At 37.1% G+C, this 115,735-nt stretch overlaps 4 protein-coding genes and 1 long non-coding RNA gene across 7 annotated transcripts; 3 read left to right on the top strand and 2 right to left on the bottom strand.

Annotated features, from left to right (window-relative positions):
- Positions 1-9,126: 9,126 nt before the first annotated feature.
- XTBD1 (XRN2 binding domain containing 1) lies at positions 9,127-13,055 on the top strand. Of its 2 annotated transcripts, none has more exons than XM_087955297.1 (3): positions 9,127-9,513; positions 11,339-11,437; positions 12,641-13,055. In XM_087955297.1, exons 1-3 carry the CDS (start codon positions 9,302-9,304, stop codon positions 12,645-12,647), a joined length of 318 nt encoding a protein of 105 aa, XP_087811423.1. In that variant the 5' UTR covers positions 9,127-9,301; the 3' UTR covers positions 12,648-13,055. The 2 variants fall into 2 exon arrangements, with proteins under 2 accessions (XP_087811423.1, XP_087811422.1); XM_087955296.1 differs by having other exon boundaries at positions 12,635-12,783.
- A 4,411-nt stretch (positions 13,056-17,466) lies between these two features.
- On the bottom strand, positions 17,467-30,609 carry UBE2B (ubiquitin conjugating enzyme E2 B). Its single transcript, XM_026687262.2, has 6 exons — positions 30,384-30,609; positions 26,103-26,183; positions 25,637-25,662; positions 20,941-21,030; positions 19,433-19,521; positions 17,467-19,182 (listed from the first exon to the last, which is right to left on the bottom strand). The coding sequence occupies exons 1-6, from the start codon at positions 30,425-30,427 to the stop codon at positions 19,054-19,056; spliced, it is 459 nt and encodes a 152-aa protein (XP_026543047.1). The 5' UTR covers positions 30,428-30,609; the 3' UTR covers positions 17,467-19,053.
- A 143-nt stretch (positions 30,610-30,752) lies between these two features.
- CDKL3 (cyclin dependent kinase like 3) lies at positions 30,753-71,186 on the top strand. 2 transcript variants are annotated; one of them, XR_015747588.1, is made up of 15 exons: positions 30,753-31,168; positions 31,664-31,846; positions 33,522-33,703; positions 37,487-37,681; positions 39,289-39,467; positions 40,336-40,448; positions 46,905-47,044; positions 57,130-57,218; positions 59,200-59,353; positions 60,003-60,334; positions 61,184-61,277; positions 64,260-64,422; positions 66,900-66,997; positions 67,812-67,906; positions 70,763-71,186. XR_015747588.1 is itself a non-coding variant. In XM_026687282.2 (14 exons), exons 3-14 carry the CDS (start codon positions 33,539-33,541, stop codon positions 67,845-67,847), a joined length of 1,758 nt encoding a protein of 585 aa, XP_026543067.1. In that variant the 5' UTR covers positions 30,753-31,168; positions 31,664-31,846; positions 33,522-33,538; the 3' UTR covers positions 67,848-68,002. The 2 variants fall into 2 exon arrangements, 1 of the variants encoding a protein (XP_026543067.1); XM_026687282.2 differs by lacking the exon at positions 70,763-71,186 and having other exon boundaries at positions 67,812-68,002.
- Positions 51,176-65,186, bottom strand: LOC148132103 (uncharacterized). The gene is made up of 2 exons (XR_015747591.1): positions 64,764-65,186; positions 51,176-53,002 (listed from the first exon to the last, which is right to left on the bottom strand). It is a non-coding gene; the product is annotated as an uncharacterized LOC148132103 (long non-coding RNA).
- A 24,229-nt stretch (positions 71,187-95,415) lies between the features above and the next one.
- Positions 95,416-114,498, top strand: PPP2CA (protein phosphatase 2 catalytic subunit alpha). Its single transcript, XM_026687288.2, has 7 exons — positions 95,416-95,810; positions 107,821-108,030; positions 108,870-109,043; positions 109,232-109,321; positions 111,784-111,945; positions 112,115-112,233; positions 112,901-114,498. Exons 1-7 carry the CDS (start codon positions 95,709-95,711, stop codon positions 112,971-112,973), a joined length of 930 nt encoding a protein of 309 aa, XP_026543073.1. The 5' UTR covers positions 95,416-95,708; the 3' UTR covers positions 112,974-114,498.
- Positions 114,499-115,735: the final 1,237 nt, after the last annotated feature.

Raw genomic sequence — 115,735 nt, forward strand, 5'->3', positions numbered from 1 at the left:
GGTTTTGCCTTTCGTGTTCCCTGCTGCTGAGTTTTTGAACATCGAAGGAAGAAAGGAGGTTTGACTTCTTTACTGCGAGAAGATATAATACTGGACTGATATTTGTAAGTTTACTAACCTCTTTTTTGACACTGGACTTTGCAACTGAATAACCCCCGAACGGACTGAACTAGTGAATGATATATGGACTGTTTGACTATGCTAAAAACTCTTACTGAAATAAACTATTTAACTAGCACAGTGTATCTGTTTTATTGAGTGTAAGCTACAAAAACGTTTATCTCACATATTTGCCTGCCTGCCTGACTGCCGTGCACATTCTGCTAGGGTGTATCCCTAACACTAACCATCTACCTGGTTTGTTTGCGTCTTCAAAGTAGTTCTGTTTAGCGCCTCTGATTTTCTGTGCTAGTTCTTCTTTTTCTATTAAACCCATTTTATGTTTAACTATATCCATTTTTAGCTTGATGTCCTTTTTCTGTGGCATTTTCTGTAGCTCTTTCTCAAGTCTTTTATACTCATCCTCTAAAGCCTTAGAAGTCTAATCTTTTCATAGTATTTCTTTTCCTTGTATAGTCTATTATCATCCTCTAACATATGCCTTCATTGTATCCCATACATTCTGAATTGATGTATCTTCTTTTTTGTTTTCTCTAAAGAAAAATGCCAATTCTTTCTCCATCCACTGTGTGAAGTCTTTTTCCTTTAAAATAGTATTATTTAAAGTCCATCTAGATCTTCTTTTTTGTCCTTTCCATTTAATTGTCATTGGATTGTGATCTGCCCAAGTACTTGTTTCAATATTTATTTCTTGAATATTAGTTATTAATTCTGTTGACATCCATATCGTATCTATTCTGGACCATGATAAGTGTCTATTTGAATAGAAGGTGTATTGTTTAGTTTTGGCATTTCTTTCTCTCCATGTATCTTTTAAGTTTATTTCATCTACCATTTTAAAAAAAAGATTTAGGGAGAGTCTTTCTGTTTTGCTTTATTGTTTTCTGTGCTGTATAGTCCAATTTATTGTCTACAATTCCATTAAAATCTCCCATCATAACTATATTAGCATAGTCCAGTTCAATTATTTTCATATGTAATTTTTTGTAGAATTCTTCTTGTTTGTCATTCGGGGCATAGATTGCAATCAGGAGTGTTTTCGTATTATTATCCATTATTTCCACCATTAATATTCTTCCGTCATCATCGGTATAAATCAATTTTGCTGGGATGGTATCTTTAATATATAAAACCACTCCTCTTTTCTTACATTGTGTCAAGGAAGTAAATATTTTCCCTAGTTTTGGCTGTATCAACAATTGTTCATATTGTTTTTTAATATGTACTTCTTGTAGACAAATTATATCAAATTTTAATTTATCTAATTTATGAAAGGTTTTCCTTCTTTTAACGGCTGAGTTAAGTCCATTTATATTAATTGTAATCAGTTTTTTCTCTTCCATGGTTATATTTTGTAGTTAGGTTTAGCAGCTCTCGTATATCTTGGTTCACGTTGTTCTTTGGCTTCCACCTTTCCACCTACTGCACCTTCTTCTTTTTCAATCGCCATTTGGCAGTCCTCTTGGAATTCAATTAGTGAGATTTCTTTTTCTACCTCTTCCTCTTTCCCTCCAAAAAATTCTGTATAAAATAATTCCGCTTTCTCAATTGAGTCAATTCTATGTCTCTGTTCTTGCCATGTGAACATTAAACCTTCTGGAATCAGCAATCTATAATTCACCTCTTTTTAAAGTAGCATTTTAGTCAGGAATCGGTATTCTCATCTCTCTCACTCTTCTGGGTATTTGTTTCAAAACCACAATCTCTTTGTCTTTATATTTCAATGTTTTGTCTTTTGCCACTTGCAATATTTGTGTTTTAATGGCTTTCTTTGTAAATCTAATGTGAACTTCTCTTGGTAAGCTATTTTTCATCGCATATCTTGTGAAGACTCGATAGACCTCATCTATTCCATCCATCATCTTCTCTTGAATTATTTCCAAAGCTTCAGCCAGTATTTCTATCATTATCTCAGCTAAGTTTTGTCCTTTTTCTTCCTCTACGTTTTGGAATCTAAGATAGAATTCTGATCTATCCTTCTCCCATCTCAACATACCACTTTTATCCTGTTCAACCACCGTTAACCTATTATCAATATCTCCAATCTTCTTGTCTCTTTGTTTATCTTCTTCTTCAATTTTTTGGAATCTCTCATCATACGTCAACATCATTTGTTGGATGTTCTCCACTTTTTCATCAGTTTTCCCTGTTCTTTGTTCAATGTTCTCTGTTCTTTGTTCAATGTTCTCTATTCTCTTTTCAATATTCTCTGATCTTGCTTGAATATTTTGAATTCCTTGCATAATCATCTGCAGAGTCACTTTTTCTTGTTCTTTTTCTTGCTTTAACATTGTCTGTATTGAACGTTGTCCTCCAGATGGTGGAGAGGAGGAAGTAGAAGTTGAAGAACCAGGAGCTGTTAGTTTCCTACTCATTTTAAGCAATTCAAAATCTTCAGGTTCTTCTAAACCTTAATCCAATTGTGAAATAACCAATTGTAGTTCAAAGTAAAAATAGCAGAAAAAAGAAGCCAAATAGTAATGATAAAAAAGAAGAAAAAAAGAAAAGAAAAAGAGGACAAAATTTCTTCAGGTTCTTGTATACCTTAATCCAATCGGTGGTTAGATGCAGAAAAAGGCTTGGAAAAAAAAAAGGAAAAATTCTTCAGGTTCTTCAACACCTTAATCCAATTGAGAGGTCTCAAATAGAAAAGAGTACATGAAAATAAACCAGAAAGGTAGATGAAAAAACAAAAATACCAGGAAAGGAGAAAAAAAGGCTGTTCCCTTAAAAAAAAGGAAACATTAATACTAAAGCTTTCCCTTTAAGATAAAAAGCAAGCATAGAGATTGGACTTCCAAAGAAAAAAAAGAAAAACAAAGACAAGCTCCAACAAAGCCAAAGATCCAAATAGCTATTGCAAAAAAAGTCACTACTTTAAAACCAATAAATAAAGATTCCGCTGTTACTGGGATTTAGTTGTTAGACCACTTTAGTACTTACTATGAATGTTAATCTGTATTTTTTGTTATATTGCATTTTTTAAAAAAATGTTTTTAGTTATGTTAAGCACTTATGGGAGAAGAAAGGCGGGGTAGAAATCAAATAAAAATGAAGAAAGGGACTTAGCTGAGCCTGTGGGAGGACCAGAATATCAGCAATATTCTGGGAGTCCACAAACTTGATAAAATATTACAGTAATGGACAAATAACTTTCTAGCTGTTTTCTCAAAATACAAAACCAGGGAGAAAGCAAGCTGATGGACCTGCTGGAAATAACTGGTAGATGCCCTTATTCTGTGTTTCTGTGTGTAATATGAAGATGGAGCTATGGGCTGTCTTTTTAGTGACAGAAAAAAGAAATGGGTCCCACAAGGTTTCTCTTTGGGAGGGAAAAGTGAATTCTAATTACTGGAAAGAAAGGCTGCAATTTGTATGCTTAAATTCTGGATTTAATTATTAACATCCAACCAGTACAAAAATTCTACCTCTGATGTCTCATGGTAGGGCTGCTGAGTGGGTGGTGTTAAGACTCAGAATACATTAATCAAGGTCCTTTTTTCATCTTTCAAGCAGGAAAGTAAATCTTAACATGTTATTAAAAGCATTTACCTAGTGATCACATCAACAACTGACACCTTTCTGTGAGATCTGTAACTTTACATGTAATAAACCAGAAAAGGTTGCTGAGATTAGAGATTAAATTGGAGGTAGTAAGTAGGGCAGAGGGATTATGATCTCATGTTACAGATTTAGCTCTCGCAAGCTAAATCTTGGTGAGGGCAGACTTACTTCCTGCTTTTCCTAACTTGGGATGAAATTTCAGGTTTAGTAGCCAGAACAGCAAAATATTCAGTTGTTCAGCATGACACAGCTAAATAATCAGTATGGATAATGCTGAATTAAACTGAACTTTGTAGTTTACTTTAAAAAGACAGAAAGCTGAATCCACAGATGCTGCACTTTTTGATAACAGTGTACCATGCAGTACAATGATAATGTATGTGCCTAAATTGGTTTCAGGATTCAATTGGACATGTTCTCACAAGTTAGAGTAGCGAGATCTGGCAGCCTAACCCTACAAATTATGAATGAACCTAGTTCACTCTTCACAGGATTTTCAATAAGATTTGGTACTGTGATGACCTGGAGCATGGCACAGAGGCAACACAGCCACCTGAGAGTTCACACTCCCTTTTAATGCTCCAAATTTCCCTTCGAACTCTCCCACATTCTTGACAAGTCCCAGAGTAAAGCGCGCTCACACACATGCATGGCAGCCTCTGGCTGCACTCAGTCCAGCAAAACAAAAAAATACCAGGTGAGACCACGAAACAAGGAACAAACAAGGAGCCCATGAAGTCAGGAAGAAGATAATGAGTTGACGAAGTCGGGAAGAAGGCACTGAATTCCCAAGTAAGGATACAAACAGTCCTGCAAACTCCAAATGTCTGTACCGACACACCAAATTTGGCGTTTGTTCCCGACAAATGCCCCTCCCCTCAGTGTCTTCTTAAGTCTCAGTCCCCAGGTGTGCCTTGTGAAGAGGGGCGGGGTGCTCTCCTCCTGAGTTGTTGGGTCAGCCTGCGCTGTTCCCATCTTCTCTCCATTCTCCGTGCTCAAGGATCAAGAGGGAGTGGTCCTTGCTCATCGCCCGAGCTCTGTCTCTTATGTTCACTGCTTAGTCTCTCTTGGTCATCCTGCTCCGTTCCTCCCTGCCTATAAGCCGTCCCAATCCTGAAAGGCCCTGGCCTGCCTCGGTCCGCTCCTCCTCACATTCCTCCAAAGCCGACAAAGCTACCCCTCAATCTCCATAGGATGCAGTTCTGGCTTGTCTTCCTCCACAGATTCAGGTTCTGATGGGGGGCATGACGGGTACTGTGAAAATGCGTGCAGACTGCTTGTACTTTTGTGTATGGTGACCCATTGCCTCATTTCAACTGGTTACATTTTTAAAAGGCATTTTATGTTTTTCTTTGCTGTAGTTGGATAAAACTGAGGTCCTTTCTATGACAAAAGAAGGCTATATGGACAAACAATCATCTCTTAGCAGCTTGAGACAATTATTTACAACCACTTGGGATAATTACATTCAAAGATGGAGCTATGGAGCTGTTTTTAAATGGAGCCAGATTCTACATTCCCCTTTCCATTTCTAATCCCACATGCTTAGATACTGTGACACTGAATCCAATGTTTCTCAACCATGACAAATTTAGGATGTGTTGACTTCAAGTCCCAGAATTCATCAGCCAGCATGATGTTTCTTTCCAGATCTCTGAAGTATGCCTGGATTGCAAAGCAGCATCCAAAGTACCAAAGACTGCTAAACTCTCTGCATTTGTCAAATACCATAAAAAATCAACTCCAGGCATTGCTAACTTATATGTACATGCTGTGTAACAATTTATTTTTAATGAGCAGAGACAACAGGAAAGCAATAATCTAGACCAATTTATATGAAAGGGTAGTTCAGCCCCAGCTGATCTGAAAAGCAATACCCACAGTAAGTTACTGATGCATGTGCAACCGTTTATTCATAAATAAACTGAATTCAATGGAAATATCCGACTAAATGCTCGTTTTCACACTCAACGATGCAATTCTATACCTGTCTATTCAAAGTGAGACACATTTAATGCATCTTTCCTTAATCTCTAGATGTTTCCTTACAACTTGTCACTGTAGATTAATAGTTGCTGGTTGTGGACAATAGTCATTGTAGTTCATCATGTAAAGGATACTAGGATGGGAAGTTAATCGAATGGGACTTACCTGTGTGTAGTAAATACGTAATAATAAATAAGAGGGGGAGAGATAGTACAGCTCAAAGAGCTTTGGTATGTAGGGAAAAGAGAACATATATAAAGTATTGAGATGTAGAAACTAGTTAGAAATTCTCTAGACATATTAATTTCTCTGCTTGTAAATCAGTATAAATTGATCTGATTTTGATAGATTGATACTACTACCTTATAGAATAAGAATGCCACTGATGGAGAGTGCTGCAGAATAGTATGCATTCAGTCAAAAAAGACCAGCAAATGGAGTTGCTTGTAATGGCAGGGGTATCCAGTTAAAGAATTCATGGAGAACCAGGAAGTACTGAAGTTCCTTCTTGAGGTGTTCCTTGATACAGAAGCCAATATGTGCTATAAGAACATCTATTGACTTTGCTGAGCTAATTACACTGTGGAACACGGTGCAAGCTTATAGTGGCCTCAAGGGTCTTCTTCTCTTCTCACATATTTCTGTTAAATTAGGCCTTGGAGGTTTAAGGGTGGTGGAATGATGTGGAAATCAACAAGGAGTTATTTTTACCTGGACATATTATTGCTTGTACAGAAGGAGAACACTGAACAACTTCTGGATTGGTTTAGTTTCAGCGATCTGTGCATTGCATTAATGGATTTTATATGTGCAGAAACTAAGCATAATTACAGCAATTTGAAAATCAGTAAAGTTCATATTTAGGACACTCTACAGGAATGTCAACTGGATGATAACTGACTGCTATACAATTCACATTTCTAAATAAATATGCCTAAGTTTGAATAACTTTTAATTGGCACACTGTGATATTTTATGTGACTTAGAAATCCTATAATCATATAGCCAGTGAACTGAGTAAGGCCATTAAATTCCAGTGAAGTCGTTTTTGAATAAACAGCACAATACTGTATTTACTATGTCACTGTATTTTTCACTTCATTTTAAGCTGTGGCTGAATCATCTAATACTGAAGTAAACTAAATAAATTTTCTTACACCACTGAAAACAAGAGGTGAACCTTAATGCTTTTTGCTAGTTAAGATCCACTTTCTGCATCAAGAAGTTTGTGTAATGTGTTCAGAAGACTCACTGAATTCAGACAAAACCTCACCATAGGATCTGATGCTTTTCAGAAAATGGAAAAAACTAATCTATTTGCCTTTAAAGGTCTGGGAAGGTAATATAAGAACTGTGGTGGTGCAGTGGTTAAAATGCAATATTGCACACCAATTCTACCTACTGCCAGTTCGATCCTGACCGGATCAAGGTTGATTCAGCCTTCCATCCTCCCAAGGTCATTAAAATGAGGACCCAGATAGTTGGGGGCAATATACTGACTCTGTAAACGGCTTAGAGAGGGCTGTAAAGCACCATGAAGTGGTATTTAAATCTAAGTGCTATTGCTATAGTCAAATATGTATTATTTAATGGCTTTCATATCCAATGTTCAAGAATCCAGTCTCACTTGCAATTTAAAGGACTATAAAAACATAATAGTATCAAATTCTTACACTCATATGTGTCAGTGAAACTTCGGTTTTAAACAACCAACCGAAATCCCAAACATAACTAAAATAGCATACAGATCTACAGAGAAAAATCTTATTTCCTTACAGTTTATGTTAAGAAAATAAAGACAGCAGAGATGTTGCAGAGATGGACTTCAGGGAGACGTTTGGCCAATATTAAAGCAGATGCCAAAAACAGGCCCCTCCTTGCCTGAAATACCAAAGTATTAAGCTACTTTTTCCATCGTTGTGTGCATTTAAAAGTAGTAAAGACAGGTGCGTCATCCAAGCAATGGCTAGGTGATGCTATATTACCTACTGCATTTTATTTATTAATCAAATTTAGAAACTGCCCATCTCGCTCAAAGAGAGACATTGCACAGTGTACAAATAAAATATCAAAAATAAACTATATATAAAATTTAAAAAGAGGCAAAGATCATTAAAATTCAATTCTAAAAATTAATTAAAAGGCAGGGGGACTTTTGAGTGCTACAAGTCCCACACCTATGTACTCCTCTGTGAGCCCCAAGCAGGATAGCAGAGCCAGGTTGTCCCAAAGGTGGCTTAAAAAAGGCAACTGGTCTTTCTTGATTCTTTTTTCAAGAAAAATCAAGAAAATCCAGGTGCCTTTTTAAAAGCACTTTGGGGGCAACCATGACCTGGATGACTGGAAACCTCAACAGACACAGGTCTTTAGACAATTCTCAAAGGCCAGGAGAGTGGGAGCCTATCTCATTTCTGGGGGCAAAATGTTCCAAGGGTAAGGGGTAACAACTGAGAAGGTTCTCTTCCTGCACCTTGATAATTGGAATTCTTTAATGGGAATCCACTCCCAGTGGGCTGGGCTAATGTAAATGGTTTGAAGACAATTCAGTAGTCACTTGGGCCCTTATCATAGGATTTTAAAGGTCATAAAGAACATCTTGAATTAGATCCAGAACTGGCACCCAATGGCAGTATAACCATAGAGCCTCAGTGGCACAGTAGTTAGAGTGCAGTACTGCAAGCTACTTCTGCTGCAGCCAGCTGCCTGCAATTTGGCAGATCAAATCCCACCAGGCTCAAGGTTGACTCAGCCTTCCATCCTTCCAAGGTGGGTAAAATGAGGAGCCAAATTGTTGGGGGCAATAGGCTGACTCTGCATCAAGTCATTGTCAATTCTTAGCAACCACATATTCTCTCCATTATGATCTGTCCCTAACCTGGTCTTTTAGTCTCCCAACAGCACACGCACACACACCATCACCACTGTAACCTGGTCTGTCCATCTTCTTGCCGGTTGTCCCTTTCTTCTCTTTCCGTCCACCTCCACCTTTCCCAGTGTTAGAGCTTTCTAGAGAGCGAGGTCTTCACATAATGTGTAGGAAGTAGGATAATTACTAGTTGTAAAATGGCCTATGTCAAGCCAGTGACAGTTCTTTCTGGTTGAGTGACAAGGGCAGAAAAGAAGCCGCCTAGGTGATATTATGTGCAGCTATGGGAGCACCCCAATCAGAGCAGCTTGAAATAACTAAGATGTATTAGTATTAAGCAAATGCATTAATAAGGTAGTTCCATCACACTGTGTTTTTTTGGGCAAAGCCTGCAAAATTCTAGACGGTAGCAACACAGAGGTACAACCCTCAGGATTCTTTGCTGCCATCTAGTGGTCGTCTGGGTTTTAGAGGCCTAGATTTCTTAGCCCTAACACAACATGCTTCGTGAAACCCGCCAATCCATAAATGCCAGTCGGCGAACAGGGACACAGAAATGACTCCACACGGCCTCTCTGCGCATGCGGATCACTGCGCAGCCAAGCACGCCAGCTCGGTGGAATTAAGAAGGCCCCAGGACCGGAGGGAGAGCAGTGGAGATTGACGGCCAGAGCGGCAACGCCGGCCTTTTGCCTCCTTCTCGCCAAACGGCTGCTTTAAAGGCGTCAGTTCCGATTCCTGGTGGGCAGCCTAAAGGAGGGAAGGATGGTAAAAGGGGACAACGAAGTCGCGCCCGACCCCGAATTCCCTGAACAGTTCCGCTCCTACTCGGAGAACGAAAAACACTGGCAAGCGCGGCGCGCCTTCATCCTGCGCAATAGCCCGCTGGAGGGCGGGGAGGCTCCCACTCCGCTACGTCTGGACCAGCTGCTCTCCCTCTCCATGGTTTGGGCCAATCATCTCTTCCTGGGATGCAGGTACCGCCTCCTCGTCTCCAAAATGTTTTGGGCCTTACAGCCGGGTCCGGCTGGGAAGGATAGAAGTTGTCGTCCGATGCTTCACCAGGGAAACGCTAGAGCGGGGGAAGGCAGTGGCGAGGAGCGGAATGAGCCGTTTACTCATTCAACGCATGCGCCGGGATTGCCCGGTATTTTCCTTAACCGCCCTTTTTTTTAAGGGATTACGTCATAGTAAGAAAAGCCGCCTCCTTTGTATTTGCAGGTTTGAAGAGCAGCAGTTTCCTACCAGGAGAGGTAGCAGTGAAGGAGAAATAAGCGTATTCAGACATAAAAATGCAGCCGGATCACAAACATAGGATTTTCTTTCTAGAGGAAAAAAGGATAATTATGTTGAAATAAAGTTGTTGAGAGTAGCGTGACAGGATTTATTGAAGTTGTTTGCTTTGTTGAATGCAACAAAGAATATATTTCACAAGAAGAGTTCTCCACTCCTCTACTCGTTGTAGAATACCTTATGCCACCAGACTTGAAATTCTAGAACTAGAAAACCTTGAATTACGCTGTCTTCGGTCTGATTTAAGCATGGTATATAAAATCATACATTGCAATGTCCTACCTGCCAATGAATACTTCAGCTTCAACCATAACAACACAAGAGCACACAATAGATACAAACTCAAAGTAAACCGCACCAAACTTGATTGCAGGAAATATGACTTCAGCAATAGAGTGGTCAATGTCTGGAATACTCTACCCGACTCTGTAGTTTCTTCCCCAAACCCCAAAAACTTTAACCTTAGACTGTCTACTATTGACCTCACCCCTTTCCTAAGAGGTCTGTAGGGGCGTGCATAAAGCGCACCAACGTGCCTACCGTCCCTGTCCTATTGTTTCTCTTATTCCTCTTTTATTTTTCTTATATGTACCCATTTCATGTATTCACAACTATGTATACACTTATACTTATTATCTTGTAAACAATTGGCAAATCAAATAAATAAATAAAATAAAATAAATAAAATAAATTTTTTTGATATGCTACACATTCTTGTTCAACAATTTTGTATACTTCCTGTCATTCAATGATGAATAACGGTCTCCGATAACAGATTGTTCCATGCAAGTTATATTTCCCAGCATATTGGAATAATGGGCTGTACTTCTTTGTGCCACCATAAAGTAATCATGTGCTTTTATACAAAAAATGGGAAGCTATTATTTCAAGATAGGCAACCCACTTAGTTGAAGTACTTCGTTCTCATTCTTCAGCCAGCAAGTGTCTTGGGTTAACTTACATAAGGTCATTAAGAGCAATACTATTAAAACAAGACTATTTTAGAAGGTGACAATGATGGCATTTTGCCACTTCTTTTTCTCCTATTCACAGGTCAGTTGTTCAGAGGAACTAGAAGCAGGTGGGGAAAATGTTGATAGAAGTTCACCTTGCTGGTTTTTTAATCTTTTTTTAAAAAGAAACAAATGTTTAAAATCTGTTTTTAAAACAGTAGTCTTGAAAGTTTTTGAGCTTTTGGTATTTACTCTAGGGTATGTTACAACTTTGCTTTCCAAATTTCATTTATGCCTTGTTTCTAAAATCGAGACACATAATTTTTATTAAGTATGTTTGGAAACTTGGTACTTAAATCCAAAGTAATTTAGCCTGTATTTTGCTAAGTTTCATTCCTAGCTTTTATAATAAAGCAGGCCCAAAGCATCCCAAATTTTCTGAACCTTATGGATGCTGTTTATACAATTGAAAGGATTGAACTTTGATAGCAAATGTGAATTGGAGAACAGTAGGAGGCTATTAGATACCTTGTAAACTTTTGTTTTCTTTACACAGCTATAGCAAAGATCTATTGGAGAAGGTGACAGAAATGGCAGATGGAATTGAAGTTGAAGATGTGCCACATTTCACAACTCGTGATGAACTTATTAAAAGGTGAACATTATTCAAGATTTTCGTCTCCTTTAGGAAAACTTCTTGCAGCAATTTTGCACAATATAATCATATTTGATTACATAACTCTATTCTGGTTCTATTTTCTGGGTAGCTTGGTATATTAGCTGAAATGCTTATACTTATTGCTAGTCAGAACAACTTTCCCCCTATATTCCTCTCTAGTGCATCCTCCAATATTCCTTGAAAAGCAACTCTTCTCTGTTTGGGTGACCTTTTACAGCATTAGGAAATACATCTCAGACCGGGCTGGGAAAATTAGATGTAATGACTTGCATAAAAATACAAATTTTCTGCTAAACAGAAGCAACAATGGATATAATCCTTTATCTTATTATTTCTTAAATATGCTGGCATTATAAATTAAACTTCCTTTTATTCCTTTAGTAGAAAGCTTTGTATGTGCTCATTTTTAGAGAAAAGCAGAATAGCCTATAATCACTGGATTGGGCTTTTACAATCTCTAATAACTCCTTCTGTCTTTAAGCCTAAGTGTAGTTTTCCCAAATTCCATTCTAGTAGATTGTTTTGTTATGATTTGTTAAAAGCATCAGAAATTATATAATGATGGATATTCCTAATAAATATAATTTGTATTACAACATCAATAATATGTTTGTATTAAGAGCACATTTACATTTGAATGTCTGTTAAGAGCTCATTCATTTTCCATAATTTCAGCAAAAAAAAAACCCAGCCAAAGTGAAAAGCTAATAAGTGATGTCGGATTCAGGTTTTTAAGCCATGCCAAGTTTTTAAACGTATTATTGCACACTTTTCAAATGGTTGGGTGAACATGATGCTTCTGATAATACATAGTGTTTGCCATGCCACTATGTATTCATAACTGACCCAACAAAGGTATACTAACCATAGCTTGTGGATTGCAGCATTAACTTTTCCCTGTCTGCCATGCATTCAAATGTTTATATAAATCAATACTTAGTCTGCAGTTGTTTAATTATTTAGCATAAACTCAGATTAGGGTTTAAGTTAAAACCTAGGAGATTTGTGTAATAATGCTTTTAGAACTATTACATTTTGTGTAGGATTTCTAATAACTAAGGCTCTTTATGTAATATTTAATAAACTAAACATTACAAATTACTGAACTTCAGATATCTGTGACTGCAATATACTTAATGGGCTTCTAACTGGTTTTTTTTTTTTTTTAATCAATACTAGTGCCTAGGAGAAGAAATGCCAGGCTTTTATTCTACTACACAATCTGTTTATATCGAAGACTGATCTGGATACTTCAAGCATCACTTCTGAGATGCATTTTAGATTAGACCGTTTTTACACTGAATGCTCACTGAGATTATGTACAGATTTTGATTAATATATGTATATTAATCAGATTAAGGGTGAAGAAAAGACAAATACTTATGTTTATCGTTTAGATATTCTGCCCATCAAACACCAGCCTTTCAGAAAACATTTAAATTTGATGTGGTGATACTTCCTAAGGTACCAGTTATATGGTATGAATACAGAAGTAACAAAATCCCATGAAAAAAAGATGAGAATAAAAGAAACTAATGTAAAGTCATGAAAAATTGCTGAATATAAGAAATAAATGCTTAAAAAAAAACATAAACCACTGAGTTGCCTATTTTTTCTCTTTTTTACTACACTGCTCAAAAAAATAAAGGGAACACTTAAACAACACAATATAACTCCAAGTCAATCACACTTCTGTGAAATCAAACTGTCCACTTAGGTAGCAACGCTGATTGACAATCAATTTCACATGCTGTTGTGCAAATGGAATAGACAACAGGTGGAAAGCATTGGCAGTTAGCAAGACATCTCCAATAAAGGAGTGGTTCTGCAGGTGGTGACCACAAACCACTTCTTAGTTCCATGCTTTCTGGCTGATGGTTTGGTCACTTTTGAATGCTGGCGGTGCTTTCACTCTAGTGGTAGCATGAGACGGAGTCTACAACCCACACAAGTGGCTCAGGTAGTGCAGCTCATCCAGGATGGCACATCAATGTGAGCTGTGGCAAGAAGGTTTACTGTGTCAGCGTAGTGTCCAGAGCATGGAGGTGCTACCAGGAGACAGGCCAGTACATCAGGAGATGAGGCTGTAGGAGGGCAACAACCCAGCATCAGGACCGCTACCTCCGCCTTTGTGCAAGGAGAGACAGGAGGAGCACTGCCAGAGCCCTGCAAAATGACCTCCAGCGGGCCACAAATGTGCATGTGGCTGTTCAAACAGTCAGAAACAGACTCCATGAGGGTGGTATGAGGGCCCGACGTCCACAGGTGGGGGTTGTGCTTGCAGCCCAACACCGTGCAGGACGTTTGGCATTTGCCAGAGAACCCCAAGTTTGGCAAATTCGCCACTGGCGCCCTGTGCTCTTCACAGATGAAAGCAGGTTCACACTGAGCACCTGTGGCAGAGGTGACAGGGTCTGGAGACGCTGTGGAGAACGTTCTGCTGCCTGCAACATCCTCCAGCATGACCGTTTTGGCAGTGGGTCAGTAATGATGCGGGGTGGCATTTCTTTAGGGGGCCGCGCAGCCCTCCATGTGCTCGCCAGAGGTAGCCTGACTGCCATTAGGTATCGAGATGAGATCCTCAGACCCCTTGTGAGACCATATGCTGGTGTGGTTGGCCCTGGGTTCCTCCTAATGCACGACAATGCTAGACCTCATATGGCTGGAGTGTGTCAGCAGTTCCTGCAAGACAAAGGCATTGATGCTATGGACTGGCCCGCCCGTTCCCCAGACCTGAATCCAATTGAGCACATCTGGAACATCATGTCTTGCTCCATCCACGTTGCACCACAGACTGTCCAGGAGTTGGGGGATGCTTTAGTCCAGGTGTGGGAGGAGATCCCTCAGGAGACCATCCGCTACTTCATCAGGAGCATGCCCAGGCATTGTAGGGAGGTCATACAAGCACGTGGAGGCCACACACACTACTGAGCCTCATTTTGACTTGTTTTAAGGACATTACATCAAAGTTGGATCAGCCTGTAGTGTTTTTTTCCACTTTAATTTTGAGTGTAACTCCAAATCCAGACCTCCATGGGTTGCTAAATTTGATTTCCATTGATAATTTTTGTGTGATTTTGTTGTCAGCACATTCAACTATGTAATGAACAAAGTATTTAAGAAGAATATGTCATTCATTCAGATCTAGGATGTCTTATTTTTGTGTTCCCTTTATTTTTTTGAGCAGTGTATATATGCCTTGTATCTGACAGTGTCTCACTGATCTTGTTTCAGCTTGAAAGTTAAGTAGGATTGGACCTGGTTCTTAGATGACACATTGAAATATTTCAGTTCTATAGGCTGAAAAACAAAACTGAAAGAAGGAAATGGTAAAACATTTTCATATTGGCACCATTTGCAAAAAGTTACCTCAACTGGATGGTAGGCCTTTTGGTTGTGGCTTCTGTACTTTGAAAGTCCTTGCCTACAGAATTTTTAGTGTTCCCATCCTTTTTCACATTTCTTAAACCATTAAATATTATTCAACCATGTGTTTAATAAGGATTGAATATTTCTGGTGGCTTTTTTGTAATTGTAATTAAAATTGTAATTGTATTTCTGTCTTTTGGTTGTTTCTTCTATAGTTTACTATGTTATGTACTGCCCAAAATCTGTGGATTGAAGTAGGTTACAAAACCTAAATGAACTAAATAAATGGTTGCTAACAGAAAATGATACTGTCTTTTCAGTGTGTTAATAGAGTTCAGCTATATTTAAAGATTGTACCTCTTATATGATCTATTTCAAAATTAAGGGTGTTACATCTTTAACCATCCATACGAAAGTTTCTTGACTTCTCGATGAAGTTTTAATTATATATAACTCTACTCTGAACTCTTGGACTTCAAAGATATCTCTTGTTGACCATTAGAACATTCCAAAAAATAGTAGTAGTATTAAGCTGACTTGATTTTGTAAAAGAGCAGTATGCTTTGACTTTAAAATGATTCAATGAATAGGCAAAAGGAGTCTGATGTTGCAATTTTAAGATAGGTTCCCAAACTAATGTTCAGCTTTCTCAACCCCCCGCTTCCTGGAGATATAGTAATTATTTAGGATAACTAAAACTAAGATATCATAGAAAGTTTTCCACTCAAGCAGCTCTACCATTGTGGGGTGGGAGAAATTCAGTTTTGGATGCATCTTCTCCAGCATTTATCATGATTTTGGAGCTCTGGCATATCTCTACTATACATCAAAATTATTTATGTGAGGGGTTACTCTATACCTGCTGTTAATACAGTTCAGGAATAGGCAATGTTTTGACACCTGGGAATTGAACACCACATGCTTTTAGTGTCTGAAAGCTGCAGTTGGAATGTTGATGCAAAAATAACCAAGATTTTTCTCTTAGCCTTTGGAAAAAGATTGAGGATTTTCTTTTTAAAATCTACTTTACACTTAATAGTAAGCCTTCTACTACAAAACGGCTGGGAACTATGCAAAAATTATAGCAACTACTGGCTTAAGACTTGGCTTAAGTTTTAAGGGTTGAAAAAAGGGAGAATTAGGATTAGGATTCATGAAGCTCCCCAAAAAGTTGCCCATCCCAGTCTTTCTATTGCAACTATTGTGAGGAAAACAGCTAAACATTTGTTTAAAAAGGCCTAGGAAAGGGAAATAAGTTTCTCTCCCTTGGTGTAGCCCTCTGGACTCCTTAGAGATTCCAACCACAAAATTGTTCATATGGTAGGACTGCTCTGCTTATTAATCAACATTTAGCTGGAGTTGGGAGATGAAGTGAATTGAATATGATTTCATAGGAACATAAAAGCTTTGTTGGATTAGACCCAAGGTCGATTAGTCCCGAAATTTGTTTTCAGTAGGTCAGCCAGATACTTCTGGGAAGCCTACAAGCAGGCATATGCTCCCCTCCCCTTGTTGGCTGCTAGCAAGGGGCATTTTCCTTAACCATGACAGCTGACAGTTGATAGATATTTCATGAATGTACTTTTTCTCCTTATCTAGCCATCTAAGCTCAAGGCCTTTGAAATGAATGCCCTTTTTTCTGGCTTGAAAGTACTGCCAGTATGTTTGATGAACCTGACCTGAAGTGGTTTGGGTAACCACTGCTTCTATTGAAGATAAATAAGAATGATGGCAGCTTATTGGCATCACTAGAAGTGATATTGGTGCACAACTGCAATCTATGCAATCCACTGCATGATGTGTATTTAGAAAGGATGGGACAGACAAAACCTTTTTCTGAGAATGTATTATGGTTGTATTGGGCCTGCTATCATTTGAGGCCTATAGTTCTCAACATCTTACATTTAGGAATAGCTAATTATACTGTACATTGCATATACATCTCATATTATCAGTGAGACTGCATTCTCATTCTCAATTGAGGCAGTCTGGTCCAGAAGTTAAGGTGCTGATGTAAAGCCAAGAGACTGTAAATCCTAGGTCTCCCTTAGGTATGAATGCTTGGCCAATCACTTTCAGCCCAATCCACCTCACAGAGCTGTTGTGGGGATAACAGAAGGCAGAGCTATTAGGTATGTTCACTGCCTTGAGTTATATACAGAAAAGGCAGGATAAAAATCTAATTATCCTGAGTGGAAAATGTACCAGCAAGATTCCAGAAAAGCACAACAGCTGTTTTATATTAGAATGTATCTTCTTATCTATTTAGTCAGAATTTGGAACAAAGTTTTCAGGATTTCTACTGCAAATGCTCGTAACAGATTTGATGCAGAATAGTCAAGGGGGAAAAAATCTATCCTGTTGCTTTTGGAAATATGTTGTGAGGCCTTGTACCTTTCTCCATTTCAAATTATGCCCAACATAGCATTATATCTATATCTGAAGAGACCAGTCACTTGGGAGTAATTTTATCATGAGAATTTGGATGGTAGAGAAAGGCTGAAGATAATTGCTGCAATTATTCTCTTAAAAGAAGCCAGAAACCAGTAAGTATTTTTCACACCCCAGCAAGTTTTTTAAAAAATCCATTGCTCATACCCAACTTATCAACATTAATTTTGATGCAACATAGTTCCTTATGGAGATCCCACTGTGTATAGATGCTTCTAGTATATTTTATTTATATCTGAGGGGTCATTAACTCCTAGATTTGTAGAATGTTTTACTTGACTTTTTACAGATATGAAATTAATGCCAACTCTGACAATTTAGCAAACTATTAAAAAGATTTGGATCCATCTTTGCAATTCATTCAGTAAGCATATTCAGTTGGTGTTTCTCTTTCATTTAGCAAACACAAGCCTTAAATGACCTACTATGCCTGTTAAGGTTGTTATAGTAACATGTAGTCTGATATCAGTACATGACTACTATTTATATAAATGTAATATGACCTTAACCACAACAAAGAATCACATGTGCATAGCAGTCAAGGAAAATGAATTAGCTCTTTGAACAAATAGCTGTAATGATCTAACAGAAAGGAATAGGCTTCCACCTTAAATCTTGTCTATGTTTAAAGTAGGAGTGGGCAATTTTCCTGTGGCCAAGGGATTAATGTTTGTGGGTCTGAGTTTGGGATAAGTGCTGGGTATGTTTTGCATTTCAACTGCAAAATGGTTATTTAAGGGATACTATTGTGGCTTTCCATATGTTTCCTGCTTTAAAATGGGAAAAACTGATTTGTCAAGCAATCATATTCAAAAGGCCTTCAAGAGCACTGCAATTCCACACAGATTTTCTTCAGTGAGCACATTCACAGAATTACCAAGGATAGTTTCTCAGCCTTTTGGCTAAGATCAAGTGTAGAATTACCAATTAAGGGCAGAAGAATAGCAGAACAAAAACTCATAACAGAAGACTTGTACAGCCAAGGCAGGGGTACACAATTATTTGAAAATCCAGGAAGACAAAGTTTTGGGACTTACAATGTCCATAATTCATTGCTACTAAATATACTGCTCCAGCATTTTAGTGCTAAGTCCCTAGTGGGCAGTAATTTGTTTCTCCATGTTCAGAGCTTTTTGTACTTTACAAGCTTGCACTGGGCAAGCTTTGGCAAAAATGTTTACTTTGGACAGCAACCTGGGTGCAATATCCAAGTCAGATGTAAGGTCTCGTATATTAGTCTGCCATACAGGACTAGTGAAAAATGGCTATGCAGCATGGTCCTTAAAAAAGCATATAAAAATTAATCAACTTTAGAATCTGTGTCAAAAATAGAATAGTGACAAAAATGTCTTGCACTGAGGTTATGTATTTCAGCTTTACATGAAATATTTTATATATAAAACTCTGTTAAGTGATATGTCCAATTTAAAAATCTAAAGAATTCAAAAATAAGGCATTCAATATTTTGAAAAAAGTACAGATTTACAAAATATGTATATTCTGTCATGAAAACTTCACACCAACATTATACACTTTGAAAAAAATACAAACAGGATATATTACAAATTTATGTAGCAATAACTTAGGTCATAACATGCAATAAAAAGTACATTAATCAAAGTACACAAGCTTTTAAAGTTTTGAAACTGAAGAGCATTTGCAAATGCATCTGTACGCAAGTCAAACGTGGCACTTGAGTTCTGGTAGCATTTCCTATCGCAAGTTAAATTGTACATGATGATTATGGGGTGTCTGTTAATGAAAGTCATTTCTTATGAATCATTCCAACTTTGTTCAACAATAGCTGAAACTCGTTTTTCATATTCACGTTTGTTCTCTTGATAAAGCTGTGCAGCCTGACTGTTGGCAGGACTATTAGGATTGGGTTCATCAAGCAGTGACTGAAGGCAGAGGAAGCCAAAAACATGAAAAACTGTATTAATTGGCATTCAAAGGATAAAGACAAAATAAATATAAAACAATGCAACACTGGACAGAAATCATAGTTAGACTGGTGTTATACTTTGTATAGTGTTAAATTAATCAACACCAACTAGCTTAGTCAAATAATATAACTTACACCTGAAGATTAAACAGCTAGCACTTCTATATAAGGTCTGAGGAAAGTGTTCATTATTTTTTTTAAATTACCTGAATTGAAGTTAAAATAGATGAGACATCGTATGTTGGACTCCAACGATTTTGAAGGATATCTAAACATATGCTTCCATCTGCATACACTAAAATAGAAGATATTAGTATTATGTAATTTGTTTCAAATCATTAATTTCCAATTTACTACAAACACAGAATAATTTGGATTCAATGATCATCTAAAAAGGTGATGTAGACTTTCTGATTCTTCTTAAAGGTAATTTTAAAAGTCCATATTTTTTTTAGTGTTACATCGAAACTAGGTTTGCAAACTAGCTTTCTTTTTGCTAACTAGGAGAAAATAATAGGCAATCATGGCTTCTGAATTTGATGGGAAAAATGAAGAATGCAATCTCAAAGAGTCATTCCGATTTAACCTTTTCCAGAGGAACTAAGTGTTTCAAACGCCATGCAGAAACTTTAAATTATTTTGACATCTTATTAAGGCAAGTCAATAATATATTCCTCCCAAGGTTTAATATTGTAGTATAAATTTAATTTAACAATCCAGAAATCTATGCAAAGAAGTTCATAGATTTATTGCCAAGCAAACATCTGAAAATGTGTATTTCTAAAAAGACACATCTAATTTTTTCATAAACAGGATTAGCTTTAAATATATCTCATATAAACCATCCATTATATTTAGAGACTGTAACTTAATTATTATTCACACAGGAAAAAAGCCTATATTTTATAAAGATATGGTCCCATATAAAGTTTATTTTCCAAATTTTGGATTTCTGCAATGATTAGTAATGTAATACATGAGATTCAAGATCCATGGATTTTAAAAATTAAATCGAAGGTTGTGATTGAATGTAAATTAAGGTTTATTTTTATTTATAGTAACAGCGTGGGAGGTGGTATTTACTGTAGTCTAATGTATCTCCTTATGACAGAAAACTAATTCCTTTATGGTTCCATACAAAACAAGAAGTTTTAATTTTTCTCCCAATGGAAACATACTTCAGTCTGAAGTTTTAGTTTTTTTCTGCATCTTCTTATCTGCTTATTTTAAAACATTTTTATATCAAAACTTCTTATATTAAATTTCACAGCAGCGTATAGTAAGAATATTAGTAATTTATTACTCATCACTTTTGAGTTAATACATTGTAAAGTACCTTTTAAAGAGGCTTAGCTAAGGCAATAAAGGAAAAATATAAATAATGTTAAGTCTTTTTATATGCAGGTCCTTTGTATTTTGGCAAATGACTGAATTACTGCTTCCAGTTAACTCCCTACAGTGACTTTGAAACAAGAATGTATCTGAAGAATTAATAATCTCTAAAAGAATCAAGCATTTATTATCTTAATTTCATGATTATTTTGATCTGAATGGTTAATATTGTATTCATTTTATAAATTATCACTGGCAAATTGTGAAGAATTTCTGGGGTAACCAGTTGCCACAAGCCTATCTTCAACATACAAAAATAGAACACTGCTGAATATATGATTACATTGAAGGTTTTATTATTGCATCTTCCAATAAAACTTACCATTGGGATGAAACATCTTCGATAAAAACCTAACCGTTGGTGGTTTATTTGGATATTCTTCTGAAAATTCTATTATTAGTTTAAAAGTTCCTGTGTGAAAAAAGTAAGCAATAAAGAAGTGTGGTGAGGCTTAGAAAATAAACAAATACATACATACATACATACATACATACATACATTCATACATATGCAATTTCTTTTTAAAAAGTAGACAATTGAAAACTAACCTAATTTTTCATTTTTGCAAAAACATGGCCTACCATGGTAAAAATGAGTTAAGATTAAACATTTATTTTTATTTCAAATATTAATAAAACACTGAAATGCAAATAGAAATAACATGAACTTCCTCTAGCAATCCAACTAAAAGACTATGGACAAGATCTAAAATGAAAGTTAACTATCAACAATTTTAAGGGAAACACTGCAGATCACTAGGATATTACAACTGAAGAAACCAAACACAAAATAGAATGCAAGATCATATATGACTGATATGACTAACCAGTTCAGACGAAAAAGAAAAAAGGTAACACTGCATTTGTAATAGGTATTCATTCTTCTGCTAAACTAAATTTTAGAACTTCTTTACATATTATGCAGTGGTGATATTCAACTAAAGTTGCCACTGGTTCAGTGGGCATGGCTTGGTGGCTGCGCTTTGCAAACACGCAGGCGCAGAGGCGTTCTAACTTGCCTCCTGCAAGCCTGCATGATGCTGGTCGCTGCAGCAGCTGCCGCACGCCACTATTCTGCACCGCGCAAAGCAGCTGCACTTTGAATTCTGGCCATAAAAGTGAGTATGGGAGCCCGGGTGAGCCAAACACAGAGCAGCGAAGAGAACCGGTTCGGTCTCCACTGCTCATCGCCGCTACCGGCTCTCCAGAACTGGGCAGAACCGGTTGAATACCACCACTGATATTATGCCATTCCCTGAACTAAAAAAACCTGCTTTGCATTCAAAAATTCAAGATCTTCTGTGCTTTGCTCCCTCCTTCTCACACATGCAAACACAGAACATAAAGAGATATAAATAACCCACACCTGAATTTCATAGTCCTCTCAGGTAAACAGACAAGAAATACAACTAGATGAAATAATTCTACTTTTACATTAACAGAATCTTGCCAAGTCTAAGGTTACAAACTTCCTGCTGCTGCATTTAGCAGCCTAATCAATTGGGCTCATCCTTCCTAAGTTTCTTTCTCTGACAGTTAAGCTGTCTCAATTGTCTGATTGTTTCCCTGGCAGCATTTCTTCCCTTGTTCCCCAAGATCATCCATGCATTCCATTACACATACAGTACTCTTTCCTTTTATATTTAAATAATAATTTTATTAAACATTACAATTAAAAAGATAAAAACTAAAAAAGGTTTGACTATATAAGAAATAAAAGAAAACTGGGAAATACAGTAGAGAGAAAAAATAATATGGTAAAGAAAAAAAATTGGTTTCTCCCTTCATCCCAACAAGTATAAACAATTTTGGTAACTTATCAACTTCTCTTAAGACACAACAAATTATCTCTTCTTCCTATATCACTTTAAAACAAATCCTTAAAACTGTGTAGTCGTAGTCATTAAAAGTCCTTGTAGGGTTATCAGAATATCTCTTTTGACTTTGATCAAATAAATCAACTTTACATTCCTTTAATTTCTAACAAACTTGATTTTTTAAAATAATTCAAAACAACAGCATTTTCCTTCAGGACCAATTCTTATAATTTCAAAATCCTATTTCAAACTTATAGTAGCTGGACCCTTAGTCCATTTGTAACTTTTCAAAATCATGATTTTAATCCCTCTTTTGTTGCTTATTCCAAAAAGTGATTTTTTTTTGTCTTTAAATTTTTATTTAAAATTTCTTTTGCTAAGAATTGAAGGAAACCATCTGGTGTTATAATATAAACTTGTCAGTCTAAATTTTCTAATAGTTAAGCAATTTCCAAAAGTGATTAAGAAGTGAGGTTGGGCAAATCTTATGTCCATATAGGCTATACTAGAGCTGTGAGTTTAGTTGAAATCCCTTAACTCTCAGCTGTTCTTATAAATCGACCGTAAATTTCTCAGTTCCTGCAGTACAAGAGGGTGATCTCATAATCTCTCATTTTTCTGGACTTTGCTGGCCAGAATTCACCATCTGGCTGTAAATCTCTACCACAATACCATCCCTGCTTCTTTACAGACAAGTTTACCATGAATCCTCACTAGAAACCACTCACATGGTATTCTTTTCAACACAAGTTTATTGGCAGGAGGGAGGGCTTAATATATATTGAATAGATGCATCGAAATAAATCAACTTTTATATAGAATGAATAAAATATTTTTGATGTGAATTCTTCCTCAGTGTAAAACATAGTACGGATTCATTATTTCTTCCATTCTTTTGAGACAAAGGGATTTCAAAATGTATTGACTATGTTTCTGGAATGCAATCCCCGGTATATCCACAGGGATAAATTCCAGAGTTCTAGAACTATTTTCCAGAACTATTTTATTACTGTTGTTTTAAGCCTCAAAAATATATTAATTTAATTAAATTGGAGTTTATTTCACAACAATTTGAACAATTTCAAAATTCCAATTTGAATTTTGGAGTTTTACTTGTAATAAAAAAAAAAGAAAACTGATAAGTCTGTGGACAGTTTTAGAAGGTGTTACTATATTCAATACAGATGCTATAAAAAGGTAACAGGATCTATATGCTATGCCAGAACAGGAAGTGTGTTATCAGCAAGAGTGTTGAACTCCTTCACTTTTCTTTTTTTTAAAATAACAGCTGCATATGGAAACCCCAGGCAACTTGGCTTGTGAATTTATCTTTTTGAGGGAGCTGAAAAAGAATGGTTTCCAGGAAGGGAAGATTCACAATATTATTCTGCTCCTTTCAACTACAATAGAAGTCAGTGCCAAATAAATCTGATCCAAGAACGTGTGTGGATTTATCAGATTTATAATGCATCCATTCCCATCTTCTAATATAAATACAGATTAACATAAAACAGTTTCAACCATTAAACTGAAATGTTATTGCCTATATTTATTAGTTAAAAATGCATTATCAATTATAAGTCTCTCACATATACCTATCCTTCAACATGCTTTGAGTTATAAACAAGCATATTTCTAACTATTAAAGCTGTAAAAGCTGTGCAACATTTTGGCTTCAATTGAAAAGAATTGCAGAATGCAAGTATAGCATCTGTTGGTGAGTCTTTAAAGCAGGAATGATCCTGGAAACAGATGCATCTGCGTTAATGAGTCAGTAGCAGCTTTTCAGAACGAAATCTGAAGCATTGCACAACCTTAAAAATGCTTCTTCAAGACATAACATTTAAAAGTGAGAAGTGGGTGGCTATATTGTATGTCTGTCACTGCCATAATAGTCTCATATTTTACTGTCGTTGTTTGTATCAAGGTAATCTAATATACTGAGACATTTGCATTTCCAAGTGTTCAAATATTAATTAAGACACTGTATTACCAACAAAACCTAAGGTATTACTGACAAAACTGGAAATCTGTATGAAAGATAAACCCAGGTGCTTACTGAATACACTAAACCAGGGGTGTCAAACTTGATTTTATTGAGAGCCACATCAGGGTTATGTTTGACCTTGAGGGAGGGGTGTGACCAGGGGGCGTGGCCAGCTTGACATCACTCTTGTCGAGGCTTGAGCATTCTGCCAGCAAAAAACTGGTTCCCAAGCTCTGTTTTCAGCTGTTGTGTCTTCTTGCAACCCGCTGCCAACGAAAATGGAACTTTTATAATAGAAAACAGAGCTCTCTTTTCACTGGAAGAGGTACCATGAACCAGTCCTTCACTTTTTCTAGGGCAGTCCCATGGGGCAGATCTAAGCTCCCCGTGGATCGGATCCGGGCCTTGAGTTTGATACCCCTGCACTAAACAATTAGAATACAAATGGTCTAATGTTTTGATATGTTATTATCTAAATGTTTTGATATGTTATTGACTTTGAGTCAATTTTCTCAAAATCCAGTTGAATTAAATGACCTAAGGTTTGGTAAGGTCTGAAAAGAATGCCTCTCACAGGTGAGAACCAAAGAGTAGCTTTAGTAGTATATAGGAATTTGTCCATGTTAAAGATAGTTTTTTTTTCTGAATATAGGAAAACAATGCTTATTTTTAAGATTCCGATGTGTGTGAATTCATTTTTAGAATTATCAAGTTTGCAGAGCTAATGCAATTAATTATAAATAATCCCATGTGAACCACAGATTTGAGTAGTACTAAAAATCTAACTTACTGCAGATTTTGAGTTTTACTCATTTATTTACCAGCTTATTTATCCTGCCCACCTGCAGAGATCTCCTGCTGGCTCACATTCGGATGACAAAAACAAGATATAAGGGACCAAAAAAATCCATATTATGGTTCTTAAATCTACAAATGTTTCCTGCAGAATTATTTTTATTAAAATATATTTTAGTTTTGTTGCATATGGCAAATAGATCAATGTATTTAATTTCCAATTAATATCATTTGCCAATAGATACTTTCTGAATCATATTTTTGTCACTGAAAAGCAAATGATTGCTTACTATATAGTTAGGCTGTCAGTTACTGTTTCTTGCATATTATTTTTCAGGATCTTCAGGTATCAAATGCAGGAAATACTATATAGGCTGATGAAACTAAAACCAAAAAAGATGAAGTTTAAAGAAACATACCATCTTCAAAGGGAGTACCTTCAGGCCTGAAAAGATAAACAAGATCTATAGTGATTAACTCTTGTATTTATTTATACCTACACTATAAATGACAAAAATAAAACTCACATTTATAACTAATCTGCTGTAACTGGGTATCCCATAAATATATAGAATATATAATTGAAGATATAATTTTCTAGTATCCCAGGTCATCTATTTTCCCTGAGTCCTACTTGCATTTATAATTTGAGATAAAATAAGCACCAAATGGGATTTGCTTACAAATGTTCAACATTATGAGACAGGCATAGCCTTGCTATGATGTCACATTTATACTTAAAATTATTAAGAACATTTTTTTAATTTGGAAAATTTGGAAAAACTTATCAATACATGTTGGATACTCTAATTATTTAGTATTTATATCATGTTCACAGAGAATTACCTAACATATATTTTCTTTACAACTGAATTCTTTACTTACCCAAAAATTACTGCATTCCATTGCATGATATTGTTTTCAGATGGTGCACCACTGACCCCAACAGGTGGATCTTCTTGTAATCTTCCAATAAACAAAATATAATAAAAATATAAAATCTGACTGTGCAAATGCCAATTATGCAGTTTGAAAGTAATCAGAATCATATTATTATTCTAATACTTTATTACTTAACTCTCAAAAAAAAACTATTGACCTGTTAAGAAAAATATAAAATACAGAAAGATTCTCTTCAATTTAAAAGATATTGGGTCAGAATATCCTTACTATAAACAGAATTTTATAGAAAAGATGAATCCAGTTCTTGGAGAGAATTGGCATTACAGGTAGTTCTTTCTCTAAACCACAATTGAGCCTGGAATCTTCAGTTGTTGAGAGAAGCGCTCATTAAGCAAGACATCATGTGACTATTTCACTCAAACAAAACAATTCTGGCTGTCTCATTTGTTAAATGATCATGCAGGTCATTAAGTGGAGCACAGTGGTGGGAGGCCCTAGAAGGCCTAGTGCAGGCTACAAGGCTCACCAGTGCACAGAAAACTGCCACAGGGCCAGGAGGTCCAGGCCTTCTCTCCACATCCCACCAGACCTGGGAGGCCTCAACCACTTGCATTAACTGCAATTTCAGTTGTACATGTAAATTGCTCCACTTACCTTTGCATTTTTCTGCAGCTGCTCACTGGCGTGCCCAGCCAACATGGGACACAGGCTTCCTTTATTTTACTGAACATTTGAAAACAATTTTTTTTTTAAAAAAAACATGATTTAAAGGAGCTCTTTATAGCTTTCTGAATGATTGTGGGAATGGCACCTGCTTGCAGAATGATTTGGGTGGCCTTTATAGGAAGAACACATCTCACATCAATTGCATATGCCTGTCAGCAGGTGCAGAAAAATTAAAGGTAACTGAAGCAATTTACATGCACTGCTGGCCTTGTAACTTGTTTAGGCTTCCTGGACATGATGGAGTGGGAAGCAGATCCAGGTGGTCAAGGCTGCAGCATCTGTACAGGTGCAGATGGGCCAGTGGGCAGCTGGGATGAGGGGAAGAGACAGGCAGATGGGGAGTTGCAGAGCCCCTGCAGTCAGTTGTAAGGATGGGTGGACTGCCAAGTGCCCAAATTTTCATTACATGAGTGCAGGAATGCTACAACAGTCTTAACTTTGGGTGCAAGTTTTAAGTCCCTTTGTTCAGCACTGTCATATTTTCAAATGGCCACTGAATGAATTAAGTCAGGACTATGTACTTATAGTTATCTTCACGTATTAAGGTATTGATTGTATCTCTCCAAGGAGGGGACATTAAGTTTATCTATCTGAAGCTCCAATAAATTAGAACAGATTGGAAATATCTAAGTCTTTTGTTTGTATCCAAACAATAATCAAACAACGGCCATTTTATTTTGGTGGGTGGAACAGCCTGATTCTGATGTGCTGTCCCATTCTATTCAATCACCTCTATGAGGTATTCCATCTCTCCAAAACACCCATATATTTTGCCGATCATATCCATGAAGTATCTTAATTTTTTACATTATTCAATCACTCAAACTGAATTATCAACAGGTCATCCTTTACAGGAAAGTTAAACAGCACAAAGTTCTACCATGTGACAAACATGTCCTCTATAATTTTACTGTATGAAACTTTCCTTATCCTTGACAAACAATTCTGTTACTGTAATATGCAAATGTCTTTATTGAGGCATAAATTAGATTTCATTGTTCTCATTTATTTACACTTAAGATTTCACAATTTTTATACAGGTTTTCTACACAACTGTATCTAAAATAAAACTGTAGTCATACACTTTTGTTTCTTGGAAAGAAAGTAATTGCAAAAGTGATAATAAGCATAAAAGGAAATTAATAACATGATCCTGCTAATGTATACTTATTTGGCCTTTAAAACTACTCTGAACTTTATACAGCTCTGATTTTAGGCATGCTCATTCAGTCCATTTAATGTCAACAACACAGGCTACCCAAAGCCTTGGCTGGATAGCAAAATAATGTGACCCACTGCTACAAGATAGCAAGTTTGCACACTAATGTCACACCAAATTATTAATTGCCATGTGCATTTCAGATATAACTTTGGTTATTAAAGTTTCATTAATACCATGCTGTGAAAAGCCTTTCACTCTTTAAATTTTATATTCTAAATGGGGATTTCATATGTGAAAGCTGTCAGCTGAAGGTTGCAAAATACATAAATGCTATTTGCTACCTCCTGTTGAAATTCATAAACTCTCCCATTAATAACAGCATTCTGAGGCTAGTACAGAAGCTTTCTGGGAAGAAATCACCTTCAGGGCCACTATACCAACCTAGCTATCATAGAAGGCACTGTGGAATAAATGAATTCCATTTTGAGATATGTTTCTCATTTAATATTTAGTGGGGCTTTCTTATTTATCTTTGCTAGATACCACAAATGAAGCATATTTCATATTGTTTCTTTCTACACAGTGCTAAATCCAAATAGTTATCTAATGCCTGAAGTGCAATTTAACCCCTAACCAAATACTGGATAGAACTGCTCTACATATATGCAAAGATGTGATTATCAGTTATAGCATCCATTCTGAAACATCTACACCTATAAAAATCACTTTTCTTTTGCCATTTCCTCCTACACCAATTTCAGTCTAAATGAATGAACATCCTATAGCTGTGCTGATTTTCTAGTTAACACTGAATGGGAGCAGCTGTAATATTAATAAAGTGATATACACATTATCCAAATGTTCAGTTTATGAGCTGTTATTTAATTAGGATTTTAGGTTTTATTAAAGTTTATTAGCTATGCCAGGAAAGACATTTTGGATGGTTTTCTTAACAGCTTGCTTGAGAAAAAGGAATGGCCATATTTCTGCCAACTAGCAATAACAAGCTGAGATGCCTCCAGATGTCACTAAAAGCCAAGAGGCAAAGAAGACAAGGAAGCAACCTAAGCAAACACGGAAGTACAAGCTCCCCCTTCCATAAAGAAAATTAAATAGCTTCCTTGTGCTAGTTACTATACAGTACCTGGACTGTTTATTGTATTTGCTTCAGCACAACTGGCTTTTTCACAAGTATTTTATCAAAAAAGTATTTTCAGAATGATTCAGAGGAAAAAGCAAATCACAGGCTCATATACTATTTTTCTTCCATCCACATTTCCCATTTCTTCCTTTCAATTATAGAATTCTTTAGCCAACCTTTTTTCACCTCTGAAATAGAAGCCATGCACTATTCTCTTTGTATATGTATGTATTAAAGAACAAAGTGAAGTAAATTCCAGATATACAGAAACGAATACTTAAGGGAGATTAAAAGATTCCCACACAGTAAAGAAAGAAGAGGATCCTACTTTCCACTCCACTTCACCCGAGATTCAGCAAAGCTTGCTTTTATTTTATTTTTATTTTTAATCAATTGTGCAGTATTGGCAAAATGCTTTTTAATCAGTGGACAGAAAGCATACCAAATAAACACTTGAAGCTAAAGACATATTTCACACAATCTATGGCCCATCAACCAGTACCTAATGGATGTTTTTTTAAATCAAGTTTGCGGCTTTCATGCAACGCTTCTAATCTTTCTGTCTGGGGTTTAGAAAAAAGAAAAGAAAAGAAACATGCTTTCGTTTCCCCAGGTAGCTCAGTACTTGGCAGCAAATCAGTAGCTTTTTAAAGCAAGGCTTCTGGCCACCATTTCCAAGAAATAGTTAAAAAGAAAACCTGGCACTTGCTTTCTCTCTCCCCACTACAGGCGCCCCAGTCAGCTGTATGTACTACGTGGTCAAGTCAGTCCATTTTAATCCGGCTCACTTTATTTACAAAATAGGCATTAGACCCGAGGCTTTCCGTTTCTAAAGGGAGGTTCTTTGGGTTGGGAGGATTATTAAAAAACAACAACACACATGCATCGAATAATCCGATCGTTTAAATCTCGTTTCTCAAATAATCCTTAGTTTTAGCATCCTCGTTGGAAATAGTTTCTTACAAAGGAGGGAAATACTTTGCCTCCCAGTTTTTGAGCAGGAGAAATTCAGATTTCCTCTTTCGCTTCTTTTTCTCTACCAAGGCCCATGGACTCGTCGCCGCCCGGAAGGGCGATGCGTACTTCAGTTCCAGCAAGGGACCCCCAAGGAAGATATATCCCTTTCCCCGAGAAAAGGGGACCCGGCTGGGGTGGGGGGAAGGTTCAATCCCTTCACGAAAGAGGGCTTCTAGCCCTGGAAAGAGCGATCCGGAGACCCATTGGGAGCATTTACCTCTTGAAATCCCTCATTAGCCTCCGCCTGGCTGGAGTGGACATGATCTTCTCGCCCCGATGATCGAAGACTCCCGGTCGCCCCCTCCCCCAAAAGCCTCAGCACCGCTCCTAGCGCAGCTGCCTCGCTCCTCGCGCTGCTTCACAAACAACTCTGCAATGGCGTCTCCCTCCGCCGGTGGGAGGAGGGAAAGAAGCCACCCTTCGCGACTGTACCACTCGGCCCGCTTGCGGAGGAGACCTAGAACGCCTTAGGAACGTACCACCGCGCCAGCGTGAAAAGGGGAGCACCCTTTCTCCGAGAGGCCGCGGGATAGTTTTCGCTCGCTTTTTTAAGCTTGAGGGACGCTGTTGGCGCGCGCGCGATGTTTTGCAGGTTTCACTTGTAGCGCATTCTGACTTTTGATTTCAACATCGGGTCTATTATTCATGTTTCCATATATTAAGCACAGTTCCCTGATGGTTAAGTTGTGGAGGTGTGGTATAAGCCTTATGAAGAATCTAATTATAATCAAGTCTCACGGATAGTCCTTTAAGAGTTAATGTATCATCGCGTCAAAAATTGGTTAAGATGCTACACGATTATTTTTGCCGCCTAATGTGACCAGCAACGGAACCTATAAATGTATGACTGTGTGTGTATATATATGTGTAGCCACCTTGCCCAGCAAAGGAGTGCTTTTTTTTTTGCCACAATCTTCCAATGCTTTTTTAAAAAATACATCTTTGTTCTACGATGAAATCGAGGTTGCTTGGGTAACAGAGGCAATGATGCCCTAAAAACAGGTGGGCAATGAAAAATTCTTGTGCTTTCTGATCACTTTGTTTTCTGCAAAATGACAAATAGTTAAGAAGCGGATCCAGATAGTCCACACAGAAGCAACTATACTAATGAAGAGAGACGCGGGCGGACTTGAATGAATATAAGAAAAAAAACAATTAGCAGAATGCCTAGTTATAGCTACGGAAATATTGCAAGCGTTCTGTTTGTGTGCCATGAAGCCCGATTGCCTAAATGCGCTGAAAATAAAGCGAATTAAAAAAACAAACAAGCCCTCGATCCAGCATATTACCTATTAATTTAGAAAATAGTTTTACCAACGGAACTACGGCGTAGCCGAAACCACCCTCTCCTGAAACATCTGTTCCCCCTTTCGAGCATCTGATGGTACAAGGTGTTACACGGGGACAAAGAAATGGGCTTTTTCTGGGCTGTGGGCAGTTGGCGTCGTTTGGTGCTTTCAATCTAATTTTTGCCGATACGCGGCTTTTTTTTTTTAGGCGGGACAGCGACGTCGTCTTCTACCTGGGAGTGACGTCACCCAGGACCTTGCCTTGCCCGAAACCTTATCGAACGTGATGACGTCGGGCCTGGCTGTTGACATAGCGGCGGTTGCCATGGAACTGGGCCGGTTTGCTTGGCTAGACCTGGGAAGACTCAACATGGGGATTTCCCGGGAACAGGTTAGGAGCGCCCTAGATAAGGGAGGGCAACTGTGGGATATCCTGGTGTGACGCGGGAAGGAGGTTCCTTGAGGCCCGGAAAAGAGCAGGCTGGGTGGGGTGGGATGGTGAAGCTTGCTCAGGTTGCGTTTTCAAACGCTAGCATGGGAGGAGATGTGGTGGAAGTGAGGAAAAAGGTTGCAGACTGACAAATCACCAAAATCCAAATGCAGGTTAAAAGCAAATGATTATTTTGCAGTCTTGTAATAATCCCTTGCTCCAGAGAAACCTTCAATATACTCAAAAGTACCTAAATAAATGTGCAGGGGATTGAGTTGGATATGCATTATGCAACTTCCAAATGCACCAAAGGGCACATTTGCAATGGCAGTTAATCAGAAATTTCCACTCTGATATCCCCCATGGTGGGCAGGAGGATCCTAATTTATTTATTTAAGATTTATTTTATATGGCCACCCAACTCACTCTCAGTAACTCCTGGAGGCTTACAAGGATAAAAGCCCAATGCAAAAATAAATAAAATGCAATAACCTCCCTGTGCCCCGCTGGCGACAAGAATCAAATGCACCATTTGATGGGCGTCATCTCATTTCCATCTGTTAAATTGTTTTAATGCTTCCTGCAAAAATCGGGGAATTAAACATTTGCCATTTTTCTTCTTGAGAAGTCGGAGATACTCCATCATAGCAGAGTGTACCCAGTACAGAAAATAAGTAAATAAGGATAAGCCACAGAGAATGCAGACAACATTGTTCAATAGAGGGAGAGGTGAGCTGGTCCTGGCAGAAATATGCATTACCTTTCCTACATTTCTTTGCTATTGACCATTCTGGTAGAGATGAATAATAATTGAAATGCAACCCTCTTCAGGGGAAGAACTCTGCTCTTGATCCCTCTCTTGGACAATTTTCTTATATATCACATTTTCCATGTTTTCTGCAATTAACCATTTGGGAAATGAATATTTCTAATATTCTTATAAATAATAGTTTCTTCAAATAATCTTAATGGAAGAAGAGAATCTTTTTAACAGAGAATAAATCCAGCCAATATGCTATTTCTAATATATTTGCATGATAAATGTAGCATTAGGAAATGGAATGTAATAAGAGTCAAGAGTAGACTATAAACTAATTGCCTGATTTGAATGCAGGCTACTCTTTGTATTGCATGGGATATGGTCCACCAAATCTTTAGTCTTAACAACTCAGAGTCATTCTGGATCAGAGCTAAAGTCAATTTATTCAACTATCTGTTCTTTCAGTAGTCAACTTATGAAAAATTGATAAGCAGAGGCTCAATAACATTGTTATGACGTCAGCAACAGTCAATTGGGATCATATTATTTCTAATACTGGTGGGAGCAATGTAATTTCATGACCAACAATTGCAGATAGCCTTATCCTTCAGTAGTCCTCTCAATTGAGAATAAATATTCAAAAACACAAAAGGTATTGATACTAATTGCCCCCATTTAGTCTTGTGGAACTAGGATAAATCAGTCTCTTTAACCATTATATAGCTTATTAGCTAGAAGATGATTGATTTTGATTGTGTGCTATCAGGCCAGTATATCTGTAAGTGTAGACATAATTTATCTGCTAATGTTTATAAGTATGTCTTAAGAAACAAACAAAAATAAGACTGGTTAACAAAAAAATTTTTTTTCTTTCAGAGATTTCAGACTTGAGTATGGAGATGTATGAGATCCTTGGAAAAGTGGGAGAGGGAAGTTACGGAACGGTAATGAAGTGTAAACACAAGGAAACAGGACATATAGTTGCCATTAAGATATTTTATGAAAAAACAGAAAAATCTGTCAACAAAATTGCAATGAGAGAGATAAAATTCCTGAAGGTTTGCTTCTTTTATTTTTTTTGAAAATTAGTATTTTTAATAGAGGCCTATACAACTTGTAAGGGGAAAAAAGCAACATTAATACTATAAATGAAAAATAATTACAGGCATGGAAAGAAATACCTGATGCACGAATCAGTTGTTCACCAGCTAGTAGAGCTGTGGTAGTGATAGAACTGGCAGTGAGTCCATCTTTGTGCTGCCAGTGGCAGTTTATTAACTTTTTAAAAAATGCTGGTGGGCCACATGTTGTGTTAGGTGTTTTGATATTAAAATTTTGATTTATAACGTAGTAAATACATATTCTTTCCACTTTGGGTGTCGAATATACAAAATGTGGGTTCTTGCACTTCTGGAGGCTTCAACCATTGTTATTTGATGCTGTTGTAGTGTGTCTTTGATGTCTCTCCATCTTCTTTTGGGTCTGCCTTGTGTTCTTTGGCCTTCTCTTTTTGTATATGCCTTGTATGGTATAGAATCCCAAGATATTCTCTCCAGGTGAGCAAACCACTTAACCGGCTGTCTTTGTATGTAATTTAAGATTGGTTCTATTCCAGTTCTTTATCTTATGATCTCATTTTTGATTTTATCTCTTCTGGCCACTTCACAGCTTTCCTCAAACATTTCATTTCCTTGGTGACTAACTGCCACTCATGCTTTATTGCATATGTCCATGTTTGGCACTGATAACATAGGGTGGAGATGAATATAAATACATACTGGTATAAGTAAAGGGATTATGTTTATGCCAGAGTTATTTTTGTGTAAGCCTTTTAAAATTAGCATGCAGTTTTTTAAAAAAGAACACTCACCTGAAAGTTCCAAAGAAATTAATTACATTTATTACTGTATGCATTTATTATATTATGTGTAGCATCAAGGGCTGACTTATTCAGAGTTGGCAGTATTTATTTGTTTTACCGATTTACATTTTTTAAAATATGTGCTTAAATATTTTGAAAAATATATTTTTCAGTGAGATTGTTACAGTGAAAGTTGAAGTTATCCCAGCTTTGGTTTGCTGGCTATCCCAATGGAAGATTCATCTTGGAAAAACACTTTAAATTTATCCTGCTGCAGCTACTTCACATCTTCATGTGGCTGCAGCAAAATATGATTATGTTATGCTGTTGCTTTCAGTAGCTAATAAACATAACATTTAGAAATACACCAGCAACTATATATTAATTATATAGTATTTAATAATAGAATTATTTTTATTATCCCTCCATTTCCGAAACTTTGTTTCTATGAAAGGAGTTCCTTTCATACCCTCATGCTGTTTAACTTTTATATAAATCTGTTAGGTGAGGTGATCTGGGATTTGAATGTGGATGTTATTGGTATCCTGATTTTGTCCCACTATATTCCTCCCTTTTACTGGAGTTATATGCTGTTGCGCAGGTAAGGGAATAATGATTGGATACTCGAATGACCGAGACATGAAATTCATCCTGATAAATTGGAGGCTGGATAGAATTGGAGTTCTCAGATCTGGGCATTTGAAAAATAGCTTACTTAGATAGGATTACACTTTTGAAGACATCAATAACTTCGCTGTCTCTCTAATTTTCTGGCTGAATATAGAGACAGTTAGTTAAACACTACAAAGGCTTCCATACAAAGTTTCTTTGTTGGATCTTATTAAGCATTCTCAAGGTATAACAGTTATGTTGAGATTCATCTAATGTCCAATCTTTGCATAGTCGTCTTCATAGGGTGAAAAGATGGTTATCTTCATCCCATAACGATACAGCAAAGGAAGGCTCCAGCATGATGCTGGGGTCCGGGTAGGAATGAACAAAGGCTCCCCCAACCCAACTAAAGGTCAATTCATTGACCAATCAGGATTACAGATGTGACCACATGACATGAACTACATCTCCCATGAGGCATTAACTACATTTCCCATGAAGCATTCCCTTAAGGGGACAGCTCCCAATTCCCAACTAACTATATACTGTCTAACCAGCACAATTTTAGGGTATTTTTCATCAATTTTTGTCATTGAAAGAGCAAGTAACTTTGACGAATGGAGCCCGGTATATCTATTTTTAGTCAGGGATAGAATATTCATTCTCTGAAATATTATTTCTGAATATCTATGAGGTCATATTTGAAAGTGGCAAACTTTTCATATCGATTGAAAATACCATATTTAAGATCAGTGACTCTTTGGTACTGTCATACAAGCAAAAAGAAACGAAAGCTGTGATTTGTCACAGATCATCATAAATGGTTTCTCAGTTTCTTTTAGATTCTTCCACCTCACAGTCAGAAGTAATGTGTTTCCATTTGCACTGCTCCTGATCTTTATTTAGGAGATGTTGTGATTCTGGGAGCAAGTTTTAGGCAGCGGTTTTCAAGACTCTTTGACCAAAATTTACCCAGAGAGGATAGACCAAGTTTTCTCTTTTAGGCACTGCAAGGCACTGGTAGGGCTCACAAATTCTGCAGATCCTGGTAACAGCACATATAATTCCCATAAAACCGATTTCAAAAGAATTGCATTAGGTGCCCTATATTTATGGTAATAACATGTGGTGTGATATCTCTCCTAGAAATATTTGCCTAAATATTGGGGTCTGTGAGTCTGTCATCTTTGTTCCCTTATGGAAGCTGTATGTTAGGAAGAGATAAAGAGATTTTCAGTTGTGAAATGTTAAGTTATGAAATGACTCCTTTCATGGGCCACTCATGCTACATAGTGACTCCCAGAAATACGTTAATATAGGTGGTCCTCTACTTACAACCATAACTGAATCCAAACTTTCCATTGCTAAGCAAGGCGGTTAAGTGAATTGTGCCCCATTTTACTTTTTTTCCATAGTTGTTAAGGGAATCACTGCAGCTGTTAAGTAAATCAGGTGATAGTTAAGCAAATGTGGTTCCCCCATTGACTTTGTTGGGAGTCAGCTGGAAAGATTACAAATGGTAATCACATTTGGGACAGTGCAATTATCAAAAAATACATGCCAGTTGCCAAGCACCTAAATTTTGAACATGTAACCATGGGGATGCTGCAGTGTCGTAAGTGTGAAAAACCAACCATAAGTCGTTTTTTTCAGTAACTTTGAAGTCCCTAAAAGAATTGTTGTAAGTCAAAGACTACCTGTAAATAGTGTAACAATTTATAGGCTGCTTGACTCCCAAGAAATGAGAGGCTTTACAATTACATCACCATGATGTAAAAAAGATGTTGAGACTCTAGAAAGAGTGCAGAGAAGAGCAACAAAGATGATTAGGGGACTGGAGGCTAAAACATATGAAGAACAGTTGCAGGAACTGCGTATGTCTAGTTTAATGAAAAGAAGGACTAGGGAGACATAATAGCAATTTTCCAATATCTCAGGGGCTGCCACAAAGAAGAGGGAGTCAAGCTATTCTGTTCTGTTCTATTCTATTCTATTCTATTCTATTCTATTCTATTCAGTTAAGCGGGCAGATGAGGGTCCTCCCCCCGCCCCTCAGCTTGGCTTTCTTTGTGGGAAGATTCTTAAATTCAGAATTGGCTTTTGTGGGGTAAATTCCTTTTTTTTTAAAAAAAAAAAATTGTAATGTAGATGAAGAAAGTTTAAAGTTATTTTTTCATAGGTTATACCGTTAATGCTGATTTCCTAGTTAACAGTAGTGTTTGTGATACTTTATTAAATTACAATAAAATATATAAAATATATTAGCTTAAATTAATTATTATAAAAAATAGATGAACAGTAGTTTTCAAAAGTGTTGAGGGGGGTGTAGAGCACACACAATATTCTTTATTTGCTCTTTTGTTAACAGCAATTTCGTCATGAAAACTTGGTCAATCTGATTGAAGTCTTCAGACAAAAAAAGAAAATTCATTTAGTATTTGAATTTATTGACCACACAGTTTTAGATGAGCTGCAACACTATTCTCATGGACTGGATAGTAGAAGACTTAAGAGATATCTTTATCAGATTCTTCGAGCAATTGATTACCTCCACAGCAACAATGTAAGTACTTTACACAAATATTGTAAGTCCTGTACAGCAGTGATCCCCAACCTTTTTTATGCCGCGGCCCGGTACCGGCATCAGCTGGGCGCCGCGGCCCGGTACCGGCATCAGCTGGGCACCGCCATCTTTTTTTGATGAAAAAGTGCTTCCGGTGACCTCACCGGAAGCACTTTTTCATCAAAAAGATGGCGGCGCCAGAGCTTCGGTGAGCTTTTCTGGGTAGAAATGGCTTTCTGCCGGAAAAGCTCACGGAGCGCTGGCGCCACCATCTTTTGATGAAAAAGTGCTTCCGGTGAGCTTTCTACCCGGAAAAGCTCACCGGAAGCACTTTTCATCAAAAAAAGATGGCGGCGCCCAGCAACCAGCGGCCCAGTAGGACTTGTTCCGCGGACCGGTGGTTGGGGACCCCTGCTGTACAGCTTGACTACTGCAATGCACTCTATATTTAGCTGCCCTTGAAGACCTGCTAGAAGCTTCAACAGGTCCAGAACACAGCAGCATGAGCAGTGATGGGTCTGCCTCAGTATGCCCACACATACTGTGGTTTGCAAGCTGCACTGATTGCCATTTAGCCTTTGGGTGCAATTCAAGGTGCTGGTAATTTCCTATAAAGCCCGTCATAAGACCTGGTTACTTGAAGGCTGGCTGTTTCCCACAGTATCTGGCTGGATTGATTTAAAGTGGCAGGGGTGGTGTTCTCTGGGTTTCTTCAATTAAACAATGGCATCTCTTGGGATTCTGGAAGCAGACTTCTGCTGCAGCAGCATTTATTATGTCAATTTAGTATAATAGCAAATCACTCCCATACTTCCCCTTATGCTTCCTTTTACCGAATCTTCAAGATAAACCCGGTAGTTTTCCAAACAAATAAACAAAAAATGTTTGAGATTAAAATTTCCAGCTTCTTTCATATATGTCTTTTAAAATTCTATTTAGAAAATCCAACAAGGCAACAAACATCCTTGAGCCACAGAATTCATTCATCTGAGCTCTTGAATTAATACTTGCTTTTTCTATCCATCCTGTCCCAAACATTCAACTTTTGAACAAAGGTATAATTCCCTTGTTTTCAAGACAGGCTTACAGGAAATTGAATTCCTAATTAACATTATGTTATTGCTCCTTCCAGTGTATTAAAATAAAAGCTATAATTAAAAACCAAACATTATTTTAAATATGCTTTGTTCTACTAACAGAAAAAGTCTAGGTTTAAATAAAATGGAATATAGTGTTCCCAAAATGATAATAAGCAGGCTTGTTAGACCCTTTGAAAATAATTAAATGGGTGTCATATTAAGATCTAAGCATGTAACTTGCTTTTCAATCCTTCCTATTATTGCTTGAACCAGTATAAAGCTAATAATACTGACAATATAGATAGGCTTTAGTTTTAAGCCTGGCATCAGTTCAACTATTTCATCTAGATTTTTTTTTCTATCTCCCACAAGATAATTGAATGTTTTAGATATTCTTTTATTCTTAGTTGTTTAGCAGTCTGAACTTGTATTCTTGTTATATTTACTGAACTAGTTAGCCTTTAATATTCTGTTTTCAAACAACATATTTTTGTTCTTAAACCAGATTCTACATTATTCTTCTGCTAGGTCATTCACCGTGATATTAAACCTGAAAACATTTTGGTTTCACAAACTGGAATAACTAAGCTTTGTGATTTTGGATTTGCTCGGACTTTAGCAGCCCCAGGTGATATTTATACTGATTATGTAGCTACAAGATGGTACAGAGCTCCAGAGTTGGTGTTAAGAGATACAACATATGGGAAGTAGGTGTTTTTTTAAAAAATTACATATGGCTGCTCAATATGTATCATTAATTATTTTTAATTAAAGTACAGTCACAGAAAATATTCCAAATACAAAATTCTATAAACTTACTTGTGGTGAATTATTAATAGTAAAGGAACATTAGAGGGCGCCCTGATACATACTCTAGTTCTTATTTTGATTTTAAAAAGTTCTTGATTCAGACTCGACTCCTAGTAAACCTCTGGAACCTTTGTACAGTAACAATATGGGATGGTTTACCATTGCTTATTCTGGATTCTTGTTTATTTATTTGTTTGTTTGCTTTCCATTCCACCCTTTGAATGAAGGCGCCCATTCAAATACTAATCAGGCCCAACCCTGCCTAATTTCCCAGGTCAGCCAGGGGCTGTTGCTACATGCTGAAGTGTTCCTTTTCTTTTTCTGATAAAGACTAAAAAGTATTCAGGGTCAGCAATTTGCAGAATATCATAGACATAATCTATAGTTTGAAGAGAACTATAAATGTTGTGTTATGGTAAATCCTTGATTACAAAAGCACAAGTAAAACAGTTTCAAAAATTTGAGCTGGGGAGATTTGGGCTACATTAGGCTCTGCCAGATGGATGTACACACAAAGTTTGGTATCAATATGAAACTTTATACAAAAAATATACATTCCTTTTGCAGTCAGCCTTATGACTATATGAATATGATGATAGGAATGCTGCCAAACTCTTGTTCTAAAGCAGGTGGGTGAATTTGGTCAACTTCCTTTCATGGCAAGATTTGTAATAAATTATTTTAGAACATGTATATGACAAGAAGTAAACATTTGTAAGTTTAGTCTTTGTATTGTTGAGCACTTTGTTCATTTCCTGATCTTAGACCTGTGGACATCTGGGCTTTAGGTTGTATGATTATCGAGATGGCCACTGGCAACCCCTATCTACCCAGCAGCTCTGATCTAGATCTACTTCATAAAATTGTGACCAAAGTTGGTAAGTGCTGTTCTTAATGTTACTCACAGAGAAGTAGTAATCCGTGCAAATCTATTGGTCTAGAATAAATGCATTTAACCCTATACGTCTGTCTGTTCAGGCTTTGGGATTTAAGTTTCATTAAGGGGAATGGATGAATCATATTTCTTTATCAAAAAAACCAAAACACTTTCAGTAAAATTTTACTTGGAAAGTTCTAAGTGGCTTCAGAATGTCTCCATGTATTCTTTATGATACATAAAATAAAAATTAGTGTGAAGCAAAATAGCGTTAGTTTTTCCAGCACTTGAATTTCTGAACCACTTTGCTCTCTGCAGCTTTCTCTTTTATGCCCCCCCCCATATAAAAGAGATTAAACAGTTTATTGTTCATGCTATTTTACTTGCTTGACTTCAAATACAGATTTGAAGTCTCTCTCATTTCTTAACCTCTCCAAAGTCGTATTGGAACATACTGATCCCATGTTTAAATACTTCTTCACGTATTATTAATTTCAATTATTCAAATTATTCCAAGGTTACTCCAAAAGCCAGAAGCAAATGCTTTCTATAAATGTATATATAAAATTATTTTAAAATAATTTATATAATTAATTGTAGAACTGATCTAAGTATATATGTTATCTGTTTACTCCTTCCTTTTCTTTTTAAGTTTTATCTTCTATCAATTTTTACAATGTGTGGTCTTTGGGGCAGGGATCTATACACTTACACATTATATACTTAAAACTTATTTTAATTGACCATTGGGAGGAGGGATTGATCGTTAAATATTATAGGGCATGACATCACTCAGTAATGTGAAATGCAAATATCAATTGATACCAAGCAGAAGAATTTAAATAATGACATCATGCAATTGAGATGAATTACATTGCTTATGTTATTTGCATAAGAGTGTCATCATTAATCATCAGATTTTTTTATTTTGCGTGTACTAAATGCAAGTTGCCAATTTCCTTCAAAGCTATTTTTTTCCTGAGATTTAGAAATCTAGGTGTGTTGTTCTCCTTCCAGAGTTCTGGAAATGTTGCTTCCAACTCTGCATGGTTTAGGTTCCTCCCTCCCTCCCTATCCATGTTCTTTCTGTGGGAAAATTTAAAGAAAGAAAAGTCTTCAGCTTTTTACCTTATTTAACTTCAAGATGAGAGAATTTGCATTTACCTACAGATGTAGACAACATGTTGTCTTAGAGTTACCTTATGACAGGTAATGTTAGTTTGGATTTTCAGAAATTGCACTACTCAAGGTACCCCTTATTGTGCCTCTATGGGTACGTGTACAATCTGTAGGACTTTAAATAATTACTAAATACTCATTACAATGAAATAAATCCAAGGTCTTAGACAGGTGAATTTATTCCCATTACACTACAGATGTCCAATGACAACTGAGACTGAAATTACCATCCATAAGTGATGCAGTCTTAAAGTGCAACTGCACTGCTAAGCGATGGCAATCCCTGCAGTCCTGGTTGCCATCGTAAACTGAATTCCAAGCTAGTTATGCAAGACAACTGCTGCCAGTTCCTAGAACCAAAGTCAGGACAGAAGCTGGCAGGAAGTTGAAAATCCCAGGATAGCAGGCTGCTAAGTGACTGCTGCTGGGTGTGGGAGAGAAGTTCAGCTCCAGCTAGGGAGTGTACGAGTGTGTGAGAAAAGTGTGGATTGGGGAGGGTGTGTGAGACTCCAATGAGGGTTGGGAGAGCATGCAAGGGTGTGATTAGGGCTGAGGAGGGTAGGTGAGGGTGCAGTGCGGGTCAGTAAAGGTGTGTGAGGGTTTTGTAATTAGTACCTTTGGACTATGGGTACTATCTCCTGTTTGACTAACCAGCATTCCCCACATACCTGACAGTGTCTACTGACATCTTTCCAATTCCTGACCAGCAGAACCTATCTAGTATTCGATAGACCCTTCTTTGTTTCTTTGTATACATTGTCATTTCCTGCCAAAATATTTTTAAAAAAGTGTCTTCCCTCTGTTTTTCCACCATATCAATACTCCATTGGAGATCTCCAGTATCCAGAGGCTATCCCACCCCCCCTTGGAGGCGTATACATCCTTCCTTTCCCACTCAAATCGGGATGAGAAGGGAAAACATCTATTGCTTTTGAAACCTCCTCTTCCTGTTACATGCTTGTGCCTCACTAGTTATTCTTACCCCCCCGCCCTTTGAGGATATGTTTAGCCAGGAAAATCTGTCCATATTTGTAGTCAATGGGGCAATTTAGTACTATCACAACCATAACCACCATAGTTTCTATTTCACCCTTAACTTGTATATTTACTCTACATTGTAGTATAGGTCTACTATGGCCATAAACACTTTTTAAGTGTTCTTTGTCCACTCTTGGTACTTTCTTGACCAAGTAAGGACAAATCATTGATTTGCTTCCTAAACCTGCAACTGGGGTTCCATTGATCTTAGCTCACATTGTTATTTCTTATTCTCTGGATGCTTGCAACATGGCTGAGAAAGATCCATTTCTTTGGCAGATTTGACAATCCTGAAATAAGTGCCCTATCTTGCCACATTTATAACAGGACCTATTTATTCTTTGGTTTATTTATCCTCTCTTTTCCCTGCATACCTCCTTTTTCTGTCTCCTTTTTTCTTCCCTTTCCAACCTCTCCATGCCCCCTTCTAGCTTCCTCAGTTTTTCTGACTGCAAGATAATCTTCAGCTGAGGAGGCTGCCATTGTTTCTGTGTCTGAGTGACACTCTTGCACCCAAAATCAGTCAGGACCAGTCAGGATCTCTGGGAATTATTCCAAAATACTTTCATCCGTACTATGCCTATCTGGCTGTAATCATTTTCTAGCTAGGTCTCCCAGCCTTGCCTAGAGTTCTCTCACTCCTTCCTATTCTAGTTATATTCACGGAATCTTTGCATATTTTATGACTTCATAATAGTAGAGGATCACACCTCTTTTACTTTATTGTAATCCACCTTCTCCTGCCACCCTTGGCCATTTACATGACATTATTGCAAATTCAGACATAATTGAAAATGTCTCTGTATCTTCATCACACACTTATAGATGGATGGATTTTTATATACCTAACATTCTGTTTCTTGAGGAGGGAAAGAAGGTCCCTGTGCTCCTTTCTTTGAGCTTTTCTTTCTTTCCCCTTCCTTTTTCTAGGCAATCTCTACATTCAGCCTCCTGTTTTGTTTCCTCTTCCCTTCTTAAGAGATGGCTCTCTTTGCTATTGGTGGTAGTATCTCCTCATAATACTGGTTCATGATTCTGCTGGACTGGATTTGCTTAAGCCCTCTGCCTCATATGCTTCCACTGTTGGATCTGAATCTGTGTGATCCTCAGTAACCATTTCTGCCTTTTTTGGGCTGTATCTGCTGCCCCCTCGATGTGTCCCTGAGCTTGAGGGCATTTTTATGATTCCAGGGTACTAGGGATTATATATGAAGAATTATGTACCAAGTACTGGTCGCATTGCTTCACCTCCTTCGTCATGCACTTATTTGAATGTCTAAAGTATCATCTGCATACTTGGAGCATGATATTGTGATTTCTTGTGAGGAGTTCTTTCGATGATGACAACATGCCGCAGCATAGAATAAAAATGTTACATAATCTTTAAACACTTTACTCAGCAGTAGGCTTTTACCCTGGCTGTTATTCTAACTCCACCTTCTTACTCTGACAAGTTGGCTTAGCATGTAAACAGGTGAGGCTCAGTCCTTACAACAGCTAAAAATCTTAAAGTTTGTAAAATGGGATCCAGACCTTGCCTCTTTCCAACATTTTTTGTCTTTGTTGGGGTTTATATGCTTCCTTAGCATGACTGTTTCTTTTGTAATTGTTGCCATGATCCAGGCCAAGCTCTGCTCTTAAGCAGTTTTGGTATTGAGCATCCAAGCTGAATTCCAGGCAGGGATCAAACACAGATGGGCCACTTGCCCTGCTTTTGGTCTTGACAGTTGACCGTCAGCCATCTTGATTGCTTGTAGCTGCTATGTGTCTGGTTGTCCCTTTGCACTTCCTCATTGTCTAGATGCCCCTTCTTTGTGTGCTCTTCTCCCACTCACACATACAGATGCACATTCTGTGTTGGCTTTTCTTTTTTTTAGACTAAGGGGATGAGTGGTCTGTGGACGTTGGTACATTCTTGGAAAAGCCCAGGAGGTGACTCAGCTATCCAAATGGCATGTTGTTATGCCAGTCAAATAGCGCTGGGTGTGACCAGATGACCAACAGAGTTGCAGGTGTGGATATCTATAGATGGACATTGTCAATCCATCTCTCTCACCTGGCTGGAGGGAATTGAGCACTCATATTTCCAAGACTGTAAACCTATGTCCTTTTGTGGAAGGGGCTGAGCTTAACTTAGCCTCAGGAAATGGGGTGGGTGGCGTTTCTGCTTGGCTGTAACCACACCATTCAATGTTTTTATGCTGTTTCTCTAAAGCACAGAGAGCAGTTCTAATTCTCATGTGTCTTTCCCTTCCATTATGCATGTGATATTACTATATTTGTTATTAATCTGTCTAATCTCATGCTAATAGTATTATATTCTGATAAGAAGGTATACAAATATGGCTAAACACAAATAAATACAAATGAAACAATACAGGAGAATGGAAATAGCTGTCTGGAACATTCTTCTCCATTATACTTTCTTCTCTTCAATCCTGAATATGGGATGGTGGTGGACAAAATTGTAGGTTGAATGTTTGGGAATTAATAACAATCCTCTGCAAATATACATTCATCATTATCATCTGTATATTCTATAACCCAGAAAATCACATCTTGGTGCCCCTATTCCATTAATTCCTATAGCACAAGTATCTGTTAACCACTATCATCATCTTCCTAGGCTCGGGCTGTATCTTCCCTCTGCTCTACTTTTATGGTAATAGCACACACAAAAAAGGAAGAAAGAGAAGACAGACAAAACATAATTTACGCTGATTCCAGGACAGGTTCCTTGTAAAAAAAAACCACTTAGAACTATCCTTATGCATGGGTTTCAATTCCACCCAATGAAATAAGCACATTAGCTGAATTGCTAAGGATTCAGGATGGGGGAAGACATTTGATACCCCTTATATATGATCTGGACTTCAGCTTCCCTCAGACCTTACCAGGATAATCAGTTATTATAGAAGATATCAAATTGCTTGTTCATGATTTGACAAGGCATGTAAAATAAAAACAATGTCAGTGATATTGTGGTATTCTCAGTTTTTAGAGTGAATTTTGATGTTGATATGCCTGTATCTAGAGCTTTACAATAGAGTTCTAGGTAGAGACATGTCAGTAGTATGTCCTGATCAATAAGAATGTATAAAAGCAAGGCTGTTTGGGACAAAATCCTATGTTGCATTATAAACATGAATCTTAATATGTAGCATGAAACCAGAGATGCCCATTCCTAGAAATATAAACAAGTGGAACATAATAGGTAACATATTCTTTTGTGTGTGTGTCTGTGTTTCTTTGTCTCTGTGTGTGAATGCTACTTTTCCATAGAAATTGGATGTTAAGGAAACATTGGACAAAAATCTAATCTTACAGACATACTCCATTAAGTGGACTTGCTTTAAATTAGAGAAAAATGGAGGAAAGATAGTTTGTAGCCTGTACAGTGTGTACCTTTACCTTTTTAAGTCATGTTATCACATTAACAGAATAAAGTCTATAAGATTACTTTGTTAAAGTGGTCCTACCACAGCTGCATTAAGACTATCAATATCCTTCACTATAATAATATTCCTTTAAAATGATTAACTATTTGGAAACCACAATCCACCAAACAACTATTTGGTATTTCTTAAGAAGTTAGTAATGAAACTGACTTTAAATAAGGGGTGGGCTGCTGGAGGTTCACAAGGGTTCAGGAGAGACCCTAGCTAAGATTCTGTGCAGTTCGGAGAACCCCCAAATCTCAATTCTGGCTGGCCCTGTCTATCTCTCTCCTCCCAGGAGTCCCCACGTGGCTAGTTTTCGATACAGGTAAGTGCAAGGTGTGCGTGGAGGCTCAGGGAGGGCGAAAAATGGACCTCCCAGAAGTTTGGGAATGCCGGAAATGGGCCCGTTTTCCAGCTTCCAGAGAACCTTCGGAGCCCGGGGAGGCCATTTTCACCCTCCCGGAGGCTCAAGGTAAGCCTCCTGAGCCCTCGGAGGGCAAAAACACTCCCCCCCGCCATGGTGCAGGAGGCTGACTAGGCCATGCCCACCATGGCCACGCCCACCATGGCCATGCCCACCCGGGCAAAGAATCTGTTGCTAAAATTTTTGAAGCCCACCCCTGCTTTAAATTGATCTACTTATTGATCTCTTAATATGAATAAAATTATCTTAATCTGAGTTGAATCTTAAAATGTGGATGCAAAATCAATGTTAACTAATTTACAAAATATTAACAGTCCAAGAATAATAAATGTGGGAGTAACTTGGATTATTTATTTGTATGTTTGCTGTCTTTCAGGAAACTTGACACCTCACTTTCAGAGTATTTTTATAAGGAGCCCAGTTTTTTCAGGGATGGTTCTTCCTGAAGTTCAGCATCCTAAAAGTGCAAGAAAAAAATATCCCAAACTCAGTGCACTACTTGCAGATATGGTTCATGTATGTCAGAAGAGGTCTGAGTATCAAGCTTACCTGATGATTATTAATTGTAGCCTAACATTCTTTGTATGTATAATGTATACATCTTGAACTATCAGTTGTATTTAGAAATGGGAAAGAATCTTGTCGCATGATATAAAAACTTCTTTGTTGTGTATTTGTTTGTCACTGCCCTTTTCATATCCTGTAGAGGTTTTATTGATATTTTAAATTTCAATACAGGTCTAAAGAGAGATATTTGCATATTTCAGATATCTTTTGAAAGTCCATGAAAATTTCATTTTCTAGTCTAAGATGCTATTTTCCATTTTTATCCAACAGACTGTTGTAGAAAAGCTCTGAGTATATCTTCAAAGGTACTGAAAGACAAAGAGAGGTACTCTATTTGAGCAGCTATGCGTGCATATGTATGAGTGTGAGAGAAAAATACATACTTTTAAATCAACAGACGTGATTTTATTACAGCAAGTACCATTTTTAAAAAGGTACCTTCAGATCAGTCTTGACTCCTAATAACTACATGGACACATTCATATGAGCCTTGGAAGAATCAAAGATTTTTGGATGAAATTCCTATTGACTTGGCAATTTAATATGCAGGAGTAAATATATATTAGACATATTTGTCACATATCCTAATAAATTGATATTAAATAAACTTCTTAAATACATGCTTATTACTGTAGTTGAGGGTGAAGGTTTGTTGTGTTTGCAGTAGCATATTCAGGTTTTATGTGTAAGTAGAGTTTCATTGTTGCTTTCTTAATTGCATAGCACAGGGCAGAGCATTTGGAGAAAAGATGGTGTCCTAGGTTGAGATGTCTTGGATTATCAATCATTCCTTTAAGCAGGGTTGGGGAACATTTGAGCCATACTGGCTCAGGAATTCTGGGAATTAAAGTCCACAAGTCATAAAGGAGCCATACAGGTGAAACTCGAAAAATTAGAATATCATGCAAAAGTTCATTTATTTCAGTAATGCAACTTAAAAGGTGAACCTAATATACGAGAGAGACACATTACATGCAAAGCAAGATAGTTCAAGCCGTGATTTGTCATAATTGAGATGATTATGGCTTACAGCTCATGAAAACCCAAATCCACAATCTCAAAAAATTAGAATATTGTGAAAAGGTACAATATTCTAGGCTCAAAGTGTCCCACTCTAATCAGCTAATTAAGCCATAACACCTGCAAAGGGTTCCTGAGCCTTTAAATGGTCTCTCAGTCTGGTTCAGTAGGAATCACAATCATGGGAAAGACTGCTGACCTGACAGTTGTGCAGAAAACCATCATTGACACCCTCCATTAGGAGGGAAAGCCTCAAAAGGTAATTACAAAAGAAGTTGGATATTCCCAAAGTGCTGTGTCAAAGTACATTAATAGAAAGTTATGTGGAAGGGAAAAGTGTGGAAGAAAAAGGTACACAAGCAGCAGGGATGACCGCAGCCTGGATAAGATTGTCAGGAAAAGGCCATTCAAAAGTGTCGGGGACTTTCACAAGGAGTGGACTGTGGCTGGAGTCAGTGCATCAAGAGCCACCACACACAGATGGATCCTGGACATGGGCTTCAAATGTCGTATTCCTCTTGTCAAGCCGCTCCTGAACAACAAACAACGTCAGAAGCATCTTACCTGGACTAAAGAAAAACAGACCTGGTCTGTTGCTCAGTGGTCCAAAGTCCTCTTTTCTGATGAGAGCAACTTTTGCACCTCATTTGGAAACCAAGGACCCAAAGTCTGGAGGAAGAATGAAGAGGTACACACTGCAAGATGCTTGAAGTCCAGTGTGAAGTTTCCACAGTCTGTTGATTTGGGGAGCCATGTCATCTGCTGGTGTTGGTCCACTGTGCTTCATTAAATCCAGGGTCAGGAGATTTTGGAGCACTTCATGCTTCCTTCCACAGACAAGCTTTATGGGGAGGCTGACTTCATTTTCCAGCAGGACTTGGCACCTGCCCACACTGCCAAAAGCACCAAAACCTGGTTCAATGACCGTGGGATTACTGTGCTTGATTGGCCAGCAAACTCGCCTGACCCGAACCCCATAGAGAAGCTATGGGGCATTGCCAAGAGAAAGATGAGAGACATGAGACCGAACAATGCAGAAGAGCTAAAGGCCGCTATTGAAGCATCCTGGTCTTCCATAACACCTCAGCAGTGCCACAGGCTGATAGCTTCCATGCCCCACTGCATTGAGGCAGTAATTGCTGCAAAAGGGGCCCAAACCAAGTACTGAGTACATATGCATGCTTATACTTTTCAGAGGTCCGATATTGTTATATGTACAATCCTTGTTTTATTGATTTGATGTAATATTCTAATTTTCTGAGATTGTGGATTTGGGGTTTTCATAAGCTGTAAGCCATAATCATCACAATTATGACATATCACGGCTTGAACTATCTTGCTTTGCATGTAATGAGTCTATCTCATATATTAGTTTCACCTTTTAAGTTGCATTACTGAAATGAACTTTTGCACGATATTCTAATTTGTCGAGTTTCACCTGTAGTTCCTCACCTCTACCTTAAAGGTTGAGTAGTTGAATTTGCTGATGTTTTTAGTCAGCATTACGAGATTTTTCTTCCTTCAGGATATTCCAGTCAACTCTAATTGTATTTTGACTTAACACTTTCTACATGTTCTGACATGGTTTAGGACAGGGGTCGCCAACCTTTTGGACCTCAGGGACTACCAAACTCATAATTTTAGATCCCAGAGCACTAACTGGTTCTGTGGGCATGGCCTAATTTGTGGGTGTGGCTTGGTGGTCATGTGACTGGCTGGGCATGGCTTGTATGTAAATATTATAAATATTTATATAAATATTGAATTTTTTATATAAAACGAGCAACTTTTACCCAAAATCAGGCAAAGCAGGCAGGAAGATTGAGTTGCTCACAGAATCACAGATTCATTCAGAAATCTATCTATCTGCCATTGGCTAGCTCAGTCTGTCACATAAAATTTGCTTGCAAGCAAACTCACAAAATTAACTCACAACACACCATGTATGTAAATATTGAATTTTTTATATAAAAAGCAACTTTTACCCAAGATCAGGCAAAGCAGGCAGATTGAGTTGCTCACAGAATCATTCAGTGATCTATCCATCTGCCATCGGCTAGCTCAGTTTCTCAAATTTGCTTGCAGTGAGTCTGCACTGAATTTGCTTGCAAGCAAACTTTCAGTCCTAAGGGAGGTTCAGCTGTACTTAAAGCAGAGCCAAAGATCTAAAGACTAGCTAGAAAGCAAGAAATCCAACCATTTCCTGCTTCCTAGCTAATCTAAATCTCCCGGCAGAGCAGAACAGATGATGGTCAGAAAAAGGAAAAATACCAATTTTAGCAGGCAAGTTTACCGGGTAAGGAGTGAGTGGGCGGGGAGCGTACCTGCACACCCTTGTGTTTCTGTGCAGCCTGAATTAATTGCTTTGGGGAGGTGCTCTGGGGGTGAGATTTCTCTGTGGCCCACCAAAATTTTCTCACGGCCCACCAGTGGGCCATGGCCCACAGGTTGGCGACTGTTGGTTTAGGAGAAACTTTCTGACAGTGAGAACAATCAACCAATGGAAGAGCTTGCCCTCGGAAGTTGTGGGAGCTTCAGCACTTGAGACTTTCAAGAAGAGATTGGACTCCCATCAGTCAGAAATGGTGTAGGGTCTCCTGCTTGGGCAGGGGGCTGGACTAGATGACCTACAAGGTCCCTTCCAACTCTGATTATCTGTTATCTGGTTTATTATTTATTAGTTGCTCTTATTTCTTTGGGCAGTGTAGTGCTTTGAATTTGATTCCAAAAGGGTTCTTTGGAGGCCAAATATATGATCGTGGGGAAAGACATGATTACCTTAAGGAGTGGCAGACAGATGCTATATTTATATTCCTTCATACTCCAAAGCATACATGGAATGGGATTGATCATGCTACATAGTTCTACTGTTTTAAGGCTTAATATTATGGAAACTATTGGCCATTTATTAAATTGTATGAGTGGATTATAAGTTGGTACAATATTATGGAAACCACTAACCATTATCAAATCTCAATAGTGGATTATAACGCTACAGAGCACACATCTGGCATTACTTTGGTTCAAACAAGATATTGTACTAACAGAAGATAAAGTATCTTTTGATCATTTTCATCTTTATTTAGAAAACATACACATCTAGTAATGCATAAGTTAACATAGATTTTCTTAGTAATGAGAAATATTAAAAATATCAAGATACTAATCCAAGGATCTTCAAACTTGGCAAGTTTAACACTTGTGGACTTCAACTCCCAGAATTCTTGAGCTAACTAACATGACTGGAGGAGGAATTCTGGGAGTTGAAGTCCAAAAGTCTTAAAGATGTCAAGTTTGAAGACCCCTGTACTAATCAATCAAAATGAATTAATTATTAAGTGGAAACATTGTCTCTCCATCATGTTCTCTCAAGTTAAAAATAAGAAACAAAATTAAAGGAAAAAATGCAGTTATCTTCAAAGTCTCTTCAATGGCAGCTCAATATTATCTGGCTACTTATAATAAAATACTTAATTTTCAAAACCTTTCCCCCCTTTTTATCTTGTTTAGTAGTTACCTACCTACTTTTTCTTGGGTTTTAAAAATCTTAACTGAAAACAAAGGCTATTTTTCTAAGTCTCAAATATTGTTAGCCTTTATTAACTAATAGATATGATTTTAGAAGCTACTGTTTCAAAATTAGACCTTTTTCTTTTAAAAGTGCTATTATTAATTACATGTATACATTTCAGTATTAATTCTGTTTAATTATGTCATGGTGGTCACAGTTTCAGCTTCTTTAAAAGTATAATGCAATTAAAATGCATAAAAATTCAAACAACTGTTTTTCAAGGTAGATAATTAACTTAAAAATATTTCTTAACAAATCTATATTAATAATTACAAGACGTGTGTACAATTTTCTATCCATTTCATAGCTTTTCTATTTTGTAGTTTGAGTTTTATTCCAGTTTTTAGCAGGATCCAAATCAACTTGTTCATTCGTTTTTTCTTTGTAAAGCTACTTTATGTTATAAAATTATTTTATGCTGTACTATCCCAATACATACATCTTGGAAATTATACACTTCTAGCTTTGAATCATTAGTTATTTCTTATTAAATATTTTAGTTAACATTACAGAATAAATTCGTTTGTAATTATTGGTTTTAAACTTTCTGCACTGCCTAAAGTCACTGTTGTGAGATAAATAAGTAATTTTAGTTTTCACTGAGGAAAAGGGAGCTTGAAATTCTACAACAGCATCTAACATTTTAAAGACAGCTAACATCTTTTTTTAAAAAAATAATGATAGTCTAAGCAGGAATTTAGGATTCTGGAGGACTATTATTAGCCTTTTATTTATTTGTTTGTGATGTGAGAAGGTTTATAGATACATTGTGTAATAGGTATTTCATGACGGATGATCATTTATTGTGGATGAATCCTGATGTATTTGGTGAATAGTGGGTTATCTTGTGCCTTGTAATTAGTTTGGCAGGGAATAGTGCTTTTTCATGCTTCTGATACCTCTGATAATTGAATTCACAATTCATTTGCTTATATGAGGAAAGGAAGTTTTTTTAAAAGAAGTAGAGGCTATTTGCAAATTATTTTCAATTTGAAAATTTAAGGGCAATATTTTAATTCTGATTAATCAAAATTTTAGCTAAAAGGTTTTCCTGAAATATTATAAGGTGATTTTCCTAATGTTTATAGCAAATTTCAGTATGCATGTTATTTCTATATTTTTCCTGAATAAATTGCTTGAAGTGGAACCCATATCAACTCATACCCAACTCTATCAGCAAATTGTGCTGGCCCAAAATTGGCTTTTCCCCATGTCCTCACTCTTTGTCTTGCCTCTCTTCTTCCAAATCACTAAGCTTCCTTCATTTCACTCCCCAGAAAAAGAGAAAGGGAGATTATGGTAGATCTTCTCGATCTCTGAAATACAAAAGTAAACAAACTTTGTGTCAATTCTGTTTGTTTTTTGTCTTATCCACATTACAACTCAGTAATCCTTTGATTTTATATTGGTTATGCTTAAAATAAGGTGAAAGACCTGCTATTTGTGCCTTGCAAGTCCCAGGTAGATATATTAAGTGGCTATCAATGTAATAATACAGCTGTGACTAATCTGACATATTACATTAGTTTTCTTTCCCATGTCTCTTCTCTGTTTTGGTAATCATTACTCAGATCACAGACGTAACAATATTGGCTTTTGTTGTCTTGTCACTAACTCTGTTGTATCCTCATTCCAGATTAGATGGGGAGTTGCTATGGTTCAACTGCCTGAACTCTTTGTGAAAGGCCCTGTTGAAATGAGGAAACCTGATTTAATCTATTATATAATGACATATTTCCTGAAGGCTGATTGACAGCCTCTTTATAATTTTTTCACCCATAAAATAGATTTTCTTAAAATTTTCTGCTATATTTCTGAAATCTACATTTTACAAATATTGTTTTAGACAGTGTCTGCTTATCAGATCTTAAATCTAAAGAATTGTACATAGTAACAAAGAGTCAGTTACATCATTAATGGCAATAGCAGTGGCAGGCACATTTGTAATAATAATATACAGCTATCATTTATTGTTGAACAAAAGTCTAAAGTATTTGATTCCGCATAAAGTAATGAGGCCCATAACTCCTTTAGCACTGATAGACTTCATTTCAGTGAAATGAAGGGTTATCATTCATTCATTCAGTGAAAGGTCACTAAAGCTGCAAGCAACAGAATGATAGTACTCACAAATTTAAAAATGTGTTAGCCAAACATGGAAATGTTAGGACAATTTCAGTTTCTACTTTATGCAATGCTGGTACATATTACATTTCACTGATGATACAGAAAGTGCTAGTTATTGTAATTCTGGGATATCTCTATATTAACTTTCATATGCCACAGTGTCATCATGTCAGCTACCCACAGAGTTCTAAGGGACTCTGAACAATTCAGTCATGTCAAACAATGCTTGCTCCTTGATCAGTATAAAGCCATTTCTGGATTGATAACACTGCTTCTGAGAAATGTTTTTACACGTTCTCTATGATTTTAGCAGTGAGAAATTCCAGAAATAATATTACAGTTCTTAACTTAACTTTCAATGAGGGAGTATGAAGCTTACAATCAACCCTGTTTTTCTTTTAAATTAGAGCGATAGAGTGAATTAAATGTTTCCCTATTGCTCGCTTTATGAAATGCCTTGCCTTTCTGATGGCAAAAACCCACCCCCACCTCAAAAAACCTTCAGCAAAGTCTCTTTGCACCAATAGGACCATATAAAGACAGCAAAGCTATTCTGCATACATCTGAAGACTCTTGGGCTGCTTCCAATGCAACAGTTTCTAGTTTTCAGCCAGCAATCCCCTGGCCTAACACCCCTCCAATATGCTGGACTACAATTAGCCTGCCTGGCTAGGTTGCAGAAGACTTTTCTGCAACATCTTTGTCTTGGCCAAATTCAAAACTAAGAGCTTTTCCTGTGTTACTAAATGATAGCCTTAAGTTCATTGTTTTCTGATGAACTTTTAAACAGAGAGAAAGAGAGGAGGGGAGGGAGGAGGAACAGAACTAGCCATTAGCTTCTATTGAGGGTCAGCTCTGTTTGCAAACAGCTTTTGGAAAAATGATTACGAGGCAGCTTTTGCAAACGTTCACTGCTGTTAAATCTAAATATGTTTACATTAATTTGTTAAAATCAGCAACTTTGTAACCAGAAGACTATGTCACATCTAATAGAATATATGTTTTAACACTTGTGCAAACAAGGGCTCTACTATTCAGGAATAATACCCTTATTTATTTTTAAAAGGGCAGAGTAGTTTTTGCAAATGTTTTTTCACAGAAGAGCTTTCTTTGCTAACTGGGAATTATAGGAGTTCAATTCAAGATCCCGATTGAGCCTCAGGTTGTGGAAGTTATGCATTTTCTTCATTTTCATCTTGACTGGATAGTTCTGCCTATTCAAAGACAGGACCTGATAACAGGAATAGATTTTCTTTTTCTGGGAATGAAGGGAACTATGCTGGTCTCAGCATTTTAGAAAATCCAGTGATGTTAGGTTCACAGTGGCAGAACTAGTGCCTTGAGGGGAGGAAAAAGTGCTACTAGGAATGAAAATGAGATGAGTTTCCCCTCCCCCCTTATCCTGTGGTGGTGATGGGAACCATTCAGAGCAACTAAGGGCATAAATGGCCAATTATAATTGGGAATGTAGTTGGGGAAAAAAAACCTCAAGTGCTGTAGTCCTCCTAATTAACACGGCTATGCGTATAAACAAATTGCAAATGTGTTTCCTAATTATAAATTCAGCATAATATCCAGTTTGCCCCTTTGTTTTAGATTCCTTCTTGCACATTTCTTTCTGTTTCTAGATTTGCAATAAATAATGCTCTGGAATAAAAATTAGGTAGGCTTCCTCCAACATTGTACTCTTCTTGTGTTTTGGAGTACATTCACAATCCTTGGCTAGCGTTACCCTGGATATGGATGATGACACTTTTGGTCTTACCCGAGGCTCTAGCTGAGAAAGGCAGAATTGCTAAGTTATCATCTATAGCCCAGCTGGTAGTTATCATTCTTTTTCATATTTGAACTTATAACTGGCACTATCGGAAAAGTTGATTCACTTTTTGAATAAGCTAATGCTTTAAGGAGAAAAAACTGCATTTCTTCAGAAAAAGTAAAGTATTGTTTGAAAATTAAGAACATTAATATAACTGAGGCTTTGATGAGAACATCCACCCTTGCCCTACTCAACCTTTACAGCCTTTGATATCATGCCATGGTACCCTCTGATATCAGCTCAGAGAATTGAGGCAGGTGACACTGTGTTGTACTGGTTCATCTCCTTTCTCCAGAGTCAAATCCTATTTGTAGTAATTGGGGGGAATCTTGCCCTTGGAAGCTACTGTAAGGGGTGACACAGAGTTTTGTGCTCTTCTCCTATTCAACATCTACATGAGACCACTGAGAGAGCTCATCCATTGCCATTGGGTGAGGTATCATCAATACACTGATGATACTTCTTTGCCCCTGGTGAATTAAGCAATACCATAGACATCTTACCTTGGTGTCCCGAGGCTGTGAATATCTGGATGGGGAATAAAAATCTTCAGCTAAACCTTAACAAGACTGAATGATTAGGTTTTGGGGCCTGTTGGTTCTAAGACTATGCCATCTTTGTTGTTGCACGGGATTGCATTTCCCTAAACAGACTTGTGCACAACTTGGAGGTCCTCCTGGACTCTTGATTCCTGCTCAAAGAGTAGATGGCAATCATGGCTAGAAGGGCCTTTGTACATCTTTATATTGCACCTATTCCTAGATCAGGGGCTCTGCTGATTGTCACTTATGCTTTGGTCATCTCCTGACTGGACTTATCTAATACATTCTATAAGAGGCTATCCTTGAAAAGATTTCAGGTCTCAGGAAGTGAGCCTTCCCTGCCATGGCACCCACATTATGGGCCCCGATGTGAGGCTGATTCCATCCCTGTTGATTTTCTGGAAGTTCTCAAAACCTGGTATTGGGCCTGGGGACCCTAGAGGCCTTGTGAGGTACTGAGATTGTTCTAGTCTTGTTAACGTCTGCTGTCCTTTCTTTTGTTATTTTACTTTTTTTAATAATTGAGTTTTTAAAAAAACATGTTAACTCTTTTGTAGATGAAAAGTATATTTCCTTTAGGTAAGATGGCAGGATTCTAGACAATAAATTATCAGCAATTTGCATTTCTTATGCTATAAAATAGGCCTGTGTTCCTAAAATGCTCTTAGAAATTCTTTCAAAGATCATGAGAACGATAACTGTTTTCTGTTTCAAGCAAGACAGAATTTGTCTTAAAAGGACTGAGACTTACTCATATTAGTGTACTAATGTAAGAATTTTTGTAGAGAAAAATTGAGCAACATTTTTCTGGCAATAAAGAGAGTTATTCATTATTGAAACTAAAGGACAATTACATTTACTTTTTTAAACAATAGGAAAAAATATAATACAAATTTTATTACACAACATTTTTCTGTAGTATATTATTTCTAACATAATAATTTTTATTTACTAGGCTTGTTTACAAATGGATCCTGCAGACAGGATATCATCTGCTGATTTGCTACAGCATGAATATTTCACCAGAGATGGTTTTGTTGAAAAGTAAGCTATTTGGATATAACGTTCAGCATTTAATCAAAGAGCTTTTTGAGGTGGTTGGCTTTTTTATATGACAGATGTAAAATTGCTGTTAATTTATTGATTGGAGAGAGTCAAATCTCCACAATAATACTGCTTGTGTTGCTGAGATGCTATATTTTTCTTATGCGCAACATCTGATTTCTTGGAATCTTATTTTCTTGACATGTTCTAGATATAAAACAGAGCAATTTGAAATACAATTACTGTGTGATTGCTGCTATTCAATGTCCCAGTACTCTGTAGATCAGAACATCCCTCCCTAACTATTATCTTCCAGATTTCTAGGTGTTTACTACTTTTAAAATTTTCTATCTGGTGTGGCTTTGCTTGGGCATTCTGCCTTTTTCAGTTGAAACAAATCTGGGTATGTGAAAGGTGGGCCAGAGATAGTAATATGAGTGAGGATAATTGAGGAATTCTCCTTATCATAACCAGAACAATGTGAACATGAGGATATTACTTTATGAAATTTAATAGTTTTTTTCTCAAAATTTCATAACTAGCCAAGTTTCTAGGAAGTAGCCTGGGAGAAAGAAAAAGAGATGGAGAAATTATCTTATTGTTCTTGTTTTATCTAACTCTCATGTTCTTGCTTTCGGGATGTACTGAATTGACAGGGTTCAGAGCTCAAATCTGAAAATTATACCCTCAGATAGGGAAACCTTTTCTATAGAGACTGGTTTGCACTTAGAAACTAAAAATATATGAGGAAAAGGAAGATATTAATTCCCATTGGAGGAATTAGTCCTATGGAAAAGGAAGAAAAACCTTACCTTTTGAACCCAGATCTCAGGACCCAGGTTACTGGTTTTTGAGAGTTATGTTTTTGCATATCTGCTATTGAACAAAGTATGAAAAAAAAGTGAACACAAGTGCTGAAAAAAACTCTTGGAGTCTAACAGATATCTTGGAATGATGAAAAGCATAATCTATAACAAGAGAATGTCCCATCACCAGACAGGTGGTTGTTGTTGTTTTTTTGTAAAGAATGTATATTGTTAGAAACTTGATTCATCTTCTGTAAAAGAAAAGGGATCAGTGAATGAGATATTCTTAGTTTCAACAAATGGCTCACAATATAAACAAAATATGGAAGAAAGAAAAGCAATATATTTCAATAGAAAGGCTCAGAACAACAGAAGCAGGTTTTATTTCCTTTATGCAGAAGATGGGTTATGTAGCTATATTAGAAAATTTACTAGCCTTGTCTATCTTGTCACCCAATCTTGCTTATCAAAGCATATATAGTTATAGTTTCAGATACAATTTTAGTAATTAGCTTGAATGGATGTAATGTATAGAAGGAAAGCTTGAAGCACAAGCCAGTGTGAAAGTCTTTTTTTTTTGTAGACCTTTATAGTTTGGAATGTATTCATGGTGACATGATAATCTTAAGTATTAGATGAAAAGATTGAATGAATAGTGAATTTGTTGCAAATCTGTCTAGGAATTTGTTCTGTTTTGCTAAAGGGAGAAGAAAGAATCCTGATTTTTAAATACAACACATAGCAGCAGTGCATAATTTGTCAAGATTGAAAGAGAATGGGAAAGTTAGCAAATATTTTGTACTGAGAAGTAAATATTTAATGTGGAACATAGAGCACATCAACAGATTCTTAAAATCTTTTCCAATAAGGCCAAATCTATGATATAGAACATGTGTTGTCGTTTGTGTGCTTTGTACAGTATATTTGCTTAGTAAAGAGTGTAGATATACGTCAGTAACAATACTAAATACTGAAAAGAGTTATGTGAACTGTCTATTGCATTAATTTATCTATGAATTATGTACTTTATTTCATATATAGTAGCTTGGTCTCTAGAGAAAAGTAGGTGGTTGGGAAAACAGGGAGAACCAAATTGTTGTAGGGAATCAAGCAACTGGACAAGATTATATTTGCAATTGTCAGTGTGATGTAAGTAATGTCCTTTTTCATATCAGATTCTTACCAGAATTGAAAAGCAAATTACTACAAGAAGCAAAGCTGAGTTATCTTTCAAAATTCAGAGACAATAACAAAGAGATTGAACAAATGAAAGAAGAAAAGAGAATAGTTCATATTAACATATCTCAGAATGGTCCTGTTATGGTAAAGGTAAGAATGATTTATGATTATTTTTAAAAAATGTTTGATCTATGACACAGCATATAACATATACAAATTATCTGATGTAGCAAGCTCCAGAGGAGTAGCTGGCATGCCTTTTGCAGCAAAAGCTATAAAGACTTTTGCAACACCTATAAAACCAACAAGTTTATTACAATCCCCTGATGAGATGGATTTTGTGCAACAGAATTTTGATGTAGCAAATGCATTAGCTTTAAAGTGTTAAAAGACTTGTTTAAAGCAGTATTCCTGTAAAGAAAATATTCTCAATTATTTTAGTAAGACAATTCCACAATTAATAATCCCAGCATATTATTCAGAGAATGTTCATGTATTCTACTAGCAAGATGGTATTTTATCTATCAAAGTTAGTGTTCCATAGTTGTTGAATTAGTATTCTGGATCAGAAGATTATACAGTATAAGAATTACACAGGTTTATCTATTGAAACTATGAAAAATTAAAGCAGGGTCTTCCTTATGTTGTTATTTCCAAAATAACTATTTTTAAATTGTGAATTAATATTCTGAAATGATTTGAACAGTTTCATTTTTTAATGAATTTCATAAACATGTTTCACATTTTATAGTATGAGTAGATATATTTGCACAAAGTTTGAATGTATTACCTGTTCTAGGAAATGGAAAAAGACAAAAAGTCAAAGGAGATCAAGATCAAAGGTATTAAAGTGAAAGCGGGGAAATCTGAACTTTCAGAGTTTAAAAGAAATGAACAAGAAGATGCTGTTTCACAGTGGGTGACTTTGTCTCAGAATGCTCTCAACTTACCTCATGAGAGCAGCAAACCCACAATTGGTGATGGTACCAGCTTGATAACAGTTGGCATTGATGCTGGTGGGATAAAGGATGAAGCTCCACAGACACCCTGTACAACAATGCCACGGATACATCCAAACTGTGGGAATCTTACTGGAAATTTCAGTTCACATTTCCTGTGTCCTAATTCAAGGTATGTATTGGAAAACTGAATGCTGGCCATGTGTAGGGGAGAGTTGGGTGGAGGATAGGAAAGGGTATTAATTTTTATTCATTTATTTTAGAGGATTTACAGGCTTCTCCAATTGCAACCAACCTGAATCAATGTTTTATTTCCTCTCCATAACTTGGATTAATACTGTACAAAATACAATTTTAATATTACATTCATAAACATCACAAAATGAGATCCTGGGAATAAGAGTAACTTCCATTCCCAGCAGCCAATCATTTCTGTTAATAGAAGGAAAACATCTCAGTCAACCCTCAGGGCTCATTCAAAGCTTTAAAGTAGGGCAGGGATCCCCAACCTTTTCGCCGCGGTGCCGGTTCCGGCGTCAGCTGGGCGCCAGCGACCCGGTTCCGCGTCAGCTGGGCGCCGCCATTTTTTACGAATCACTTCCGGTGATGTCACGGAAGCGATTTCATCAAAAATGGCGGCGCCATGAGCTTCGATGACTATTTGGGTAGAAATGGCTTTCTACCCGAAAAAGCTCACCGGAAGCGCTGGCGCCGCCATCTTTTTGACGAAAAATTGCTTTTTTACCAAAAAGATGGCGGCGCCCATCAACCAGCGGCCGTAAGGCTTGTTCCATGACCCGGTACCGGTCCGCGGACCGGCGGTTGGGGACCCCTGGGTAGGGTTTTTTAATTCATAGATTTAAATATAATGTGTTTGACTCCTTATTTAAAAATAATCTTTCCAGGATAAATTTTTTTGAAATGATTTTTGAAACATGTTTTAAAATTTCATTTTGGGGAAAACATTACACTTTTAACTGCTTGATTTTGTATAAGAATAAATGTATTCTTTCTTTATCAGACTTCCAGAAAAAGCAAAAAAACGGCGAAGTCCTTGGCCATCAGTAGGACAAATAGGTTCAAACAGTCGTCAGGAAGATGGAATTATGACTCAAGTAACTATAAAAATATGTATATTTTGTAAAATACTGTAGTTCATGCACTAATGCAATTATAAACCAAATTAATTTCCAATTAATTTTAAGCTATGCTAGATTTGACAGAAATAAAACTTTTGTTTAAGCATGGTTTATAGCCCAGCTATAGGTAAAGAAGGAAGGAGGTTCATCCACTTTAGATATGAAAACTCAGCTGAGTGAGTTTAGGCCACTCTCTCTTAGCCCAACCCACCTCACAGGGCTGTTATCGTGGGCAAAATAGGAAGAGGAAGGAGTATTACTTATGTTAACTACTGTGAGATTTATAAGGTAATAAAGGTAGGATAAAAAAAATCAGGATGTGTCCTCTTTGGAGCTTACCTTCTTTGCAGAGTTAGGGTTTGCAGGCTGTGTACCTTAAAATCAGTATTCCTGTTTGATGGTCTCATATTTGAAAATATTAAAAAACGCTCTTATGCTCTTTTAAATCAGTGAGGAAATAACTTAAGCAAATCTGTCAATATCATGCTGCTGACTTTTGTAGTTTTGATTTGCTGTAGAGGTCATCCTGATTTAGCGATTGCCTCTGACTATGACCATTTGCAGTTACAATGGTGATAAAAAAATGAACTTTGCAGCCAAAGCCTGCATCTATGACCTTCTCATTGTTTCTCAGTCACATTTGCCATTACAGACAATTAATACAATATTGCATTGTCCTACACCTGACTTGTTTCTTTTTTCTTTTCTTTTTTTTGCCCCCTGGCAGGGCGGAGGGATTATTATTTAAGCAAGCTATCTCTTTCTGAGGTGCTTTTCTCTACAATGCAGTGGCATCTCCAAAGAGTGCTAACCTCAAGTTAACAAACCCAGCTCTGTGACCTTAATTAATTGATTGGAACTCTCTAATAGGTTTGCACTGCTGCCCGAGACTGACCAGACCCTAATTAATTTGACACTGAAGATTCTTTTGCCTCTAGGAAGCTGGCAGCTATAAGCCTGATAGGAAAAATATGATAGCTAAATATGAGCCAGTGTGCAGCAGCAGCAGCCAAAAAAGCTAATGCAATCCTAAGTTGCATTAACAGAGGGATGAAATCAAGATCAAGTGAGGTACTAATACCATTCTATAAATCCTTAGTAAGACCACACCTAGAGTACTGCATCAGTTTTGGTCACCACACTATAAAAAAGATGTTGAGACTCTAGAAAAAGTGCAGAGAAGAGCAACCAGGATGATTAGGGGACTGGAGACTAAGGCATATGAAGAACAGTTACAGGAACTGGGCTTGGCTAGTCTAGTGAAGAGAAGGACCTGGGGGGAGACATGATAGCAGCGTTCCAATATTTGAGGGGCTGCCACAGAGAGGAAGGGGTCAAGCTAATTTCTGAAGCGCCTGTAGGCCAGACAAGGAATAATGGATGGAAACTGAACAAGGAGAGATTTAACCTGGAAATAAGGAGAAACTTTCTGACAGTGAGAACAATCAACCAATGGAACAGCTTGACCTCAGAAGTTGTGGGAGCTTCATCACTGGAAGCTTTCAAGAAGAGACTGGACTGCCATTTGTCAGAAATGGTGTAGGGTCTCCTGCTTAGGTGGGGGGGGATTGGACTAGATGTCCTACAAGGTCTCTTCCAACTCTGATTATCTGTGAAGGGCTTCATCTGTGAAAACTGCTAGCACGTTCCTTTAGATGGGAATTCCCCAACTTACTCACTTGTAATCCCTTCCTATCCAATTAATGCAAATTCTACCATTAGTTCTTTTCTTGCTAATTATCCAAGAGTGGGGAGGGAATAGTAGGAAACAAGGGCCATAAGATTTTCCCTTTTACCCAGCTTCCTTGTAAGTTGAATTCTGGAAAATTTCCTCATTGTTTGTATTCACCTAGCTGTTTGGAGTCATATCTTTCTGGCAGAAAAGCAAATGAAAGCTGAAATCAAATGATGAGCATTGTTGAGGGACTGCTTTTCTTAACATCTGAGTTACTGGTTCCAGTTGAGGTTGCTAAACAAAGTCTAGCTCTGTTCATCCCTAGTATTAAAGCATTCAATAGGTTCTGCCGTTCTAGTATAGCCTGGAGTTAAGTATTCCAATTCAATTATATTCCCTTGTAAAACATTTACACCTTTTCAGGCTTCTAAAAATGAGTAAGCAACTTAATACTAAATGGATGTTTATACCTTCCTGGCCTCTGGACCATAGCTTGTTTCTATGATCTGAATTGGAAAATAAATAACTGTCAGTGAGCTATGCATCTCTTCGGCTTTTTTGGTGGTTTGGTTACAGAGTAGGCTTATTTGAATGTGGTAACTGAAAATAGCAAATTTTATGGGAAGATTGGCTATTGAATTCTGACTCATAGCCTTTGGTGTGCCAGTTAAATAATTATTTTAGAGACATATGCTTGGAAACACGTTTCAAACATTATCTTGGCTTTCCCATTTTTTTTTTTTCAAAGGAATACTTCTTATTCTTGAGCAGATAAAATAAATAAATCTTAGTAAAATGTAAACCAAGCAAGTACTATAGTTGGATTTTTCAGAGACATAATGTTAAATGCTGTCAGTTACTAAAGCACAAAATATATTGATTTAGCCAAATAATTTTTAAAGAACTTCTACTTACTATTATAATGGTATAAATTTATTTGGTGATATAAGCTTTCCCTAAATAAAGGGAAAAATTTAGTATGTTACATCAAAGGCAGAAATGAATAAAAATAATTTTAAAAATTAAATCTAATGAATTCTCATAGATGTCTCCCAAGAATAGTTATCTTGCATGATTAGGGTCAATTTCTTATATTTCTGATTAATTAATTTTTAAATTTTTAAAAATTATTTTTGATTTTTTAAAAATGAGGTTTGTGGGAGGCATCTGGTGGTGGTGTATATACAATTGTCCCCTGAAGTGTTGAGTTGCTGATTTGATATAATTTATATTATAATCATGGTATAGATGTTTCCTTGGATGCATAATTATTCCATGTTTAGAACCAAATGGACAAAGTATCCCTGTATGAAAGAGCTGTTCAAATTGATCAAATGGTGAACATAAACAGGAAGAAACGCAACATTTCAAGATGTGAGAAAAGAGAAATTCACTTGCCAGAACTAAATACAACAGGGCAACAGAAAGAATTAAAAGCAATGGAAAGTATGTTAGTTATATTCTACAGGTCTTTGTGAATGTGTTTGTGTTTGTGTATGTAATTAAGGGCTTTACATCTGAAATGTGTATGTTTAATTATGGACTTTAAATATGAAGTAGCAGTACATAAGATTTGAAGAAATAGTTCCCCAAAAGTTCATTGACAGCAATCTTTTTGCTTAGTACTTAACTGGAGTAGCCTCTTTTCTTTATAAACCAGTGGTGGGATTCAAATATTTTTATCACCAGTTCGGTGGGCGTGGATTGGTGGGCACACTTTGCGCATGTGCACATACTTTGAGTGCACATGTGCACCAAATGCAAAGCACAGAGGCGTTCTAACTCACCTTCTGCAAGCCTTCACTCTCCCAGTCACTTCAGCAGCTGCCGCGCAGCAATCTTCTGTGCCGCGCAAAGCAGCTGGGCTTCAAATTCAGAGGATAAAGGTGAGTATGGAAGCCTGGGCAGGTGGGTGGGCCCAACAGCAGAGTGACGGAGAGAACCAGTTTGGCCTCCACTGCTCATCGCTGCTACCGACTCGGCAGAACCGGGCCAAACCGGTCAAATACCACCACAGATACAAACCAAATCCAGAAATTACTGAAAGGGGAAGAAATCCAGCTATTACTAGCGTACAGTTATGGCTGGCTTTAAGTGGCAGCCATCAAGCATATTTGACCCCAATTCAGATCGAGCTTTAGCCTTTTATATTTTTCCATTAGAAGCATTAGTTGTGGTCCTCGACTTACAACCATTTGTTTAGTGACCGTTTGAAGTTACAACAATACTGAAAAAAAGCAACTTGATAGTTTTTCACACTTAACAACTACTACAGAATCCTCACAGACATGTGATCAAAATTTGGATGTTTGGCAACTAACTCATATTTATGATGGTTGCAGTGTCCCAGGATCATGCGATCCCCTTTTGCAACCTTCTGACAAGCAAAGTCAATGGGGAAGCCAGGTTCACTTAACAACCATGTTACTAACTTAACAACTGCAGTGATTCGCTTAGCAGCTGTGGCAAAAAAGTCGTAAAATGGGGTAAAACTCACTAAACAACTGCCTCATTTAGCAATAGAAATTTTGGGCTCGATTGTGGTAATAATTGAAGGACTACCTGTATTGTGTAAATGCCACCATTTGCACTTATTTCTGTTTGATTTTTTTCAAAGATCAGATTAAACAGTTCCTCTATGTAGTGCTGCTTTCTCCAGTTAAAAAAATTAGTTCCATTAGAATATTTTAAGTATAAATAAAATATTAAAAGGTAAAGTTCTGAATAATTTGGCCACAAGATGGTCAAGAATGTATATTGTTTTATTTTCTTTGAACTGGAGAAATTCAATAACCAACTGAGAAACTGCTTTGGAACCCGCTCATTTTCTAAAAAGGCTTGCAATACATGAGGTAGGGGAAGAGAAGAATTACTTTTTTATTAGTGATATACCTTTTGGATAATGCAGATAGCAAATGCACACTGACATTTCTCTAGCCACGTCACTGTCCCTCTAGAGAAATTTAAAACTGAACCTGGAAATAGAAGTCAAATCATACTTCTATGTTCACTGAGGCAGTACATGTCTATAAGCAGTAGATAAGCAAACAAGCATCCAAATAAATAGAATACAATATGTGTGTGTGTATATACAGTATGTAATGACACACATGTTCATTACATAAGGATGTAATATCTGTTGCTGCATTCAACTTCAGACCTATTCTGAAGAGATTAGTGGCGTGACTGGTCTCTACTGACATTCCCTTTCACTAATTATTTCATTAATAAATAGTGGACATGAAATTCTACACTCTATATGATTTTTGTTTTCAGTTGCTTTTTTTTAAAAAAAATTTCTTGGGCCATTTATTTTTAACGCTAAGCAGCCTGAGGAGCTTCAAATTTGGACCAGATGCAGTGATTAATGTTGCTTTTCTGACAGGTATTATGCTCCTGCGAATGATCACTTTCATTTATTTTTCATCATATAGGCTGAGGTCCTCAGATATATATGTACTGAAAGCTGAACTAAAATACGAAAGCAGTAAACAGATCACTTTTCCTTTTGCAATTTTCAATGGTTTTGTTAGCTATTGAGTTGTAGATTTTCTAATATTTGCTTCAGAACAGAAAATGTGCAATTCTATATTGATAATTTTATTAATTTTATGAAGATGTAAAATACAAAAGAAAGTGAAATATTGGGAAAATGAGAAGGAAAAAGGGAAGAGGAAGAGGTGTAGTGTAAAGGGGGAAAAAAGAAAAAATATTGACTTCCAACTCTTTTTAGCACATTAGAATAAGATCATGCTATTACAGCCACAACTTTTTACTCTTATATACTTAATTAGTAGCCATTTCTAAAACAACTAACTAATCTAAACAGCAAAACCCATAGTCAGTATCATTTTTTTTTGCAAAAAAAAAGGAAAGATTTTTAAAAAGTGCAATTCTAGAAATAGTTATTTTTTCTTGTAAAGTCAAACAGGTAAGGGTGCTGAAAAGGGAGTCAAAGAAAGCTGAAATATCCAAAATACCATCTTTACAAAATCCGGATCAGAATCGTGAAAAACGAGAAGTAAGTTAAATTTCTCTGCTGTGAACTTCTAGCCATATAATAATGTGCTTAGTCTATTAAAATTGATTTAAACTTTCTTGTCTTTGTATATAACAACTCAGCTAAAAATTAAAAGTCCAGGGTAAACCACAATCCCTTTGGATGATTGGGAGGATAGAATAGAATGGGAAGGCATGTGATATCCATTTCAAATGACCCAGATGTGGTTGATGAAAATGTTGTGACATAAATTTACTGTTGGGGATATTTACACTGATGGTGGGCTGCTAGGCAGGTTGCAGTAGTGATAGGTCAGAATGGTATATGAATGATCCTGTGGGTGTCAGAGCCCTTTATTCCCTTGAGAGGGGCTTGCATTGGCTTCCTTGGTTGCATACCTGAAACTGACAAAAGAAAATTCTCCCAATTCTTTTTTGGGTTTTTAATAAAACAACACTGATGCCCAGATTACTTTTGAGGTAGCAGAATCCTGAAAATACCTGAAAATCTTGCTCTTTCACTCCCATGTTCCCAGACCTACTTGGAATTCCTTTGGTCAGTTATTGTTTGAATGGAGTTATGAGTAACACTTGCATTCTTTGGTCTGTCATTTATGAATACATAAAAAGCATGATTTCATGCTGCATAAGGAATGCTAAAAATGTTTGGAAATTTTATTGCAATGTATAACACTGGGGTGTTTGGGAAGAAGATTGGTGTGCACTGCCCAGAATTATTTTTATAGAATTGGATTAATAAAGAAATAAGATCATTTTAGTGAGCTTCTAATAAAAGTTTTGTATCAACTAATTTTATTTTTCAATGTAATATTTAGAGCACGGGAAATTCAGGAAATATGCAAAATGAATGAAAAAAGCCAAGTTTTTCCATGTAACAGCATGCATCTTGGGAAGATATAGAATGTCTGGCGTAAGACATTTGCTTTTCAATTAACTTTTCATTTAAAAAGTGCCATGGATAACTCTGCAGAACATGTGTAGATCCTCTAATAAAAGTATTTTGAAATGCAATAGTCACCAAACTATTCATTTTGTATGGAATTATATAGTGTATTTATAGATCTGCAAAGCAGAGCTATAATCAGTTTGTTAAATTAAATGTTTGGGGAGTGCATACGTTGTTGTTATTTTAGTATAAGTTGTATTGGGGAGAAAACCCTTGCCACCCAGATGTTGTTGATCTACACTTTTTAATAGCTACTGTCTGTATGTCCATGATCAGGGATGCTGGGAACTGTAGTTCTCTAGATCTTGAGGAACTACTTGTTTCCATACTGCCTTATGTATTCAGCCTGGGAAATTATCAAATTATTTTGTTATCACTTTGTGGTGAAAAATAAAAGAGAAGACTTACCATAGTTTTCACAGAAATTTCAGCATTGTTGATTGATCAGGGATTATCCTGGGGTAACCTGCCTAAGTATATATACACAGTGCTCATACTAGGACATTAGGGGAACATTTTAACATTCAGCTCCACATAAGCACACATAGAATAATCAAAATTATACCTGTGCCTTTAGTTCACCAGCCCTCACTCACATTGCTAGCAATATGCAGTTCTATGAAAAAATATTCATCCATTGTTAGATTTTTATGAATTTTGCATATCTTTGCCAATGGATGTTATCTGCTGTAAATATTTTAATTTTGGTGTTATGTTTTCTCTCAGAAATAACTATTTGGAAGCAATTAATAGCAAACATATGCAAAAATTTTAACAATGCAAAAGGGGATGAATACTTTTTAGCTTTTCACTCCTCAGGTCCATGCCAAAAATGGTATTGCTAAATGTGGCTGCTGCTAATAAAGCACACCAGACCATTGTATAAGATAATATGCAAGGATTCTAGCTTGTGGAATAATTGTAGCTTATCTCAACCACAAAAGATAACTTTGGGCAAGGAGAAAACTAACAAAAACCATCCACAAATACAAACATTTGGAGCCCAGGACAACCCTTATCATAAATTTTTAATGCCTCTAGCCGTTAGCCACCTTCCCATCTCTGGTTATTCACTGGCTGCTAATATAAAACATCTCCAGCTTATCCTGTGACTTAATTTGCCTTTGAAATACTGATGTCTGAGTCCCTGCCTCCTGTATTTCTGGGCATAATTTCTGCTACTTATTATGAATGAAAAAGTAGTGAATTTGTGAGTAAACCTAAGATATTGTAAAATGATTTGCCCAATGATAATAATAGATGTCATGCTGAAATATTATACAGTCATGTAACATATATTTTATATATAGTACTGTGCAAAAGTATTAGGCCATCACCCACTTCGTTGTTTTAGCAAGTTTTTAATGATCATAATTATTGTTTAGCCTTGAATACCATATCTTGAATATCCAGTTTGCTTGTTGGTTTCCCTTTGAGAGTAGCCTTGCTGATGCAAAAGTATGATTTTATCTCTATCAAATTTTGTGATCCTTGACATTTTAACTGGAATGATGTGATAGAAAGTTGGCCTTATTTGTAAACTTCCAATGAATTACACTCATACAACATGGTGTATGTAATCCTGAAGCATAAAAGTATGTTGCACAAACCTGATGTAATAGACCTTTCTGCACAGCAGTCATTTTGGCATGACATAGTAGGACACCTACAGGTGTTAGCAATGGCAGTAGTTAGGATTTCATTCTATTTAGGTTTATAGGGGCCAAGTGCCTGCTTTGCTCAATTGTAAAGGGAGGTCACACTATATACTTGTCACTTTGGCCTATGGAAACATTTTTTTCTGTTTTTTCCTGTTTTGGATTCTGCACACAAATTTCCTGTATGTTCTGGTTTTATTCTAATAAGGAGACTGAGACATAATTATATATGGTGATTATACCATTGTTACAACAACAAATCTAAATATGACCTAAGACTTTTGCACAGTACTGTATATAATTAATTTTTGTGATAATGTCTGAATCTGAGTAAGCAAGCACCTAAAATGCCGGGGAACTAAAATAAAAACCCTTCTCATTCTGGTGCTTATTTTGAGAGTAAGACAGTTTACCAATTATATCACTGGTGATGTTAATTAAGGGTACACTGTCGCTCTGATATACAGTATTTGAATGCATTGCACAGGCAATGGAATATGAGCCCTGAAAGCATAATCTTGATATTTAGCACAATCAAAATATGGAGAATCAAGATAATATATTCTTGTGAGGCAAAATATTCAGAAATGGGTTTTGGAAATGGCATTTTGGACTATTGCATGGTTTATCAAGATATCTATACATGCTAAAAGATGTAAAATCGCACAGTTAGAAAGGATTCTTCAGATAGTGATAGAAAGTAAATATTAAATACCTGTTATGCATCTGAAAGAAAGTAAGAACAGGAGAAATGAAGAGAAGGATAATTGCCTTATCTACACTGTATCCAGTATTTTTATTTATTTATTAGCGGCTCAACTCCAGATTTGGGGAGCTCATCATTAAAAATGGGAAAACAATAAAAATATATGCCCATTTTGTTTCCATCAATTTGACATAATCAGGATTGTGCAATCTGATCAATGCAGTGTTATTAATAATATGTCTATTGCTCTAATGACTATTGTATGGAGAAGGGCCATTGTGTCAAAGCAAGTGGGAAAAACAGCATGAGCTGAAGTACCTTTTGATTAAAAACAGCCAATACATTAGGAAATACAAAGTATATTCTACTTCAAACTGATAGAAGTATTTTTTATTATTCATATTGGTTGGTACATTTTAAATGCTCTGCTAAACTGTTTTTTATTTTATTTTTCAGGAGGTCAGAGAAACTTACTATTAATGCAACACAAAGTGAATGAATGCAATATATATATATATGCATGCTGCAGGACTTTTTCCAAAATAAATATATACAGTAATTCTCATTTAGCTAATTAAAAATATTTCAATGTGTCTTGTACATGTCATTGGCAATAAGCTGAATTTCTGTGGCTGTTTATTTGCAGAGGGTTTATTTGCAGCTTGAATCAAGGATCATTTTTAAAGAAACAAACACACTGTCACCTGTAAAAATAAAACAAAACAAAAGGAAAACCTACAAGTGTATTGGCTGCTAAAGAATTCTTTCCCTTCCTCCACAAAGGCAATCAAGTTAGACACACTCTCACTCAAATACACACCCCAAAACACATATTTTCTACAGCAGCTGATCAGAATACCACAGCAATATATGCCTGAATTTTACTATTATCTACTTTTTATTGCTGTTTTAATGATTACAAGTAATGTACAAAAAGTACTATAGCAAGGCTCATTCAATGTCATTAGTTGCCTTGTGTAATGCTGTTAAATTCTATAAAATAGTAACAATTTTCACTTGGTACTGGTTTTTGAACATTAATTACAAATGCTATTTCTCATTTTTAACTATAAAAATATTGTATTTTTATATTGACACACACACACATACATACTGGGTTTTTAGACATTAATGACAAATGCTATTTCTCATTTCCAACTATAAAAATATATATTTATACTGACACACACACATATTCAAGAAACAAGATTCCATAAAATATAATCATGTGAAAAAGAAAGAACACCCTCTTTTGAGTTCTATGGTTTTATGTATCAGATGTCAGCGTTCCAGAAAACCTCAACTCCAACCAATAACTCCGAGACAGACATCTTCTCAAAGGTTCTTTTTATTAGAGTAGTAAACTGGCACATCTGGGAAATCCCAAACCTGAAAGTTCCAGGTTTCTCTTCAATAAGTAAAAAATTACAAATCCACCCCTTGCACCCTCATTGCATCACATGCCCCAATCACCATCCGTCCCAACTTGAGACGTCCCCTCAACCACTCCTAAGCCAGGTGCAGAAATAACATGGCCTTGACTTAGAAGAAGAATGCTATTATGTCTAACCATATATGCTCCAAGAAATTCCCCCCTCCCATTATCCCAGGCTCAAGAATGTGGCAGTGTGGAAGTGTCTGGTGCTAATATGGCTTCCAAAGCTGACAGGAGGACCCAAAGGTGCTTTTTCAGGAGGCCTCTGGACTTCCTTGTTTTTTATTTTGAAGGCATTTCGCTTCTCATGAGAGAAGCGAAATGTCTTCAAAAGAAAAAACGAAGTCCAGTTGCCTCTTGAAAAAGCACCTTTGGGACAACCATGACTTGGATGACTGAGAATCTCTACAGACTTATGTATCAGGACATAATAAAAATCTGCTCCTTAGCAGTTTTTATAAGTAGGTAAATTCAACCTGAGATGAACAACAATGCATGATATATTATACCATGTCTTTTAATTTACAAAAAGAAAGCCAAAATGGAGAAGCCATGTGAAAAACTAAGTACATTGGTACTGCTTCCATAGGTATGAAGAGGCTAGGTAGCACCAAAGTCTGCTAATCAAGACCCCTTGATCAATTGATCATTGGTAAGTATGACTACTTCTATAAAAGCCAAAGTTTTAGGAGTTTGCTGCTCTCCAGCATTGAGGTATTGTGTTAACACAATGCCAAATAATAAAGTCATCAGAGAAACAATTGTTGCTGCCCAACAATCTGGGAAGGGTTATAAGGCCATTTTCAAACAATTTAAAGTCCATCATTCTACAGTGAAGAACATAAGTGGAAAACATTCAAGACAGTTGCCAATCTTCCCAGGAATGGATGTCTCAACAAATTCACCCCAAGGTCAGAACATGCAATGCTCAGAAAACTGCAAAAAAACCCTCAAGAGTTATATCTCGGCATGTTAAATTCTGAAGTTCATGACAATTTAGAACAAGACTGAACAAGTGTGGCTTGTTTGGAAGGGTTGCCAGGAGAAAGCCTCTGTAAAATAAAAATAAAAATGGCGGCATGGCTTAAGTTTGTAAAGTTGCATCTGAACCAATCACAAGATTTCGGAACATTGTCTTTTGGACAGATGAAATCAAAATGGAGATGTTTGGCCATAATGCACAGTGCTGGAATTGGCAAAAACAAAACACAGTATATCAGCACAAACAACTCATATCAACCATTAAACATGGTGATGGAGGGGTGATGATTTGGGCTTATTTTGCAGCCACAGTACCTGGGCACCTTGCAGTTTTTGACTCAACCATGAACTACCCTGTATTGCAAAATATTCTAGAGTCAAATGTGAGGTCATCTGACAGCTAAAGCTTGGCTGACACTGGGCCATGCAACAGGACAATGATTCCAAGCACATCAACAAATTTACAACAGAATGGCTGAAAAAAGAAAAGAATCAAGGTGTTGTAATGAGCCAAAGTCCATACCTCAACCTGACTGCTGTAGCAGGACCTCAAGAGAGCTGTGCATAAACAAATGCCCACAAACCTTCATGAACTGGAGTAAAGTTTGTAAAAAATGGGCCAAAATTCGTCCACAACAATGTGATAGAAGACTGATAAAGTCATACAGAAAACAATTACTTCAAGTTATTGCTGCTAAAGATGGCTCTACAAGTTATGGAATCATAAGGTGTACTTAGTTTTTCACACATCACTTCTCAATTTTGGCTTTCTTTTTGAAAAATAAATGATGACATGGTGTAATATGTCTTGTGTTATTGTTCATCTGAGGTTGTATTTACCTACTTTTAAGAACTGCTAAGGACCAGATGATTTTTACTATGTTGTGATACATAAAACCATAGAATTTAAAGAGGGTGTACTTTTTCTTTTTACATGACTAGTTGTCACCTGACACAAGCAAGTGGTTGAGGAAGTGGATCAGACTGTACCCCTTGTTATGGCTTGTTGCCTACTTAAAATACAGTAATAATTGTGTGGCAAAACAAATTCTAGTTAGGCATTTTTGAGAAAAGCTCACCCAGTTGAATTTCTCCTTTGTTATGTCGCTGTGTAAAATCTAAAGTAGAAATCTACATTGGGGAAAAATGACAACTATATTTTAAAAGAAAACCTTGAATCTATATGATTCTAATCACAGCTCCCAAAAAAACCTGTAGCAATTAATTCTATTACTGACCAAACTACTTTTGTACATTTCTTAATTACAGTATCTGCACTTTTATATTCATAGCTGAAGTCCCAATCAAGCCTCATGCCTTCTTGCATGTCCACAGGAGAGCTGAACATTAAAATTCAGTTCTCAATTTCTTCTATGCCATCCTCAGGGCATGGTGCTTAAACAACACAAACTTTCAAAGCATAAGAGGTTCTTGTAGTGAATGCAATAGCTTCTATTAAACTGTTTGGTAGCCACAAAAATAGTTCATGCATAAGTCATGCATGCTTCAGGGTTATAGTAACTGACACGTATTTTCTTTTGTAACTCTTGCACAATTCATTCTGTTCTATCTTGTACTGCCCTAATTTTGCCTTTTGTTCCGTGTATTGTTTTACCATAGCTGTGGTTCTTCTGAATTTGTTATTTTTTTAAATCCTAAGCCCCAAAATCTTTTGCTTATCATGATTTGATGGATTTCTCTCCATCTGATTTTGATACCCAGAAGTCTTATGTCCATCATTATTGTTATCATCATTAACTTGAACCAACCCACTATATATGTTGAAAACCTCTTTACTGAAGATTATGGATTCAAATCTATTGTGTTGGTTCAGTTTAGGGTTGAGAAACTTGGTCACCCAGCCATTTTCCATGCTTGAGACAGGATGAGAACCGCATCTAATACCTTAACTACTTTGCCATGATGGTTCTCATACTTACTTGATAATGAATCCTAAGTAGACATGGCTTCTATATAGAAACAATTATTGGGAGGAGGGCGTCTCCCAATATTGAATATAAGGTTTAATTTCAAATGTTAGTTGATCACCTGAGAGCAGGTTTGTGAAGCCAGTACTGGACTGCATACTGTCCTAAATTTTCCATGGCTCTGGATTTGTTGCCCAAGGAAAATATTACACAAAAAAGTGAATATATTGTTTTTTTTCTGAGTAATAATTGTAGGGCAGACATAGAATAGACTGTGTAGAGCAGATTACATCTGACCTCTTGAGCAGGAATAAGTGCTGCCATTCAGGAGAGTCACTTATATTTATATTCCCTTCCCACATATGACTAAATGCTCCAAAAATAATTCTAAACATAGCATTTCAGCCAGTTGATTATCAGATCACAAGATTTTTTTTCCACGATTTTATCACTTGTCACTACTGGAGAGGGAAGGATTAGGTTTCTCTCTCATCACAGCCACTCCATGAAGCTAACCATTAGATCTTACCAACGTCATTTGTTAAAGCTATTTTAGAGAGAAAGATAGGCCCTTTATTTGGTTATTCAGACTAGGAAAATTGGATATATTTGGGTATTTTACAATTTGAATAAAAGTGCAATATTAGAAGCATGTCATTGGAATTTAGTGTTAATGAAGTAAAAGAATAACTTGTTTATTTACTGTACTTATAAAAAGCCCTACTCAATCAATTGTTAAATCATATTTCATTTTAGATGCACATATCTGTTGCCTGTTTGTTCTCTGAACAATGTAATGCAAACTTCCCTGGTGCCTTTGGTGTTAAAAATAGGTGATGATGCAGTTAGGATAATTATGGTGGGTCTGAATATAGTTTGCATTCTTACATAACAAAATGTTCTAACCCAGAGCCTTTATTAAAAGGGAGGAGTGGAATGATATGCTGTGGCAACCAGAAATTATGTATATATCACGGTTCTGTATCCATAGACTAGATCAGGAATATAGCTTCACTGTTGAGTTGAAACCATCTGCAGTCAAGTATCATGAAATGTGATACTTTTGTTGCCTAGATTCAGTGATGGGTTACCACACTGCAGACATTTGTGCAATTAGAGAGTGTGTAATAATGTAGGCCCCTTTGTCCCACCAATCTGCACCTCAATTTTATTGAACGATAAAAATAGCATTTAGAATGTTTTAAGTAAACAACAAACTACATGAAGAAACACCACAGTTCTGCAAGAATTTATCAAATCACTGTTTGGTAATCTGTTATTCCCATTTTGGGTATAGTGGTTAAAACATCAGGCTAGCGATTGGGAAACTGGGAATTCTAGTCCTGCATTGGGCACAGAGCCAACTGGGTAACCCTCGGCCAGTCGCTCTCAACCCTGCTGAGAGGCAATGCTAAGCCCCTTCTGAAAAACCTTGTCAAGAAAACTGCAGGGACTTGTCCAAGTAGTCTCCAGGAGTCAAGACTAACTCGAAGACACACACACACACACACACACACACACGGGAGGGAGGGAGGGTGGGAGGGAGAAGAGAAGAGAGAGAGAGCATTTCATTTAAATGTTACTGAAAAATCCCTAAGTAATTCAATCTTACAGAACAAATAATGTGCTTTTATCCAGGCACATTTAATTTGATACTGACAGTCCCACTTTTATCAAATACAATATGGCTATTTGTACAAACGCAGATGGACTGCTCTTCTAACAGAATATGTTTGTAAGCGCATGCCTGGAAGACAGTGGACTGCCCTCTTTGGTTCCTTGGGGAAAGTCTCTACAGCACTGTTTCTCAACTAGGGGATCTTTGAAACGTTTCTGTGAGAGATTGGGATTAAAAAAGCCCCAAACCCACAGTTTTTTGAACTCTGCACACTGTGCAATGCTGGCACTCTTGATGATGGTAAAGTTTATGGGTCATGACTAAATTGCCAGCCTGCTGTTTTTCTGTTACTGTAAACATTGTAAAAATATTGTGTCAGTTAGAAATGAATAGTATTGCGAAATTTTCATATTTTTTGCCATTTTTATTCAGTGGTTCCCTGAGACCCAAACATTATTTTTTTTTTTTGGGGGGGGGGCATATATGTATGTGTGTACGTGTAAAAGGGTTGATAAAGGCTGTTTTAAAGCATTTCCTCATAATCTCTCTTGGATTCTCTCATTCACCTGTAACAATCTATTCAGGACATTGTCATTATTCATGTTATTCCGGGTAAAAGTGCGTTGTGTGATTCAGGAGGAAAAAAGGGGTCAAATGTCTTATGTTTTCATTAGCTACCTTATTATTTCTATAAATAACTCAAGGTGGCAGAGTTACTTAATGCACCTTCCTCCTCCTATTTTCTCCACAAGAACTCTGTGAGATGAGTTGGGCTGAGAGAGAATGAATGCCCCAAAGTCAAGCAACTGGCTTTCATGCCAAAGGTGGGATGAAAAGAACTCATAGTCTCCTGGTTTCTATGCCAGCACCTTCACCAAAAATAACAGATTCTGAAGAGTTTTCCCAGCCATTTGTTCTTCCAGCCAGGAAAGCAGTCACAGAATCAGAGAATAAAGGCAAAGCACCAAGTACATAATTTTCTGTAATACCGATAGAAGAGAATACTTGTAGCTCAGGGTTGAACTGTGAGGCCCTTGGTGTTCTTTGAGCTTGGTTGTTTTCTTGCAGACATCTCATAACCAAACTAACAATACGTTTCTCTAACAATACGGCCTCCCCCAAAATAGGAAGTCCCAGCATGTTTTATCGGCATAAAATCAAATTAAGCCCCTCCCCCCAAATTAAGGCCTATATTAAACATGCGAAATGGGGGGGAATGGTGGTGGTGGGGGCTTGCCGTTAGGAAGTACTTTTGTTGCATACCTGGATATGGTCCTACCTGCGTTGACTTTGGCATTGGTGGGGCACTTCGTATCAGGAGACCTTCCTCCACCGTTGCTTTCCCTTCTCCCCATGCTGCCGCGGTGTTTAGAGCAACGCCACGGCATTTGGCGCAGCCAGCCAGCGGGCTCCTCCCTGCAGGAGCCAGCCAGGCGCTCACTCCTCCCTGCCTTCAAAGGCAAAACCAATTCTTTTAAAAATGATGCCCTACTACCGGTGCCGCCATCCTGCCTGGCGCTGGGCAGAGTGCGAAGAGCTTCGCCTGGGGCGCCCAGTGCAGCTGACAGGTGGGCCCTCTTGCCCAGCGGTGGAGCTTTCGCCAAGGCAGCGAGCGCCTCCCCGCCAGGCCCTCTGCTCATTCCGCCAGGGCCGTGCCAGAGCCGTGTGGTCTGGGCAGAGCTGGGAAAGTGAGCCGTGGGTGCGTGCCCGCCTGCAAGGCAAAAGAGCCGGACCGACCCGAGCTTGGCTTCCTTCCCAAGTCCCTCCAGCCCGAACCCGAAGGGGCCACCAGGAGAGGCCGCCCAAGGCAGTGATAGCACCCACCCATCTGTGGACAGGGAGGCAAGGTGACGGCCTGCACCACGTCCTCCTCTGAGCTGAGCCCCAAGTCAGTGCCTCTGCCCGATGCCCGTGCCGCTGCAGCATTTGGAGCTACCGGCACATTTGGAGATGCATGGGGATGGGCTGGGTGAGGGGTGGAAAGGACGGGTGGTTTTGGGCTCTCTCCTCCGGACCCGCCGGCCAGGGAAGCAGCGCTGCTCGCTTTCCCAGCTCTGGCCAGCCTGTACGGCTCTGGCGCGGCCCTGGCGGGATGAGCGGAGGGTCCGGCGGGGAGGCGCTCGCTGCCTTGGCGAGAGCTCCGCTGCCGGGCAGGAGGGCACCCCAGGCAAAGCTCTTCACAGGCAAAGCTGCGCTGGGTGCCCCAGGCAAAGCTCTTCGCGCTCTGCCCGGCGCCAGGCAGGGATGGCGGCTGGGCGCTTCTCCCAGGGTGGGCTGATCCTGCGCTGTGGCCCCGGGAGATTCGCCTCACCACATGGGGTTGGGCTGCCCTCTCGGGCAGGGGAGGCTTTGTCGTACCGGTAGTAGGGCGTCGTTTTTAAAAGAATTGGTTTTGCCTTCGAAGGTGAAGGGAAGGTGGCGACAGAAGGGCCTGAAGCCGAGTGTCTCCGCCGGGCTCCGGTTGCAGGGAGGAGCCCTGGCTGGCCGCATGTGGCTGCGCCAAATGCCGCGGCGTTGCTCTAAATGCCGCAGCAGCACGGGAGAAGGGAAAGGAACGGTGGTGGAAGGTCTCCCGATACGAAGTGCCCCACCAACGCCGAGGTCAACACCCAAGCCGTCGCTTCCCGCCTAGCCGAGGATGCAAGAGGGAGAAATAAGTCACCCCCAAAAAGACGGCTAGGCCATCAAAAAAAAAAAAAAATAAGGCCGGGCCTTATTTTGTGAGAAACACGGTAACATCATCAGTGCTAGAAGGGAGTAGAGTGTGCTCTCAGTGTATATAACAGTGATTTGCCCTGTCAACATTGGTGGGAGTGGTCTTGGTGGTTCCTTGTTAGGCTGTTGTTTACTGTTAGCTTGTTCGTCTGAGATGGTGGTTCTTTGATAGGAGTATTGTTAATTTCTTGATTGTTGGTCTACTGTTAATCTATTTTCTACTTTCTTATTTTCTGTGAAATAAAATCCATATTTTAATTCACAGCTATCTGACACTAGTCACTAGATAACTTTTCTGACTTCCAGCCCCAAATTTCTGGTGATTAGGATACTGTTTTCATGGCTTGAAACTAGCCCAGGAAGAAATACTTCAGCTTCTATGTGAGAACTAAGACAATATGGAACCAGCCCGCTCCTTTTTAAAAGGCTTACTTCAGTGACAAAATCTTTCTCCTGACTGGGCACAGTACTCAGTGTGACTTTCCTATGCTTTTATTGTTTTTATTTGGTTTCCAGTTTGATAGGCTTAAAAATTGATTGATAGATTGCATTTGAATTTTCTTATCTTGGGATCTCTCTCTCTTGAGGTGGGATTTTCCCCAGGCACTAATGCTAGGTGCTCCAAACAATTTTTTCATTGGAGAATCTGTTATAATTTTCCTTCTGCTGCATCTTTTATAAACCCAGATTAGCACTTAGAAGAGTGCTAGAAGTGGGTTAGGAAAACAAGAGATTATTGCTTTTAATTATCTGTTACAGAAAAGACAATTTATATTGGGAAAGAGAGTCAGATCCAGACCAGTTGTGTTTGTTGCTGGTTCTGTCATCAATGGGTTGCTTAACAGGTGGGCCAATATAGCTTATCTGCTTCTGCCAATAACTGTTATATAGCTGGAATGAGGTGGGGCAGTACCATTGTGTCTACCAATAGGCTACTTCTGGGTGGTGTTAGTCATGGCCACTCACTGGCAGCGTCGCCATTCCCTTGCAGTGTTCATCAAGGACAAAGTTTGCTCATCACTTGTTGCTCCCTTTCTCTTCACCCTGGTCCTTCCTTTGCACCTTTTAGCCTGAAGGACAGGTGACAAGCACATAGGAGTAGCATATGGGGCAATGTAAGGAGAACTCTAATACATTGGAAGGAACTACATCCTGCTTCTTTCTGTGCTCCTATGCCATATCTTCAACCTATTAGGCAACTTGATAGATGGCTAAATTTACCATTCAAGGTACCTGTCCATACTCATCCCATATATTGAGAAAACTTTGGTTGTTATATTCCCCCATAGCAGGTGATGCTCATTGGGAGGGGAAATTAAATAGGGGGTTCAACCAATGACTTTCCTTAACTTGTTGAGCATTAACACTACAGCATCAAGAGAAGACTCCCTTGCTGGCCTTGTTAGTGAGGCATAATAAGATTCACCTGTCAGGGCAGCAAAATAAATCTACCTTAATTTTTTTTGCTGATTCAGTGGGTAGTATTTTAAGGTGTGTTCAGAGACATTTTATGAAGATGATAAATAAGTAGCAAATCACACACATCAAATCAAATCAGTTACATGCCGGTTGATGTGCTAATTTGCTATTTATCGTCTTCATTTGAACTTTGAAGGTCCTTCTAGGATTTAGAGTTGACAGAAGTACCAATTGGTAACTGATGATTTACAAGCCAAGTTCTAATTCTCAAGACAATGGAGGTATTGATATTAGGGGAAGCAGATAAAAGATTCTTAATTACATCTCTTGGACTATATGTATGTAGAGATATTCCCTCATATGTGTAGGAAATGCCTTCTTCTGATTTCTCTCTCACACATTGCTCAATGCAACATTTTCTCCCATTTTTATTTACTCAGATTGTAAGGCAGGCTGGTAAACTGACAGGTCACACAAACCTTCCCAGGCACCAAGGAATTCTAGTAGTTTAAGTCTACACATCTTAAAGTTGCTGATGTTGAGAAATACTAATCTAAATCACTGAGTTCAAGTCCAGCACTCTTACAATTTGGAGAGTTCCGTGTGTGTGTGTGTGTGTGTGTGTGTATGTGTGTGTGTGTATTTTAATTGTTCAGGAGTGTTGTCTTCCATCTTGCCCAGAAGAGCTCTTGGGAGGATGCCAGGTGCAATGGCAGTACCTTCTCTCTTTTGAAAGTGAAAAAAGTGGGGGGGAAAAATGGAGGAGAAAAGAAAGAACCCCAGAGGGGATTGGACCCCAGAGAGGAAAAATGAAGAAACTTCTGACCAATAGTAATAGCAATAGCATTTAGACGTATATACTGCTTTACAGTTCTTTACAGTCTTCTCTAAGCAGTTTACAGAGTCAGCATATTGCCCCCAACAATTTGGGTCCTCCAAACTTTCTTCTCCTATGCTTAAAAAGTTACTTGCACTTATCCAAGGTGTACGTGGATTGAATTTGCTACGTAGATAGCTCCCCCCCTTCCTTAATCTGGCCTTCTGAATCTCAAGTAATTCCTTTTATTGAAATACAGCATTTCCTAACCCAACACATGTATCCGCTGGTTCTTAAGCTCTATACACAACTGAAGAGTTACATAACTAAGGATAGGAAGTTCTCATCTGTTGGGTAAGCCTTCAATGACTTCCAGCCTGGTTTTGCAGAAAGCATTGCTTATTCGTTCCTCTTCCATTTAGAACTGCAGAAGTGGGAGTGAGTGGCCCAGAACTGGCTGATAGAAGGGCCGGATGCCAAAGAGGGCAAGAGCCCTGCATGATGAACAGATGCATAAAAGAGCGAATTTTGGCAGGCTTGGGTTGCTGTCCTCATATTTCTCAACCAGAACAAACTGCCAGTCCTTTCTGAATGGGAAGAGCGAGCAGGTAGGCTTCCTCAGGAAGCGTCTTAGGGGGATGCAGAAATTATATAGAATTTAATGCCTCCTGGAGCCATGTGCAGCATGCCAAATATATGCAATTTCAATTGCAACGTAAAATGGTAGCATATTATCTCCATGGCAACTCCTTGTTTATCCTCATGATCTGTTCCTTGTTTTATTGGCTTTTGTGAACGAATTATGAAGAAACAGGAAACTATGCCTCGGGTTATGTCGTTCAAGGAATGGAGGAAGCCAGAAGACGTTCAACACAGATCATCAAAGCGCTTTGCTACATTCACTTTATTTTATGTACTATAGTTTTATACCAGAACTTTCCAGGATTCGGTCTTTGTATCTATTTTCTGTGCCAAGGTTTAGGGAAAAGATGATTTAGGAACAGACAAAAATGTCCTAGGCAGGCTTATAGTATATTTCCTACACACCATTGACAAAGCAGAGAGAATCTGCAGCATACACCAGGGAGTAAAGAAAGGGCTTCCTAATCAGAAAATTTCACCCCCAAAGCTCATTGCTGGCATTTCCTTTTTTTAGAAATTAACCACTGGTGATTTGAGAGCCCATAACAACTGCTGTGTAATGCAATATGGCAACTCAATGAACATATCAATTCCCAGCAGTAAATGTGAGCAGATTTCAGGCTCCAAACAGCAGCATAAAATTTAATAGGATTCCCAATGTTTGATTTTCACCAAGCTGTAAATGCTGCCAAGTATTTGTTGACAAATTCGAGGATTTATATTTTAATCTGGTGCTATTCCCTAGGGCACAACAGCAACTGGGATGGATGGGAGAGGTTGACATCCTTGATAATTATCATAGCAAGTGCAGTTTCAGTTAAAAAAAAAAAAGGTAACAAGGTTTCAGTTTGTATGAAAACTTCACTAGTTCCACTGGAGAAAAAAACAATTCAACTAAAAGGGAAATTCGAAAAATTAGAATATTGTGCAAAAGTTCATTTATTTCAGTAATACAACTTAAAAGGTGAAACTAATATATGGGACACTCATTACATACAAAGCAACATAGTTCAAGCTGTGATTTGTCTTAATTGAGATGATTATGGCTCATGAAAACCTCAAATCCACAATCTCAGAAAATTAGAATATGACATGCAATCAATAAAACAAGGATTGTACATAGAACAATATCAGACCTCTGAAAAGTATAAGCTTGCATATGTACTCAGTACTTGGTTTGGGCCTCTTTTGCAGCAATTACTGCCTCAATGCGGCGTGGCATGGAAGCTATCAGCCTGTGGCACTGCTGAGGTGTTATGGAAGACCAGGATGCTTCAATAGCAACCTTCAGCTCTTCTGCATTGTTCGGTCTCATGTCTCTCATCTTTCTCTTGGCAATGCCCCATAGATTCTCTATGGGGTTCAGGTCAGGTGATTTTGCTTGCCAATCAAGCACAGTAATCCCACGATCATTGAACCAGGTTTTGGTGCTTTTGGCAGTGTGGGCAGGTGCCAAGTCCTGCTGGAAAATGAAATCAGCATCCCCATAAAGCTCGTCTGCGTAAGGAAGCATGAAGTGCTCCAAAATCTCCTGGTAGATGGCTGTGTTGACCTTGGATTTAATGAAGCACAGTGGACCAACACCAGCAGATGACATGGCTCCCCAAATCAACACAGACTGTGGAAACTTCACACTGGACTTCAAGCATCTTGCAGTGTGCAGTGTCTCCATTCTTCCTCCAGACTCTGGGTCCTTGGTTTCCAAATGAGATACAAAAGTGGCTCTCATCAGAAAAGAGGACTTTGGACCACTGAGCAACAGACCAATTCTGTTCTTTAGCCCAGGTAAGACGCTTCTGATGTTTGTTGTTCAGGAGTGGCTTGACAAGAGGAATACAACATTTGAAGCCCATGTCCAGGATCTGTCTGTGTGTGGTGGCTCTTGATGCACTGACTCCAGCCACAGTCCACTCCTTGTGAAAGTCCGCAACACTTTTAAATGGCCTTTTCCTGACAATCTTCTGCAGGCTGCGGTCATCCCTGCTGCTTGTGTACCTTTTTTTCCACACTTTTCCCTTCCACATAACTTTCTATTAATGTGCTTTGATACAGCACTTTGGGAACATCCAACTTCTTTTGCAATTACCTTTTGAGGCTTTCCCTCCTAATGGAGGGTGTCAATGATGGTTTTCTGCACAACTGTCAAGTCAGCAGTCTTTCCCATGATTGTGATTCCCACTGAACCAGACTGAGAGACCATTTAAAGGCTCAGGAACCCTCTGCAGTTGTTATGGCTTAATTAGCTGATTAGAGTGGGACACTTTGAGCCTAGAATATTGAACCTTTTCACAATATTCTAATTTTCTGAGATTGTGGATTTGGGGTTTTCATGAGCTGTAAGCCATAATCATCTCAATTATGACACATCACGGCTTGAACTATCTTGCTTTGCATGTAATGTGTCTATCTCATATATTAGGTTCACCTTCTAAGTTGCATTACTGAAATAAATGAACTTTTGCACAATATTCTAATTTTTCAAGTTTCACCTGTAGCTAAATTGAAAGATGAAAGCATAAGGTATTTTCAAGGACCTTAATGATATCCTCTTAATTCATGTCACTATCATTCATGTATTATGTTTTCCTCCACTCCTTTTTTAAATATGCATGCACATATCATATAGAAAAGAGTCAGCCAAATATTTATGCTGATCCTACAACTAAGCAAAATTGTAAAATAACTTCAGCATGTATTTCAGACAGATAACACCAGTTCACTTTCTGCTAGCAGAAAACAGGAAGTTTTAATATGCATTGCCATTCTGTGTGATAAAAACCTGATATAATCCCATTTAAAATTACATTTCTATCTGATCCATGCATAGCAATAGTCAAAAGAGCTGTAAATGAGACATGTGAAAATTGCCTACATTTATGATAATTAGTTTCATCTATTCAGAAAAAAGGCACTTCCTTTACAAATTCAAGTATGTATTTAGAAAGTATCTTTCAGAGAGTGTAGCTCTCCCAGAGTGCTATACTAAACAAGTGCATACAATAATAAAATATTGCTATGTAGCACTTTAAATCATGGATGTCCAATCTTTTGGCTTGCCTAGACTGTACTGAGTGAAGAGGAACTGTCTTGGGCCGCATACAAAATATGTCATATAATTAATGTGTATAAATCCCATAATAGTTTTAAAAGTTTACAAGCTTGGGCCACATTACTAGCTGTTCAGGACTGCTGGACATAGCTGCTTTAAATATTATTAGTTCTTTCCAGTAGTGGCATTATCAAGAATGAAAAAGAACTAGTTCAGTGGATAAGAACCACTCTTTCCTCATCAATATTCTCTTGTGTGTATAGTTTCCCATAATAGTCTCGAATGATTTCCTTCTTCTCTTTATTACCATAGCAAACTTGGCCTTGGTCATCTATTAATTGCAATATTTTCCTTGATTCTTTCTCCTTTCTCAATTTATATGCTAACCATCTACCTGGTTTATTTGCATCTTCAAAGTAGTTCTGTTTAGCACCTCTAATTTTCTGTGCTAATTCTTCTCTTTTTTTTGACCCATTTTATGTTTGGTTATATCCATTTTTAACTTAATGTCCTTTTTCTGTGGCATTTTCTGTAGCTCTTTTGTAAGTCCTTTATACTCATCCTCTAATGCCTTAGACTAATCTTTTCATGGTATTTCTTTTCCTTGTTTCATCTATTATCAAGCCTCTGGCATATGCCTTCATTGTATCCCATACATTCTGGATTGATGTATCTTCTTTTTTGTTTTCTCTAAAGAAAAAAGCCAGTTCTTTCTCCATCCACTGTGTGAAGTCTTTTTCCTTTAAAATAGTATTACTTAACGTCCATCTAGATCTTCTTCTTTGTCCTTTCCATTTAATTCTCATTGGATTGTGATCTGCCCAAGTACTTGTTTCAATATTTATTTCTTGAATATTAGTTAACAATTCTGTTGACATCCATATTATATCTATTCTGGACCATGATAAGTGTCTATTTGAGCAGAAGGTGTATTGTTTAGTTTTAGCATTTCTTTCTCTCCATGTAACTTTTAAGTTTATTTCATCTACCATTTAAAAAAAAGATTTAGGGAGAGTCTTTCTGTTTTGCTTTATTGTTTTCTGTGCTGTATAGTCTAGTTTGTTGTCTACAATTCCATTAAAATCTCCCATCATAACTATATTAGCATAGTCCAGTTCAATTATTTTCATATGTAATTTTTTATAAAATTCTTGTTTGTCATTCGAGGCATAGATTGCAATCAGGAGAGTTTTCGTATTATTATCCATTATTTCCACCATTAATATTCTTCCGTCATCAGTATAAATCAATTTCGCTGGAATGGTCTCTTTAATATATAAAACCACTCCTCTTTTCTTGCATTGTGTCAAGGAGGTAAATATTTTCCCTAGTTTTGACTGTATCAACAATTGTTCATATTGCTTTTTAATATGTACTTCTTGTAGGCAGATTATATCAAATTTTAATTTCTCTAATTTATGGAAAGTTTTCCTTCTTTTAACGGCTGAATTAAGTCCATTTATATTAATTGTAATCATTTTTTTCCTCTTCCATGGTTATATTTTATAATTAGGTTCGGCAGCTCTCGTGGATCTTGGTTCACGTTGTTCTTTGGCTTCCTCCTTTCCACCTATTGCACCTTCCTCTTTTTCAGTCGTCATTTGGCAGTCCTCTTGGAATTCAATTCGTGAAATTTCTTTTTCTGCCTCTTCCTCTTTCCCTCTGAAAAATTCTGTATAAAATGATTCAGCTTTCTCAATTGAATCAATTCTGTATCTCTGTTCTTGCCATGTGAACATTAAACCTTCTGGAATCAGCCATCTATAGTTCACCTCTTTTTAAAGTAGCAATTTGGTCAAGAATCGGTATTCTCTTCTCATCTGTCTCACTCTTCTGGGTACTTGTTTCAAAACCACAATCTCCTTATCTTTATATTTCAATGTTTTCTCTCTTGCCACTTGCAATATTTGCGTTTTAATGGCTTTCTTTGTAAATCTGATGTGAACTTCTCTTGGTGGGCTATTTCTCATTGTGTATCTTGTGAAGACTCGATAGACCTCATCTATTCCATCCATCATCTTCTCTTTAGTTATTTCCAAAGCTTCAGCCAATATTTCTATCATTATCTCAGCTAGATTTTGTCCTTTTTCTTCCTCTATGTTTTGGAATCTAAGATAAAATTCTGATCTGTCCATCTCCCATCTCAGCATACCACTTTTATCTTGTTCAACCACCGTTAATCTGTTATCAATGTCTCCAATCTTCTTATCTCTTTATCTTCTTCTTCAATTTTTAGTAGTCTCTTATCACACTTCATCATCATTTGTTGGATGTTCTAGACTTTTTCATCGGTTTTCCCTGTTCTTTGTTCAATGTTATCTGTTCTTTGTTCGATGTTCTCTATTCTCTTTTCAATATTCTCTGATCTTGTTTGAATGTTTTGATAATCATCTGCAGGGTCACTTTTTCTTCTTCTTTTTCTTGTTCTTTCTCTTGCTTTAACATTGTCTGTATTGAACGTTGTCCTCCAGATGGTGGAGAGGAGGAAGTAGAAGTTGAAGAACCAGGAGCTGTTAATTTCCTACTCATTTCAAACAATTCAAAATCTTCAGGTTCTTCTAGACCTTAATCCAATTGTGAAGTAACCAATTGCGATTCCAAATAAAAATAGTAGGGAAAAAGAAGCCAAATAGTAATAATAATAAAAAAAGAAAAAAGAATTTCTTCAGGTTCTTGTATACCTTAATCCAATCGATTAGTTAGATAACAATGAAAATTCAAAAATGAAGAAAAAAACCATAAACATACACAAAAGAGAAAAAGTTGTAAAATCCTAAAAAAGACAGAAAAGTGAGGAATAAAAAGCTTTTAAAAAAGGAAAAATTCTTCAGGTTCTTCAACACCTTAATCCAATTAAGAGGTCTTAAATATAAAAGGCTGCATAAGAGAAAAAGAAAAAAAAGCCAGGAAGATAAAAAGAAAGAAAAAAACAGTATTGGAGGTAGATGGAAAAACAAAAGTACCAGAAAGGCAGAAAGAGAAAAAGAAAAAAAAAGGCTACTCCCTTAAAAAGAAAAGGAAAGGAATCATTAATACTAAAACTTTTCTTTTAAAATAAAAAGTAAACATAAAAATTTAATTTCCAAAGACAAACAAACAAACAAAAAAAAGCAAAGACAAGTTCCAAAGAACTAAAAATCCAAATAGCTATTTCAAAAAGTAAACTGTTGAGGAGAGGAAGCACAGCTTGGGAAAAATCAAGAGAACACACTGCACTTTGTTTAGTTATCCAAGGCTCTTGTTATAACACTCTTCTCCAGAAACTTATCACCTTTTCTTTTCCTATAAACTTCAACACCAGACTCTAGCTGTTGATAGAAACCCAGAAGAGCACCTGCAATAATACTCTCCCATGCTTTTCCCTCTATCTTATCAAATAGCAATGTCATTGAAAAAAAGTCTCCGTTCTTTCTTTCTCAGCTTTGTCTGATCACAAGAGAAATAGAATATTTCCAAGCCTCTAGTTGGCAGTGTTACAAAGTTTCTTTGCTTTCACATTCCCCCTCCTTTTCCAAATATAATAAGTATTAATTTAAAAAAAAGATATTTAAAAAAAAGAAATAACTAAAAGGGAGTCTCTAGCCTAAAATGTTACAAAATCAAAAAGGAGAAAAAAAATAGATGGAAAAGAAAAAACCAGTCTAGTTTCAAAATATAAGATCATGTATAGAAAATCCAGCAATGAGAAAAAAAAAACATTACTTTGACATTCCTGTTTAAAATCGCCACTTAATCACTTCTGTCAAAAACTTTTACAGATTCTTTCTTTTCCTTAGGGTGTCCTTTCAGATCTTAGAATAAAGAAAAAAGTTCTCACCAAACCGGCACACTCTCTCTTTCTGTTCTCTTCTGTTTCGGAGCTGTCCCAACTTCAGCAGCTTTAAAGGCTGCCTCTTTGCCACTAGCAAGAAGAGCTTCTCCTGGATCTACCAGGGACTTTGTGGTATCCCTGGGATCGACAGGATGCGCTCTTCACTTTCACCATCTCTTCGGGACGGTTTAGATCCGATAGGACCGTCCAGGAGCAAAGATATCGGCAGCGATCTCAGACCTCCAAGAACGCATGCCGTATCGTCGTGATGCCAGCTCCGCCCTCTTGCAGCTATCTATTAAGTTCTGGATTATAAATGTACAGCCTGATCCTGTGCTCCATTAAAGTAAGTCCATTGTTTTCAGTAGTAATTAGCATGACAAGCTAGGCATAAATACGAAGTATAATGGTAAGCATTCTCACAAAGAGTAGATAAAACTTAATTGAGACTTGCTACAAGGGAAAAAAAAACAGAGGTGACTTCAGCCTGGCACTTTGGCCATTTCCTCATTAAAGATTGATAGTATTTTAATGCATCATCCAACAATTGTTGAAGTAATATATCACTAATGAAGATAGGCCTTACACCAACTTGCAAATGGCTAGATTATTATGCTGCAAGATGTAAGAAATCACTAGCAGTGGAAATGGTAAAAATAAGTTGAGATAGTAAATAGTTGCAATATAAAATAATCTTGTCAGTTTGCCTTCTAGTAAATGGAATTGCGGGGGCATTATGGCTCAGTGGTTAGAGACACTGAGCTTGTCAGATGGAAAGCTGATAGCCCAGATTCGAGACCTGATTGTCCCATGATGGGTCAATTTCCCGTCACTTGCCCCAGCTCCTGCCCATCTAGCAGTTTGAAAGCATGCAAATGCGAGTAGACAAATAGGTACCACTTCAGTTGAAAGGCAAACAGCATTCTGTGCACCTCTACATATACTCATGCTGGCCACATGACCACAGAAATGTCTTAGGACAGCGATGGCTAACCTTTTTGGCACCAAGTGCCCAAAGCGTGCATGCATGTGCACAAATGCATGCATAGGTGCGCAAACCCCCCAAATGCAATGTGCGCGCGCCCCCATGCATGCACTCCGCCACTTGTGCATGTGCCCGACCCCCCATGCATGTGCGGCAGAGACCTGAAGACCAGCTGGCCAGCGGGAGGCGCACGTGCATGCACAGCAGAGCTGAGCTGGGGTGATGGCTCGCATGCCTGCAGAGAGCTCTGCATGCCACCTCTGGCCCGTGTGGCATAGGTTCGCCAACACGGTCTTAGGACAATGCTGGCTCTTTCAGCTCAGAAACAGAGATGAGCACTGCTGCCTAGAGTCGGACATGACTGGACAGGAGAAACCTTTATCTTTAGTTTTAAATGGAATTCTATGTCTGTGCTGCAGTTTTGAAAATAACCTAGATTCATTGCAGATTTTGAGAGAGTATCCACAACAACAGTTCAAAATTCCAAATGTTCTCTATCTCATTTATTTGTTTTCTAAATATTTTTCTTTCAGGCTATACCTCACGAAAATATTTTTTGAAAACGGTGTCCTTTTAAAATGTTGCTATGCCCATTACGTACAATTTCATCTTTTCTTACCATTCTGATTATATATAAAAAATACCATTATTTATTTTCCAACATGAGTGATAGGTCACAGAAGAAGACATACTAAACTACGTAATAATTATTCACTAATTCAGTTCTGGTCTCATTTTTAATAATGGTACACATCCTGCAGAAATTCATTCTTCTGTATATGACTGAAAATGACTGAAAATGTAAATATCACCAGATCTACCAGATATTAAAGAAAACATTCTAGCTACTTTAAACCTGGAAAACAGGTTAATGATATTTTGTATTGGCACAAGTTTTACTCATAAAACTGCATACAATACACTCAACCATAATTTAAGTAGAATGGTTGAATAAGTCATAATGGGCTGGATTCATGGAATGAAGCTCCCAGGGTGACATTGGACCAAGTCACTTTCTCAGCTTAGCCTACCTCAGGGAGGCAGGGAGGAAAAACAGGAAGAATATTATGTACACTGCCTTGAGCTCTAAATGAAAGCTGTGATAGGAAACAAACTTAATAAATAAATATATAATTGCACTAGCCATAATTCATATTTCACAAACAGCTGTGTTGGTGAAACATACCAAGCCATAAACAAATTAAATTATGCCTTGGTACAATGTGTAAAGTCATGTGTAAAGTCATAATTTTAGATGTGTATACAAAATTTAACTTCACCTAATTGCATTCCCTCCCTTATTCTGGAAGGTAAGCATAATGCAGATTCCTACTGCTAGTTTGAAGAAAGTTTTGCTGCTGCAAAACCATATTGTCCCCAAAAACCTGCTCTTAAACACTGCAGCTCATTTGCTACCCAAGACAAGATTTTTAGGTGGCCAGTTTAGGCAAGAAATTAACAATAGTTAACCAATATCATTTGTGTATAGTATGTTTTATTGCCAGATGTGAACTCAAAAACCTTATATGAAAGTTTCTTTTCTCTTTAGATTTAAAATTCTTTTTTATTGGCCAAGTGTGTTTGGACACACAAGGAATTTGTCTTGGTGCAAATGCTCTCTGTGTACATAAAAGAAATGATACATTCGTCAAGAGTCAAGAATCATAAGGTACAACACTTAATAATAGTCATATTAGGAAACAGTCAAAATAAATCGTAAGGGTACAAGCGACAACATTACAGTCATACAGTCACAAGGGGGAGGGGAGGGGTGATAAGGAGTGATGAGAAGATTAATAGTAATAGTCGTGCAGACTTTGTAAATAGTTGGACAGTGTTGAGGGAATTATTTGTTTAGCAGAGTGATGGTGTTCGGGAAAAAACTGTTCTTGTGTATAGTTGTTCTGATGCGCAGTGCTCTATAGTATCGTTTTAAGGGAAGGAGTTGAAACAAAAACTGAAAAGTACACAAAGATACTTTCATCATAGTGAAAACACACCCCAAAAAGAGAGCAATTGCTTCTTGTACAAATATATATATGAAGAGTACCTAAGGGACATTTTTTCCAATTGCATCTAATACCCATCACTGCTATTTTTAAGTCTAAGGCCCACAACATTGGTGACAAAAGACAGCCTAGCTCACATGGTTAGTGAAGACTGTTGCTAAAGAAAAACCTTTCCTCTCACTTCTGTCTTAATTCAGTTTCTATTTCAAGACAAAACCATGAAATGTTTCATAGTTCTCTACAGTTTAAAAAGCCCAAGACACTTGTTTTCTCTATAGAAGATTTAGAGCTACTCTTCCAAATTCAAGTCACAGTTTCTTTGCAAATAGTACTGAAAATACCAATACATCATCATTACCTCACCAACAATGGCAGAGCAAACTACACAAGGAATAAAGCACATACTTCCTAACATTGATGATGTTACTTAGTTGGGTAATGAAATGTCTGCAAGTAAACAATCAAGTTCAAACAGCAGGTAAAGAGCCGTGGTGGAGCAATGGTTAGAATGCAATATTGCAGCTAATTCTGCTATCTGCCAGCAGTTCGATTCTCACTGGCTCAAGGCTGACCCAGCTTTCCATCCTTCTGAGGTCAATAAAATGAAAACCCAGATTATTGGGGGCAATATGCTGACTCTGTAAACTGCTTAGAGAGTTCTGTAAAGCACTGTGAAGTGGTTTATAAATCAAAGTGCTATTGTTAGTGCTATAGTATTGGAAATGCATATAATAGCCTAGTATCTGTTATGCAGCCTTCTAACACTGTCAAGACATTCACACTTTAATAACAGGAATATGACAGTGATTAATATTATTTGACTTTCACCTATTTTCCTCCACTAAGCCTAATAAGTATAATTACTTTGTTTTTGTAGGATTGTTTCAAAATTGTCAAGGGACTGTTGCATTTAGAAATATGAAGGGTTTTTATATCTTGTGATACCCAGATAAAAGCTTTTACTCCCAATTTTGTAACTTCCCTACAGTATTGACTCTTCTGAATCATATATTTCTTGGTGCCTTTCTTTCTGGACAACTGGCTGTGCATAGGTTGTGAGAAACCCCAGCCTTATTTATATGTATCCCCTATAATTCCTTAGAATTGTGTCACATTAACATATCAGTATTATGCCTCTTGAAATCATCAGTAAATATATTTCTTCTGCTGCCAGGTTTTCCAACCTTGCTATATTGCAAAATACACAATTTGGCTATTTTTTTGGTGTAAACTGAAAACAAGTCAATATTTCTTTCAACGTAGGAGATATAACCAATGCATATCTCTGGGAAAATTAGAGCAATTTTCCTCACATTTAATTGCTCAGCATTATGCAAAATTTATCTCTTATAATTATATAAATTAACTAACCTGGTTCTATGTTTCTTGATTTGACAGGTAGCATTTTGGAGATGCAATTTTTTTAATTTGCTTAAAAGTCTACAATATCCTGAAAATTTCATCCATGTATTTAAAGTAATTAAGGGAGCCTCATTTATTATAATAATGTTGGTAATTTAGTCATTTTCATTTGTTACGACTTCCTACAATAATAAAACATTTAGCAGTTGCTCTTTTTTATTAATTTCAGGACTTTTAAAGCATCTTTGCTTATAATAATCTTCCCTCATTAACAGCAGAATCCTATGCATGCCTATTCAGAAATCTGAGTTCCAAGAACTGAAAATTACACAGTAAGTCTACTCATGCCAATTCTAATAAAATAGTACTAGAACCTTGATAAATAAATGAATCTGTAGAGGAAAACTGAAAAAAAGCGGCATACCTTAGCAGCATGCCAATTCTATTTTTATCAGTTTCTATTTAATCCTCTCTAGGGTGGAGGTTAGAGAAAACTGGTTCTACTCCCTTGCAGGAGAGTCTTGATTGGATGCTGCTTTTCCAATCATACATAAGGAATGTAAATCAAGCCTCTAAGTGAAGTTTCTTAAAAGTATGTTCAGCAGAGGTAAATGGGGCAAATGCAGATGGTTAAATTTATACTTGATTTGTTTTTAGAAATTATTAGATTTATATCTGCCACTATTTCATACAAGGCAACATAATATTCTCACCTTCTATTTTTCCCACAACCATCCTGGGATGTGGATTGGGCTGAGACAGTGACCCAAGGTTCCCAACTGGTTTCATGCCTAAAATGGGATTAAAGCTCACCATCTCCAGGTTTCTAACTGGTGCCTTAACCACTACACCAAACCAGACCTCCAGCGAAAAGCTACAGTAATGCTAATAGAAAGATGCCAGTGGATAAAGTAAATTAGTTTTTTCTTTAATGCAAGATTTTGCCTGGTCAGTCCAATATGGGAAAGTTAGAGCACTCTGGGTTTCATCAATTAAACAATGCCATCTGCCAGAACCCTGGAAGCTTGCCTTCTCAGGTAGCAGCACCTACTCTCTGGAATGAGATTCTCCCCTGAAATTCAAATGACTCCCACCCTACTGGTATTTTGAAGGCCTGGCTCTAGAAAGTATTCTTTTCTTTCTTTCTTTCTTTCTTTCTTTCTTTCTTTCTTTCTTTCTTTCTTCCTTCCTTCCTTCCTTCCTTTCTTTCTTTCTCTTCCCTTCTCTTTTTTAATTTTCTTTCCCTTGTTCCCCTGAGTTTGTTTTCTCTGCCATCTTTGTCTTTTGTCTTGTAATGTGTTTGTGATTTTTATGTTCTTTATTTTAAACTGTTATACATTTAATAATTATCAAATTAATTACCACCACCCCATTTCTGCCCCACAATTCTCCAAAAACATTGCTACAGAGTGAAGCTGTTTATTTAAAACAAAGAGTGGCCAAAAATGGATTACTTTGGTTACATTTGGATATAAACCTCTTCCCAAAAGCTTCAGAGTGTTGAACCGTAATGTTCATCCCATGTTACTGGGAATGCCAAAAGATAGTGTTGCAGGATGATAATAGGAGCTATAATCCAGTAGACTTTGAGAGCACATAGGAAAGGTCATCTTAGTTATTACACAGAATTTGAAACTACTGAAGAATTTACCGTGGTTTTTATCAACTACTGAACACATCGTACCTGACCTTTGGAGGGCACTGGCTAACATCAATTGCAATGTTCTATGTGCATCTTCGGTATAATTTTTATTGCGTTGACAACCCATCGGGGGAAATGGATTTGCGAGATTTTTGTCTTGTTCAACCTGACGCGGTCCGCTAAACTGGAGACTTTTTTGCGCTTCAGCTTCAATGTCTCCTGCCTTTAGTATCTATGGAATGGCACGGGAAAAAATCGCTGGGGACGACTCATTCAGATTTTTGGAGTTCAGTTATGGGACAGTAGAGGAATATAGTACTTTGCAAAGCATCTTCCTCCGAAGTTGATTCAAACTTTCTGCGAGAATTAGAATGCGCCTTACCTTTCTATTTCTAAACTGTGATTCAATGTATTTATGTATTGAATTCATTTCAAAGAAGAGCTACCTTTCTCTGCGCGCGACCAGGACGCCTCACACCGCCCCCCTCCAATACACTCCCTGGAATCTTACCCCATTCTCCAGTCTAGAACGCGCAGAAGAACTCATCGAAACACCGCCGCGCCGCCGCGGACAGGGCTTGCGCGCATGCTCGAAGAGGCGTACTGTGGGGCGCTCAGGGCAGAACCGCCCATTTGACTGTAAGGACGCATGTGCGCCGCCTGAGCTGGTCTAGGGAGGGTGGGAAGTGTGGGGGTGACGTCAAGGCGCGGCAGCCATTACACGGAGAGCGGACTGGATGAGCGAGTGTGAGAAGTAGCCGCTGCCGCTGCTCCCCGTCGCCTTGGAGGGAGAGATTCCGTCGTGCATGTCTCTCTCCTCCTCCTCCGTCCACCCCTCACTCCTTCCCGACGCTTAGCACTCTCCCCTAATCTCCGCGAGGGGGAGGGAGGAGAAGGGTGGGCGGAGGTGGGGCAGGGGTGGTGGGTGCCGGCGAGAGAGCGAAGAAGGCAGGCAGGAAGCAGCAGCAGCAGCGGCAGGAGCAGCGACGATGGAAGAGAAGGTCTTCACGAAGGAGCTCGACCAGTGGGTCGAGCAGCTGAACGAATGTAAACAGCTCTCGGAAGGGCAAGTCAAGAGCCTGTGCGAGAAGGTGGGCAGCCAGTGGCGCGGGAAGCGGGGGGGAGGGGGAGGGAAGACCCAGACCCAGCCGGGCTGTGCGTGTGTGGGGAGGGGGAGAGAAATACACCGGGGGCGGGAGGACGGGGAGAGGAAGAGGCCCGTCCGTCCGACAGACAATTCGGGAAAGGAGCCTCGGTGGAAACGCACCGGGATCCAGCAAGATCCGGAAGGGATCGCGGGTGGGCACCGATCGCGGGAGGCTCCGCTGAGATGAGGAAGCGGGTGAGGGCCAGGAGGGCGCTGGGACGAGCCCGGACTTGCGGGAGCCATCCCACCCGGCGGGATGAAAGAAGAAGCGGCGGTGGCGGCGAAGGTGGAAGCGGAGGAGGAGTAGTACATCTGCCCAGAGAAGGCAGAGCGGGGTGTGTCCCAGGGTCAGGTGCAATGTAAGAGACGGCGCTCTTGGCGGCCAGGCTGCCCACTCTGCAAGCCCCGCGAGGCACTCCCGAGGTATTTTTTTCTTTTCTTTTTCCTCGCGGAGTAGCCGGTGTGGCTCAATGGATCGCTTCCCCCGCTGGTCCTGCGCCCCCTGTCGCATCGCCCGCTCCTCCTCCTCCTCCCACTAGCTCTTAAAATGGCGCCTTTCTCCGAAAATAATGCTGCTAGGAAGTCACTTGGGTTCGGCGGGCGGGTTTTGATGCACGGGCTAATGATGGAGGGAGAGGTTTGATGGAAGATGCCGGCGAGAAGAAAAGAGAGGAGCCAAATGTATTGTTCTAAATCCGCGCAAGCTCTCGGCTGTCCCCCAAGCTCGCTCGGATCCAGAGGATTCAGCGATTAATTTATGCGGTCGGAATATCGTTCGGATCGTGATTTATGTCCAGAGGTTGTAATTTTACAACGCTTCCTTGGCATTTTATTCCACTGAACTTAATGGATCTTACTTTCGAGTAAATATACAGAAAAGCATTGTTGGAATAATGGGAGAAGTGTGGGGGGAAAAGTGAATCACCCTGGAATCTGATGAGTATTTTCTTGTATTGCAGTAGCATGTAATAATGAATCAGTTCAATTGGATTGTAACATTGTCAAATTTCTTCCTACTAAAATGCAATTGATTTTTTTTAATGATGCATTTGAATACCATTTGTTAAATCACAAATGGTATTCGAATATTTAATTTATTACAGTAGCATTACATTAACTTTATTACATTAAACTTAAATGACAGCAGAAGAAAGGGCAGTTTTTTCTCAGTGCGTAGTATTTCTTTTTCTAAATTGACTCCTGTGGCTATTCATGTCACACTCTTTCAGTCCATACCACTTCACAGAGTTGTCATTGTGGAGAAAATAGGAGGAGGAAGGGGTATTTGATATGTTCACTGTCCAACTGAATTATTTCCAAAAATAGCAGGTGGAATATAAATTAAATAAATAACAATTGTATTTAATTCAAGTTTAAATTTAGGATTATGGTAAGTACTTTTGGCTTAGAAATATATCTGATGAGACATGTAGTGATTTGGTAATTTTCATTTGATCCATATATAAATTTTTAAAAAAATATTTAATATTTAACCTTCAGTGACAAAGCAGTTAAAAATGTTAAGAGTGCTTTTTGATATAAACCAAAGGTAGTCCTTGACTTACAACCACAATTGAGCCCAAAATTTATGTTGAGAAATTTGTTAAGTGTTTTGCCCAATTTTACGACCTTGCTTGCCACATTTGTTAAATGAATCATTGCAGTTGTTAAGTTAGTAATACAGTTGTTAAGTTAACCTGACAATTGACTTTGCTTTCAGAAAGCAAAAGGGATCATGTGACCCCAGGACATGCAGCTATCATAAATATGAACCAGTTGTCATGCATCTGAATGTAAATCATGTGACCATGGGGATGCTGCAATGGTGATAAGCGTGAAAAATGGTCATAAGTCACATTTTTAGTGCTTTTGTAATTGAATGGTCACTAAACAAACCATTGTAAGTCAAGGACTATTGTATTCCTCAGTTATAGATGTCTATGGAGCTTCTCAGACATCCAGGTCATGGTTGTCCCAAAAGTGCTTTTTCAAAAGGCAACCAGGACTTTGTTTAAAAAGTCCATTTGCCTTTTGAAAAAGCACTTGTGTGATATTCAGTCATAGGTTTCGTTGGAATCCACAGAAGGAACTTAAACTTAAGTAGAGTTTTAGTTGTAATAAATTTGTGGTAAGAAAATTTAATTGTTGGAGTTAGAAACCTGCAAGCCAAGTCCATTATCAGGAAACCATTTTGGTCTGTATTTACTCAGTTTCTTGATAGGTTTGCTAAACCTACTGCAACATTAAATGTTTTCAGTTCTTTCACTTTACATGTTAAGCATGTTATACTTTACATACAGGTAGTCTCAGTTACTTAGCGACCTTTTGAAGTTACTAAAATCTCCCTGGGGGTATTTACAGCCCAGTTCCGAAGTTCTGATGGCTGCCTCTGGTCATGTGACTGCATGTTGGGTGCTCAGCAACTGACCTGCATTTACAGCAGTTATCAATGCTCACAGTCATGTGGCCACACTTTTATGGGTTTTGCCAAAAATCGGCGTTTACTTCCAGTATATGACAAAACTGCCCATAGTGAACCATTGGTTTGCTTAACAGTTGATACAAAAGTTATAAGATTGGGTTGTTGGTTTTATGACCATCACAACTTACAAAATGATAAGCAAGCTCCATTACAATTGTAAGCCAGACACCATCTATACTAAACAACTTTAGAAATGATAGAAATTCAGTTTTGAAAAATACAAATTTTGGGATGAAGGATGGAGATTGTCTAATACATTGGCATAATATTAATAGGAATGAGTAAAAGAGGTAATGGAACATTTATTTTAATGTTGCCAATCCTTCCTTTATAGTTTGTTTTGTGGTCATGCATCCATCTGTGAAAACATTCAGAGGTGCTTAATATACATTGAATTTACAGCTCACTTATGAGATGCTGCTTTTAACTAGTATTTGAAGCTATTTTTTTAGTTTTGTTAAAGAGTTAGGTGTTAAATATGGGAAATGAATCCTTTCCATACTTGGAGCAGTGTACCTTTTATAGTAAAGCATTTGGAGAGAAAAAATAAGATTGTCCTTGTTTAGTGATTGCCTCATTTAATGACTATTTGCCGTTACAGTAGTGATGAAAAATAACTTTACAACCAATCCTCATATTTATAATCCTTGTAGATTTGTAAATCAAAGAAAATCATAGTTGTGGTTTCATTTAGGAACTGCTTCATTTAACAACAAAGATCCTGGTCCCAATTATGGTTGCTAAACAAGGACTACCTGTAATCCAAGCAGTAAGGTTAAACTGCAGAAATAAATATAATGGTAATAAGGCCAGCATGATTTTTAACATGAAATATGAATGGTATGAGATCAGGAAGCTTTTTTGCTTGTTCAATGATACATACATGAATAAGTGAAACATTTTCTCATAGATTCATTATTATCCTTTTGCTAATATGATAAGAATAGCAGGTAGAAATTGTGGTTTTGCAAACTGACTATGTGAAATTCTTTTAAATGTTATTGGAAAATTCACTAACTCCTTTGGGCTATTCAGATTATACCAAATGCAGAAGTTCCTGTCAATTTATGTTTTGGAAAATTCAGAACTGAAATCTAAAGAAATATTTTTATAAAATTGAATTGTTTATTCAATAAAAGAGGAATGCATAATAATATATTGATCAGACTTGTACAAAATATAGCATACTTACAGAAAAATCCTTGTTTTTCTAAGATTTTTGTTCAGGTTATCAGTTATCTCTTGTTTTATGTATTTCTTTTATAATAATACTTATATTTCTGAAACTATTGCCCTATTCATTCTGCACAGGGCCATTGCTTGGAGTTACCTTTCCTAAAAGAATTTTAAAAATTATTTTGGCAAATCTCAGTGTTCTTAAAGCCATGTGATATTTCAATTTTGTTAGTGCTCAGCACATAATGCCATGTTTCTATATAACAACATCTTCTAGGAAATAAAGTTGGATTATTACAAATTATGGAGGAAGGGTAGAATGTCAAGATTAAAAAAAAAACATGGACAAAGAACATGCACTTTGCTTCAGAATTTTTTATTATGTGGACAGAAATTTAAGTTGCAGTTTTTGTTCAGAACACAGTAAGGGAATAGAAAGAACTGAGCATGAGAAATTATTCATACTAAAAAACCCAGACATTTAAGGTAAATAGATTAAAGGTTACATATTTAAGTTACAGTAGTGATTTGTTCTAAGGAAATTAAACAGATTTTAATTTTTCACTTGAATTAAGATATTAATGACAAATACTGTCCTGCTGATACAGTTAATACAAATATAATAAACTATATTGCCTCTTCCTGTCTTTGCTAATAAAGAAAATAATTGTTCATTTCCTCCATGCTTGATTGGCTCTTTTATCCTAGTTAAAGGCGCTTGCTGCCCGGCTGCCTACTGGTATGCTTGTGGGGTTTTAGGGGGGTATGAAGACTGCCTCTCTGTGTAATAAAGAAAATAATGTTCATTTTCTCCATGCGATTTTAGTTAGGGGTGTTCTGGGGGGTGTTGTTTGTGCTGGTATGCCTTTAATTTAGATATGAAGATAAGTAACTACTAGCTAAATATGCAATTGTTAATTAGTTCTGAATTGGATTAGGTACTAATAGAAACCTGATGAATCTGAGTACATAGTATTTAAGGTTCTCATCAGAAGTAATGAGGTTTTTAAATGTTATTCATCAGATCAGCATTTAAGCTAGCAATTAAAGCCCTGTATTATGACCTCACTTTGAAACGTTGTCTTAGCTTGGATTAGGTGTAGTATTTCAAATAAAAACCAAGTTGTTCTAGTCTACAATTTTGTATATTTCAATGTCTTGTGACATATGTATGCTTAAGATTTACTGAAATGGACGCGGAGGCTCAATGGCTAAGACATTGAGTTTGTCAATCAGAAAGGTCAGCAGTTCAAATCCCGTAATGGAATGAGCTCCCATTACTTGTCCCAGCTTCTGCTAACCTAGCAGTTTGAAATCATGTAAAAATGCAAGTAGAAAAATAGGGACCACTTTGGTGGGAAGGTAACAGCGTTTCGTGCGCCTTCAGCATTTAGTCATGCTGACCATATGACAACAGAGACATGTTTGGACAGCGCTGGCTCTTTGGCTTTGTAACAGAGGTGAGCACAGCCCCCAAGAACTGGAAACTAGCACATATGTGCGCAGGGAACCTTTACCTTTTAAAAGTAAATTCAATTTTTGAAATCAAACTAATATTTTGAATCTTTTACATTTTATACATCAACTTTTAAAGTGTTGCTTAAGACAGAAATCCTAATGATAAATAGCAAGAATAAGATGAATTTTGTAGGAACTCATCACATTACTGCTTTGAATAGTAACTAGGACTATGCAGCCATTCATATTTTTTAGAGGAAAACATTTGGATGCGTTGGAGTGTCTGACGTTTAAATTCAGTAGATGTGGATGAGTTAGTTAATCTTAAGAATTTTGCAAATTTACTAAAGCTCCTTTGAATGCTGTTCCATGTATTATATCTGTCTATAACAGGGGTAGTCAACCTTTTTATACCTACCACCCACGTTTGTATCCCTTAGTAGTAAAATTTTCTCTAACCGCCCACTGGTTCCACAGTAATGGTGATTTATAAAGTAGGGGACCAAACCCCTACCACCCACCATGAAAGCTGGAACGCCCACTATTGGGCGGTAGGGACCAGGTTGATTACCACTGGTCTATAGGTTGAACTAAAACAAGCCTTGGATCATGTGGAAAGCTGTATTAGAAAGTTACTTAGGATGCAGTGAAGGCAGTACTACTATTGTAGTGATAGAAAATATTTATTTGCTTTTATTTGTGCTTAAACATGTAGACATGAAGTTTTTATTGTTGTATGTTAGCTGCATCCAATCTCAGTGAAAACTCTTTTATGTCTGTTCCATGCAACTGCTATCCAGGTGGTAATGTACAATTTTGGTTAATACATGATATAAAGTGAACAATGACAAGGCATTGTAATAGATTGAACTCAATCTTAGGTCTTGAACTTTCCATTCCATTCATAATAAAGTACACCAGGTCTTAATTTAATGCTTTTAAGAAGCAGACTATCATAAAATCTCACATCTGGGTGTGTGAGAAGTGCTGCAGGGATTGGGAAGGGGGTGTGAATGTGTGCCAGAGATGCTACATGAATTGGGAAGGGCACGTGAGTAGATAGTGTGGATCAGGAAGGTAGCTGAGAGTTTTGTGAAAGGTGGTGTGTGAGTCAGCATGGGGAAGCAATGTGGGTAGGGAAGAGTGCGTGTGATGGGCCACGCAGGTCAGGGAAGGTTCATGGAGTTGTGTAAGAGGTACTGTGTAGTTTGGGGAAGGTGGGCGGGCAGCACAAGCCAGGGAATGGGTAGTGGCACAGATCAGAGAGTGCTTTTCTTCCTTTCTGAGAGCTAAGTGTTGCTAGGCGGAGGAGGAAGTTAGGGATTGTAAGACTGGCTAGGAAACTGTCACAGAACATTGAAAATGAAGATTGTGTGACCATTTGAAGTTACGATGGTGTGGAATGAAGGACATATGATGGGTTCTTGAAATTCTGGCTATTGTATTGCCCTTGCAATAAGATGAACATTTGGGCCCACCCACATTTACAACTGCCTTTTGGCTGCCCGCCTACCCACTGCCACCAGCTGCTCCCATTGCCTGGTCCTGCCTACCATTCTGTGTGCCGTTAGTGTACTGGCCTGGGCCTTCTTTCACAGAGGTGCAGCTTGGCCTTCTCTTGCAAATTTTACAAAAGAAGGACTTGTACGGGTTGGGAAAGGTCAGCATATGAAAAAAAGACCCTTTTCCGCAGCTAGGGCCTTCTTTCACTAATGGACCTTTCATACCCCTCCTGGTTCCTTCTATCGTATCGCCTAAGAAATCAGACCCAAACTGCACTAGGCTAAAATTATGTCCCAGGTGGCACAATAACAATATACAGTGTGGTGGATTCAGTAATAGGTAGGGGTTGCTTACAGCAGCACATAGGCAAGCAATAAAATGAACAAAGACAGAGAGGGGGGAAGATAGGTGGGTGAAAGGAGTTGAAGTAGAAGCAATTGTTACCTCCTGCCAAGAATAGGATAGAGCTGGAGGGGATCTTGGAGGTCTTCTAGTCCAGCCCCCTGCTCAAGCAGGAGAACCTATATCAAGTAGCTGTCCAGTCACTTCTTAAAAACCTCCAGTGATGAAGTGCCCACAATTTATGAAGGCAAGCTGTTCCACTGGTTAATTGTCCTCTTAGTTAGAAAGTTTCTCCTGAATTCCAGGTTGTTTATCTCCTTGATTAGTTTCCATTCATTGTTTCTTGTCTTCCCTTCTGGTGCTTTGGAAAATAAGCTGATTCCCTCTTTGTGGCAAGCCCCTCAAATATTGGAATACTGCTATCATGTCACCCCTAGTTCTTTTTTCCTCTAGACTAGACAACCCCAAATCCTGCAACCATTCTTCATATGTTTTAGTCTCCAGGCCTTTGATCATCTTAGTAGCTCTTCTCTGATCTTTTTTTCAAAGTCTCAACATCTTTTTCGTAGTGTGGTGACCAAAATTAGTTGCCGTATTCCAGGTATGATCTTACTAAGATTTTATAAAGTGGTACTAATACTTCATGTGATTTTGATTCTATGCCTCTGTTTATACAACCCAGGATTGTATTAGCTTCTGGGGCTTCTTCTGCACACTGCCAGCTCATATTCAAGTGATCATCCACTAGGACTCTGTGGTCCCTCTCACAGTTACTGTATTTGAGACAGGTCTCGCCTAATCAGTACTTACATCTTTGGTTTTTCCTGCCTAAATGTAAACCTTTGCTTTTCTCCAAATTAAAATTCATTGTGTTGGAGAGGGCACATTGTTCAAGTCTGGCTTGAATCCAGTTCAAGAGTGCCTTGAATCGGATAGCTTCTTGCCTAATGATCATGTAGGATTCATTCAATAACAACTGGGATTGTCAGAAATGCCATCACTAAGCAGAACAGTCACTTGACAATTGGCTTAATGATTGTCTTGGTTTGTAATGGAATTGTCAGTCATTAAGTGAAGACTACCTGTAGATTAAAAACATTTGGGGAATTGATTGTCTTTACTTTAGACTGCTGCAAATATGAATTTTATTCAGTCTGACTTTTCTGAACTTGCTTTCTTGTATGTATGCCATTTAAAAAAAAATTAGAAACCCAATAGTATTTATATTGAGGTAATTTAATTTAGGTATAAAATTTGCTACCTTTCTATTATGGTGGAGCATTGAGAATAATCAAATTGTATAGTAGACCATTGATGAGTTGTTAAAAAAAATCAATTCCTGCCAGTATTGCCATAAGACACCTGGCGTTGGGAATAAAATACTTGTAGAAATTTATTTGAAAGGTAATACTTAGTAATAATAAAAAATCATTCATTTGATTTTTAGACACCTGAAATCAATGCTGTAATTTAATTTCAGACTGATATTTGTAGGAACATACAGACTTGGATGGACAGCTTTGCATACATACTAATATTCTCTTAATTGAAAACTTCCAAAGTGCTATTTTATTTTGGCAATGCAGTGTGTATTGCTGCTTAAGAATTTTTTTTATTTATTGGATCTTCATTATTTTATTACAAGCTATATTCCCGTGATGGCGAACCTATGGCACATGTGCCGGAAGTCGCACGCAGAGCCATCTCTGCTGGCATGCGAACTGTTGCCCCAGATCAGGTCCACTGCACATGCTCATGTATCTCCTGCCGGCCAGCTGATTGTGGGGTATCTGCCGGGCATGTGCAGGGGTGGAGCACCTGCAGGGAGGGTTTGCGTGCACATGCGCGGGGTGGGGGTGGGGGTCACGTGCGCATTGCATTATGGGTGCAGGCACAAGCGCACTTTCGGCACGTGATGATGTAAAGGTTAGCCATCATTGCTATATTCCATTTTAATCTTCTCGTGGTTCTGTTACGTGAATGGAAAGTGTCTTCAAATAAAGCTGATAAGAAATTGTGACTTAGTAATTATAATTAAATAGATAATATTTATTGGTGTGGATGCTGCAGATTTTATTTGTATTACAATAGCTTCTGTAGATTTCAGAATCACAATTAATGATATCATAGGGTTAGGCTTTGTCTAAAGAGTGCCAGTGAATAGCTGTATTGGTTTTTATTCAGATAATCCATTTATTTGACCTGACCATGATAGTCATATTATGAAAATACCATTGCATTCTGCAGAATTTTAAATGTGCTCACTGCTTCCCTCAGTTTTTGTGTCCTAAAAAGACTTTATTTGAAAAGAGACACGTATTGCATGCTAGAATAGAGAAAAACTAAGCAACACTTAAGAGAAAGCTGAAACATTTCTGCTTTTGTACTTGTTCTACATTTTAAACAAAACTTATTCATAGGGATGGTTAAATCCAAATAGCTTGTTTTTTAAGCTTAAAATGATTTCCATTGTTATGTTAGTAATTTCAGTTGCATGCCTCAATTTTAAGTAATTTATTTTACTTTAATCCGTAATGCTGATCTTTGGGTAACCACTAACATTGGTAAAAACCTTTGTATTTAATAATACTTTCATTTTTTAATGTGTTGGCAAAAAGTTATTTGAAAGGTAATAAGTCATAATGCCTATGAAAGAATAGCAGATTTCACATTTTTAAAAATAGACTATAACTGGTCTTAGGTGCTTATGGTATGTATTTCATATTCTAAAACAAACTTCATTATTTCTCAAAGCTTTCTGGATGCTGTTAAATGTAAGACTTAATACAAAAACAATACTTTTGGGTTGCCTACCTTTAGAGTAGTCAATTAAAGAACAAGCTATCCCAGATAATAATAATATTCTTCAGAATTGGCTGTGTTTAAAGGAGGAAAGAAGGTTCACAGAAGTTGTCTTATTATTCTCAGCACTATTAATAGCATTCAGTTTTGTTATTTCACAAGTAATAACTTCAGTTACAACATTGAACTCAAAGTCTCTTCGCATAGGGTAATGTTGAGTTAGCAATATTCTGTAGCAAAAACATGAAATGTTATGCAGATGGGAAAGATTGGCCCCAGAACTTTTCAGTACTTATGAAAGTAGTGTAAATATGGGCAATATCTGGTTATTTTTAGTTTGCCTGCTTTCCTTCTCCTTCAGTTTTCTTTTTGAATAATTTGAATCAAACTGAACAAATATGTATATCTTTTCTGTGATATAAGTTTTACTATGAACTATGGAACAATCAGATTTCTTAATTGGTAAGTTTCAAACTAAAAGATTTTTGAATTATTTATTTAGAGATGTTTCACTCTTTGGCAGTAGAACTTTTATATATGTTGTACCGTAGCCCCTTTTCCTTGGAGATTATAATTTCTGCTGTTCTAAAAGAAGACACCATTTGAAATACCTATATGTAATTTATCGAATTGAATGTGCCACCAAAGTCAGGTAACACTGCAGTCATTAGATCTTTCTGAAGCTACATTGCTTTGGGGAAAGGATGTTGAAATATGTTGAAGGATTACCATATTTAGTACTGTTTCATAGTTCTCCTTCTGAGGTGCAGATGTATATGGGGTGTTATCTCCCTCTTATAGGGATTTGTCATGGATGCCCATAATAACACAATGAGAAAAGTACATCCTTTTTGGATGCACTGTTTGCACAAAAATCTTGAACATGCTTATCTAAAATTTACCAGACTTTATTTTATCCGAAAAAATAAGTGCCATTCAATTTTGTCAAGAAAGGAACATGTATCTGGGGCACACATTTGCCCTAATTTCTCTGAAATTGCATTGACTTCCATTTTCTAATAAACAACCATATTTGTAGTTTTGTCTAGCAACAAATGTTTTAACTTAATGTTTTCATATATTGGGAGGAAGATCGGCTGAAAGAAATTGAGTGTTAATCAGACACATATGATTTGAACAAGTCTTGCCATTGGTGTGCACATTAACATTTGTAATATCTTTTTTCTGTATGGCTAGGACTCTATTTCTTACAAAAGTATAATTAACTGGCAATCATTAGGGGAAGTGAATCTTTCAATTTAGAATTGAAACTTTTTTTTTTGCAATTTGGGGTTAAAAATTTGCTCTACTTTTACTACTAACTTTTAATATAGTAAAAAGGTTAGTATGCTTTTATAAACTTTTTTTTTTTACTAAATTGTTGCTATGATTGCTACTTTAATGTTTTGCAAACAAGTAATTGCTTAGGGTGCAATTACTTACGGATCTGTTCCATCTTGAACAGTTTCCTAATGCATTTTAGCAGACAATTACCTTGCAGATTATTATTTCGCACTTGAGAATTGGCTTTAATTTTTTTTTCTAGACTGTAAAAGTATATTAGATTTGTCTAGTTTCATTTTGCCAACCTTAGAAATATGTGAATGTAATATTAATCTGTCAGGCTAATGGTCTGAAAGTCAGGAACTTGGATGTGACATTTTAGAAGTCATATATTGGTCCATGGTGAGGTATCATTAGTTTGATGATATTAAATATAGATAACTTAGATATATATGTCTGTTTCAAGTACAGTGTAAGTTCTGACCTATTGCTAGAAGTTGTAGAATTTGGATAGGCAAAAGTAGGTTAAAATTGAATCCCAGCAAGATTGGGTTTCTGTTTGTTCAGAAAATATCTGGTACTCTTTTTAGTTCAATGTTCTCAGCAATAATACCCACTTCTAGAGCAAGGCTTCCAACCAGAAATCTAGATGGATCCATTTTATCTGAACTTTGATTTCAACTATCCAAAGAAACCTGGAAAAATCTACCATCGCTACAATACTGTTATTGTTGTTGTCTCTCGCTATAATATTTGACAGTTTTAAGGATTATGTTTATTTTATGCTGTTTTTTAGTTTTGATTTTTCTATTTTATGGGTCCAAATGAATTATGCTTGTATGTATGATAAGTATTGTTCAGAAGCAGAAATTACTTAAGGTTAAGCTGACTTTTTGCTTTGTTGCAGGCTAAAGAAATCTTAACAAAGGAATCCAATGTTCAAGAAGTAAGATGTCCAGTAACAGTTTGTGGAGATGTCCATGGACAATTTCACGATCTCATGGAACTTTTCAGAATTGGAGGCAAATCACCAGATACAAATTACTTGTTTATGGGAGACTACGTTGATAGGGGATACTATTCTGTTGAAACAGTAACACTTCTGGTAGCGCTTAAGGTAATAAAAATACATTTAAAACATGTTGGGATTAGAAATAACAGGCATATAGAAAATGTTGGGGTTACTTCCAGATATTTTGAACTTTATTATATTGTGCTTATATTCTGAATTACTGTAAGGATTTAATACTGTTGAAAATTCTGCACAAAATAAAAACTGTAGAGGAGGAAATTATGCAATGGAGAAATTCAAAGAAACTCCCACATACTAATTAAGATGCTTAGATATGTAGTCCTTGATTTACAACAGTTCATTCATAGTTACAACAGCATTGAAAAAAATAGACTTATGACTACTTTTCACACAACTGTTGTAGTATTCCCATGGTCATGTGATCAAAATTCAGATCTTGGCAACTGATATTTATGACGACTGCAGTGTCCTGGGGTCATGTGATCCTGTTTTGCAACCTCCTAATGAGCAAAGCCAAAAGGGGTGCCAGATTCTTTTAACAACCGTGTTACTAACTTAACAACCACAATGTTTCACTTAACAACTGTGGCAAGAAAGGTCTTAAAATTCACTTAACTCATTTAGCATAGATCAAGGACTGATAAGATTCTACTCTTGAATTTAAATTTACTACACTCTCCCCCTCCCTCCTATATATCAGTACTATCAACCTAAACAAGAGGAGGTAGAAGGAATACAGATTTTTAAAATTTGGCTTCAAGAGATGTTTAGAACATTATGTTTTCTCCATACATCTGTAAATAGTGATTACAATAGGGGAAGATACCGGTATATATTAATAGAGATCGGGACAAGTTGAGGTAGGGAACATAAAATGAAAAGTTCTTAATTGCTCTGATAATACTAACTACCTTTTTTAATAGGTCCGTTACCGTGAACGCATCACAATCCTTCGAGGGAACCATGAAAGCAGGCAAATCACTCAAGTGTATGGTTTCTATGATGAGTGTTTAAGGAAATACGGAAATGCAAATGTCTGGAAATACTTCACAGATCTTTTTGACTATCTTCCTCTTACTGCTTTGGTGGATGGACAGGTATGCTGAAAATACGAATATTTTTTGTTAATAGCAACAAAAATACAAAATAGGGTGAATGTTCCAATGTATTTTAATCAGATGTTTTCCTTTTAAAACCATCTATAACTTTCAGAAAATATGTTCAGCTAACTAGTTTTTGATAATTAAAAAAAGTTATTTTAATACTAGTTTTAATATTTTCACAGATTTTCTGTCTACATGGAGGACTGTCTCCATCTATAGATACACTGGATCATATTAGAGCACTTGATCGTCTTCAAGAAGTTCCACATGAGGTAACTTAATGCAATTTGAATTCTGAGTTGTGATTAATGTCTAATGGTACTGTTTAAATTATTTTTTCTTTTTTAATTATTAAAAATTACAATAAAAACAAATAGAAAAGAAAAAGAAAAAATATAAGATGCAGAAGAAAAAAAACTCAAAAAGAATATGGAAAAGAAAAAAAGAATACAGTAGAGAAAGGAAATATATAAAGAAGGGACTTCCCCTCCTTCATCACAAGTAAAAACTATTTTAGTAATTTACCACTTTCTCTTAAAATACAGCAAATGATCTCTTCTCATATTCAATCTTTTATTTGTAAACAATAAAGCCTTATCAGTTTAATCCTGGTATCAGCAAAAGTCTGTTAAGGGTTACCTGAGGTTACATATCTATTTTAACCTTGATCATATAAAGCAACTGTACATTCTTTCCATTTACCTTTAACAAGCTTGATCTTTAATTCATTCAGAAAATGTCCTAGATTTTGATTTGTTTTTATTTTTTATTTGTTCCTTTTCACAAAATTCTTCAAAACATTTAACAAGCCTCTTTTGTAGGTCCAGTATAGAAAATTTATCCATTTTACTCTGTTTATTTGTATATCCTTTTTAATTATTAGAACATCCGTTGGTTTCTTTCTGAGTAACATCTATTTCTATGTTGTTTTTGGAGCCTGTCATTTTAAAATCTAACTTTAAACCAGTTTCATTCTCGTCAGTTAAAACTTGTTATTCTTCCATAGTATATTTTAAACCCAGTCTGACTAAAGAGGCAGACAATCTTACAATTAATTTCTCAGCCCACATCCTTAAATAGATCTAATGTTAAGACAGTTTTCTTAATTCTATAATTGTGAGTTGACTTTGAGTATTCTTCTCCTTTATAATCTTTAGTTCCCTCTAGTGTCCATTTTTAAAAAGTTTTTTTAAATAATTCAAAACATATTTTCCCACAGGAAGGCACTTTATAATTGATTCCCAAATCTTATTTCAGATTTATCTGAAGTCTATTTGTAATTTTGTAATAAAATTTTTAATCATCCCTTTGCTGTTTATTCCCCCATTTTTTTTCATGGAATTCACTTTTTGCAGAGCCATCTTTAGTCTGCTACTATTCTCTAGAAGTCTGGAGTCTTCAAATTATTGATGAGTCTAGAGTTGGCAATAATGCAATTTTAATGTATTAATTGATTATGGAGTTTATAGAACCCTACTAAGAGATAGAATTTCAATCTAGGACGAAAGACTTAAGTACTGTACACGATAGAGAATTAGTGACATGATAGAGAATCAGTGCACAAGTGGATAATTTATTGTACTCTCCTTGTTGCTGAAGGAACGAGCAAGTTAAGGGATATCCCAAACTGTAGTTCAGCAATATCTGAAAGACAATAATTTCCCCAGTCTGATAGCATCATCTTTCTTTTAATCTTCATAATGGTGGATTCAGAATTATGTAGTGTTAAAAATTAATGCCCTGGCTCTAATTTTAAATTCATGAGAATTAGTTAGTTTGCTTTTACATTGCTAATGTGTTGCAAAATTCCCTGGGTACTATTACCATACATACCTGACAGACAATCTTGCTAAATAAATCTTATAATTGTCAGTATTTAGAGTGTTCAGTGCTCTTTTATTGAGAAGTGGTATTAGCAGAATAGAGAGATAAATTCTTTTAGCAGTCAATTTCTCTTACAAGCCGAAAGTTCTCCACTGTTGGTTGAGGAACTTTTCAAAGCAGCTACAAGATGGAAAATTATGTAGAAAATGAGTTCTCATATTAGGTGATTTTGTGAGTTCTTCTGATGGAACAAAGATTCCAATGAAATGGTGTCTGATTGTCTTATTGCTACAGATAGCAGTCTATAAGAATGAAATAAAATGGATTCTAAGTATGAATAATTTCTCATATTTCTGAAAAATCTTTCAGCCTTGATTTGTATATTATGTTACAGAAGAATGAGCCTGACTCAGGTTTTACTGCCTTGAGGAAGTAAATCAATTATATAAAGTGTTGGCAATCACAACTCAAACTTACAGCTTTTGTCTAATTTTCACTTCTATATTATATTTTCACCATTCTGAAAGAAACTTCTTTCTGTGGATGGCTAGAGTGTGGGCAAGGAGATGCTGGGTTTTTTTCTCCCCAGAAGTACGTTCATTGCCACAATGTCTTACAGTATTGTTGTTCACAAGAATTAGCTTTAGTTGAATTCAGCTGTAGCTGAAAAGTACCGGTATCTGTAATTGAATTCTTAAGAATGCCTAGGTGTAGGAAACTTAGCAATACATAAATTCTGAATTTCTAGTATCACTGCTAATAGTTACCATTAGCAGTGGATAAGTAAACTGTTCCCAACATATTTAGCCATTCCAATTGTTATTTTGAAAGTTTCCCTTTGAAGTTTCTATGTTGTTTTAGGCATCTTCCATTTTTAAAGGCTAAATCATTATGCTGAAATATTTCTTAGGGTCCAATGTGTGATTTGCTGTGGTCAGATCCTGATGATCGGGGTGGTTGGGGTATTTCTCCTCGAGGAGCTGGATATACTTTTGGACAAGATATTTCAGAAACTTTCAACCATGCTAATGGCCTTACGTTGGTTTCAAGAGCTCATCAGCTGGTAATGGAGGTAAGCTTGTATTGACACGCTCTTAACCGTTTTAAGATGTTTAAAATAAACCCAGATCATACCTTGATATATTTTAATACAGTAATATATTTTATTATAACTATAGTTTATATGCCTAATATTTTATCTGCAGAGGCTCTTATTAAAATTACATATATATTTTTTTCAGGGATATAACTGGTGTCATGATCGGAATGTAGTAACAATTTTTAGTGCTCCAAATTATTGTTACCGTTGTGGTAACCAAGCTGCAATTATGGAGCTTGATGATACTTTAAAATATTCATTGTAAGTATTTTAAAAAAATATTTATATGAGAATGTTCAATGTTATATCTTCTAGTTAAAACTTTCACACACACACACAAAAAGTCTCGTGCGCTTGAAATAAATATGCACTGTTGCTTGATCTGGCCTTATCAGGTATTTCAGAAGAGATTATTTGTGGAATAGCCAATTTATTTTAAATTTGTATAACTTTATAAAATTTTAAAACATTTATGTTTGGCTATTTCAGGGTGTACTCATTAATTCATGAGTTACTATAAAACCTAACCTTCAATCCTTAAAATTATTTTTCTAGATGAGTTCTTTGAAGTTTCAGCCCTAAGTTATGTTAAGAAATACTTGCTTCTGTTATATTAATACTATGTATGTTAAGGAATCTTTTTACTTTTAAGATTCACACAAATAGGTTGAATTCCTTTTTGAATAAACTCAGTGAATGACGAGACATTAATTCTGTGCCTGAATAGAACTTTCTTCGGAAATTCTTTTTCTCCCAAAGTGGCTCCTGCCATTTACTTTGCCACACTTAGCAGCGTTATAGGGAAGCTTCTCTCTCCTTCAGAAGAAATTGCTCTGAAGTGTTATTTGAAATTTCAAACAGTATTCAGTTTGTTATAGGTTATTTTAAAAACATTAATAGACCAACAAATTTGGATTCTTTCTTCCAGTTTGCAGTTTGATCCAGCACCACGCAGAGGTGAACCACATGTTACTCGTCGCACCCCAGACTACTTTCTGTAATGAGATTTTCCACTTGTACAGTATTGCCATGAACCATGTGTTGACCTAAAGGAACATGGGAAGAGCAACAGTAACTCCAAAGTGTCAGAAAACATTTAACATTGAAACCTGTTTTCACATGGACCAAAAGATGTGCCATATTGAAATTCAAAGCCTCTTGTCTGTCAGCGACTGTGACCACTTTAGAATGAACCAGTTCATTGCATGCTTGAAGCAACATTGTTGGTCAAGAAATCAGTTTCTGGCATAGTTCTACTTGTAGTTACTTTTGCTTTCTCTGAGAGACTGCAAATATTAATATGTAGACATTTAACACTTCGTGAATTACAAGTAACTTTCCTTTTAGCTTTAGCTTTCCAGCATGATTGTAGATAAGAATAGCAAACTATCATTGAAGCTTAATGAACATTTTAAATAAGCACCAAGACTGACTTTTCTTATTTGTGTTCTTATTTTGTTTTTTAGAGAAACGATTTAATTTAATTGTATTATTGTTTCATCTGAACTCTGTTCCCACTCCCATTTTTCTCTCACACATTTCCTTTACAAAGTGTTCCATGTATGTGTTCTTCATAGTGAATTACTTTGAAAGAACAATTTATTTCTGTAAGATGTTGCTGCAGGAGAGTGTTGCAGCATTTTTCATAATAAACTTGTGAACTAAGTTTGGAAGATGTATTGCAAGCACATATCATGTTGTATTTAATAAAAAGTAGCTTTTATGTCTCTTTGAACCTTTGAAAGACCAAAACAAGACTAAGTCACAAACAAGCTGATTTCAGGAAACATTACAGTACATAAAAATCATAATCTAAGGATCATATTTTGTAATCTGATATATTAGGCAAATAATTATTGCCATAATTCTGTAAGCATTTTTCAAACACCTAGGGAGAAAGCTATTCTTTGAAATGGATATTATGACATTTAATTCTATATTTAAAGTGAAAAGGTCTCCATTGTGAAGTTAAATCTAACTTCATCTAAGCATGGTCTTAAAAATTATATATCCTCAATGTTCCTGATGAAATCTACTTTTTTTTGCTATACTTGTAAACAAAATATGAGCTTTTGTGCTACTGAATGAAAAATGGGAAGGAACTGGTGAGATCATAAATCAATCTCAATACTCTGCACCCATTTTTAGTAGTAGCAGTCTCTCATACCCATTACTCTCATGCCCAGCTTACTTTCCTTTGGTTTGACCAGAAGGCAGTGAGTAAGTTATAGACTAAATACTCCAAATACTTGCTGAATATATTCTGATCACAGAACTTGGGATATTTAAATAGCTAGGAAAAATGAATCTATTATAATGGAAGTTAAATTCTTACTTGTAATTGTTGGTATCACACATTTGTTGAATGATGATGAAAATAGTGTAACAATGGGGATATACCAACAAGCCACCTGTAACTGATTGTCTCAAATGTGAAAATCAAAACATGTATTAACAGTGATTTCCTCTTACTTTGTAACTAGTGTTTTTACTTACCATTCAATAAAGTAGTAACAGAATAATGAAGTTGGGAGAAAAGTCCTTATGTGCACAGGGCATGTTAAAGTGTTGTGCATACTTTGTGATTCTTGAAACTTTTTCATGGAATGAAGTGGGCTGATACCTTCAATTTCAAGTAGTTGGCCTAGCATCAAGGGTTGCTGTTCAGAAGCAGGGAAATTCTGTAATTCCCAGCCAAGGCATTTTTAACTACATATAAGTTTCTCTCTATACATACGTACATTCATACATATCATACATATTTTCAATTTCCTTTTCCTGAAAAAACTTCAAAAATTGAGGTTTTTCTAAGAAACAGTTACAAAAAAACAAAAAAGGGACAAGTATAAAGAAATACTATTGGCACTGTTATTGCTCTTCATTTCCCCCTAGCGTCAGTTGACCAGAATATTAATTTTAATAGAAATTTTAAAAAAACACCTTCAAATAGAAATTAGATGCCAGTTAAAATACCCTCTGATTTAAAAAAAGATAAGCAATAAACTGAAAGTGGCCAACTTTTCTATGACTTAGCGTTAGTCTTAGCCAGTAAGAATATCAGTTTGAACAAAACATTTTTCTTGCACTGTTTTAACTGAATGATAATTAACTGAATGATAATTAACAATGTTACACTGCAGCTTCATTTTACAGCTTCATCTCCTATTCTCCACATGATCCCATATTTAAGCACAGAATTATTAGAAAACGTTCCCATGTACAATATGTTACCCGCTTTTAAGTGTAGTAACTTCCATGATTGGAATTTCTATGTCATGATTGGAGAAGCTTTTCAAACTGGAAGCCATCCTTCTTGAATTCCATTGTCTAATTGGCTGCTTTTAAGACATTTTCTAAGCAAGTTACTGTTCTTTGTTAAATATGGTTTCTGGAAACAAAAGAGAAAGCTGAAATTGTTGACTGGTCTTGGAGCCTTATGTATTATGCAAAAGAATTGTTCAGCTGAAAAAGCAGGTAGTAAATGTTTAGAACATAATAAAGTGGACTATTTTTTATAATTTTATGCTAACAAAACATACTAATATGAAAACGTACAGCATACTTAGTCATTTACATCACAAATCATGGACACTAGTGATATTTAATAAACCTGATTTAAGTTGATTTTGATCTATGAAAGTTAATATGATAGCTCTGTTACTCTAACGTTTTAAATACTTATTTAAAAGTCATGTTTGAAAATCACATAGCATGGTCAGAAAGGAAGTCATTGTTAAATCCTTTTTGGGGAGGGGGGAGGGGA

Source organism: Notechis scutatus, chromosome 2, assembly GCF_049901735.1.
Source record: "Notechis scutatus isolate UNSWTSFEM ecotype Mainland chromosome 2, rNotScu1.2, whole genome shotgun sequence".
NCBI classification, from domain to species: Eukaryota; Metazoa; Chordata; class Lepidosauria; order Squamata; family Elapidae; genus Notechis; species Notechis scutatus.

Excerpts from the sequence above, each read along its gene's own strand:
- XTBD1 (XM_087955296.1), top strand. The coding sequence starts at position 9,302 with ATGGTAAAAGGGGACAACGAAGTCGCGCCCGACCCCGAATTCCCTGAA. Across the intron at positions 9,514-11,338 it reads CATCTCTTCCTGGGATGCAG|CTATAGCAAAGATCTATTGG; the intron begins GTACCGCCTCCT and ends TTCTTTACACAG.
- UBE2B (XM_026687262.2), bottom strand. The coding sequence starts at position 30,427 with ATGTCCACTCCAGCCAGGCGGAGGCTAATGAGGGATTTCAAGAG. Across the intron at positions 19,522-20,940 it reads GAAGATGTTTCATCCCAATG|TGTATGCAGATGGAAGCATA; the intron begins GTAAGTTTTATT and ends CTTCTATTTTAG. Across the intron at positions 19,183-19,432 it reads CTATTTTAACTTCAATTCAG|TCACTGCTTGATGAACCCAA; the intron begins GTAATTTAAAAA and ends CTCTGCCTTCAG.
- CDKL3 (XM_026687282.2), top strand. The coding sequence starts at position 33,539 with ATGGAGATGTATGAGATCCTTGGAAAAGTGGGAGAGGGAAGTTACGGA. Across the intron at positions 60,335-61,183 it reads TTCCTGTGTCCTAATTCAAG|ACTTCCAGAAAAAGCAAAAA; the intron begins GTATGTATTGGA and ends TTTCTTTATCAG. Across the intron at positions 61,278-64,259 it reads AAGATGGAATTATGACTCAA|AACCAAATGGACAAAGTATC; the intron begins GTAACTATAAAA and ends TTCCATGTTTAG.
- PPP2CA (XM_026687288.2), top strand. The coding sequence starts at position 95,709 with ATGGAAGAGAAGGTCTTCACGAAGGAGCTCGACCAGTGGGTCGAGCAG. Across the intron at positions 108,031-108,869 it reads CACTTCTGGTAGCGCTTAAG|GTCCGTTACCGTGAACGCAT; the intron begins GTAATAAAAATA and ends CTTTTTTAATAG. Across the intron at positions 109,044-109,231 it reads CTGCTTTGGTGGATGGACAG|ATTTTCTGTCTACATGGAGG; the intron begins GTATGCTGAAAA and ends ATATTTTCACAG.